This window comes from Pteronotus mesoamericanus, unplaced genomic scaffold (assembly GCF_021234165.1).
Source record: "Pteronotus mesoamericanus isolate MK-2021 breed Mesoamerican mustached bat unplaced genomic scaffold, CSHL_Meso_final contig_182, whole genome shotgun sequence".
NCBI lineage: Eukaryota > Metazoa > Chordata > Mammalia > Chiroptera > Mormoopidae > Pteronotus > Pteronotus mesoamericanus.
In genome coordinates, this window is record NW_026555078.1 from 9,556,969 (window position 1) to 9,701,147 (window position 144,179).

The 144,179-nt window shown below is 39.3% G+C and overlaps 1 protein-coding gene across 1 annotated transcript; it reads right to left on the reverse strand.

The window, feature by feature from the left end:
* Nucleotides 1–17,393: 17,393 nt before the first annotated feature.
* On the reverse strand, nt 17,394–106,459 carry LOC129065850 (leucine-rich repeat transmembrane protein FLRT2). Its single transcript, XM_054567186.1, has 2 exons — nt 105,695–106,459; nt 17,394–22,432 (listed from the first exon to the last, which is right to left on the reverse strand). The coding sequence occupies exon 2, from the start codon at nt 22,050–22,052 to the stop codon at nt 20,070–20,072; it is 1,983 nt and encodes a 660-aa protein (XP_054423161.1). The 5' UTR covers nt 22,053–22,432; nt 105,695–106,459; the 3' UTR covers nt 17,394–20,069.
* Nucleotides 106,460–144,179: the final 37,720 nt, after the last annotated feature.

Below are 144,179 nucleotides of genomic sequence, written 5' to 3' on the forward strand. Positions count from 1 at the left end.
AAAGGAAATAGGATCTATGAATAAGAACCAGTTGTACATGAAGAATACAATATCTGAAATGAAGAATACAGTAGAAGGAATTAAAAGCAGACTAGATGAAGCAGAGGACTGAATAAGTAATTTGGAAAATAGGGTAACAATTAAAAAACACCCAGTTGGAATAACAAAGAGAAAAAAACCCCAAAAAGAATGAGGACATTTTAAGGGAATTTTGGGATAACATGAAATACAACATTATCCTCATCACAGGGATACCACATGGAAAAAAAGAGATCAAGGGATAGAAAACTTGTTCAAAGAAATAATAAAAACTTCCCTAACCTGGTGATGGAAAATGTCACACAAGTTCAGGAAACACAGTGTCCCAGTCAAGACAAACCCAAAGGAGCCCATATCAAGGCACATCATACTTAAAATGGCAAAGTTTAAAGACTAAGAGAAAATCTTAAAATCAGCAATAAAGAAACAGTTAGTTATTCACAAGGGAGCTCCAATAAGGCTGATTTCTCAAAAGAAACACTTTAGGCCAGAAGGGATTGGCATGAAGTATTCAAAGAAATAAAAAGCAAAGACCTGTCACCAAGATTACTCTACCCAACAAGTCTATAATTTAAAATTGAAGGAGAAATAAAGAGCTTCCTAAACAAAACAAAAGCTGAAGGAGTTCATTACCACCAAACCAACACTGCAAAAGATGTTAAAGGGACTGCTGTGAGGAGAAGAAAAAATAGAAATAAAAAGGAGAATAGATATAAAGAGAAAATATGGCAATGAATAAGTAGCTATCAGTAACAGCCTCAAATGTAAATGGATTATATTCCAATCAAAAGACATAGGGTAGTTGAATGGATAAGAAAGCATGACACATATATATGAGGTTCATTAGAGACCTACCTCAGAGCAAAAGACTTACACAGGCTGAAAGAGAAAGGATGGAAAAAATATTACATACAAGTGGAGATGAAACAAAGCTGAGGTAGCAATATTTATATCTGACAAAATAAAATTCAAAACAAAGGCCAAAACAAGAGACAAAGAAGGTCAATACATAATACTAAATGGATGAATCCAACAAGAGGATATAACCCTTGCAAATATATGCTCCCAGTACATGAGCACCTAAATATGTAAAGAACACCTTGATGAACTTTAAGAAAAAAATCAACAGTATGGTCATAATAGGGGATTTTTACATCCCACTGTCACCAATGTATAGATCTTCCAAATAATCCACAAGGAAACAGTGACCTCAAACCACATACAAGATCAAATAGATTTCCTCGATATTTACAGAACATTTCACCCCAAAAAAGCACAATACGCATTCTTCTCAAGTGTACATGGGTTATTCTCAAAGATACACTATGTGTTAGGACACAAAATAGAATTTAAAAAGTCAAGAAAACTGAGATTATATCAAGCATATTCTCAAATCACAGTGGCATGAAACTGGAAATTAGCCTTAATTTTTAAAAAAACCCTCAAAAATATTTTAATACATGGAGGCTAAGTAGCATGCTATTAAATAAAGAATGGGCCATCATTTGAGGTGAAGGAAAAAATAAAAAATTACCTGGAAAGGAATGAAAATGACCACAAATAACACAAAACATATGGGACAGAGTGAAAACAGTCCTCATAGGAAAGCTCATAGCATTGCAGGCCTACTCAAGAAGCAAGAAAAATCTCAAATAGATAATCTAACCTTATACCTAGATGAACTAGAAAAACAACAAACAAAACCCAAAGCAAATTGAAAGAAGGAAATAATCAAGATCAGAGCAGAAATAAATGACATAGGAACTAAAAAAGCAATGTGAAAGATTAATGAATCCAGAAGTTGTTTTTTGAAAATATAAACAAAATTGACAAACCTTTAACCACACTTGTCAAGAAAAAAAAGAGAGAGGTCCCAAATAAATGATATCAGAAATGAAAGAGGAAAAGTAACAACTGATACAAAAATACAAGGGACTGTAAGAAAATACTATGAAAAATTATATACCAAGATCTTGGACAACTTGGGCAAAATGGATACATTTCTGGAACATAAAATCTCCCAAAATGGATTCACAAAAAAACAGAAAACCTGAATAAACCAATAACAACTAATTAAATTGAAGGACTAATAAAAAAAAATCCCAACAAACAAAAGTTCTGGATCAGATGGCTTCACAAGCAAATTTTACCAATCATTCAAAGAAGAACTAATACTTATCCTTCCAAAACTATTCTGACAAATTCAAGAAGATTTTCCAGCTCTTTTCAAGAGGCCACTATTTTCCTAATTCCAAAATTTGATAAAGGAACAACAAAGAAAGAAAATTATAGGTCAATGTCCCAGTGAACATAGATGTTAAAATCCTCAACAAAATATTCACAAACCAGACCCAGCAATACATTAAAAAGATCATATGCCATAATCGAGTGGTATGCAAGGTTGCTGCAATATGCACAAATCAATAAATGTGATTCATCACATTAAAAATGTAGGTTAAAAACCACATGATCATATCAATAGACACAGAACAAGCATTTGATAAAATCCAGCACCCATTTATGATAACAACTCTCAACAAAGTGGGAATAGAGGGAACATACCTCAATGTAATAAAGGTCATGCATGAGAAACCCACTGCCAGCATCATATTCAATGGGCAAAAACTACAAGCGCTACCCTCGTGATTGGGAACAAGATGGGGGCGTCCACCTTAACCACTCTTACTTAATATAATACTGGCAGTCCTAGCCACAGTGATCAGGCAAGAAGAAGAAACAAAAGCCACCCAAATTGGAAAGGAGGAAGTAAAACTATAATTTGCAGATGACAGAAAATCCTATAGACTCCACCAAAAACTACTGGACCTAATAAATTAATTCAGCAAAGTAGCAGTATACAAAATCAATACTCAGAAAGTGATAGCATTTTTATACACAAATAATGAGCTATCAGAAAGAGAAACAAAGAAAACAATCCCATTTACTATTGCAATGTCAGCAACAAAGGTACCTAAGAATAAGTTTAACCAAGGACATAAAAGACCTGTGTTCAGAAAACTATAGAATACTGAAGAGAGAAATTGAGGAAGATAAAAATAAGCAGAAGCATATCCCATGTTCTTGGGCTGGAAGAATTAACATCATTAATATGTCCATACTACCCAAAGCAATTGATAGATTCAGTGTAATTCCTAGTAAAATACCAGTGGCATATTTCACAGACTTAGAATATTCCAAAATTCATATGAAACCAATAAAAGACCTCAAATAGCCTCCACAATTTTGAGAAAAAGAATAAAGTTGGAGGAATCACAATACCTGATATCAAGCTATAACATTAGGCCACTGTCATCAAAACAGCCTGGTATTTGCATAAGATCAGACATATAAATCAAAGAAACAGAACAGAGAGCCTAGAAATAAGCCCACACCTTTACTGTCAATTAATATTTGACAAAGGCGGCAAGAACATACAGTGGAGTAAAGACAGTCTCTTCAATAAATGGTGTTGGAAAAACTGGACTGGTACATGCAAAAAATGAAACCACACCACTAAATTATAAAATACACTAGAATAAACTCAAAATGGATAAAAGACTTACATATATGTTACAATATCATAAAATTCCTAGAGGAAAGCAGAGGCAGTAAAATTTCAGAAATCTCACAGTAGCAGTATTATTGCCAATATATCTCCTAGGTCACGGAAAACAACGGAAAAAATAAACACTTGGGACTACATCAAATTAAAAAGATTGTGTACAGCTGAAGAAACCATCTTCAAAATGAAAAGGGAACCCACTGTATGGGAGAACATATTTGCCAATGATACATTGGACAAGGGTTTAATCTTTAAAATATATATGACTCAACACCAGGAACATAGACAATCCATTAAAAAATAGGCAAAGTACCTAAATAAACACTTCTCCAAGGAGGACATATTAATGGCTCATAGACATATAAAAAAATGCTCAGCATCACTAGCCATCAAAGAGATGCAAATTAAAATTGCAATGCAATACCGCCTCACACTTGGCCAAAGGGCTATCATTAATAAGTCAACAAAGAGCAAGTGCTGGCCAGGGTGTGCAAAAAAGGGAATCCCAGTGCACTGTTGGTTTGGAATGCAGACTGGTACAGCCACTGTGTAAAATGGTATGGAATTTTCTCAAAAAATTAAAAATGGAACTGACTTTTGACCCAGTGATTTCCCTTGTGAAATATATACTAAGAATCTTGAAATACCAATTCAAAAGATATATGCACCACTATGTTCATAGCAGCATTATATAGAAGAGCTAAGACCTAGAAACAGCCTAAATGCCCATCAGTAGGTGAGTAGATTAAAAACTGTAGTATGTTTACACAAGGAAATACTATGCATCACTAAAAAAAAAAAAAAAAAGAAAATCTTACTTTTTGCATCAACATGGATGGACTTGGAGATCATTATGATAAGTGAACTAAGCCAGTCAGTGAAAGACAAATACCATGTAATCTCATCTATATGTGGAATTTAATGAACAAAATAAACTAACAAGCAAAATAGAATCAGAGTCATAGAGACATGGAATAGACTGACAGCTCTAAGAAGGGAGAGGGGAGGTGGGGACTGGTTGAACAAAGGTAAAGGGATTAGCAAAGAACACACATGAAGGACCCATGGACATGGAAAATGGGTGTGGGGACTGCCTGAGGGAATGGGGGGACGCTAGGTGGAGGGAGGAAAGAGGGGAAAATTGGGTCAACTCTAAGAGTTTAAACAGTAAAATACTTCTAAAAACTGTAAAAACAAAAATTATTCTGTTTTAAAAACAGACTTTTATTTATCTTACTTCTACAGTGTTTTTTCTCCAATTTAGTGAAGTTTTCTCACCTCTCCATTTCTTCACCCACAGTAATTTGGGCAAACAAATGCTACCCACAGCTATCGTTAATCCTTTAAAAGGGACCTACTATGAATAACTAGGTTCAAAGAAGGCTTGTTTATGAGAGATCAAAAGAAGTTCCATATATGGAGTCCTTCAAAAATTTACAACTTAGTAGGGTAAATAAAAATAAACATGTACAAAATAGAACAGGAAACATGGAAATAAAGAACAATCTTACAGTGACCAGAGGTCGGGGGAGAGGGATAATCGGGGTGGGGGGAGAAAGAGGAGGGTCAAGGAACATGTTTAAAGGACCCGTGGACAAAGGTAACATGGCGGAATAGTGAATGTGGGGTGGGGGTGGTGGGCTGAGCAGGGGAGAACAATAGGGGAAAAATGGGAACAACTGTAATAAACAACAATAAAAAATTTAAATAATAAATATGTGCAAAATAAATGAAATAAATTATAACTAAAGGAAGACCTGAGAGTTTGGAAACATTTTGCTTCTGAGCAGTACACTGACAAAGGCATGTCACATAACTTCCTGGGTTTGATGTCACACATCTTTTTGGAAGAAGATGGATTCGACTATTTAAGTTCCTTTCCAATTTTAAAACAAATGACAATTTCCAAACAGCCCCATGCCCTTACAATCAACAACAAAATTCTCACAAAAATGTTTTTTAAAAACTAATAAGACAGAGTGAGATTAATTAAGAAAGGATGGTGTTTGAAATTCTTAAGTTCATAGGAATATGTAAAAGAAAATAATATATGCTTCAATGAAAGCAGTGTATCTTAACTCATCAAAATGGTCCCAACAAGATGCTATGAAAAGCCACTCTCTTTGTGACCCAGATATTTGTACAACTTTAATATCTAAACGTTCCTTTGTTCTGAATCCAGGTCTTAACTACCTGCCAAGATCTGACCAAAAAAGAAAAGAGAAGAAAAATTAAAGAAGGAACCCCTTCATCTTCTATCAGAAGTTTCTTATCAGTCCTTCTCTTGTCCTGGGCAGAGGGCTTCACTCATCAATGAACAATAAGACAGGGTCATTCTTCATAGGCTGGTTTTGAGCTTGTCAGTTATTCAGTCAAAGCCATTATTCTCGAAAGCCTTATTACACCAGCCTTCTTCTTTCCCCTTCTGTAATCGATGCCCAGAACCTCAACTTTCCCCTTCTATATAGACACAAGACAAGGGGCCCCGACCTGCTGTTTTCTGGAGTTTCTGTCATTGAACAGCTTCCTCAGTGACCAAGTCAGCACATACTAAGTGCAGGGCTCTGTATTAAGTGGCTTCAGGGAATTACAAATCTATCAGTTCAAGTCCTTCCCTGCAAGTTACTTAGGAGAGAGGAAGACAAAGAAGATGGACAGATGAATAATTGAAGGCAGAAGGTCATAAATGCCATAAATAGAGGTAAACACAAAATTATATCCAGGCAGGAAAGAGAGGGAATATTTGAATATTTGGAATATCTGAAAGACTTAAATAAAAGTATCATTTTAGATGGAAAGAAGAAAATCAAATCAAGACTTCCCCAAATCTGCAAAATAAACCTGATAGCAGAGATGATCATTAATCTGGGGTTATGGGAGATTTTCTCTGCAATTTGTCTTACAAATGGTTATTAGTTGTTTTTTTTTAAAGATTTTATTTATTTTTAGACAGAGGGAAAGGGAGGGAAAAAGAGAGGGAGAGAAACATCAATGTGTGGTTGCCTCTCATGTGCTCCCCAACCAGGGACCAGGCCCACAAGGCAGGCATGTGCCCAGTCTGCGAATCAAATCCATGACCCTCTGGTTCTCAGGCCAGCCCTCAATCCACTGAGCCACACCAGCCAGGCATTATTAGTTTTATTTTATCCAGGCATGAAGGATCCCCATGCAGAACTTACATGCATGAAAGGATAAAGCATCTACTTACAACATTCTAGCAACTTGGTTCTTAATGAGTAAGTTGCCAGGTCTGTTCAGCTACTAGGCAAATTGGTCACTGATGTGAATGCCTAGTCCCAAAACCACAATTATGCCTATGCTTTTCATTTCCATCTTCACAATAACTGAATGTGTTACCAAATCATAGTTATTTATATTGAATGTAGAGCCCCTTAAGCTACTCTCGCTCTGGAAACTCTAACTTGGCTTTGACCAACCCCGACAAAGACAAGAAGAGCACAGAATGGAATCCATCCTGATTTCTCCAATATGTTCCCTGAGCTTCAGGGTGTTGTCATGAAGTTGGAAGTGGCACCTCAGCTTCCAATGAAGGAGCTGGGGAAGAAAAGGAGCCAGGAGCGTACCAGGAATTGTTCTGTAATGGGGACTCCATCGGAGCACAGAGGTTGGTTGCTTTAGCAAGAAGCTTACACTGAGAAACTGTAATAAATGTGTCATCACTGGAAGACCATTTTGTTAAGAGTGAGCAAAGAAAATAAAGTAGTTATATATATATTTTTTCATGTAACACATGTGTAAATTTTAATATACATTTGTGTGAACATATATATGCAAATACATTCATACCCACAAAATACATTTTATTACCTTTTACTATAAATAAGTACTTAATGACAAATTGTAGGTATGCTTAAAAATATGTCTATTATATAAAGGAACTTTCTTCATATCAACCAAGAAACACTGTTTGTCAGAGAAAAGTAACTCTTCTACCTGACCTCAAGGAGCAGCCACTTATAAAACATTCCATGGTGGGCTCAAGGACCAATCTCCCTTTTCTTAGTACTATATGTCAGATACAGGGCTATCCTTTGCTAGTACTGTTCCTTGGAAATCCATATATTGTGGCTTTACCAATAATAATAATTATAAAAAGGTCAATATTGGCATAGAATTTACAATTTACAAAGTACTCACCCATATATCTCTATAAGGAAAGTTTTGTCATCAGTTCCATTTTAAAAATGGCACACTAAGGCTCAGGCAGTTCCACTGATTTGTTCAAGCTCACCTAGGAAGTGGGCAGCAGAGCTGGGATTTAAGCCCAAGTGATGCCAGGTTTGTGTTCTTTTCCCCATGTGCGGTCTTTAGTGTTTTTCTCCCCAGGCTGTTAATTTACTGTGGCGGGCCATTCAGCTGCCAGTTCAGCCTGCTGTCTTCTGTTATCCAGAGGCCTGTAGTCTCTCTGGGGAACTGGAGATGTTGGCCAAAATTTAAGTCCTGCTAGCCAGTCTGTGCTTCAAGACCTCTTTATTGCTACATCATTGGGCATTCAAAGGGGCTTGCAAGCAATGCTGATATAATGACTCAGCAATGGTCTCTGAGTCTATGGCAGTTCAACCCAGCCTGGATGGACTGCCCCTTTACTGCCTGCCTTGGGCCACATCCTATCAGTTGGTCTCTTCCATGTTTTGCTTCCTTTCAATATCATTCTACACTCCCTTCAGCACTTTAGCCTCTGCCTCTGTATCTTCACTGCATTCCTAAGCATTAGCCTCTGCCTGGGTATCAGTTGAACCTACTCCTCTAAGAAGTTGACTCTGTGTTCTTCATTCTTACTCTTCACACTCCTGCCTACTACAGAACATTACTTCCATTTGTTTATTTGATTCAATTTTTTAATATTTAAATGAGGGATCTATCATTCTGGATGGATGAAAAGCTAAATTAGTCATTCAACCAACATTTACTAAGCACTTGAAGTGTGTAGCATGTGCATTAGTCAAACCCTTGACCTCAAACTGGGTCTTCCTCCTTGCACTTATGGAAATTATCTCTATTTCTTACTTTCTGGCTCCTTATAATTAGTCTTACACTGTCCTTAAATACTTTTATAATTCCTCCCTAAAATGTCCACAGTATGATTTTAAAATACAAAATCCAAAGGACTCTTTCAATCTTTCATGTTGACTTCTCTGCAAGGATCGATATTCCTGACCACTTTTCCCTGGACTCTCCCCTCTGTCAGTCTCTCTGATATCCTCTTACTCTTCTCACCGTATCTGTTTCTTATCCAGCCCTTAAATGTGGATAGTCCTCATGGTTTTAGCCTTCCATACCTTTTCTTTGATACATGATAAAATGCTAGTGCTTTATGCTTAACAAAGCTGGATCCCAAATATTCAACCAGTTCCTACATCTGATCAGAAGTTCAGTCCTGTATTTCCATAACCATGGACATGAACAGCTATACATCCGTTTGGGACTTTAAACCAAATCTTTCAGGCCCTTCTTTTGACTTCTCCATTGAGACCAATGACACTGATATCCTCTCTGTTACCCACAGTAAAGAGGTCACCATACCTCCTATGTCCCCCTAACTTATCATCAAAATGAGTCACTAGTGAAGACAATTCTTTCCCTCTTCACATATTTATTGATTCCCCCATAAATGAGCTGAACTTGCATTTGCCTCATACCTCATAGTCTCCAGTCTCACTTTAAAGTCTTGCAGGTAAACATACTGAAAGTATCATTGTATTGCCTGACTCAAAAATTCATTTATACTGCCTCTGAGGATTATGTCATTTCAACTTTTTTATTGCTGGATGCAGCCTGTGTTTTTATTGTAGCCTCAGATTTAAATCCTAGATTTACCACTTTTTAGCTGTGTGACCTTGAGGAAGTTACTTAATCTTCCTATGACCTGGATTCCTCATTTGAAAATACACACGAATTTGTTAGCTCACCAAAGGAAGAAAGGTTTAATGGATGATTAAACTAAATATCTAAGGTATATTAGGTATTTATAACATAAAAAGGAGATAATTTTAGTGTTCATAGCATTGTTATACCTACTTGATAATTCTTCAACTTTAATTCTGTTAGTCCAGTGTGCTACAGAGGGAAATACATGAGCTTGAGAGTTAGAGAATGTTTTGAATTCTTGATTATTCTAATGAGCGTCTGTATAAAATTGTGAAGTCACATAATACCACTGAGTCAAGGTTTCCTCCTGGTGAACAAGGATAAAAATACTTACCTTAGAGGTTTACTTTAAAAATTAAGAGTAGCAGCATGTTGTATCTATGGTAGCCACTAACTCAATTTTAATTATTAAGATTATTCTTGAGAATTGTTTAAGGAAATAGCAACCATCTCTCATGTTGGAAAATATCTTTAGCCTATTGGCTCAAAAAATGTTTCATGGGTCCAAAAGTTGTTTGCATTAATTTAAAAAAAAAGACAAAACCCATTTCCCTTATTTCATCTTAGTGCCTGGATTCAAAAACTACGTTGAATATGATTAAATCTATTACTCAACAATGCATTTTAAAGAGAGGCGACCTGAGTAATAGAACGGGGTAAAGTCACAGATTCCAGAGACCTGGGTCTTTGTCTGAGCTTTGTTATAAAATAGATGTGTGGCCTTGGGAAAAGTCATTTCATTTTTTGGGGCTTGAACATTTTTATAATGCTTAGAGTTTCTTGCAGCTAAAAAATTACATGAGCTCCAGAAATGGAGTGCCACCTACTGTGTCCAGTTGAGAAGTGTCTTTCAAGATTTGAAGAATTCAGTGCATCTGAATGTCACCATCAGAAGCTAAGCACTATGATGAATGGAATGGACATAAAGTGTTGATGAAGATGACAAAGAAGACTTGGTTTCCTGAATCTACTTCCAGTGTCTAGTTTCTAGTAAGTATCATTTATGCATTGCAACCCATAATCACATGAGAATCTAAGTTTAGAATTCCAATAGAATGTTGTTACTCAGTTAAGAAGACTGTTTAATTCTAGGATGCATAAATGTAGTCAGATATACTTGTATGCCTAAACATTTTCATTGGCATTAATGAACTGTGGGTAAATATTAAGTCAATCATATAATTTCTTTTATCCCAAAATTCCTAACTAAACGGTTATAAAGATTAAATGAAGGCACTTAGGCAAGGCCTTTACTTAGTAAAAGTGGTCTGAATGGAGTAGGTGCTCAATAAATGGTAACCATTAATTTCATTATTAGAATGAGCTGCATCTATATGAAGAAACCAGATTAACAGTTTTGAATAAAACAACTAAAGTGAAATCGTGATGACTGTAGACATGCCATTGAAGAGCGTCTAAAATGGAGGGAATTGAGGGTTTATTTCCTAACTGCAGACAATGGTTTTATGACTGTCAGTCAGTCAATGTTGCTGGTATAAAAAATGCCAACAGAGCATGTCATCTCTGCAGGCCCGCACAGCTGTAATATCCTGTCAGTCAGTATATAGTTCTAAGCCACACATCTGACTGTATCACTCATTGACGCCTTTAGGTTTCTGCAGAGGCAGAAGTGACTGAACTGGAGATAACACATGGCACCTCTCTTAACAGACAAGGCTTCTCACAAGTTCTTTGTACCCTCTGCATGTCTTAAAGTCAACTGCATTTTGCCATTTCTGACATTCAGGTTTAAACTACGAAAATAGTGTGGTTAAAAAAAATAACCTCATTGACTTTTGTCATTTAGCTGGGACTGATAGCTGGAAAAATTAAGTAGAAAATATTTAAAAAAACAATTTCTAATGGTAACTCCATGACTGAAGATACTAATTGCCCTTTAATAGGAATCCTTACATGTCATTCTAATCTGAATACTTAAGGAGTCTGACTTCATCACGTAAAGTTGGCAATATGTCACTCTGTGCTTGTGACTTGGGTTTGACTGAAAAATAAATGGTGCTTGCTATTGTTTATTCAGTCCTGGGATTGTGTTAACTGCGCTCTATACCTTCGATTCTGACAACCACCGTACATGTAAGACTTCACTGTCTCCATTTACAACAAAAGAAACCAATGACCATAAAGTGTAAGTTATTAACAAGGCCAATTGGCAGGCCAATGGCTGAGGCATGTTTCCAAAATAAGTCAGTCTGATTCATCTCTGTTCCTAGTAAACACCACTGTCCACGGCCTCCTTCTTTATGGGGATATCATTTCTAGAAAAGAATCACTAACTTCCATGTTGATAACCCAGATAGTACAATGTGTAACTTTTAATAATATATGCTGTGTTTTAGGTGTGGAATACAGCACAGTGAATGATGGCTGCTTTTTTTGATGCTGATGATGGAAACCAAGAAAATAATCTCCATCTGCTTTACATGTGAAAAATTCATTTGGGCTAGCAAACTGTCAAAGCATTTAACTTTGACTTAGTGGCTACCATACTTTTCAGGATAATGATATTTTGTTAGAACAATTCCTTAAGATATTTCTTTATATGTCTTTTTTGTAAGATGGCTTAGAGTTTTGAGACTGTGAAACGCAAAAGGGATGTTCTCCAGTTCATTTTAATAGTTCTCTCAGCTTTCATGGAAATAGACATATCCCAACCTCATAAGCTTTAAAGTCAGATTAATGTGTAGCCAGCAAATAATCCCAAACACAAGTTTATGTAAAAATAGTCATGGGTAACCAAGAGATTTTAAAGAAAATCTCTGTTCTGCTTTTTGTAAAATGCATATGGTGGTGTTTGAGCAAATAGTATTTCACTTACTTCAGAATTCCACAGCTCTTTCTGAGGCTTATGTTTAAGTCACCCACCCATAGGGATAGACAAAGTAACTCTTACTTCAGCTGCTTCCATCAGTGGAGACCTTACCCCACAAGGAGCCTGTGCGCCCCATGTACTCCATTCACGCATTCTACAAAAACATGTGCTGGGCACCTGCCAGGGTTTAAACACCTTACTCAGCAGTGAATAAGACACAATTGACAGAATAGGTCCTCTCTCTCTAGGGGGTCCAGACAACAGGTCAGAAACAGACCCCTGAAGAATTACAGTACCAAGGTGTTATAAACAAGTGCTTTAAAATTACATTAACTGTACCAGAAGGGTCACATGATTGACATGTGTGACTCATTAAGTTTCGGGGGGAGGCACACTTGAATCATACCTTGAAAGAGGGAGATGTCACCAGGCAAAGGCAAAACTAAGTGTCACAGAGTGGAAGTCCATGAGCAAACCTACAGCAGTAGGAGGAGATTGAATCTCTTGGAGATAACCTGAAAGCTGGTTTGTTCATTTTAAATACATATGTAGAATAAAGCACATGACTGAGGAAGAAATACTGGTAGGAGAGCATGAGAGAAATAAGTGGTATGGCGTACATTTTGCACAAATAACTGAATACTATCTTGAAAATAATGGCAATGAGATGTTTTTGAAAACAAGACAGTGCCACATCAGGCATGCATTATACAGTACTTCTTGTCCTACAGTGTGTAGGACAGGTTAAAGTGGTAGCAACCTAGAGGAAGGATCTAAGTCATGGAAGAGTGAGGACACAGAAGCAAACACAGCTGGGAGGACTATGGCAGGAGGCTGACTGAATGTAGGTGGGTGAGCACAAAAGAAGGCAAAATGGTGGTAACGACCTGGGCAAAGTGTTTGTTGAATACCCGCAGGTTCCCCCAAAGGTTTCTGATGATACAAAGTTAACTCTCCCAGAAACAGGTTTATGCAACAAACTTACACTGAATGAAAACACCATGAAATGAACAAAAGCCCATACTACCTAAACCAGGGATTTTAGCAGACTAAGTGAGCATATTTTTATTTTGATTAGGAAAACACTGACCGAACATGAAGTTTTAATATGTCATTGAAGTGATAAGAATCCCTCTAAGGATGTCTTGAAAATGGTATCTAGTTGGAGTTCATATCAAGGAAATGGACGAATGGAATTTTCAGTTGGTGTGTGTGCTAAAAGGACATCTGATTTGAAGCATAGCATTAACACTTATGTATCCTTAACTTTCTGTATAACTAAGGAATAAAGCTTGTGTAATATCCTCTAAAGCATACATTCTCTACTTGTGCTACAAAAAAATAATAACAATGAAAACCTAGAACCTGGCTTGCTAATGCCCAAATAGTTTTGGACATGTGAGCATCTGCAGCAGCGTCTACAAAATACTGAGAGCAAAGTCTCGAGTACAAAACAAATTCACTACTAAAAATAACCCGACTCAAGTCCTTTTCATAGTTCTCTGAGCCCACCCCGTGGGTGTGGGCATTTCTGCATTCTGTCTGAACCTTTCAATTCAGATAGATGTGCAGCCTTCAAGTAATCACGAAGCAGCATTTCTTGTAAAATATGGGAGTGGATTACCCAGACATTTCAAAGACATAGATATTTTCAGGTTTATAAAATCATTCCTTTGATTTCCTAAAACAATAATTAATATATGCACCCAGACTGAAGTTATATCTCCATCATCAAAAACCTTAAACATTGACTACGAATTTGTCCTACAGGCCATACAGTTTTAAGGCTAGTTGATTTATTAAGAGGGAAGTGAACACTTACAAATCCACGGAGTCATGTGTGGTAAAGCTCTGACTCCTCTGTTCCTAGGAAGCTGCATTTTAAAACCTGAACTATGAGAACACTCCCTACTGGGTAAACAACATGCAGTCACGTACATCAAAGCAATTGGAATACACATAATATATGTAGATGCTCAGTAATCATCAGGTGCCGTTACTGTTCTTTCAGTTTGACTTTCATTCTGGCGCTCAATGGAAATTTAAGAGATTGCATGTGTAATTACCAAATGCTATTCTGACATTTTAAATTGCTTGGTATACACTTGAAAATTTCATTCAAATTCAGTTCTGATTTTATTGATGTACTTTCAGTTTGTTTCACCTATTACACACCAAGATCATCTAATATATAAATAAGACAGATAGATCATCAAATTTACCAACAAGTATGTATGTTTCTTTCATGACCTTAGGTGTTCTGTTGAGTTTAAAGAGTGAATATTAAATAATTATATGGGTTTTGAGGTGCTACAAGGACTTAGAACATGAGTTCATCTCAGGATCTGCGAGCTCCTTGGAAGTGGAGTCATGTTTTTGTCTGGTCCCCAGTAGAACCTAACATAGTCCACAGTAGAAAGGGGATGAGGAGTAACTATGTTGAATGAACAAACATATTTCTTTAGGGACATTCTAGAATAGAAGGTCTACTCGATTTGGTTAAGACTGTACTGTGTTTTCTACAAGACCTCTGATTTCAGCAGTGTCTAGAATAGAGCAGAAGTTTAACCAACTTGTATGAAAGAATTATAGCTTCAACTGAGAGTCTGGCTTTCTTAGAATGAGGTGAATAACACTTGATTAAAGTAACCTAAAACACATGAACATTATTTTACATAAAATTTCACTTGTTACCACTGTTTTTCAGTTAACTTCCCAACAGAGAATTACAAATAATCAATAATAGTTAACTGAAGTGCCATGATTATATTTTCTGATTCAGTCTCTGTCTAATATATTGTTAGTGAAAAGGCCAAGAAAGAAAAAAACAAGGGTGTTCTGGAAGATCATGGAATTATTCCAGACTCCGAGTTCAGCTTATGAATATATAGGTTTTCATAAGTGCTCATTAAAAGTATAGGTGGATCAACTATAAAAAATTCTGAAGTAGAAAAAGAACATGAGAGTTCTTAAGGAAAAGCGACAAGATATAGGGGAAATCACTACTTTGGTTAGATAACTCTATTGATATTTACCTAGGGACTAAAAAACATAAATTTCACAAATACAAAATATGCTCAAGGTATGTGTATATATTTAAAAGGTATTTGTAGGAATACTCACTTTAGAGAATAGAATATGAAGATTTCATATAAACCCCTTACAATAAAAAGTCAAATGACCTTTTACAATCGACAATGTCTTCACGGTAGGAGCAAGTGAAAAACCCTATTAACTCCTTCATTTCTGCCCTTTTGCTGTATTGGCCACAATCATCCTTCATTCCCTTTAACATTAAGAAGTATCAGCTTTAACCCAATAAATTTACTCAGATAAACACAATGTAGTTTTCTTTTAAAATAAGCCTTTACTGAATATATCAACAAGGTACTGTATAGTGTAGAGTGAATTTGTAATTAACAAAGTGTGCGGCATGACAGGTCTCCGAGGGTGAGTGATGCGGAGTCTTCCAGCCCCTTCAGTCCCTTGTCAGCGAGAACGCACTAAACACAAACCAGCAGCAACATAAGTGATTCAAACAAGAACAAATCACCAGGATTAACTTTCAGTGAAGATATGCTGGTCCTCTGAGGGACACACAGTGGCGACGCCTTCACCTTGCCTCTTAAAGGTTATGAATATGACACTCCAGCACATGTTTCTGTGTGTGCACAGATGTTTTACACGTTTAAAAATGCCTGTTGTGATAACCTTGCTTTGTGCTCTTCCACTGGGCAAACTGCTGGAAAACGTGACCGTTAGCAAAATAATCAGATTTGTGTGTTTTAAGAAACAGTATCATACATGTACAAAACTTCCTCCCCACAATTAGTGACAAGTGTCCCATATGCAGGCACGGTCTTTCAACCTGCTGAAGAAATCAGAGAAGGAATTAAGTGACAGCTTCCCATATTAGTATTCTGACTTAAAAGTAAGAGCATCCAGCAAGGCTCGACAAGATTAAGAACTGGGAAGGGTCTTTTGTGCGTCTTGTGCATGTGTCTTTCCCAATTGGGCACTCTTCCCTCCTTTGCTCTCCCACCAGCTGGAAAGGTAAGTCATGAACAAAACGGTTATTTTCACTTTCCAAAGTGGAACTTAATGCCTCCTTGTTATAGGTTAGAGAACAATGCTATGAGGACAGAAGTCAATGGAAATCCACCACTTCACTGTCAAAAGTTGCAATGGGCTCTGCAGCTGAGGTTTGCTGGTCAAGGGCCGCCTCTGCTCCCGGGACTGCACCAAAGTTGCCTGTGTTTGGGAGGATGCTCTGCTCACAGGGGCGGTGTAGACACCTCAGCGGGGAAGGAAGCTCTGACTCCTTAGGGAATGTCTAAGACCAGGATGATCTGGGCTAGGAAATGGGGCTGTAACATTCACTACTTCATTCACTTACCAGGCTGGTCACATGACACTTGTTTTTTAACTGCAGGAAAAAATGTCTACTATATTTTCAACCCACAGCCGGATAATTAGAAGTTGCATTATTTCTCACAGGGCAGAATGCTTTCCAGTTGTTACACCAGGAAAAGAGGCTAGGGAACACAGTCCTGTCTCTACCTGTGACTGGCCCAGTTGATGGGCCATTCATGTGTCAGACAGTCTCTAGTGAAGTCCAGGGTCTCCCCATGATCACACACAACTCCCGCAACAAGCAGGTAGTAATGACAACCACGGGCATGAATACTGGTCAGGAATATCTCTATGATCATAACTACGCCTTTTCCTTTGGAATCTCCTTTGCACAGTGGCCGCCTGCTCTCTGAAATCTCCTCACTCAGACAGACGGCATCAGGCTCTTTATAAGCCACTCAGGATGGCTCTGTTTAACCTTCACTCTCGTCTAAACACCTCCAAATACATAGTAATGCCAGCAAGAGAGGGTAAATACAGGGCAGATGGATCAACAAAAGACATTCTCAAGACTAAAAATGTCAATCAAAGTATAATCCACCACTGAGGGTTGCTGAGCAGTTTTCCTAACACACATGACAAATCTCAAGCTGTGCTTTGTGTCCTGAGGCAGGTGAGAGCCCCTGGCACGCTATCACACGCAGGGGGTTGACTGTCATTTTGCTCACTTCGCCATGTTGGGCACAACATGAGAGCGAAGCAGGATGTCAGATTCTACCTCTTCAGGAACACCTTCTAGCTAAGGAACCTTTAAGGTCATCCTAAGCACTTCACAAGACTAGATCCCCAATGTACCACCTAAGCCCCAGATGATTCCGTGAATCCCATAAGACAGTAAAGACACCCCTCCAGCCTTGGTCTTCTTGGCCCAGAGCAGATAATTTCAGCAGCCAGATATCCCGCTAGGGGTTATACACACAACACAAATAAATAAGGATTATCTTGTGAATAAAAGAAAGAAAACCTCAAAGTACCATCATTTGAGCACATAGTTTTATCTACACAGCCAAGGGGAAGAGGGCAGTGGAAGGGAATTATTCAGTTAATTACACAAAACCCCATGTCAATGTCCTGACTTTAGATGGCTTACTGCTTCGCCGATCACCTTCACAGATGGTCTTATCCCTTCACTGCGTGGACCCAGCTCCGAAAAGCCACAGCCACACTCACTAGCTAATCAACTAAAATGGAAACCAAAATCACTGTAGAATTAAGTGAAATTAATTCATAGTTAATTTTGGCTCAACTGACTGCACGGTTTCAATTCTTGTGTCTAGAGCATTGTATCTTCAATTTTATTTTCTGCTTATTCTGAGGGATAAGGGAGAATAAAACATAAGTTGGGGCTCTATTATTAAAGAAAATAAAGCTCTTACTATAAAGAAAAACTTGCATAGCATTTTATACCTAAAATTTTACAAATAAGACACATCACAGTTCTATTTTTTTTTTAAATTGAGTGTGAGAGAGAGAGAGTGAGTGCACAAAATGATCATGACATTAACTGTATGAGTTCCTAAACAATAACCGGTGGTAGAAGAAATATGTAACATAGAGTGAAATGCCAAAATCTGATAATGAAAAGAACTTTCCAAGGGTGTATTTTGTAGATAACATATGCGATCTATAGCCCTTCTAAATCTAAGGGAAGGAAAAGAGTAAATTATATATGCCTTCTGGGCTGAAGCATGAATATCCCCTCTCTTCTCTACTCTGCTCCACCCTCTGCTCTGTGCCCAGCTCTGCCAAGATTAAGGGAACAACCCCTGTCTGACTTGTTCATTTTTCATCTGTTATCCTGTTAATAGAAGAGTGATCATCCCTACACTAGTCCCAAAGAAGAGAAATATCCAAGATTGAAAAGGAATAAATAAAATTAAAAAAAAAAAAGGGGACAGAATCAATGTCAATCCAAGGGGGAAAAACGATGATGCTTTAAAAAAATACCTTATTTTGGCCAGGTTTGATGTGTCCTTAACAGAATTTTAGTGGTGAAAATTAATGTACATTTTTAATTATATAAGTATACATGAATATTTTGTGCAACCAAGACTGGCATCGTAATACTCTTTCAAATTTTGAACAGGGAGGGGAGGGAGAAAAACGAACAGCATAAATAGCTAATTATGAAAATATATGTGGGGTGATTGGAAGACAAGAATTTGTGAGGGGGTAACAGTATTAATTCAAGCTATTTCAACATGATACTAACAAAGGCAATTGACACAGTATAGCAGAAACAGTGATCACCTGCTTTTGTCTAAATGGTATTGATAACAAGTTGTTGTAATATATTCAAACATTGATCCCTTGTTGGTCTAAATATCATGTTGAGATAGCTGCAGTGAATCTACCCAAAGAAATAATTCTCATTATCAAAAATAATTCCATTCAATATAATCTTCCCATTATTTTTATTAGCATCTTCTAAAAAAAGTATTCTAGAATATATCTCTGTTGAATGTGATTCAACCTGACATATAATTTTGAATAGTCACACTTTTAAAGGGAATTTTCTTGCTGGGACGTTTTACCTGTCCCTGAAGATGACTAAAATCAGACTGAGGTCTCTACCTCTGTTATCACAAAGCGCCAGGGAAGCATTGAGAGTGATTTTTAAGTTCCTGGCAAGAATGCCAACCCCCAGGTTTAAGGGTCTTTTCAAAACTCGTCTTGTGTTTTTGCTTCCGCCAAGCTGAGTTACCTTATCTCACAGGAACTGACTTCCTCGCGATGCTTTCTCCATTTCCTGTTTTGGGTCAAATGAGGGTAACTACCTCCATTCTTATATATTTTGGATTTCTTTTTTTTCTTTTTCTTTTTTTTTTTTTTTTTTTTACTTTTCTTCCTGACCAGGAAGTATAGAAATAGCATGAAGATATCTGGGTCATTTTTTGTTAGACCCCTTTTATTTAGCCTACCCTGATGAATCCACTTTCATCTGCCCTTTCATCTGACCACCAGCTCTAGAAAAAGAATTCATTTTGACAGCTTCAACAGCCAAGTGGTTAATGTGCATCATAAGGAAGAATCACTCGTTCTTTTGCCTTGGCTTCGGGTTCTCTTTGTACAACCCTGTACAGTACTTCAGCAACTATTTTTTTTTTTAGATTTAAAAAGCAAAGAGTTACAAAACTGTTTGTAATTAACTTGAAATAGAAAAGATAGCACTTTTTTAAATCCCATTATATAGTACACCGTATAAATTACAGAGTATTCAAATGCACAAATGCATCTGGGTAACATTTATCAAATGTAATTTGCGTGTCTATGTGCACACACGTGTGTGTTCTTGGGAGTTTTACTGTTCGCCTGTGTAACACCGGACCTTGGCCGTCACGTGTGGCAGTGCTCCAGGTCTGGCACACTGCTGTTGCAGTATCGCATGTTGTTGGTGATGTGGCAGTCTGTGTAATTAATGCCCCCATTTGGGGTGTAAATGGGCTGCAGTCTGAAATCTCCTTTAAGGAGCTGATCGTTATTTAAGGAGACGATCTGAAAGCTGGTTTCTGTCATCTCCAGGATGGAGTTGTCCTTCTTGGTGCCTGCCTCACAGTAGTCATCTTTCCGCCGGCCTCGGTTATATTTCCACTTCTGGGAGGTGTAGCGTCCCTTTTTGTGCATGTGCCAGCAAAAGACGCTGAGCAAGACCACGAGCACAAATATCACGGCACCCCCGATCAGGCCCGCCAGCAGAAAAGGGGAGCCCATGCTGTGGGAGGTCGTTTGCTCGTGGCTGGAAGCAGTGTTGCTGCCATTGTTCAAATAGGAGGCGTGGGTGGTGGCCTCCGAACAAATGGTGTCTTCTACAGCTCGGTAGTTAAAAGCATCCAGTGGCACCAAACAAATCCGATACGTGGATCTGGGCTCCAAATTAACCAGGCTCAAATGTTGCTTTTCCCCACTGACTATGCGTTCTTGAACAATGCCTCCAACTAAACTGTGGCCCATTTTCACCCATGTGAGTTTGTATGCCATCACAGTAAAGAGAGACAGCCAGCTGACTTGAATGGAAGTGTCATTCACAAAATGGACAGAGAGCTGGATCCGTTCAGAAATTGGTGGGGTCACTCTTTCTCTGCCATCCCAGTCAGGTATTGTGGGAAGTTTGGAGGTGGTAGGAGTTGGAGGCGTATAGCTTTTGCTCGGGGTTAAGACAGACAGCGTGGGAGGCTGAGTTGTAGGAGACGCTGTACTAGGGGCTGAGGTGAAGACAGGCAGGCGGGGGGTCACGGTGGGACAGGACAAGAGATTCATATTCAACTCCCTGACAGCCATCCCCCGGACTTGCTCAGGGCCTTGGCACATAAAACCTCGGACATTGAGAGATGAAGGGATGGATTTGAGCCATTCTGTGACCCATTTAATACTGCAGTCGCAAAACCAGGGGTTATTCCGAGCAGTGAGTTGCTTCAGGTTGGAGAGATTGTCAAAGACCCCTTGAGTCAACATGCGCAGCTGGTTGTTGGATATATCCAGCCGTTCCAGCTTACGGAGATTCGAGAAGGCTGTCAAAGGGATGTGATTTATCTGGTTGTCCTGCAGATACAGCCGGAGCAGGTGCGTACCTGGGAGGTCAGATGGTGGGTGGGAGAGAGAATTCCTTACAATTGAAAATTCCTTGAGCTTAGTGAGATGGCTGAAGGTGCCCTCGGCAATGCCTTTGTTGGTCAGGAGGTTCCCATCCACGATCAGACGCTCCAAGCTCGTGAGGTTCTGAAAGGCCATGTCTGATATGACAGCGATTCGATTTTCGTCCACTCTCAGCTCTTGCAAGTCCACAGGAAGCCCAACAGGTACACTGCTCAGATGATTCTTGGATAGAAACAACAACTTGAGACTAATGGCCTCCCGGAAGGCGCCATCTTCCACCCCCACTGTGGATATAGAGTTGTCATCCAGGTGTAGCTCTTCAAGCTTCAAGAGCTGGGCAAGAGCTGCTCGTGAAATGGTCTGAATGTTGTTTTCCTGCAAATGGAGAACTCGAACATTCTTGGGAAGGTTCATGGGGAATTCATCCAGTTGGTTGCCATAAAGGTAGACCGTGTGCACCGACTGTACGTTGTGCAGTTCTGCAGGAAATCCAGCATTATTAATTTGGTTGTTGTGGAGGTAGAGTACGGTTACGCCCTCCGGGATCCCAAGAGGCACTGAGGTCAAGCTTCGCTCGTTACAGTAGACAAAGTTCCTGTCACAGCGGCACACGCTGGGGCACGCCAGGAGTTTTGACACTTGTGAAGAGAGCCCCAGAGAAATGAGAAGCCAAGATTTCAGGAAAAAAGCCCCATGGCTGGGCCACTGTGTGGTCTGTAGGCCCATTTCTGAAGTACAGAAAGCAAATACAATGTGGTGGGGAAACGAAAACCAAAAATAGATGGCAAATCCAAAATGACCGGATGGAGTTCTGTCAGAGTCCAGAAATCCAACTAGAGGAAAAGTCCCAAAGGCCCACGGTAGAAGAATCTTCCTGCGGTCTCTGGTCTTACCAGCCTGTGTTGACCTCCTTGCTGTTGTCCTCCATGTGCAAAAAAAGATGTTAAAAATTCAACAGAGAGAATTTCCTACACCAGCGAGCAATGAAGGCAAGTTATCAGCGGTCAACAGGGGGCCTGGTGGGCAGGCAGAACACCCGTCTTCCGTTGTTCGTCAAAACAGCGTTGGGCAGTCTGGGAACTTCTCAGTGAAGCTCAATCTGCAATCTGTGCAGGAAAGCAGAGAGAGAAGAGTCAGTTAAGGGTAGTAACGGAGGACGTGTTGACCTGACTGTGCTCCTTTCAAGAATGATTTCACTGGACTAAATGACTAGCGGCAGGCAGGTGATTGGCATTAAGTGATACTTTAAGGAACAATAATTTAGTTGAAGAGGTATTCAAGAAATGAAAACGACTCAATTATCTTCAAAAGGAAACCATACTGTTACCTCTTATTATCAATGATTATATGTGAATTTTACAAGTCCAATCAGTATCATCTCATAAGTACCTATTTGCATATCCAAATAGACAGGCACATCAATGAATCCTCTGATTCAAATAGTGCGATCACCTACATATCCAACTGGCCAAAGTCTTATTTCAAGATGAAACAAGTAAATGAGGAACTAATAGAATTTTAGGGAAAAAAATGAGAAACACTTTCAAGTTATAAACAAACGAACGCAAATGGTGACTGACACAGTCGTTTCAAAAGATGCAGCCTTTTGATCTGACACCTTGAAGACGCACTCTAAATTTGACACAAAAGAAGCATGTGTGAAAGCAGAGAGGAGTTTTCTTCCCCATTATTTTGCCTCTTCTCATTTTTTGTCTTCCTCTTAAATAGTTTGCAATTGAGTTACTGCAGAATATGACCAAGGTCCAATCAGAGACATTTTCACTCATTCCCTCCTTCAGGATCTCCAGACACAGGAGACATGCCACTGTGACCCCTAGACAGTTGTAAAACTCATGACTGGGAATATATTATTTTTCAACAACACAACCTTTTTCCTCTCTGTGAGTTTTTCTGACTTTCCAAGTAGGACTTGCGGTAAAGTTTGAAATTATAGAAGACACAGTTAGAGAAGTAAAGGCAACCTACAGATAGTACTCATGCCTTCATGCTCCAGAACTCGTTCCAACTATTTTTACATTAGAGAGGTAAAGAAGTTAATTGAAAGGTGCCAGATTTGATTTTCCTACAAAATAAGCTAACATGACAGGACATGGAAACTATGAGTCTCAATTCTCACCAATACCCAGAGATTTAAACTACTTACATCAAAAAGCACGGAAAACCTTTTGAAATCGTTCTCTTAGATATTTTTAGAAACATAATTTAAAAAGAAAAAAGGTGTAAGTGCCATTTAAGTGACAAGGATACTGTAATTTTTTTCTACAATTTAAAAGATTATGAACCATCTAAAAAATGTCTTTGATGACCAGAAGTGGTAAAATTCACTATTTATTGTTCAGAAACATTTTAAAGGAGGGTCCGTGTGGGAGTGTCTTTCCAGGCAAACAGATGGATATGATACTTTTGAAAAAAAAATTACTTAATTTGTTAATCTCACAAATACATGGTTTGCCACTGAACAGGAACTATTCCCTTCTTGTAAAATCCCTCTATGCTTAAAGAATAATGTACAGTACAACTAAGGTAGTATAGGAAAAACGAGTTGAATTCATAAGCTTAGTGCCACGCTTAGATCAGGTTTCAAATTTTCAAACCACCTCAATGTTCCCTAATAGCTTGTTACTCAAGTATGATCTTTGGTCCAGAAGCGTGAGCTTGACCTCAGAAGTTGTTGAAAACTCAGAATCTATGTGTTAGTGAGGACCCTGGGGGGACACATTAAAATTTGACAAGCTCCACCCGAAAGAGTCCCATCTTATTTAATCATTCCAATGTTTTGAATTATCACATGTAAAATAAATGTAAGAGCATGTCCAATGACTCTTTCAAGAAGAGTAAAGGCATAAGGTATACTCACCACTTCTGTCCCCAGTAGAGTGTCTCAAATTACACCCTACATGTATGTAAATGACATTTTATAGGTGGAGCAGTGCAGTGACTATCAATGCCACCTGGCTTCCGTGGACTCGGAGCGTTTGTCTGAATGACATGAACGAGTGTCTGGTAGGAGTCATGATTTATTTAAGAACGTGAAACTGCTTGGTGCTGTTAGTGTTTATTCTTCAAAAGAGGTAGTCTATGGGGATGAAAAGAAAATCTAGTATATATTTTAGTATCCCACAAGAATCTTCAAAGTGTTTTGTGAACACACAGTGCATTAAACTTTCTAAGAGGGAAAACAGCCACACCAGGGTCTCTGAGTAAGATCCTATGTACAAAGGATAGATCTTAACTCTGTTTGCACGCCAAGTTTCACAGGGCCTGAAAACCATAAGCCCATACTTGAAAATGACAGCATATATGTAGAAAGTTCCTCAGTTAACAGTCTCAAAGCAAAAATCACTGGGAATTAACAAAGTGCTCAGGATGGGCCTGAAGACTCTCATGAAGTACCCAAGTCATCAATTTCCTACTTGCCTGGGTTGTGTCCTCTGGAGGAAGGAGGAGTAAGTCCCTCTGGCCCAGACCCCATGCCCTTGCAGGTGTATTTTATTGTAACTGTTTCTTCTCTACTTACATAAGAAGAGGAAGTAGTCCTGAAAAGGCTCCTCATAGGATTACAAGAGGCAAACTGTTACTGTTTATCCACCTTCCTGGGAGAACAGTTCCATCTTTATCACAATGTGTTGATCAGCTATAACAAACGCAAGCTGGAATGAAAACAGACTCAGAGTTTTCTCTGAGCTTCTTGGGAACCCCACAAAATAAGAGTGCACAGTAGATTTGCTCTCATCCTTGGATCAACAACAGCCTACATATTATGTCTGCCAATCTATTGTATCTCTGTTCCAAGTAATGCAAGTATAAAATTACAAACACGTAGAAAAAATATTTTTGAATTTCAGTAGGCAAAAATTTCCTCTATATGTTCAGCTCTAATTCCTATTGAATACCTAAGGCAGAAATCCTTTTAGACTTTAATCTGAAGACTATTTACAGAGCCGTAGTACAAAGTAAGAGTCAAAAGGCTGGGCCTTGAGATTCATTCCACCCTTGACCCTCAGTAGCTCCGGGACTTTGGATAAATTAACCTTTTAAGTCTCAGTCTCCTCATATGAGAAATGAGGATAATACAGTTCCTAACTCATAGCACTCTTGGGAGGATTAAGTTGGAAAATATGGTGAAAAGCTTATATAGTGCCCTATGCATGTCAAAAAAATAATATTATAAATGCTTATTCTCTGCGTACTAATACTATCCAAAGATGTAAACTCCAAAATATAGAGAAAAATAAAATCACACTTGACCTGCTAATGTCTGTGCCCCTTCACTGACCCCAGGATTTCTCAACCTCAGAACTATTGACATTTTGAACCTCATAAGGCTTTCGTTGTGGGGTTGCCATGACCCCCCAAAATGTCTCCAGATGGTGCCATATGTACGTCCCCTAGGATAGCAAAACCTCCCCAAGTTGAGAACTATTTACCTGCCCCATATTCTAAATAATTTAGAGGGGTAACGTGTAACTCTGATGTTACAGTGAAACTGAAGGTAAGTTTCTAATAAATGCTAAAAATGCTCCTTGCTTTGGACAGTAAAAATGCAGTATGTTTTTCATTCCTTTCTTCAAACTTTATTGAGTATAGAGTGAAGATACAGTCTCTTGCAGAGCTGATGCAGTTTTTAGCATCGCGAGGCTTACTGTTTAGCGAGGGGAGGAGACTGAAGAGGCAGAGGATGACGGTACTGTGTCAGCAGCACTAACCTTGGGGCATCAGGGGACTGTGGTGCTGTGCCGACAGCTCTAACCTAGCCTGTGGAGTATCAGGAAAAACGCTGAAGGAGGAGGGCTGTCTCTGTGATAATCTCAAGAATAAGCAGGGGAAGGGAGGGAAGATTTTAAAAAGTTCTGCTCATGGATCCAAGCTGGTTATAATGTGGATCAAGAGGCAAAACTCCTAGACCAGCCGAGAAAAGGAACCCAACTTTGACTTTCCCCCAAGTACGTCTGCTCCTCACTGATGTAGTCCTGTTTTTAAAAGATCATAAACAAGTTTCAAGTTTCAAAATTGTTAGCCATTTCATTTGTACCTCTCTACGGTTAGGAATAAACAGATTCAGCTATACAAGATGAATTTACAATATTGACAGCAACAGCTATGTTTGCCCCTTTTTTTCCTTCCCTATTTGTTTGAATGTCGCATTGACTGAGTTTCTCCGCCAGGAAACTGGAGATTATGAATAATGGCTTCATGGAAGGTGCTAGGTAAAAACAGAGATTTTTATTGAGAAGCTGAAAACAGTTTCAAAAGCATGGGTGTAAATCAACATGAAACCAATGCACTGTGGAGACAGCAAGACCTGGCCCTGCCAGTCTGTTCAAGATGACAGCCCAACAGCAGGAGTTTTTCCAGACGGCTTTACTTCACTCTTTTCATCGGACCTGAGACTCAAAGCTCACAAATCATGGAAGAGCTTTCTGCAAAGTGTTTCTTTCCTAGGGCTGCCGAAGGAGGTTTTTGATTCTCTTAAATTAATTCCAGGATCCTCTATTCCAAGAGTGCCTAATAAACTCAGACTATAAAACATCGTAGTTCAGAAAATAGGAACTGTCAATAAGCACTGCCGATTGCGTAATATAATGATACCGGGACAAACCTAATAAAATCTTAATGGTTTCAGCATGGCTGGATTGGGACAAGATAGCACAGCGCATGAAGTGATACTGACACCCGTCGACGGGCTGTAGACAGGCTGTCCGGACCGCTTCGAGTGGACTGAGCGTGTGGCATGCCGCCAGGTAATACTGTCACGAACCACCTCGAGCCATGGCAAGGATATTGAGTTTCACAACACTCCCACGGGCTGGCCGCTTTGCCCAGGTAACTGAGCCCCTGCCTTGTGAAAGATGTGTCCCTGGTGCCGAGCGTTCTGCTCCTCACTGCGGATCCCCCGCCCATCCTGCAAGGTCTGGTCCCTGGCTCTGCCTGGAGGCGAGGTGGGGCTTCCAGGGTTCTTTGACTTTGCTGGTGGCCCTGAGTGAGGGCAACCTGCTGTATGTGGGAACTAGGGCATGGGGAAGGCCATGGAGTTCACTGAGCTCCACAGGAATCTCCCCCACCCCTGGGCAAGATGGGGGCAGGAGGAAGGCTAGGGAGATAGCTGGATAGGAGAAAAAGCCTTCCTACACCATTCTGGTACCTGACTAGGAGGAGGATCATGCACCCTAGATATCAGGATGGCGACAGGGGCCAGTATGAGACCAAAGAGGCCTGTCAGTCTAGCCTGGGGAAAAGAAGGGATAGGTTAGGAGGTGAACCCACCCAAAGAATGGGAAAGTTTAAGAAGTTAATTGGTCATTTTGGGAAAGCATCTGGTCTGTTCCAAACCCCAAACTAATATAAATCCATGGGAACACATAGGTCACACTATTGCTTGTGGCTGCTGCTGAGGACATGCACTTGGACGGTGCATGGGCTGCCCTCTCTAGAGACCCATGAGTACAGGGGGAAGTTTCTCTCTCTATCTTGCTGACCTGGTAGAGCATTCACTGGTGTGTTTGTGTGCATCTAGGCATCGGACATAGGACCTTGTGGTCCTAGACCACATGGTCAATGGCAGCGCTGGCTACACACACCATCTCCAGGTGGGCGCCTGAAGCTGGACAGCAGCTGGGACCAAGCTAAGCTAACTCGATAAATGCTTACAAGCTGCCTCAGGCTACAAAGGACGGTACTTTAAGACGGAGCAGGGATTCTGGGCACTGCTTCTTATTTTGGCCTTGCTGGGCACAGCTGGGTATTGTCTGGGTTTTGTGAGGAGATGAGCTTTGAGATGGAGAGTCCCCTTTGTCCCGGATCATTCTGCATAGGAATAAAAACGTCTCTCATTTCTCACTAACCTCTGACTCGAGAGTTTGCCTTTAGTGGCAGTGGGCAGTGGAAGCCCAATTTGGTTCGGTAAAAATATGAATGTGTAAAATCACGTCGAGACACATTCTCCAAATAAAGATTCCTAAATTACATTGGATTTAGAGCTTCTGGACTTAGGCAAATTGTACTTAAAATCAGAAACACACAGGTACAGGATCTATAGAACTCCCTACACTACAACTGTCTTTGTTACAATCTGGAAACACTAAAGCAATTTTAGTTCTTGTGCACATTTCCACATTCCTGAAGATAGGTTATAAATACTGTGCATACGACAATCAGGAGAGTTCTGTAGTTAGTTGGTCAAGATGTGGGGATTAGCACAGGAATTTAGGGAAAAATAGAACAATAGCCTCCCCCAACTTGAAATCATTTTTCCACTTCATTCATTAAACCTCAACCAAGTCCCTTAAATTTTCTTATTAGGCAAATATTTTTCTTTGTTAAAGAGAGAGAAAAAGGGAAGAGAGAAGGAGGGAAAAAGGGAAGGAAAGAAAGGAAACACTTTATTTAAAGAGTTGACAATTTTCTGGCTTCAGTCCATCTAGAATTGAACGCATTAAAATGGGAGGGGGGAAAAAAGCATTCTTTAGGCAAGCATAAAACTCTCTAACACATTTGAAGAAAGTTCTCCCAAAACTTCCAACACAGTTGGTTCAAAAAATGGGGATAAATTTAGAACAAGCAAACAACATTACAACTCAAATGTCTAAACCTGAAAGACAATTCATTACTGCCACAGGCTGCTCTAAATCTCTCAATCCACAAGGGAGCTCCCGTTAACTATCCCGTGAGTTTTTTTAAATCTGCATAATTTAAACCACAGCCTGAGCCTTCAGGATGTTTAATAAACCCAGTGGTGAACAAACACTAATAGAGAAGGATTTTATTGAGACAACATCAATAGAATTACAGGAAATAAAAAAAGTACATGATACATAAAGAATGGTCCCCCTACGGCTCGTACCTATATTCTTTCAAAGGATTCCTTAAAGTTCATTTATTCATACATTCACATTCCTTTGCTCAGATACTGAGCACCTAATGTTTCAGGCAATGAAAAGAACTGATTTCTTAGACTCTTATCTCTGGGAGAGATTTTTTTCCATTTGATCCAGTGATCTGCCAACCGCGAGTCTGCTAAAACACTAGGGAAAGATGATGAAAAATGAAGATTTCTGGGCATGTACATTTTGTCAAATGTCCCCCTGTGGGCATGCTGATCAGCCACCATAAGGTTCTGTTACCCAGACACTCGCTGTAGGGAATTGCTTTCAGGGCATGGAGACAACTGGTCCTTCTCTCTTCTGGATCAAACCAACATGTGGGAGGTGACTACAGAGCAAAGGTTTGGGAGTCAGCATTTCACTTTGATCACGGCTCAGCCACTCATTAATAGCGTGACAACAGGTGCTTGACTGAACCTCTCTGAACTCTACTTTTCCACCACAAGAGATGAAATTGTTGGAAAAAAATGGAAAAAATAGATATAATGCATAAAAGTAACAAAGAGTGCCAAGTAGTGACTAAATAAACTCGGTAAACTATAATTTAAGAGAGACAGAGATGGTAAAATGAACAAGAGTAGGATCTGTGGACAGTTGACCTAAACAGCTTTCCCATTTCTCAGCTATGCTGACCTGGGCACCTTGCTTCACCTGCCTATGCCCCACTTAATTTATATGTAAAGTGAAGAAAATGATAGTATTAATCTCTCATGATTGTTATAAGGCTGTACATCACTTAGAATACTACTTAATACATTGAAAACATAGACTAATTACACGTTGGTCATTTTTGCTATTAGCTTAAAAACAATAACAACAACAGTAGAATAGATTCAGCCCTAAAAAGAATGAAATCTTGCTATTTTTGAAAACATGGATGAACCTTGACAGTATCATGTTATGTAAGTAAGTCAAACAAAGGCAAATACCACATAGTTTTACTTACATGCAAAAACCTAAAACAAATAAAAAAAACCCCCACAAATTTATAGATTGAAATAACACTGATAGTTACTAGAAGGGAATAGTGTTGGTTTTTCTTGGGACAAACTGGACGAGTGGACTCAACATTATGGTGAAAATGGTAAACAGATTGGGTGGCGATCACTTTGTATTGCATAGAGATGTCAGATACCAAATTACATGCTAGAACCCTGAAATTTATAAAATGTTATATACCAATTTTACCTCAGTAAAAAAGTAAATAAAGCCTCTGCTCCAGGGAGCTTTTGTCTCTAATTTTGTAGAGTTGATTTGTTTGAATCCCTCAAATTTTATTATCCTTTAACTTTCATTCACTATTGTGATCACAGTTCATTCCATGGAGATGTACACATATACCTTCCATCCATTAACCCTACAAATAAGTGGAGATATTTATGGGTCTCTGAGATCTTCTCCATTCCTGTGTATATGTCCCATTTCTATCATATCCTTCACTCTCAGCAATGTTAATGGCTTCCCCTGGTAATACATTTCTTGGTACGTTACCCAGAATGGAAAACAAGACTCACAACGTGGTCTGACCAGCACCAGCAAAGCCCAGGAAATACTTGAGAAATGCCACTTCCTGCCAGGCATGGAGCTAGTTACTAGAAAGATTAACTGTGGCTATGGCCTTTTGTGTTGAAAAGAGGTTCACGCCAGATCAACTCATCTTCTGTATAAAGCTCTGTTTAGTTCCCAAATCATTTTAATGTTTCATCATTTAATCTCATAACCCATAAGGAATAAGGATATCAACCTTGAATGAAGGCCACAGAAATAGAGTAATTTGCCAGAAACCAAATAGTTGGTTTGGATGAAGGATGGTGTTATAGATTTCCTGTCTGAAAATATCAGCTTCAGGTGTGATGTTATGAATGGTGTTAATTATAATGGTATTAAAAGCAACACCTACCTCTCTGCCAAAATGAAAGCCTCTTCCCACTGCTTAAATTTATAAAACTAGCAGTTGCACAGCACTGAATGGGTAACACTTCAAAGCTGGACCTGTGTAGAGGTGAAGGGTAATTGGCCAGGGATCTCTCCATACCACTGCATGGCTCAGCAGGAGTGGGAACCCCAGTGGCTTCCCCACTGATAAACAGCATCAAGGTGTCAAAGACTAGGGGTGTCTAAAGATCCTGGTGGCTACCTACAGGATGGTAACACAAGACAGGCAAACTCTCTTTGCCTACTTCAGTGTCAATGAGTCCCAAGTTTTCTACCACCACATTCTACAGCTTGAAAGGTCTCTACGTGTGGCCACTGTGGGAAAAGTTGTGGAAGTTGAAACTATTCATCAACTGCCCAACACATGGTCACTTTACTCATTTCTTTGTATGAGATGGCATAGGTATTATGAGTTCCTTGAATTCTAAGGGAAATACTCTGGAAGAAGTGGCATCACATTCTGTTAAACTAAATTTAGGGAAAATCTTGCTAGATCTGCTTTTTCTCTACAAAGGACAGTGTGCAGCCAATCACAAAAGAGCAGTTAACTCCAAAAAATCTGAAAACTTTCTTCTCCCATTATCTACCCTACAAATCAAACACACAGTGATCGTTCTGAATGCAAGTGTCCCTTTCTGTGACCTCCACCAGGCTGTCATGCACCCAAGTGCAATCCGCCAGCATTGGCCTAAAGGGGGGAAGGAGAGAATAAGCCATTCTGCCACCCCCTTTTCCTCTCCCTTTCTTTGTAGGGAGGTAAACTAGGCTGACAGAGAACAGAGATTTGAACTTAATGCTTATACAGTTCTTGATAATTCAAAAAAGAAATAAGTGCTATACTCACATAATTCACCCCAAGCGCCTGAATAATTTCCAACTTGATTTCAGATGCAGTAAAACATTCAAATACCTATTGAACATTAGCCATGGCTAGTATTGTGAAATACTCAGAATTATGAAGAATAAAACATTTTAATCCAGAATTTACAAATGAAGAAACAACCTGGGAGTAATTTGTGACTTACTCAAGTTCAAATAGTAGCAAATCCTAGAGAAATAATTGCCACTCAGTTTTCCTGGTTAAAAAAAAAAATCAGTCATCTTCCCACTGCACATTTCTCTCCCTTTTGGTTTAAAATTCACAATCTATAATACCACCAATTCTGCCCACACTCAAGGTTCCCTGGCCTTCTGTACTCATCAAGCAAACATCTCGGACCCAATCACAAGCCCCATCTCCCCTCTGCCTGCCTGAGAAAGACATCTAACACCATAGACTAAGGCTACTCAAAATAAGAAATCATCAACCTAATGTGAAACATCCCCCACTAGCAATTCTATTACATTTTTGTGGAAAACCCCCACATCCATGCTTCTCGAAATGTTGTCAATCTTCACACTGTGACCTACAAAACTTCTCCCCTCACTCTCTGTAGACAGCCTAATTTTAATCTGCAGATAATTAGAAGACATCAGACAGTATCTCTCATGTCTTTCTGTTGCCAAATGTATGAGTCTCCCCATATCTGAACCCACTTTCTTTTTTTAAACATTGACAACATCATTGCTTCCTTGGAGCCCATGCCCTACACAGCTCTCCAGGAGATAGTTCTCTACCGCCTCCTTCCCTCTGTGTGAATACTCTTGCTCTCAAACTGGATCCATTTTTAAATTTTCTCCAATATTTTATACTTGAAAAAAATGGCCTTGACCCAAAATCCCTTCCTCTAGCTGTTGGCACATTTCTCTCACTTTTAGTCAAATTCCTAAAAAAAAATATAGTCCATAAATATATCTGTTATCTCACTTCCCACCATCTCCCACCATCACAGGCCACACTGGTTCCTGCCCTACTTTCCCACAAGCATCTCTCACTGAAGTCAATGGTCAGCCCCAGGTTGCTAAATCCAAAGGACTTTGCTTGCCTTCCTCCTACTTGAGCTCACAGGAGCACTGAGACTTGTGCATGCCTGTCTCAAAGCATCGTCATTCCTTGGTTGCTATAACATCATAGTATGCTAGCTTTCTTTTCCTATTCCTTCTGATATTTTCTATTCTGCAGGTTTTCCCTCTTCAATTCCAAGCATTCAGTGTGAGTCCAGTAAACTTGGGCCCACGTAGGGGTCTTATTTTCCCTCTGTAGGAAATGATCTCCAAGCCTTAAGCCTAAATTTTCATCTTATGCCAATAGGTCATACACTTGAATCTCCATCTTAGACTGTCTTCTCAGCTCCTCACCTCTGCATCCCAACACCCACTTGACTTATTCACTACGGTGTTTCAAGATCACTCCCTATTTAGCATTGATAGTTTGAGGTAACTTTACATGCATTGTCTCATAATAAAGTAATGTATTTTATACTGTTACTAACCTCAAAGAAGGAATGGGTGCTCCGACCTAAGTAGTTACTGCAAGGCCAGTCTGAGATAGCATTTGAACTTGGGCATAGGCTGAACAGCCTTGTTCCTAACCTATGTCTTGCCTCCCTAGAGGTTCCACACTTTCAGACAGGGCTCTGCAAATTGCTCGCTATTGTTTCTCCAGACCCTAGAGCAGCATGTGGCAGGCATTCCAGAAGTGTTTGTGGAATAAATGAACAGATCAAAAATGACCTTCAGATGATTATTTTGTTTGAAGAGATCATCTGCAAAAACTCTTTGACATCTTCACTCTGAGGTCCTATAAGGAATCATCATGATATTATTTCAGAGCAGACTTCAAGGGATTCAAGCTACTGTAACCTATCCAAGGAGATTGAGGGGTAAATGGAGAAATGCATGAGTAGTCTTTGAACACAAAGAGCTCAGTGACCTTAGAAAAAGGTGTAGAACATTCAACTGGAAAGTACGTGCAATTAAGACAGTACTATTCTTGTTTTACAAAATTGTGTCAAATTCTGTGCCCTTATTAACCGACAGTGCTGCTGAACCGCATCAGTCTGACCCATTGTTACAAACTGCATTTGCTGAAAGGCATGTCTGATCCCACAGCATACCTAATACTGCAGCTCTGTGAGGACGATGACCTGATGCAGGGAAGTCTTTATGATTTATCACAAAAAAAAAAAAAATACGTTTTTGCTCATATAACACCATCAACGTATTTTTACATAGATTCAGTGTGACCATTGAACTGTGCTTTAATTGTGTACCACTTTACCACTCCACAGGGTCAGAATCAATACAAAATAGTCCAGCATCTTTGAGAGCCTTAACAATGCTAAGCCACTAATTTGGATGAATATATGCAGCATTGCAGTGTTATTTACAATAGCCAAGACCTAGAAGCAGTTCATGTGTCCATCAATAGATGAGTGGATAAAAGCTGTGGTACATTTACACAATGGAATTCTACTTGGTCGCAAATGATGGAGGAAATCTTTCCATTTGCAACCGCATAGGGGGACCTGGAAAGCATTATGTTTATTTAAACAAACCAGTCAGAGAAAGACAAGTACTTTATGATCACACTTACATGTGAAATCTAATGAACAAAATAAACTAATAAATAAAATAGAAACAGACTCATAGATACAGAAAGCAGAATGACAGCTGTCAGTGGGAAGGAGCACTGGGAGTCTGGGTGAAAAAGTAGAAGGAATTAAGCAAAAAAAAAAAATAAAGCTCATAGACACAGACAACACTATAGTGATTACCAGAGGAAAAGAAGGTTGGAGGGAGGTAGAATGGTGTAAAGCAGAGAAAAATGCTGATGGAAGTAGACTTGACTTGGCATGGTGAACACACAATACAATACTAGATGTATTATAGAATTATATGTGTAAAATCTATATGATCTTATTAACCAATGCCCCCCCAATTAATCCAATAAAAAAATCACAAAATTAAAATGAAAGTGTTTGTAAGCAAAAAAAAAAACTTGTGAAAAATAGAAACTGTATCCCAAAATATAAACATTGCCCAGTTTCCCACCAAAATATTGCACCATATATGTAATATGCCTATGAAACAAAGGGTAAGATGTTTCCTTCAGAAAAATAATAATTTCAGTCCACGATATTGATGAGTACATGGAATATAATTAGTGTGTATTTCCAGGTGAGTCACCTGGTTTTGAGTCTAAAATATGAAAAATTAATTGCTCTAGCCTATTTTGCTGTCACAGAGATAGTTCTGACTGTAAATGCTGTAAAACTTCCTCACTGAATAAATAGGCTTCATAGTGCAGCTTCCTGTCTTCAAAACCCCTGTCATGCTGTGGACTCCTCCTGAATTTAGGGGATAGTAAGGGACAGAAAACCAAATAAAAAGGCTTGTGTCTTATCCTTGACCCTCTCCTTCTCTCAAGGACACCTCTCCCTCCTGAAATACAAATAAAATAAATAAATAAAGTAAAATCAAGTGATTTCCAAATACAAAATAAAACCCCCGATGAGAGGCATCAGTATCATTCCCAGTGCAGCTTTGTAAATCACATAAAAAAACATTAAAAGGAAAAGAGTAAAAAAATTACATAGATTTTAAGAACTACCTTCAAAAACTCTGTACTGATGGCCTTTCGCATTTGAGTGAATTGTGAAATACGGTCCCCAAACACAGAGGAACGGAAACATGCCGGCAGGCCCTGTCAGAGGTTTTGCCCACAGTAAAAGCACTGCTTCCACTTATGACACTGCAGTTCTCACACTTTACCACAAAGCAAGATGGTTGCATTTCCTGAAGACGACTCTGTTTCCAAAAAGACCCGCCCCTACAAACATCCCCCCCAAAAATCAGTAGAACTTCCTTTATTTAATTTTTTTTTTAAAGAAAAGCAAGCTACAGTATGCTTCAGTCCATGCCACCCAGGTCCCCGTGCACAGAGCCGCCACCAGAGGGAAGCAATGCAGTTGAAGATGGTCCTTTAACATACACAGGCACACACATACACTCATATGTGCATGCTCACACATGCTCACACATACGCACAAGTCACATGAAAAGACAGTTTTGACTGCCTTTGCATCTTTGTTTCAGCTACCTGATACTTGTCCAGGAAAGTTCTCATCTTCACTTGTAATAAAATAAAAAATTGAAATACTAGACAGTAATCAGAAGTTTGAGTTGATAAGCAGATTTAAAATACTGAGATTAATAAACAGAGCATTGTATGAGATCATATTGTATTAATTATTCCCTCCTTAGCTAAAATCACAGGTGACAGAAATGCAGCCCCTGATCCTTGGGAGTATACTGGATGTAACAAGGTTCAATCCTAAAATATTACCTAGAAATGGCAGACCTGGTCTTTACAACACTCTGGAAACAATTCACAAAAACAGACACGTGAGTGGACAACTACTTAACACCATATGGATTCCCATTGGCCTCTGTTGCTGCTAAAACCATATCTCACCAGGTCCCTGAGACTTTAACATTATAAATCCAATTCCTTTGGCTGAGAATGCTACTACTTATGAACAGGAATAGGTTCTGACAGACATTCTAAATCATACAAAGTGTATCAGATCATTTCCAAAAGTTAGGTCTCCACATTCATTCAGTCATCGAGCAACAGCTGACTGTCTACACCGGACCTGATATAGTGCAAGGCCCGTGTGACGCAAGGCGAACCAGGCAGACAAAGTCCCTACCGTCAGGAAGGTGATGCTTAGAAAGCAAGACAGAGAGAAATATTAAATACAAACCACACACTTGGGACTAGAAACAATACCTGCGTGAGCCTTGCCAGGAAGGACATAACGAAACATGACGGATAATGGGGGGAGGCTGTAGGTGTGGGTTTAGTGTGGTGGTCACAGATGGCACCATGGGGAAGGCATTCCCAGAGACCAAGGCATTGTGACTGGGGGATCCAGGACAAGGGAGGGCAGTGCACAGGAGGAGAGAGGCTAACACAAGGGTCAGGCCTAAGTAAGGGCAGGGGCAAAGGTGGAAGGGAAGGGGAGCCTGACCGCTTCCGGGAAAGACCAACATGCCTGCGGACGTCCTGGGAGACATGGGGAGAGTGGAGGACCAAAGGCTCTCATGGGCCGGGGCAAGCAAAGCTTGTGGCTTGGACAAGCCTCTTGGATTTTATTCTAAGGGCAATGGAAAGCCTATACTTAAATGAACTAGGACAGGGAGGGTGTGAGAGAGTATAAAGATCAAAAGGAACCACCTTTGTCTGCACAGCAACAGTTGAAAGATACTGGGACACAGGAAAGCAATAATGAACTCGAGCAGGAAACTTTATCAACAAAACTGAGCTCCAGTCTTCTGTCAGAATTTTCTCTTCAAAAGTCCTGATCCCAGAAACAACCCCTCCCCACACAAATGGACATTTTTTCCAATGGTTGCAATTCTCTTTGGAAATAGATGATGTATGAATAATAAATAAAAGAAATTCAGCTTTGACTAAACAAGAACTCCGACAACAAAGTGAAGTACCCATGCTGGGTAAAGACCGCCATGTAACTAATTAGAAGGGTCTCTCCCCTTCCACCTGGAGACCTGAAAAGCCTGCCACCCAGCTTGGCATAATGTCCCTTCCACAGGGAAAGGTGCTGACCACACGCTGTTCTCCAGCAAGTAAATTGGTCCCTACCTATAAATTATTCTATGTCGCGAACAAAAGCATTGGCTTTTTTTCTGTTTTGTTCCAGAAGCTATAAGCACAGCCTGGGAAACAACCATAGATAATCTGAAAAAGCGGCTTTTAGTGACCCGAGTGACAAAAACCTTGCTGGAGCGGTCCGGGGTCTGACAGGGCCGCATCATTCGTGAGCCTCTGTGCCACCTCACCCAAGCACAGGGGTGCAGCTGCTGCCTATGTTCATTGCAGGTGAGGCTGGGCCTCTCTCAAAGGGTTCAGGAGCCCGTGCATCGTGTGCTTCTACCTGAAACCTGTTCCCATGTTCCCAGACGCAAGGCTCCTCGCAAGTGGTGACATGGTCTATTTGGAGACTCGCAGGTGCAGACACTGTGGGTGTTGAGGCTCCGAAATGAATGAAGTAAATTCCCAGGTGAAATGACTGCCTCCCTTAGCTAGCTCTGGATTTGGCAAAGCCCTGACCCAGGTATTTTCTCAGAATGTTCTGGCCCCCTGGCTCCCTTCCTTACTCTTCAGGCCAATCAGAGCATGCGAGTAATCTCAAAACTGGCGGGCGTTCCTGAAGGATCTGAAACTGACCACCGTATCACCCTCGGACCTATCACCCACACTCTCCCATCAGGGCAGAGGGTGCACAGAGCCAAGGGGCATAAACGTCTGAAGCCTGCACAACCCCTTCTAGGCTGTGCTTTAAGTAGACAGGTTCCAGAATTTCTGCCCCAAACCTTCTCCCAGGGTTTCTCCCTGGGAGGGTTTTTCCAATGGGTTTCTCCCCCCAAAGTTATGGCACCTTTAGTTCCGCTTATCTGGCGAAAGGAGGCTGCAGGTCTGGTGTGTGTGCAAGGTCCCTTAGGGGTCAGGATGGAACCCCCACTGGGGGTGAAGAGGCTGGGGACCGGTTCTCTCTGTGCTTCCACTTTCCCTGCAGAACTTCATAGTTTGAGAATTATAAAGTCAAAACTGCCTAGAGTCTTCCGGGACGTTCTGAAAGGCTGATCCCTCACACAGGAGATCTGCACATTTTCAATACCATTTGTTGGTAAGATTTACAACTTTTGAAAGGTTAGAGCTCTGGCGGGCCCTTGCCCAAGGCCTACAGATGTCTGGGAAGGCTGCTGATGGCCGTGGCTCTTTACATGATGAGCTACTGAATAAACAGAAACATCACCATGGAATTTTATCTCCTAAGCCAATCTTCAGGCTGAAAGAAAAATGGACATTTTAAAAAACTTATTAATAACTCACAAGTAATGGTGAAGTTGCTAATTTAACTAGTAAAACATTCATTCGTGCATTCATTCATTCATTCACTCGCTGTTCAATGTCCACTACATAATGGGCAGCAGATTGTTAGAGACTGAATTGTGCCCCCCAGAGCTCACTGACTGAAGTCCTAACCCCTCAGCACCTCGGGATGTGCCCAATGTGATTAATAAATGGAAACAACTGACTCTAATTGCATCTCCCATCTAAACTCACTGATGTGCCTCAATCCTTTCCTGAGTCTTCTGAGTCAATTATTCCCAAATCTAAACATTTGTCTCAGGAGGGAAACATTCATGGGAAGAAAGAGCAAACTTGTAAGTTAAAACTTACTCCACCCTGAGGTACAAAGAGTCAACCCAGTCTGACATAGTGCCCTGATGCCTTGGGTGGCGGGGATGTCATCTGAAATCCATTAGATCATGCATTCTCAATGAGGGTGATATCATCCCCGATGGGTAAAAACTGGGGCTTGGGGAAAGAGGAAGAAAACCTTAGATATTATAAGAGTTTATAGCCCTTCAAGGGGTCACAGTGCATAAAAAGATGTACAATATATCTGTGGTATTAAAATGGCAGGAGAAAAAGGGATCATTAGGGAAAGAAAATAAGTAACCTCCTTACAGGGGTCAATAATGAAATAATGTTTTGGAGACACTGCCATAGCCTACCACGCATGGAAGTAAGAGCAACAGTAGCTAACATGTGCTGAGTGCCGTGTGAAACTGAAATGCACATGGCCACATGCTTGAGATCTGGCAACTTATTTAAATCTCATGGCAACCATATGATATATACATTATTATCATGTTACCATTTTAGTGATGCAGAAATTGAAGCACAAAGTGTTTTAGTGATTTTCTCTATATTACACAACCTGGATATGTAGTAGCTGGCACATATGCAGCATAAAGTTCCTTACCAATGTTTTACTTGATCAATATTTTGATCAATATACCAGTCAGTGCTGTGCTCTCTCACCCTAATGAAATTCACTGACTGCACCCATGACATACTAGTTATTAGTGGCTGCTCACATGGTCTTCTAGCACCTTCACACATGCTCTCGACTGTCAGGCTCTACGTTTACCGAGAGGTTCAAACTATATTATGCTAGTTATACTTTTGTATTGTAATTATACAATAAGAACCAATATTTGGTAAAGCAATAAGTAAGAAGACAAAAATTGAGTTACTCACATGGAAACCTAGTTGTATGGTTTAGGAAAATATTAATGGCAAATCAGTTGCTAGCAAATTGTTGGCGTAGATGGAGAGAACAAAATCCTAAAAATCTGTTATGATTCTATTATCAGATTACTCTCCAAGTGCTTAAAGGTTTTTATTCCAATATAAGAATGCAAAGAGGAAATCAGAATTGGTGGATTTGGCAGAGGAAATACTTTTAATTCAATCAGTTGTTCCATAAGCAGAGAAATACCTGGGCACTATACATCAAAAGCTTAGCAAATTTATGTCCACTTAAAATTTTTTTGTATGTAGATATAAATTATTATTAAATATTTAATGAGTTGTTAACTAAAATAACTTTCCAATTATTTAACTAAAATAACTTCTCAATTGGTATTAGATGAATCATATACTATATACATTTTCAAATGCATTAACATGGTTCTACCAGCATTAAAAAATAGACAACCTGTGATTTCTTGAGGAAAAATTCAAGCAAAAGTGATGCGCGCCATCCAATGAAGAGAGGTACATTTACCAAAATAAATAATGCTCCTTATTTCCAACTATATTTCTGAGTTATTGAAAGCAAAATGTAGCTGAGAGAAAACGAAACACTGGGCTCCGTATGTTGTCTTTCTTCACAAAAAAGAAGAGACAAAAATCATAAAGATGATAGAAAGAGAGAAGGGGAGAGAGAGAGAGAGAGGTGTGTAGGTTTAAATACAGCCAGACGGAAAAGTCTGAGTTGATATTAGTAAGAGAGATGAAATAGCACAGTTGAAGTCTTCTAGACCCAGGCACTTTGGACTGCCTGAGTTTCTTACCAGCTGCACTGTAGTTAGACCCCAAAGAGCCGTGGGTTCTAAGCAGTGTCTTCTTTGTGACCTGTGACGATTCTGAGCACTTTATGTCCAGGGGTCAAGTCTTTGCTAACCAGCACTGTAGGCCGGGCCAGGCTGGGAAGGCCAATGCCGGTCTCCCCATTTCCTTTGCTAATCCCTGCATTCCACTGCTCCGTGCACACACACAGCAGGAAAAACCAATTTCTTCCCATTTTGTAAACCCTCTTTGAAGATATTTCTCAAGCACTGCTCTGAACTGCAACTATTTAGAGCAATTTAGTTTATCTGCATCCTTTATTTCCTCTACCACGAGTTCAATTTCAAAAACAGTTAGAACAAAAAAATATATTCTCAGTTTTACAAACAATCCTTTATTTATCTTGCTTCTAATGTGTTTTTTCTCCTTTTTAGTAAAGTTTTTTAAATCTCCATTTCTTCACCCACAGCAATTTGTGCAAACAAATGCTACCCACAGCTATCATTAATCCTTAAAGTGTGACCTACTGTGAATAACAATGTTCAAAGACTTGGGCTTGTTTGTGAGAGATCAAAAGAAGTTAAAGATATGGAGTCCTTGAAAAATTTACAGTTTAGTTGGGTAAATAAAAATAGGCACATTAGAGAAGATTACCAGGCAACAGATAAAACATGTGGAAAATAAGTGAAATAAAGTATAACTAAAAGATGACCTGGGTAAGAGTTTGGAAACAATTTTCTTTTGAACAGTCCACTAACACAAGCTTGTCACTTAACTTCCCAGGCTTCGTGCCATGCATCTCTTTGGAAGAAGATGGATTCGACTATATCTAAGCTCCTTTCCCATTTTAAGATAACTGAAATTTATAAGTCCCCCACAGTTAACAAAATAAACTCTCACAAAAAAAAATTCTTTTTTTTTAACTAATAAAGCAAGGTGAGATTAATTTAGAAAGGAGAGCACCAGAAGTATGAGTTCATAAAAATATATTAAAAAACAACACATGTGGGCTTGAAAGAAGGCAGCACATTTTTTTTAGAAAAAGACTTTACTTACTTATCTTTGGAGAGAAAAGAAAGGAGAAAGAAAGAGTGACATCTCAGTTGCCTCTTCTATGCATCTTTTCTGGGGACTGAACATGCAGCCCAGGCATGCGCTCTGACTGGGAATCAGACCGGCCACCTTCCGCTGTGTGGGATGACACCCAACCAACTGAGCCCCATTGGTCCAGGCGAAGCTGCACATTTTGCCACATCAAAATCGTCTCATCAAAATGCAATGAAAAGTCACTCTCTTTGTGACCCAAAAATCTGTACAATTTTAATCTCTAAATTTTTTTCTATTCTTAACGCAGGTCTCAATACCCTGCCAAGATCTGACCAAAAAAAAAAAAAAAAAAAAAAAAAAAAAAAGCGAGGGAGAGAAGAAAAATTAAAGAAGGAACCCCTTCATCTTCTATCAGAAGTTTCTTATCAGTCCTTCTCTTGTCCTGGGCAGAGGGCTTCACTCATCAATGAACAATAAGACAGGGTCATTCTTCATAGGCTGGTTTTGAGCTTGTCAGTTATTCAGTCAAAGCCATTATTCTCGAAAGCCTTGTTACACCAGCCTTCTTCTTTCCCCTTCTGTAATCGATGCCCAGAACCTCAACTTTCCCCTTCTATATAGACACAAGACAAGGGGCCCCGACCTGCTGTTTTCTGGAGTTTCTGTCATTGAACAGCTTCCTTAGTGACCAAGTCAGCACATACTAAGTGCAGGGCTCTGTATTAAGTGGCTTCAGGGAATTACAAATCTATCAGTTCAAGTCCTTCCCTGCAAGTTACTTAGGAGAGAGGAAGACAAAGAAGATGGACAGATGAATAATTGAAGGCAGAAGGTCATAAATGCCACAAATAGAGGTAAACTCAAAATTATATCCAGGCAGGAGAGGGAATTTTGGAATATTTGGAATATCTGAAAGACTTAAATAAAAGTATCATTTTAGATGGAAAGAAGAAAATCAAATCAAGACTTCCCCAAATCTGCAAAATAAACCTGATAGCAGAGATGATCATTAATCTGGGGTTATGGGAGATTTTCTCTGCAATTTGTCTTACAAATGGTTATTAGTTTTATTTTATCCAGGCATGAAGGATCCCCAAGCAGAACTTACATGCATGAAAGGATAGTGCATCTACTTACAACATTCTAGCAACTTGGTTCTTAATGAGTAAGTTGCCAGGTCTGTTCAGCTACTGGGCAAATTGGTCATTGATGTGAATGCCTAGTCCCAAAAACACAATTATGCCTATGCTTTTCATTTCCATCTTCACAATAACTGAATGTGTGACCAAATCATAGTTGTTTATATTGAATGTAGAGCCCCTTAAGCTACTCTCGCTCTGGAAACTCTAACTTGGCTTTGACCAACCCCGACAAAGACAAGAAGAGCACAGAATGGAATCCATCCTGATTTCTCCATTTTGTTCCCTGAGCTTCAGGGTGTTGTCATGAAGTTGGAAGTGGCACCTCGGCTTCCAATGAAGGAGCTGGGTAAGAAAAGGAGCCAGGAGCGTACCAGGAATTGTTCTGTAATGGGGACTCCATCGGAGCACAGAGGTTGGTTGCTTTAGCAAGAAGCTTACACTGAGAAACTGTAATAAATGTGTCATCACTGGAAGACCATTTGTTAGGAGTGAGCAAAGAAAATAAAGTAGTTATAGAGACATGTTCATGTAACACACATGTAAATTTTTATATGCCTTTGTTTGAATATAATATGTATGCAAGTACATTTATATCCAAAAACTACATGTATTTACCCTTTGCTATTAATATTTAATGACAGTTTTTGGATTTGCTTTAAAAAAGTGTCTATTGTGAAAAGAACCTTTCCTCCACACCAACCAGGAAGCAATGTCTGTCATTGACAATGAACTCTTCTACCTGACCTCAAGGATGAACCATTTATATAGCTTGCTATTCAAAACATTCTGTGATAGATTCAAGGGAAAAGCTCCCATTTCTGAATACTGAATGTCAGATACAGGGCTATCCTTTGCTAGTACAATCTCTTGAGCATTCTGCACCTCTGTAGATTTAGTAATAACAATGACAAATATTAAAAAGTCAACACTGGCTTTGAAGTTACAATTTACAATGCCCTCGCTCATACATCTCTATAAGACAAATCTTGTCATCGGTCCCATTTTAAAAGTGACAAAATGAGGCTCAGGCAGTTCCACAGGTTTGTTCAAGCTCACCTAGGTAATAGGCAGCAGAGCTAGGGTTTAGGTACAAGTGATTATAGGGTTGTGCTCTTTCCTTTAGGGTGAGATCTTTAGGGCTTTTCTACCCAGGTTATTAATTCTCCGCAGCTTGTCATTTACCAGCAGCGAGGGCAGCCTGCTGACTTCTATTATCCAGAGACCTGCAGTTATGTTGGTGATGTTGGGCAGAATTTTAGTCCTGGCAGTCTGGCTGCGCACCAAGACCTCTTTATTAGGAGCATGCTGTGTCATTTAAAGTTCAAAGAGGCTTGTAAACAATGCTGATATAACGGCTCAACAATGGTCTATGAGTCCATGGCTAGTTCATCCCAGTCCTGATGGGTTTGGACTGCCCCTTTACTGCCTGTCCTGGGCCACGTTATCTCAGTTGGTCTCTTCCATATTTTGCATCCCTTCAATATCTTTCTACACACCCTTCAATACTTTAACCTCTAACCTTGCATCGTCACTGCCTTCCTGAGCATCAGTCAAACGCTTGACCTCAAATTAGACCTTCCTCCTTGCATTCATGTAAATTATTTCTTACTCTCTGGATCCTTATAATCAATCTTAAATGACCCTGAAACACTTTTATACTTCCTCCCTAAAATGTCCACACTATGATTTCAAAATCCAAAATCCAAAAGACTCTTTCAATCTTTCATGTTGACTTCTCTGCAAGGATCAATATTCTTGACCACTTTTCCTTTCCCTGAACTCTCCCCTCTGTTCTTTCCTCTGACATCCTCTAACTTTTGGATAAGAAACACCACATCTGTTTCTTATCAAGCCCCTAAATGTGGACAGTCTTCATGATTTTAGCCTCATATGCCTTCTCTTCAATACATGATAAAATGCTAGTGCTTTATGCTTAACAAAGCTGGATCCCAAATGTTCAACCAGTTCCTACATGTGATCAGAAATTCAGTCCTGTATTTCCATAACCATGTACGTGAACAGCCATACATCCGTTTGGAATTTCAAACCAAATCTTTCAGGCCCTTCTTCTGACTTCTCCATTGTGACCAATGACACCAACATCCTCTCTGTTACCCACAGTAAAGAGGTCACCATCCTTCTTATGTCCTCCTAACACCATCAAAATGAGTCACTAATGATGACAGTTCTTTCCCGACAACCCCCTCTTCATATGTTTACTGCTTCCCCCATAAAGGGGCTGAACTTGCACTTGCTTCATACCTCATTGTCTCCAGTCTCTATTTCCTAACCCCCCTCAACTTTTTGAAGATAAACATCCTGAAACTATCATTGTATTGCCTGACTCAAAACTTTATTTTTCATCTTTTCTATTGCTGGATGCAGCCTATCTTTTTATTGGGGTCTCCAATTTAAATCCTAGATTTACCACTTCCTAGCTGTGTGACCTTAAGGAAGTTACTTAATCTTCCTGTGACCTGGTTTCCTCATTTGTAAAACACACATGCACTTGCTAACTCACTGATGAATGACTGATTAAACTAAATGTCTAAAGTGCAACATAGAAAGGAGATAATTTTATTGTGCCCAGCATTGTTACTCCTACTTGATAATTCTTCAACTTTAATCAAGTCTTTAGCTTTAATTTTGTTAGTCCAATGTGGTACAGAGGGAAATAGAAACCAGTGTTGCATTCCTGAATATTCTAACGACTATCTGTATGACCTGAAAACCTTGATATTTAATATCACTGAGTCAAGGTTTTCTCCTGGTGACCAGGGATAACAATACTGACAGGGTTACTTAAAAAATTTCGAGTAGCAGCACATTGTATCTATGGTGGCCACCACCTTGATTGTAGTTATTAAGATTATTCTTGAGAATGGTTTAAGGAAATAGAAACCATCTCTGATGTTGGAAAATATTTTTAGCCTATTGTGTGAAAAGTGTTTCACAGGACCAAAAGTTTTTTCTTTCGTCTTTTGAATTTAAAACAAACAAAAAACTAATTCTCCTTTTTTCATCTTAGTGCACAGCTGCATCAAATACATTGCATATGATTAAATTTATTGCTCAACACTAGTTTTTAAAGAGAGGCTGTTTGCACTGTAGAAAGAGGTGAAGTCACGGATTCCAGAGACTTGGTTCTTTGAGCTTTGTCACAAAATAGATGTGTAGCCTTGGACAAAGTCATTTCACTTCTCGGGGCTTGAACATTTTTATAACTACTACAGTTTCTTGCAGCTTGAAAACACCACAAGCTTCAGATACGGAGTGCCATGTACTGTGAACAACTGAGACATGTCTTTAAGATTTGAAGAATTCAGTGCACCTGAATGTCACCATCAGAAGCTAAGCACTATGATGATTAGAGTGGACATAGAGTATTGATGATGATGACAGAGGTGACTTGGTTTTCTGAAACTGCTTCCAATATCTAGTTTCTAGTGATCATCATTTATGCATTGCTACCTAAAATTACATGAACATCTAAGTTTATAACTGTTGATGGGAAAGCAGATTGTTGTAGCAGCTGTGGAAAGCAGTATGGAGATATCTCAAAATTAAAAATGGAAATGCCTTATGATCCTGCGATTCCACTTCTGGAAATTTATCTGAAGAAACCCGAAACACTAATTTGAAAGAACAGAAGCACCCCTATGTTCATTGCAGTGTTATTTACAATCTCCAAGATATGGAAGCAGCCCAAGTGTCCATCAGCAGATGAGTGGATAAAACAACTATGAGACATTTACACCACAGAATACTACTCAGCTGTAAAAAAGAAGAAAATTTTACCCTTTGTGATAGCATGGGTGGACCTGGAGAACATGATGCAAAGTGAAATAAGCCAGCCAGAGAAAGACAAATATCTTATGATTTCACTCATATGTGGAATCTAGAGAACAAACTCGACCAACAAGGAAAGCAGAGACAGACTCATAGATATAGAGCAGGCTGACATCTCTTGGAAGATTCATTAGAGGGTGGAGGAATTGAGCAAAAAGGAAAAAGGACTCATAGACATGGACAACAATGTGGTGGTTGAAGGTGGAAGGGCTTATAAGGGTGATAAATGGTAATGGAAACATGCAATAAAAATAAAAAATAAAAGAATGTCTGAAACTGAAGGAATCAAGGGTTTATTTACCAGTTACAGACAATGATGTTTATTACTGTAAATAAGCCAATGTTGCTGGTGTTAATAAATGCCAACAGAGCATATCATCTTTGCAGGCCCACTCAGCTGTAATATCCTGTCAGACAGTATATAATTCTAAGCCACACATCTTACTGTATCAGTCACTGACGCCTTTAGGTTTCTGCAGAAGCAGAAGTTACTGAACTGGAGAGATACATGGCGTCTTTGAACTGATGAGACTTCTCACAAGTTCTTTATACCCTCTTAACATCTTAAAGTCAACTGCTTTTTGTCATTTCTGGTATTCAGTTCTAAACCATGGAAATAGTGCAGTATAAGTAAAAATAACCTCATTGACTTTTGTCGTTTAGCTGAGGATGGCAGACAAAATAATAGAATATAATACATTTAAGAAACAAACTTATAACGGCACCTCCATATCTTTTCTTGTAAGGAAATCAAATACTTCTTAATGGCTCACTTCATTTACTCACATATTTTTCTCTGTTAATAAGATACTATGTACTAAGTAATATATAGAAATCTAGTTCATGCCTAAATAACTTCTTTTTCTCTTTGCCTTTCTTCCATGCTTTGACATATTTTCCTCTCATTTTCCAGCTCCTTGAACTACCTTTTTCCTTATTATACTTTAATTAATTTTTCATATTAAATTTTGCTTGAAAAGATGCTTTGAGTTTAAGGGCAGCAAAATAGTTTCATCTTTTGAGCAAAGCCTTATGTCATATGTAATATGATCCAAATTTCAACAACAAATTCTGATTTGCCTCTTTATATTTTCCTATCAACACAATATAAAATAAAGCCATAGCTAAAAATAAACCAGTTTCTGTCAAACACTGATTTTACCTTGACTTTCACTAACATGAAACTCTATCATTTTTAAATGTTTGCTTGTTCTTAGAATCAAATTGTTAAAGCCATATGCTATCTCCCAGCCCTGCATTCTCATTACCATTTAAAGTGTGCCTATAATCAATTGGAAGTCAACACCTCACATAACAAGGCACAGTTAACTCTGATCTGTGCAATAGCATAGTAACGGCTCACATATGAAACATTCAGATTCTCTCTGGAACCATGGTGATAGGCAGAACATGTTTCGACAGTGACAATGTTGAAAGAAAGAAAAAAAAGAAAGGAAAGGAAAGGAAAGGAAAGGAAAGGAAAGGAAAGGAAAGGAAAGGAAAGGAAAGGAAAGGAAAGGAAAGGAAAGGAAAGGAAAGGAAAGGAAAGGAAAGGAAAGGAAGGAAAGGAAAGGAAGGACGGAAGGGAGGAAGGGAGGGAGGAAGGAAGAGAAAAAGTCCTTTAAAAGATGATAGGTTCAGTTACTTTACAATATCTATATCTGAAAATCTTTTATCTTCCTCATGTTGAACAAATGTAGAAAATAACTTCTCACATTGGAGTCCTTTTCTCACATTTTTTAAAAAAGCAATTAAAAAAAGGCCTTTTTTATGTTGTGTCTAATCTCTAGTCTAGGCCTTTATTCTACAAGGCATAGGTGTGATAAATAGCAAACAAAGGTGCTGGATCTTCTCAAAAAAAGAAAGAAAAAAACTCTACATAAAAAAAGCATGTGTTCAATTGTTTTAATATTTACAGAAACCCATGATTCATTTTAAATTCTTGTGAAGGTGAGGGCTGGTGGCTATGTAACTGACCCCACCTAAATCTGTGAGGACAGGTTCTATGTCATTCCCCAGATCTGGACAAGAAGATAACATGTAAAACAAACAACTGTAAAACTCAGAGGAGCCTGTTTCCTGGCCCCTGGGTGAGATGCGGCCTCACTGCCCTTTGCAGGGAAGGAGATTGTTTGTTTGTTGGACACCAGTATTTTAAAAAGCTCTTCCTGAATAGTCCAAAAATGAACTGTAATTTCCTGAGAGATGCAGCCACAGTCCTGTCCGAAGACGAATGAAAAATAGCCTGGTTCCAACTGTAGAAATCTCAAGAGATGTCCAAGAGCACCCCATGGGACTTGTCGAGGTTGACTCTGAGCGACATATCAAGCCAGGAACATGCTCATCTCCTGCTAGGTAACTCAACTGTTCGAAACCTTTTTCATGGCACCAAGAAAATATTTACGTGTAACAGGAAAATACAGTGAACCAGAAATGGCCTAGTTTTCCCACTGGGTCTGTTATTTGATATTGAGAACTTATCCCCTATAGAAATAGCTATGGGTTTTACTTTCAGGCTTGTCTATATTAGGACTTCAAAGAAAATTTTGGATATTAATCCTATTGATGCCCTTTGAACATGGTAGACACTTATACCTTGGATAAAAGCAGAACATTAATCCTAAACTCTTTCCATTTAGACTTCAAAAGGTTTCTCCCTATCTTTGAAAGAAATCATGATTTTTCATAGCTATGTGCACCTACACATACATAATAAACAAACATAAATGTACATTAAAAGTGTGTGCCTACCAAGGACTAAGCACATTGTCAATGCCAAGGGCCTTGTCAGGCATTTGTTTATATCTTATCACTAATCCTCACGAAATATAGGTAAGTTGTTATTACTAACCCATTTTTCATTCAGGCTTCTTTTAAAAATCTCAATTTAAGAAAATTAAAATAATTTGCTCAAATTCACACAGATTATAAACATTCGCTCTTGAGTTTGGGATTATACAGCTCCCATCACTGCGGGCAAACCTGAAATACAGACGAGACCTGAGCAAGACCCTCACACTCATCTTTCGTCACTCCATTGGGACCTGCATTTCCTATCTCCTGCGAAGGTGCCACTTCTTTTTACAGACTTGCAGCTTTCCTTGGGGTCAAGCTCCTGTCTCTTGGGTCTGTGGAATTGCTACTATTATTCCTTTACTATCTCCTCCTTGCATCAGACAGATGATACCATCGGTCCTCTTCTTTCCCCAGGAACCTTTCGGGAGCCTGTTCTTATTCTAAGTCAGAAGTCAACACTGTTCCATTTTAAGGGCTCATTAATATTAGGAGGCCCTCTCTAACCAAGATAAATGATTTTAAAATGTATTCTTATCTGCAGAAAAACCCTGGGGATGCAAGGGAAGGAAGCCACGCTACCGGGGAGCAGACAGTGGGGCTGCTGTCTGGGCAGCACACGCAGCCCCGTGCGTCTCCTCGCACCAGCCCCCGCTTCATCTTCTCAGCCACAGGCTGATGCTTATCTTGGTCACGTCAAGCCTGAACCTAATCTATTTTTCACATGACTGCTGAATTACCTGGGTCTGCCAACTGCAATTTTAATTTTTCTAGAGAAACTGGATTGGGGAGCTTAAATCTACAGTTGGTTTATTCACATATTCAGAAGACCACAATGTGAGCAGAGTTAAAAAATCTGTATTCCAGTTAAAAATATAAGTTTTAACTTAAATTATTTTGGGTAAAATAATTGTGGTCACACAGTGTCACTAGTTTCACTACTTTTTGCTTGATGTTATTTAAATAATGTACTTAATATTAAATAATATTGTTTTTAGATAAATTTGGAAATGTATTAATAACAGATATTTGTGACCTGAATATTCTTTTCTAAATAAGCAGACAAATGATGGCATCCACAGAATATAAAGTGAATAGGGATTATAAAAACAGTATTTTTAAAAATCAGATGCTGAGTGCTTTTAATGCTCAAAGCCCAGGTGTAAAATTATTTGAATTCAAGGAAAGAAAAACCCCAGGAAACTAAGAACTATGTAAACAATGTTATATAACCAAAAGAAATTGTTAGGGTTGGCAATGATGTAGAGAGTTTAAAATCTATAAAACATTATTAATTGCTTCCCAGGTAGACTATAAATACCCCAAAATATCCCTTGGTTTCAGTCCCCTAAAAATACATGACATATTCAAAATCCTACCAGCACTTACTGATTTTGTCTCAACACATTTTCAATCATGTCGAATCAAACGGGTTTCACTAGTACTTAAAGGGAAATCATACAGCAGGTATGGCAAGTCTTAAATTAACCTACTGGCCCCATACAGAGCCAGAAGTATGAAAAAAGAGTTTGAACATCATGAGGAAGAGGCAGCCATTAACAAAATTTCAAAAGCAACGCAGAATGAGGCTACAAAGATATCACAGGAAAAATTAAAAATTTTAGGAAAAATGTAAAATCTCACTAATTATCCTCTTGAAAGCCACATTCAAGGAAACAAAAAGTTAATTATAGATATCATATAGACATCTAGTAAATAACCTTCTCCTTTCTTCTGAAGTTAATCTAAATGTTCTTTAGGAATCATAGTATAACTCAGTGGCAATTATGTAGCATAAGAGAAAAAGAAAACGTTCTCCAGATGTGAATTTACGGTGTATAGTGGATGAAATGTGTTTTGTGTATTTTCCATCCACTGATTTTAAAATATTATACAAACTACTTTTGTGATTTGACAATATGATGGATTGACTACCAAGAAAACCCAGTGCTCATGAGACTGCCGGTGCAGAATGTTCTCCATCTCTGGATCCCCCACGGCATTTGTATGGCATCCTGCATGGACAGGTGCAGGATCGATGTGTTAGTTTTTGATTGAACAAGTCATGCCAATACTTCCTGGCACACATCAGATCCTACTTGTTCTCGGAGTGTGATACGCTTTCATCACCAAAGGGAAAAGGGCTCACCAGCTCTCTTACCTGATAAAGAAGGAAAGGGAGGCCTCCATTTACTGTGAGCCCCAAATGCTACCAAATTGAGAGAGACACCAGGAGTGTAGCTATTTGGATGGAAAGAACAGAAAAGAAGAATAGCTTCTTTTTCTAGTCATCTCCTTGCTTTTCTATTCTGTCTTCTCTCATCACAGAATATGTTGATTAACATTAAGAAATATAAAAGCTGTCTTTACCCTATCACTTGCTTTTTTAAAAAATCCCCCCAAAAGAATTTTGTTCTCTTCTTGTCACATCAATTTTAATGACCCACCTCAAGAAAACTGAAGTCAACTACATTGTAGAAAAATATTAATTTGATATTTTAGAAACAAACTTGCAATTTACCGTTATTTCAGTTCTTTAAATGGATATGTTTCAAACTATAAGATAAATGCATATTAAAGTTATGTGACATCCTATGTAAGCATAATGTCCCCTTTTTCCCCATACTCATTAAGAGTCAAGACTCAGCTCACAAAATATTTATTAAGCAATAAAAATGCTATATATTCAGAGGACAAAACTCCAACTCATTTATAAATCAGGTAGCCAGGTAATCCTGTCACTCAGTAACAAAAAAAGCGATTAAGAAGAACCATTTAGTTGCCTACTTAGGTAGATATATACGGATTTGTTTTATGTTCAGTGAACTATTTTTTTGCACTAATTAGCAAAAACAATTAGATGGGTATTTTGCAGGCCTGAAGTGATGGGATTTCTGATCACCTATGTATTCACTTGCGTTTCAAGTATTTAATCAGAACCTGCACCATGACTGCCCCAAGCAAGGGGCCGGGCTGGGGTCTGTCCCCTGCCTGTGCATCTTCAGATCATCCAAGTCCAAATTCTTTTCCATGCTGACTTTCTAACCTGGAGAATGGATTCCCACAAGGCAATGCACCTCAAACACACTTAGACTGAGAGAGTGCACCACGTGTTCTCAGCTTCTGTGAGATGGATGGGTAACACCACCACCAAGACACCACTGATGTGTGCTTTCATTCTATTTTTCCAAAAAGGTTTTGTGTTTCTCCAAATGCTCCGAGACCAGAGAAGCTGAGAAACTATGTATCACTGAGTGAACCAAAACCAGTCTGAGGATGGCTTGGGAAAGACTATTGTGGTCTCCCTTTACATCCTTGTTACAGTATTTTGCATATTCATGGATGACCCATGGAATACTGATGTGTTTCATCCTGAAAATTAATTCCAATAAGCAATGCTTTTCTTTTCAAAAATTATATTTACTTTGCAATAAATGGAATGTCTTGGAATTCCTTTCAAAGTGCTTTGCAGTTAATGTTTCACTACTCTCCAAAATCAAAAGTAAGAGGCCTTAGGATAGAGAAATGATTCACTCAAAAGGAACCAAAAAAAAAAAAAAAGGAACACAAATGATTCAGTGACTTGCTCAAGGTCATTCACAATTTGGAGGAAACAATAATGATGAAACGCATGTCTCAGTGAACACATGACTCTGTAACCCAAGCACACATTCAGCAAGGGAAGGGAGATGAGCAATTTAAAAAAAAGCTTACTGTCTGGTTCCTCAGCTATGCTCTTCTGCCCATGTGTCGCCTTCAATGCCTGGACCTCTGTTATTTTTAACTGACTACCCGCACAAAGAGAGTACAAAGGCGTTTATTAATGCACTTAGCTCTTCTTCGAGATAAGGAGCTGATGTTGGTGATCAATTTTACTAAGGTCTAAAGCTCTCTGTTCAGGGGAGAGAGGGGGTGGTAGAGAGAGAGAGAAAGGGGAAGGCAGACATCAGAAGAGGTGATAACTGTAGCTATGACACAGACAGTATCTTCATAACACAAGAGTTATGAAGAAGAGAATTGATCTAAAAAGAGCTCTGTCCCATACCTAAGGCAATAATTCTGAGCAGGGGAAATTTTGCCTTTCTCCCCTAGGGGACATTTGGCAATACTGGAGAAATTTTTATCATCACTGGGGTGCTACTGGCATTTCGTAGTTAGAGACCATGAGTGCTGCTCAATCTCTGACAAGGCACGGCACGTCTCCCCACAACCAAGACCCACTCAGTTCAAACGCTGATGGTGCTGCAGGGGGGTGCACACTGAACTAGTGACATGACATTGAACAAGATAGTGAACTTCTGGAAGCCCAAGACTCATTCTTTGTACAATGCCGATAATAATAGAGCAGCACCTGCCTTGCAGGGTAGGGCAGAGTACTGCAAGAGATAATACGAGCGAAGCATTTTATGCAGTTCCTGGGTTGCTGGTTGAATTGCAAGTATTTTGATTATTTTTACGACTAATAATGCCCATGTCTTTCACTGAACAACTACATGAAGAGAGGAAAGAAAAATATAAAACACCCCAAGAACAATCACTTCTTTTATAGTGACAATAGTATTAAAAAGTAAAATTCAGTACTTGAATAGTCACATTTGGTTCATTCTAGAATATTTAATCTAATCACCACCAGTTTAAAAAAAAAAAAGCAATCTTCCAGAACATTCCCTCATCATTCACCATGGGAGAGCGCCAGAGATCCATCTCAGTAGGGTGACAAAGATAATGCAGCCTTGCGGTAGAGTTTAATCAGGAAAAATGTATGCTAAAAGGGGCTGTTAAAAATTATTATCATTTTAATATCATCTTTGAAATATGAGCTCTCATTCCAAGGATGCGCTTTTATTTCAAGTCTTAAGGGTTTGGATTTCATTCTTTTGAACTGTCAACTGTGAAGACCACATCTAAAGAGACAGTTTGCATTTGTCCACTGAACGTGTGGTAGGGTTTGAGTAACAGCAGTGTTCACTTAAGGAAAAAAAAAATCTACACTCAGGTCCTTTAATTTGTTGAAATACTTAGAACTTGAAGAGCAAGTTCCAGTTCAAATGACCTAAGAATCAAATATGTTTTTCTGCTTTAGGTGGTGAAGCAGGCCAGAAACCACAAGATTATACATTAAACGAGCAAACAAAACAAATCGGGCAAAGCTAGGCGAGCAGAAGTAGCTCTTCCACAGGAATTCTTTGGAACGGCTGGCACACTGGTGTCTGCTGTCGGTGCCAATTAGAGTGACCAAGATGAGCTCTGCTTTTTGTCCTTCCTTTAGCCAGCTACAAACTGATGACAAAGCAGTTTCAAGGCTAAAATCTACTTTTGCCCATTTCCTGAATCGCTGAAAGAATGTAAACGTGGTAAGCTTCTTTTTTTTTTTCCTAAATATCCTTTTGAAAAGAGTAAAACTGAGCTTCCTCATTTGATGGTAAAATTGGAAGTTACAACACATAACCAAGACACTGCTTGTATAAAATAGTATAGATCTCCCTGTGGCCAAACCAGAGAATATGATCTTATAAAGGAAAGCCACTCCAAAACATCTCTACTATTCTTAATTTTCATATGCTACCTGGGCATTTCTTTGCCTTACATAAACTTCATGAGAACTAGCTTCCCTGCCTATGATGACCTTTTAGATGTGACCTTCTTTCCTCTGACTTAAAGAAACATCATGGCCGCGTTGTACAGTCCTGGCCATGAGAATGTATTTGCCTGACTAGGGTTGTACCTTCAACTGTTTTACAATAATATGAAACAAAGGCTCCATTTTATCTTTCACTTTTTTTTACTTTGAGACATATATTTTCAATTCCTAAAACTGTGAAAGAATTGACACACAAATAGAGGTAAGTTTTCAGGATTATGAAACACCAATTTGGGGCATTATTTATTTTCTTCTTTTTAAAAATTCAAACTTATAGTAAGGGTAAGACTGCTTAACATCTATTCTCTTAACAAATTTTAAGTGTACAATACACTGTTGTTAACTACAGGCCAATACTGTACCGTAGATGTCTGGAACTTATTCATCTTCATAACAGGAATTTTCTGTCTGTCGACTGAGCTACGGTGTTAGCGTCAATGGCAGTACACGGAGCGGATACAAGCACCCACTCCTCAGCCCCCTGGGATGGAGGACTGGCTCCAGTGTCCACTGGCTGTGGTGCTTGTGGGCAAGTTCTTAACCACGCTTCTATGAGAAGAATTAAATAAATCATATATATGTTATGTATGTATATATGTACATATACCATGTGTATGTATATATTATATATGTATGTGTGTGGGACATGCCAAAGAGATACATTATATAAAAATATTCATTATCACAATCACTGACAAACAGCAAACCAAAGCCTTCATTCTGAAGAACATTAAGAAAGGAAAATGTACAGGTATATACAATTATATTTGTCAATTATCCCTCAATAAAGTTGGGAGGGGTGGTAAAGGGAAAATACATCACTCATTTTTGGTTTCCCAGCTCTTTACCTAGACCTCTGGAAGGTTCCCGGATCAGACGGAATGGTCAAATCTCTTATGATTTGGATATATCTAAATATGAAGATAATAAAATCCATCCATCCTCAACCTCAAAAAACTTTATTTCACAGAATCCAGAACCCTAAATAATACAGTAAATAATACATGCCATATTAACCTCATGCATATACAATGCAGTCACACACATGCATGTATGCAATGATTCTTTCTGGGTACTGAGATTTTAATTGCTGGTCATTTTACTCTTTAAGTTTAGATTTTCCAAATTATCTACAATAAACTTGCCTTACATTTGTGACCAGAAATAAATACTACCCTGAGAAATGACAGTCTGGGATAAACCAAATTTTAAAAATATTAGTAAGAGAAATAAAACATTTGAGCAAATGATCTTGATCTTTCAACTCAGAGGGCAGATACTCAGTTCATTCAAACCTGAGGAGCGGTAGCTTCAAAAGACTTAGTGACTGGAGACACTTATTAACTGTTGATGACGGATGACTTGACAAGCGTTATCTCCCTTCATCTCATCTCCATCACATAGGGAGCTCTTGGGACCCCCATTTTGCAAATAAGGAAACCAGGGTTCAAGGTCACACAGCCAGTCAGCAGCCATGGTACAATGCCAACTACATTTCCGGGCTCTAAGTTGAATATCCCTTTACCATGCCTTTGCTGAGCCCTCACATATCTTTATTCATTGCCTCTACCATGCCTTCCCCTTCAAACCCACCTCCCTGCTCATGCTTTTTGGATGCTGCTCCATTTGCAATGAAAAGTAATCAGGGTTACAAAAGCCTCATATAGCTCCCACACAGAAGGCCTGACTAAGGTAGGGCCAGAGATGCCTGAACCCACCAGTATTCTTGCAAATGTGCAGCTGCAGACATGCACACTGACTCTGCGAGGCTCATAAAGCAGCTTTCAGCACCACTTAGAACCCTGTGTTAGCGGGCATCTGCAGAGGCATCGGCTGACGCACAGTAAGTAATTCTCTGCCGAGCCCAGGCAGGGCTGCCATGTGAGCAGAGAAGCGGGCGTGGGCGCCCAGAGAAGAATGTCTGTCCTCCAGGGCTCTGGAGGGCATATTGTCTGGTCCTGAAAGGCAGGAAGGGGAGAAAGGGGTGCATAAATGTCCAAGAACTTCCAAGTCTGAGTGTTTTGAGTCACCTAACCTAGGCACTCGAAGTCTACTGCTTTACACAAGTATAGAATTAAGACATTCACGGCTTTCACGGCTTTCATTAGCTCCCACATTTGTCTCATGTATACTTTTCAGCACATTTTTTTTTCATGTAATTTCTTCTGCTAATTATTTAAACAAGGAACTAAGTGCAATGTGCTGAGTCAATACTACATGGCCTGGTATGTGAACATTTCATTTATAAGAGGCGTTTCCTAGTCCTGTGCAAATATTAATCAGCTCTTACACTTTATGAGGCACGTAGCTGATGAGGACCTAGTTCATCAATACTCAAATAGAGAAGTTAAGACAACAGAGCAATTTAATTGCGGAATCTTCCCAAGATGGAAAGCTCCCAGGTGAGAGAAGGGGGAGCCCGTATTCTCTAAGGGATAAGTAAATAAATAAATCCTATCTCAGGGATAAACAGTCCAATGCACCACAGGAATCGATCAGTAACAAAAATCTGATGCCAATCACCACCTATTCTTGAAGACTCCATAGAATCATTGTCAGATTCCGATTAACTTAAGAAAAGGGCCATTTTCACTTCCTTCTCTCTGATTTTTCAGGAGAAGGCTGTGCTACCAGATCACAATCAACATGTGGCACTCATGTCACGGAAAGTAAGCTGCATTTCCTTCCTTGCACAATGCCTTTAAGAAATACCGTTAAGTGGACCAAGTGTCTGATCTTGACTTTACGCTGACAAGGAAATGCTTGGAGCTGCTCCCCTTGGCATCTCCTCCCTGATTCTGGGTACATCTAGAGCTTCAAGTAACTGTTGCCAAAATAGGAGTGTTCTGCTCCTAAAACTCATTGCTGTCACACACATTTCAATTCTGTTCATGGGGCAGAGTGCCCATCAGTTACTCAATAGATTAACTCTTTGGTTGCTACTCTTGGGGAAATGTACCCACTCCAGCTTACCGGCAGCAAAGGTTCTGAATGGCTTAAAAGTGCTCTTTTTAGTTTCTGCTTTAAGCAGCCTGTAGACCTAGGAGCAGGACCCGTAAACCCACAGTGTCACATGGGATATAAAGTAGTAGCTGCTATTATCTTCCATTGTTAGAGATACTGTTCCCTAAAAATACCCTCTCAATAAACTTCATGAGAACATGCCAGAAAGAAGTCTTATGTACAATTTAGAGACACAAAAACCTAGAGTCAGAAAAATAAGATCAAATAAATATTTAAGATGAGTTCTTCCTCTCAAGCCTGTGCCCTTTCCACTAACAGACTGAACCATCGTTGCTTCCCATTTGCTACCCTGCCAAGGAAAAAAGAGCCGGTGTAAACTAGGAACTCCATGAAAGCAAAGCCATAACACATAAAGTTATACCATTGGCACATAAAAGGAAACACACACAAGTAAGTGCCAAACTGAACCCATCCTCGCAGGTGTAGCTGCCTTCCACAGCCAAGACTTCATCCCTTGAAAGGCTACGACCCAGGTTGAAATGAAAGGACAGAATCCCATTTATCACACCTCCCAGTTGCCCCGGAAAATGACCCCAAATATTAAACCCTTTTTCATTCAAGTAAAATGTAGAAAGGAACTGTTAGGCACCATCCTCACCACCCCTCATAAATACACCTTTATTTTTCTGGACAAAAATTTTAAAACCCACTTAAAATCTCTTTCTATGAATTTTAAAATAATTGATAGTGTAAAACAAATATTATAAAATGTGTATAATGTTCCCATTGTAAAGAAATTTTAATAATTTTAAAAATATTTTTTTATTTATTTTTAGAGAAAGGGGAAGGGAGGGACAAGGAGAGGGAAAGAAACATCAATGTGTGGTTTCATTTCGCGCACCCCTACTGGTGACCTGACCCACACCCAGGCGTGTGCTCTGACTGGGAATTGACCCAGCGACCCTTTGGTTCGCAGGCTGGCACTCGATCCACTGAGCCACACCAGCCAGAGCTTAATATTTTATTCCAGAAGAACATGGAAGACTTCATCCCGGGATCAATATCCAATGCTAAAATTACTGTACTTGTCACTATGAAAGCCCCTGCGGTTTGGTGCTTCGAATCGAAAAGAAGGGAACAATTGCCATTTTGTTCCAAGTGAAGACTGGGTAGAATTTTCTAAACTGTGTAAACCAGGATTCAATGGGACTGTCAAACTATTGTTTTCCTTTCTTTGGCCACTAAATATAGAGGCTGGTCTTTCCTGGGGATAAGTGGCATCCTGTAATGAACCATATGAAGCCACAGGTTTGTCATTCAGAGCACTGCTTGCTCTGTCCCAGAATCCCGGACTACTGGATGACTTGCCGCTGCCTCCGGACTGTCTCGAAACAAATGGGAAGCTAATCTGCATAAGCCACATTTTCACTTTATTCACCCGCTGCCCAAACCTAGATCAGGATGTTTAATATCCCACTGTGGGAGGTTGTGGCAATTTAAAGGACATTTGTGGTCAACAATTAGAAGGCATGGATTCCAGAGTTGAGTTTCTCCAAATTAAAAGCTGAAACAAGAGAAAGTCTGCTGTAATATACAAAGAAAGAAAAACAAAAGATCAGCTAAAATATAAACATGGAAGAAACCAGAACCATCACTATGGTCTTCAATCTCTACTAATGAGCTACAAAGTCACTATTTAAAGAATGACTATGCTCGACAGCAGATACTTTACTTGCATGTCCATGTTTAATTTTTTTTTAAATTTCTGACTTAAAGACAGAGAGGAAAAAGAAAGCCAGAAGGCAGGTGGTTTTCTCAATGTCAAACATCCTCTAAAGAACAGAAGCAAGATTCAGGCAGCAGCCTATTCCCTTCACCCGCCCCCCCCCACCCCGCCATTCCAGGTGACCCCTTCTGCTGACCTGCTGTTTTCTGAAATTAGCCCTTCATGTAACTTAATAAGCGTAAACAGAAACTTAAGCAAATCACTCAGCATTTGAGTGTTTTCTTGCCCTTGAACATTAAACAGGCTGAGATAAACTGTTAAACTAAGCTCATTGTAGGTTTATGAGCAAGATGTTTTGGTGTGTGTGAATACTATTTTCCGAGAATAAAGTGGCTCAGTAGCATAATAAATGTATAAACACACAAACACACATGAGCATGTGCCTGTCTATGAACACCTATTTCTTGAGCAAACATGATCCTATTAAACAAAAACAAAATTACGTCTGAAAACACTACAAAAATCCTGCAACACTGACAGCACCTTCGCTGGCTCATTAATTCTGGCCTAAATTTGCTATTGTCAGGCACATCAGAAGCACTGGCCAGCAGACACCCACCTGCTATTGGGTTGAATGTTCCTGGCATCTTGACATTCTATTGATTCCAATCCAAAGGTTATGTAAAAAAGGCAGCTCAGAGTCCAAAAGGAATTTTAGCTACAAATACCTTGGGAGAAATCCAAACAACTACAAACCAAAAGAAAGACAAGATGCAAATCTGAGTGACAAAACTGAAACAACTCCAAAGAGACTGGTGAATGTTCAAGGACAAACTCACATATGACCCAGGGATCCTCTTTTGGTAACTACTTATTTCACAAAATACCAATAGCCTATACATTGAATGATCACTCCGTCTTGTGAGGGGGAACCCAAAAGAAAAAAACAGAATTATCTTCTGGAAGAAGGGTCTCTTGTAGTACAGGCTTCCTCCACTAGGTGAGCATTCTAGGAACCCATCTGTATCAGTGTGCCAGCAGACATTGTTGTGAGAGGTTGCATTCGGCTTCAGTGAACTTTTTTTGACTCCTCTTTCAACGCATTTCCCTGTTTCACGATGGGTGATTTATGAGCGCATCTGCCTATGCAGCACTGAGTGTTCAGCAGTTTTTGACCAAAAACAGCATGAACCCCATGCTCCACCCTCACTATTCACCCAATCTCATCCTGAGCGACAATTTTTTTTCCCTGATGTGGAAGAGGTAAAACAAAAAACAGCAGAAACATGAAAAGGCATCAAAATCAATGAGTTCAGAAACTATTTTGAGCAGTGGAAAAAATGTCTCAGTAGATGCATTGCATCATGGAGAACACTTTGACGGTAACTGAAGTTTAAACATGCAAGAATAAATAAACAATTTTTAATAAATAAATTCCATTTTGAGAGGTTCCCCCTTATAATCTGGACTATGGTATGTATGTCACAAGAGTATTCACTATTATTCCAGTGGTGGTGTTTTTAAAGAGGACTCTGTCAATTTTTGCCATATTCAGTAAACTGGCTGTACCATAAATACAGCCCTGATTATGACAAAGGATTTAAATTCTTCAACAGTTAAGATGAACCAGAAACTATGTAAACATGCTTAAGAATGTTGCATACTTTAATTTTCAAAACAACCCTACCAGCTGAGAATTTTATTTCTGTTTTACAGGTAGGAAAATTGAGATTCTGGGAGGTAAAGTAATTTTCCCCAGGTAGCTGGGGATGAGATACTAAGAAAGAGAGAGCATCACGAGTCATTTATAAATTTTCTGACACCTCCAAGACCCCCTCCATCCCCTGAATCACCTCAGCCTAAATGAAACGGTTATACGTCCAATTTCCAAATCCTGGCACTCGTGGCTTTGGCGGCTCTACCTGTTACCATCAATTCTGCGCACACAGACTGGCTCTGGAGGTGTCCTTAAAACCAAACCAATTCTCTCTGTCTCACTGTAGCCAAGAGAAAGCACACATTTCAGAATAAAAGTGAACGTCCATCGTTTTTTAAGGGGGAGAAAGAGAAACCTGCCATCCCATCGCGCAGCGTGAACTTCAGCTGCCTCCACTCTTGCCCTCCTGCTCCCCACTCACATTAGCCACCTCACAGCCCTCCCTGACTTCAAAGACAGCCCGGGAGATGGGAGCCTGAGGTCCCGCAGTGCCAGCTGGAAGGAGGACCAGTGCTATGCCTGAGGGAGGGTGGAAGAAGACTGAGATTCACTGCAGATGCCAGTCATCTCGAAACAAGAATTTCAGTGATTTCCAAGAGCTGATTTCTATCAGGGCCACCAGGGAAAATCAGAAAGCATGACCGTCCAGCAGGGAGGGACGTGTTTCTGCTGCCCAGAAATTTCCCAGGTTTGCAAGTTGGTTCCAGGTTTCTGAGTGCCAGTCTGCGTTTGAGGAGCAGAGACAGTCGTCCAGAAGTCAATTAGACTCAATTTACCCCTTTTACCATGACAAGACAGCAGTATCTCATCCTCCAGGAGTGCCTTCTGTGACTTTGCATTTCTATCATTTGAAACAATACTCTTTTATAAAAAGAGCGCTCCTGAATTAAGCCACACAAAATGAATATGCTAGAAAACCAAATAGTTCCTTAAAATATTTTGTTATATTCCCAACCTCCATTTGCCCCATGCTACTGTCTTATTTATTTTCTTTGCCTGTGCCGGGGGTTTGGAGACTCTGGCTGGAAAGTGGGCCAATGTATCCTCCCCTCTGCTCTGTCTGTTTTGGAAGGTGACTTCTTAGATGAGAGACAACCCCTTAGCCATCTTGTCCTGGTTTATCATCCATCGGTTATCATTGTTATTGCTGCCATTTTTATTCAAAACGATTACAGACTTATAAAGATGTTCTCCTCTGATAATAATGTTTGCAATATGCTTTTACACTGCCGAGTTAACACGGTGTGCCTGTGATTTTTGTGTTGGCAGAAGTCACAAAAGCTGATAGACATAGTGGAATGATTAGCAGTTTTCTGAATGGTTACACAATGCACTGGGGTGAAAAACAGGTGTCAATCTATTTTTTTAATCCTCACCTGATGATCTGTTTATTGATTTTAGAGAGAAGGAAAATGGGGAGTGGGAGGAGAACCACCAATGTGAGAGAGAAGTTTTAGTCGATCGGTTGCCTTCCGTGACGTGCCGCAACCAGGGATCAAACCTGCAACCTTCTGGAGTATGGGATGGTGCTCCAACCAACTGAGCCACCTGGCCAGGGCACCAGTGTGGTTCTCCCCCAACACACTGGGTGTCCTTTTGTACACAGATGACAACATAAAAAGCAACACTGCACGTGACATTTAAAATAGCTGGCCCTTTGCGCCTCAACTCATAATTTGAGAAACTCTCAAGGGCAGTGATTGCCATTTGCTGAATAAAGGCCAACGTCTGCCCCTGACCTTCACACTGTCAAGTCCAGTTGACAGCAGGGAAAGTAGAACACACATAGACGTCAGGGCACGCATGGTCCGGGGAGGCTACTAAACTGACCGAAAAAGAGTCTACTGCCCAGAAAATGGAATATGCCAGTGGAGTGAGGCAGCAGGAAATTAATAAAACTCGACACATCTCCTTTAAAAGACAGTGGCGTGGGCTTGTGACTAGAATTCTCCTCTTCATGCATGCACTCAACTCTCCTCAATGCCCACAGGAGGCCTGGAACGGCACTGCAGGAGAAAGCGGATGCACACGTCACTTGAAATGAATCATCTCACTTCCTCTCCTCCATTTTTACACATATTGACAAAATATAAAAATAGATTTTTAAGAAATCGATTCAGCTTTGTAGTTTTCTACTCCAACAGCAGAAACAGACATCAAAATCATAAGATCCAATAGCCTTTGAATAATTATTCAAATGGGGTCACCCACAAAGGCATTCTAGGGACCTCAGATTCGCCAAACCCAAAATGAAAAATGCAAACGGTGGAGTGTTACAAATCGTTTGCTCCTTATTTATTTTGAGATTTGAATTTCCATTTTATTTTTAACAAGAGCTTCACAGTTCACTGACAAATGTCCTGAGCTATATTTAGAGGAGTAACAGTATTTAAGATCAGGAGCACACATGGCCAGAACTGCCTTTTCTCTTTTTCTTAACAGAAATATAAAGCTTCTGCACACTGGGTAGATTTCACGTCGAAGACTGGGTCTGCCATCCGAATTTCTGCTTCCCTCTGAGCTCAGGGTGTCAATGTTCTTGGGGGTCCACCGGGAACTCCTCTAAGGTATGTCTGTTATGCCCTTTCTCCAATGCAAGAGGCTATTTCCACCTCCAAGCAAACAATTAGTTTTAATATGGAGAGCTGCAAATCTGAAATGAGTTTGAAAACAGAAGGACGAATGGCTTGCTAACCTACCAACAAGAAGTACAACCAGCTTGTACTGCCACTGCTTTAGGAATTAGATTTTCAGAATTGGAAAACACAGTCTTCGACTTTCCTTGAAAGAATGCCAGAGGCAAGGAATATGCTGATTATTTTTCAAAGGAGGAAAAGAAGGTGCTGAAAGCTCTTAATAACATAGAAAATTCCGAGTTTAAAGGCACCAACCAAAACAATGATAATGGTTTAGCACTTTATAAATGTAAGACACTCCATCCATTGTTTGGGGACTGAAAATACTTCTAGACAAATCATAATGGCTCTGCCTCTTTGTCCAAATAGGGGAAAACAGTCAAACACTGAGGCATCAGAAGATACCCACGGTGATAAAAACACGTAGTTCTAACCCTGAAAGTAAAATAAGAAAACACATATAGTTAGATAGTAACACATCTGAAAGGAATCTAAGTAACTGAGAGTTTGGTCAGGAGTTTCTGCAGGCTGCTGCCTCTGGCAGCCAGAATTTTAAATATAGCATAGCCAACTTCCGGTTACAAAATAAATAAGTCATAGGAATGTAAAGTATAGCATAAAGAATATAGTCAATAACATGGTAAGAACTTTGTGTAGTGACAGATGGTGACTACACTCACAGTGGAGATCATTTCATAACGTTAGTAAATATCAAATTACTATGATGTAACACCTGGAACTCACAGGGTGTCATATACCAGTTATACTTCAATAAAAATTTTTAAAAAGAAATGTTTATTGCCAAAAATAAAAAGTTATCCTTTGTCTCTAGTAATAAAAAATTAAAAATAAATAAATACCTACAGCATAGTTTTAGAGTAAAGGAAGACCTTTTTATGTCGAGATCGGTCACTGGTGAACTCCATGGTAGAATATCAGTCAGAGAAAGTGTAAAGGATAAATAAACAAGCCCATGAAAAATCTCTTAAAGAGTTAGTGCTATAAGCATCCTTTCCAATTCTAGAATATGCTCTCACAAATGGAATTTTACAAGCAAGAGGGAATTAAGGTTTACTGGATTCCTTAAGAGCTGTGTCTCTCCCAGACACTGCTAATCACTTAACATGTATTACTTGCCTTAATCTTCTGGAATAGCCCAGCCAAGTTGTCAGCATTATCATTTCTTTGCAGATGAACAACTGGACACTCAGAAGGAAGGCGTTTAGTAGCAGAACTATGGCTAGAAGGTGGCTGGGGGCAAACAGAGGCCCCGTTCTGCCTTCCTTCCTGCTCACTCTAACATTCTGCAGCTCTTCTGGAAAAGCTTGGAACTGCTGCCGCAGGTTGTTCATTCATTAGCCCATCAACCCTAAGGGAAAGGAGTACAGTCTGTGGCAGGGTTTCCAATACGTGTCGTCAACAATGCTGGTTTGAGGCCTCAGGGATCCAAACTATTCATTTCTTATTCCGTTTAGCTACCCTTGACATAAGATTATTTTTGAGAAGCTGCTCCATTTCTCCAGTTCTAACTTAGCATGTAGTTACTAAAAAGGTGAGTCAATCTGGGGACACATCATTCCATTCCTGAGCTGCAAAACCCTTAATCCATCCTATAACAATGTTTTGAGAGGAAACAGAGGTATCGGTACATATATTTTTAAACTTGAAGAAATTTTTCAATAGGAACGAATCAAATCAACATCAGCCCCAGAAAGTGGGAAACAGGGCTCTAAGTCAGATTCTCTTATCCCACACCAACCTCCACTCCACTCCAAGGTACTGAGACGTACCCTACATACATATGTAGTATTCACCTGCAATGTAAATGTAGGGCCTGTTTTAGAAAGAAAGATTGTGTAAGATGGTGTGGTTTCTGGTTTCAAGATCTCAGTGAGATGGGAAGAGTTTGGGGTGGGGGAAGGGTGCAAAAGTTGGGAATAAACAACCTTCAGACAGATAATAAGGCTGCAACCTCTTAGCCTAACTTGGCAATCACTGCCACCTATTACGGGCTTCGTGCTAGTATCTACTACATTCACTAGACAAGCGTGCCTATTCAATGCATAGGAAATCCCATCTATAACTTTTTAACAAATGCCAAAGCAAGAATATTTGCTTATCTAATGGCCACAGGCCTTTGCTGCTGAGTCAGTGTAGAATGAGCACAAGCAGTAGGTGCCCAGATATCAAGTTCAGTGGCAACGGATGTCGGTGTTGTTAACGCTGACCTGGTCTGCTCTTAAACAAGAGCCAATTGCTCTGTCTCTTACCTTACCTGGTATGCCCTGTGTAAATGTTTTCTAAGGGAGACTAAGGAGATGCAGTTCTACACCAGTAGAAAATATTCCACTTGGAAGAATAACTATTTGGGAAGACAACAACTTGGTTAATAGGTAGGTCTTAGATTCCTCATAAAACCTCACATCAAAACAGAGTTGTGCAATTTAGGAGAAGGTGATTATACTCACATGAGAAAGACTGGAAAAAATTTCCACATGAAGTGATGGCTCAATAAGAGCCATGTGGCTAAATTCCTTTGCACTCTAAAAAACCCTCTAATTAATTTAAGAAATAAAAATGAATGCAGTACTAGCAAAATGCAACATAAAGGGAAGAAAACGAATAAAAAATTTTAAAAAGCATCTTGTAATTTTTTTAAACTACTATGGTTCTCAAAAGGATCAAGATACAGTTAAAGGGCAGGACAAAGGCCTCCACAAACATCTCTTTGTCTCAGGATTCTGTCTGACCGCTCAGTATTAACACTGAAAAAACCAGAGACTGTCCTGGATTTCTATAGCATGAAAGGTTGCCAGGTGAAAGAAAATAAGACCCAGTTCATGGGACACAGGCATGCAATAATATATTTACTGTTTATCAGAAATGCACACTTAACTCGGCATATTACACTTTTATGTATTCAATGCATTAGCCCTATAATGGAACAATCAAGCAGTCATGGGCAAGTTTTGAATGAACTATTTTCGACCTGGTTAATGGTGCAACCAGAGGGCCTTAATCACTAGCGAACTTCATGGTTTCCTGGGACGCTCTTTGAAAACGCAGACTCTTGGGACCTTTCCCTAGAGATTGGCTCTCCTGTGGGCCAAACATCAGCATGTTTACAAGCTCCCAGGTGAGCTTTAATGCACACACATTTGCAAATGACTCTTTTAACCGAGAATAGTAAAAGGAAACAAGGAAGACACAAGAAGCCAGATTTCTCTGATGGCTTAAATTACTCCATTAGGCTTTTAGAAGTGGCTCAGATGCCTTAAATCTTCAAACAGTGCTAACTTGAGAATGTCAGGAAGATATAATGTACAATGCAAATACTGGTTAAATAAGTATTGTCATGGACCACTTCTACGTTATGGAGAGGAGGAGTCTGAGGAGAAATTACTCACTCTAAATTAGCAATCCAGAAGCACAACCAAGAATAGACTCTCCAACACCTGATGCCAGAATTCACCCCATGCTGTCATTTCTAAACAAGTCCTCCTTACATGCTGTTCCTTGAACAGCTGAAAGAGCTGGCACACCCAACAGAAGGAGCTGAGACATTCTTCTCCCCTTAGCTAATGTGTCAACTCCTTCATTACAAAGTAGCTGTCCAATTAAAATACAACATAAATAAATCCATATTTGAATGAAAAATTACCTCAACAGATGTAAGATGTTTCTTCATTGTATCAGTAAATGCTAATGATATAGCATTAGAAGTGAATGAAGAAAAATCTAATTGCACTTCACAGGAAATAAAATCCAATGACTTTTTGCTTCCAAGGATGAGTGTGTGTGCGCGTGCGCATGCGTGTGTGCGTGTGTCATGGTCTCTGGTAGGGAATGACAGAAAATGGAGTGTTTTCTTCTCCCATCATCAGCAAAGTCTCTTCTCTGTGATATAGTAGCCATTTAAAAGAACACCCCAGCACCATTGCATTTACAACTGATAAGAACTTTCCTCACTTGGGTTGCTAAAATGGGAGGTCCAAATGTCTAAAAGGATGACTCAGACAAGAAGAGATGTTAACACTGAAACTGTGGCTAATGAGTGATAAAAATGAACAAGAACCGGAAAAATAAAACTGAAGTATAGGCCTTGGCTGGAGCGGCTCAGTGGATTAAGCACTGGCCTGCAAACCCAAGGGCCACCGGTTCAATTCCCAGTCAGGGTACATGCCTGGGTGCAAGCCAGATCCCCAGTGGAGGGCATGCTACAGACAACCACACACTGATGTTTCTCTCCCTCTCTTTCTCCATCCTTTCCCCTCTATCTAAAAATAAATAAATAAAATCTTTAAAAAAAAAGAAATAAAACTGAAGCATGGGGCTGTCAGCAATAGGACTTCAGTACAGTGGGAGCCTACTGTATGTGGGAAGTACCTACCCCAGGGCATGGAACACGGATTACTAAGAAGAATGAGGAGCCAGAGTGTGCATTTCTGTGCGCCCAAGGGGTCGGCAAGCCATCACGTATTTGCCAGTAACTTAGGTACAAACTTATTGTGTGTCTAGTTATGCGCAGAACAAATGAGCTATAAATGAATATCAAGACTTACCAACTATTTGCACATAATTGTCTTATAGTCAATTATCCATTAAGCAATTAACCAATGCATGCTTAATAACAACCCCTGCCATGAACATGAAACCTGATTAATTGATGTAGACAAAACAAAAAGTTCTATAACACGCTGCCTTGTTCCCCATGTCTTGGTTGCTTATGTAACACACACTTGCTTCTGAAGCTAATGAAAATGACAGTTAAATAACAACAACAAAAGGACACATGAAAATATAAGTGGCAGGTGATGAATAGCTGATGACTAGTCAGAGAAGATATTGCCTATGAGCTCAAAGGAAAGGGAACCACCATGAGTTAAAGCAGCCTGGCAATTCTTCATGGAAGATAAGCCACTGGAGATTGGCTTCAAAAGAAGAGTAGGATTCAGTTAAGCGGAGAGGAGGAAATCCCAGGTTTATGATAGGAGTAAAGCCACAGAAATGAGAAAACAGGGCTAAAGGATGACTTAGAAAAATCGGGTACATTATCCGTGTCCCTTATCGCATTGAGAGCCAAGCACCAAAGTTGCACCATTGTTATCCAGGCCCGTGGTTCTCAGCATTTTATTGTTTGTCTCATTGCTATGGCCCTGTCAGATAACAACAGTGATCACTATCAAGGCTCCAGCTCAAAATTTGGGGGGTTGCATAAGATTGGTTGTAGACTGCATAAAATCCTAGTCAATTGGCGTGAATGTCCCCCTTCCTCAACATACATACATGTATTTCCATTCTACTGACTGCAAAACAATCGTGTCTCTTGGCTGCTTTGGGAAACAGGAGCCACGAGGAGCTTTGGGAAGCTGAATCGAGAGGTACTTGATAAGGAAAGAAGGTGCTAGCTGAGTTCTTGGGACAGCAAATACACAGTGAGAGGAGGACGGTGCCTCTTCCACGGCTCTGCCCCGTGGACTTAGCCCCGCCCACCTCCTTCGGTTCCCACCACTGCGCCGCGGGAAGAGAGTCAAAGAAATATTCAGGACTGGATGAATAATGTTTACTTCGGATTTTTATTTTTTTGGAATCTTTGATCTAGACTTTAGATATTTCAATGGAAGGGAAGAGACCAGAGACTAGATAATCCATTCTTCCTTTTTTATGCTGACATCAACAGCCCCATGCATCGGGTTATATTTTTTCAAACTGCCAGTTTTGAACCGCTATATCGAAGTGCCATAATTTGCACAACTGGGCCACCTCATAAATCCATATCCTCTCTACTCCACATCTTTATGTTTATAGTTTGTTAAGCTTTCTAAAATTAATATGTACATGTGATAATTTCCATGTTAAAAGATGTTCTAGAATTGAAAAATCATACAGATCGAATTTGAAAACATTATTGCTGTCCATATAAGAAACATCCAAATCTGTAAAGAACTTTTATAAGGCTTTATTTGACCCAAACCAATGACATGTACCAGGAAGCAAGTCCTCAATTCTTCAGAGAATAACGCTTTATAGTTTCTTTTATGTAGCTGAAATTAAGAGGTAATTTAAGGAAGATGGCCTGGAGGTGGGCGAAGGCAAGGTAGGGGTGGGAGCACAGGAGAGTTAACAAGATTATGCATTTTCTTGAGAATGATCATGCTTTAGAAGGAGCGGTCTGAATGAGTGGTCAGTTACTAGAAGTGGTCTGCAAAAGGGCATCTCAAAGACGTGTTAACCTAGATGCACCAAAAAAAAAAAAAAAAAAAAAAAGGAAAGAGAAGAAAAAAATGGAGAAGGCTTAAGGCAAAGAAAAACCTCTAGCTGAAAAGTTATATGCCTGGGGCATGACTACCTACCATGGCCTGCACAGTTAGGAAGTTATGATTTATTACAGCACCCTGTGTTCACCCACACAACCGACCCAAGCGGACACCGTGGTGACTCATAAAGTGATGAGATCTTCTAGGGAAACACATTAGCAGACAGCATCCTGTGCTGAAGTAGAGTACATCCATCTTAAGCCACTTCAGCCCTGAGCAAAAGAGATGAAGAAACTTGGATTTCAAATCTTTAGGATGTCTTCACGGCCCAAGATACACTATTATCACCTTACAGCACTCAAACACAATATCCCTAAGAACTGCGAAGAGACACTTTCTGAAGACACGGGTCTTATAAACACTGGAAGCAACAGATGCTTTAAAATCTAAACGCTTCACTCAGTGTAGAGTGCAATGAAAAGAAAGGGATAATGGAATATATTAAGTTACCAGAAATGTTCTTAAAGAGATAATGACAACTTAAGGAAAAACAAACATAAAGAATGCTTTGAAACCACACACTTCACTCTTTGCTTTTTCATTAAGTGTAAATGTATGAATTCAAGCACATCTATACGATGTTTCAGAAACAGTAATTGGCTTCTAAATGTAGCTGTTTCCAATACTGTGGTCAGGTTGAGGTAAGAAGGTAAAAAACTATGAAACTTAATGCTGAAAATGAAAAAAGAGTTGAATTATTACATGCTTAATTATCATATATATATACATATGTATATATATGAGTTATTTACAATATCCTCACATATATTCTAATCCAGAGTTGGAATTTGAAACCTAGGGTAACCAATAGCTTTCACTTGTAATACTCAATGCAAACTTGGGAAAATGATGAGAGACCATCTTTGAAGGAGCCAAAGTATAATTTATGTGCCAAAATGGCAACTCTACCCTCTTGGGGGACAGTTGTCAATACTGGAAGCTAGAGAATGAGGACGCTGGAGATACACAATTTTATTTGATGTGAAAGCTTGTCACTTTCTGTTCTTGATTTTTTTTCCTAAGGCTGAAAGGCGATATGACCATTTGGGGAAAGTTTGCTAAAAGAATACTATGGAGAATTAAATGGACATACCAACATCTTATGAATGCCACTAAGACTCACTATGACATTTAATTAGCATGATCCCAAAATGGAAATAATCTTGGTAATGACAACATCTGTGATCACTTCTATAGCTAATGTAAAATTGCTCCAAAAGCACAGGAAGTGTTTTAATAACATTTCAGGATTGGAATTCTGCCATTGTGTCATTGGTTTTTACCAAGATCAACATATTTGTTAGTAGCTCTGATAAAAGCAAAACAAACCATAGTAACCAAGAGGAGTGGCAACAAAATAAACCTCATCTGAAATTCTCAAAACATACTTCTCACTGGGACTGTCTGCAGACTTTTATTACAACTCTAAAGTGCACTCACGATGTCCTGATTCTAATGGTTCCTTGTCTCTAATGGCCAAGTTTAATGCATCCAGTGTGGTGTTTGCTGCAGGAAACGATCCCTTGTTTCTGCTATCTTTGCCCTGCCCTGGATCCACAGTCCTGGCACAGAGGACTCCATACCGGTTTCCACACTCCTTGTTGTTCCTGGTGCCATTTCCTGGTCAGCCCAAGGGACCAGAGGACCTCAGATTTCCCATTCACTCCACCTAAGGCAGGCAAAAGGAATTCAGCCCTGACCAGTGAGGCTCAGAGGGTTGGGTGTCATCATGCAAAGCAAAAGATCACCAGTTCAATTCCTGGTCAGGGTACATGCCTGGGCTAGGGGTTCGGTCTCTGGGTGGATGAGAGACAACGGACTGATGTTTCTCTATGACACACATGTTTCCCAGGCTCTCTTTCTCCCTCCCTTCCTCTCTCTCTAAAAGTAAATAAATAAAAGAAAAGAAAAAAGAAAAAGGAAACCTGCGGGGGACGACCATAGCCTTAACAATAGGTGGTCAGCTGCCAAGAATGTAGTGTAATTGACAAAGCTGCTTTGGGTAGATACATTTCCTCTTTTTTCCTAGGGGAACAGTGCCCAAAGGCAAAGTGACAGGCATGGGTAATGGTTAAAGTGCCCTCTGTTTGCCCCAGAACTGTCACTAGTTTGCCACAATGCCCAAAAGCTTCACCGTTAATACAGTCCTTTTAAGCAAAGGCTGTAGTTGTTAGGAAGTTACTGTTAAAATGCTATTATTTTTCGTGAAAGAGTTTACAGAGCCATTGGTATCACAGCCAGATTTCTAAGAAAAAAGACAAACCGACCTGCAAATCCTTAGAAGAATATATGTCAGAGAAAAAAATAGATGGGAGGACTGAGAGGCAGGGAGAGGGGGCTAAAAACCTAACACACCGTGTCCATTAATCTCTGAGGTCGGTGATGCCTCCTCCATTTTACGGAAGTGACACTGAGCTTAAAAGGGTTAAGTAACTGACAGGAGAAAGGGAAAGATCCCAAGAATAGGAGGAGAAAGCAGACAAGGTGGGGCTCCACCATGAGGTGTCTTTTAATTGGGAGGGGAAGCAGGATGGGACACTGGGTCCCTTTAAACAGATCATGGAAACAGAAGAAAAGACAAAAGAAACTGCAGGCAAATACTGTGTGAAGCTCAGTCCTTAACTTGGGGCCATTTGGTCCACAACTGCTCAAAGCTTCCTGAATATGAGCACATTTTTTTAATGAAAATCTCCATCTACATTATAGAACAGAAGTAAAATTATACTTTTTTTGAAAATACACCTACAATGACCGTTGTCTTGGTACTAATGCTTCACACAGGGTTGGTTGTTAGGTTTTCCAATCATCTTCTAATTTCAGTGATCATTTTTCTTACAGTAACCCTGTCCACTGACTGCTCAGGGCAGAGACTCCTTCCATTCAGGAGGAAACGGAGTGACTTGCCTCGGGTAGAACTGGAGAAAAAGCACATGCTCTGCCTCAGAGGCGCATGTTCTTCCCCCTGGATCCTCCTGCCCACAGGCCCACACTGTTCTAGGAGTAGGAGGCAGTGCTTACTACCCTTTATTTATCCCCTTATGAAACAGGGAAGGGGTCAAATTCTCAAGGTGCCCACCACGAGGAGAACAGGATGGCTAATTTCCAAATCAACAGTAAGACGCCTTGCTAGTGGGTTCCGTACAAGCTGTCCGTACCTGCTGGGATGGGAGTAAATCGTGCTGTTCCTAGAAGTTAACCGAGCTAACCGCTCTCCATTATAGGAAAATAAATGTCATCTATACCTTATTTACTCTGTGCTAGGCCCCATCCGGAACCCTGTGCGGGTATTAACTCATTCAGCCTCCACGACCACCCTTTGAGTAGGTACTGTATCTGCATTGCCCAGAGAAAGATACTAAGGCAGGGTGATAAAGGAACTTGCCCAAGGTCCTAAATCAGTAGCAGAACTGAGGCCTGAGCCCAGGCGGTTTGGCTCTGGAACTCATGTTCTTAATAGATATAATATGATCTATATTATATCTAGAGCAAACACATGGCATAGGCACGCAGACAGTGTATGTTTTCCTAGAAAGCTCCATTTTGGTCCAACAGAAAAGTGTGCAGAAGGAAGCTTAAAGGTTCCAAGTAACTATTATGCGCACACACTATGCCAGGGATGAGAATACCTTGGTGTTCAAGACACTGCCTCAGGGGCCCATGGGATGCCTCAGGGGACATGTCAAATGCGGCAGCTACACTGGGATGGCTCCAACCATTTCTGTGAAGCTCAAGTCTACGACATTGTCCCCAATTTATGGATGTGTCTACACATACCTTCCTCGACCCTAACTCTTCTGGGAAAAAATAACTGACCACTGAGTAGAAGCATTATCACATTTTTCACTTGAGTGGTTTCCAATAGCTGTGTCCTTCCTGAAACTTTCAATGACACTGGTTGAATCATGAGAAATTTTGTGTGATGTTAGCAGCTGAAATTGTTTTCATTGCTGTTTGGTCCCAACACAAATATCAATGCTGTTGGAAAGTTCTACACTGCATTACCCTTCATCTGGCACAAATGGACTGTTTTTTCATCATGACTAATTCACAAACCATCAAACTGAAAAATATTTACGCTTGCTTCATTCCTGGGAAGCTGATACATAGAAGGAATATGTTCCTTGTTATTCATGCCAAAGATCTGATAGTACTCAATACACAGACTATTTTTCAGCCACCAGATGACATTCTCTTTTCCTGCAACGAGGCCAGGAATATAAACCCTGTGTATTCTACCATACATGTTTGGATCAACCACTGAACAATACCAAATATTGTATTTCCCAAAATGCTTTCACCAAAATAGAAGCAGAAATTTCCATCTTTCTTTTAAGCGAACGTGCGCACACACACAAGCACATCTCCTTTAGGAGTAGACATGAGAACTGACCAAGTATTGACCAAGTGTGCTCTTACAGGCTGACAAATCATGATGAGCTTTTGGATGCCTTTAGGAAACCACTTTATTTTTGGAGGACAGCTCCTGATTTCAGTCTTGAATGGAGTGATAATGTGTTACCTTTATTTCTCCATGTAATTTTCCTTGTAAATTTCTATAGTCAGACTCACTAATCACCCAGTGCTATCATATTTCCTGACCCATGCATTCAAGGCTTGCCAGGGTACTTCTGGTCACAGCACTTTTGATGTTTCTTCCTCCCTTCTAGCACATCTAGAAACTATAGTTTGTTGACTCACGGGCACTCTTGAAGGTCTCAGTGAGGGTGAATTAGGCAAGTGTATATGGGAGTGGGTCTCCCAGGTATATCCTATTTTGTCCACCACTCTCTATTGCAGGAGTGAATCATCAGGATGATTCCTAAAAAAACTACTGCTGGCAGAGTAGCATTTGCAAATTCCCCTAAATTTGTCACATTCCTATTCTGGTTTACCTGTCAGCATGGTCTAGATTTGGCATAGGACAAAGACCCATCTTTCTTATTCTAATGATTGGGCGTAGGAGAGAATCTTACAAAAACTGGTACATTTTGCTTGTTCATCCGCTACTGAAAGGAGTTTCCAAGCAGTTAAGTTTCCCTCCGGAGGACGAACAAAGAAATTACTTTTTTTTTGCCTTAAGATATGGCCTGTTGTTAGGCATTTTGTAATAAATTCTATTATCGGTTCTAAACCTTCCCAATGCCCCATGGATTCAATAGGTATGAATATATCAGTCACCTCAAATACAGTTTCCCTCCTGACTTCGAACAACTCTTTCAATCTAGGAATATTTTTATGCTATTTCCAAGTGTCTTTTGAGCATAAACCCAAAATAGCAACTCTTTTTTTTTTTAAGCGAGCAACCTGTATTTTAAAACCAATAACCTAAGCACAAGGACTTTCAAACATGTACATCTTAATACACCTCCATGTATTTGGTTCCTGAAATAATTTGAAAATCTTTAAAAAATAAATAAATTTGGTCACAAGCCATACATGTAGTAAAAAGGGGGTAATATTTCCATTAATAAAATAAAGAAACTGCCAGAGTCCCAGATGCCACAGACTACTCCGAATAGTCTCGTCAAGGTCACCATTTTTACAGCCAGCCCATTAAAACAACGGCAGAACCCACTTGTCTCACAGCCACGTTGTAACTTAAAATAAATGCAACAGATTCTCTTTTGAGAAAAGTAACAGGAAACAAGAGATATTATGACAAAAGCTATTTTTATGATTCCATACATACTGAGGATATTAATATCACTCTACCTATGCAAATATATAAAAAATATGTTATATAGGTACACTTATTTTTATATATGAGATGCCAGCCTGTATGCTATTTGGGTCGGGAAGACTTTCATTATTTCCATCCTGAAAACAAAAACAACAGTTTCTAAAGCAGGGTATTTAATTTATTTTTAAGCTCTCTGAAAAGAATGGAGATGAGAGAATTGGGAGTCTAGTTTAAAATAAAACTTTAGAGTTTCTGTGGCTTCGTACCTTGACTGTTCAGTGCAATATCTTATAAATCCTGTTCTTGAAACTGACACTGTTCTTAACTTATTATTCCTTTTTCGCTGTCATAGAAATGGTAAGAGAGAGAGATGAGACAACCATAAATACAACTGTAAATACATATAATAAATATATTTTCTTACTATAAAATGACCAGTGCACATTCAACAGCTTTCCAAAACTGAATATAAATTAGGTGGAAGCCATCAGCTCAGGAGCTTTAATTGTCTTTAATAGAGAGACAGCAATATTTTAAAACCCCAATGAGTTGATTGAATTATAAAATTAAATTTTTTGGTAAGCCCAGAATTGCACTTAAGAACTAATTCATGGCCATACAGGAAATATGAGAGCGTAACTTAGTGAGACAAAAGGAAATAAATTTCCCTTGGGTACTATTATATACACTAAAGATATGACAAGATAAGTCACATGAAATACGACATAATGTATGAACTAGCCCATAGTATCACAGTAACAATCACCACTAGGACTTACACATGAATAGTTGTCTTCAACCTGTAAATTACTTTTAGTTATAATCCCACATCTGATCATTACAAAAAAATCCTTTGAGATTAGCACTATTATAATCCTTATCATATAGATGAAGAAGCTGATTTGCAGAAAGAGGGTAGAGCGTAACAATTTAAGAACTATTACATTAAATTACATGTCATTTGTTTGGATCATGATAGGCATAGTAGTAGTTTTCTATAATAGTGGTACCCATGTCTACAAAAGACAGAGAAAATGATTTGTATGACAGAATATTACTTTCAAATACTTTCTTTTATGTTTTCTGAGTCCAAAGGCAGATTCAGAAAACTGATCCTTTTTGCCAAAGTCAAAATGTGTTCACATTGACCCTCAATAAATATATTTGGGATGGCCTTGGTTGGCCCAATAGTGTTGGAATAATTTAGACTTTTAAGTACCTATATATAAATTTTTAACTTAGGTTGTTAGTAATGGTTTTTATTTGTTTAGTTTTTTATTATCCTCTCTTTTTCTAAGACAATTCATTTGTAAAATGAGAGAAACCAATGTTTCTTTTAACACTCTCAAATCATTACTCACCATAATGGCTTAAAAAAAAAATCATAAATGCTTGTCAACCTACCTACCCCATTCAAGTAATACATAGTCATTAGTGTAATCAGTTCATGAGACATGAGAAAAAAGGTCAATTGCCTATACTATTCTCCATATATAGGCAGAGAAAAGCAGGTAACTAAATGTTAAATACCACTTTGGTTTTCTGCCGTGTAAACACTGAAAACACAGATACTAAAGAATGGAACCCCCTGCCTGCCTTACACTTCCCTTGATAATATCATCTTACAAATCAATCAAAAGGGGTCCAATGATCTGACTTCTGTCTGTCCATTCAAGTGTTAAATGTAGGATTGCCCTTTTTTTTTTTTTAATGATTTGAGAGACAGAGGAAGCGGGGGAGTGGGGACAGAGAGAGAGAGAGACCAATGTATTATTCCACTTATTTATGCTTTCACTGGTTGATTCTTTTGTGTGTCCTGACTGGGGATAGAACCTGCAACCTTAGTATGTTGGGATGATGCTCTAACCAACTGAGCTACTCAGTCAGAGCCTGTGAGACTGCTTTTTTTTTTTTCCTTAAGGGCATTTCCAGGCTAGAATTTTTACACATGTATCTGTCTTTTAACTCTAGTATCTTGAAGGACAGTTAGAGTCAACTACCATCTATCAAGTTATATACAAATACCAGATATATCCATAGTCTCTATCTAAGAGAAAATTGATACAACATTTCACATTTTTTATCTGTGTTTGTTTTTCTTCCCCAAGATCACACAAAGTACTGGGGTTTGGAAATAACAGAAGATCTGAACCATGTCAGTCATAAAAGGCATGGTGGTGGTGGGGGGGGCAGGGGACACGTTAAACACATCCGGCATTTGATAAAAAGCATAAACTTTGGAATCAGATACAGCTGGTCCTGTTCCAATCTCATCATCACTTCCTGGTTGTGTGGCCCTGATGACAGGGATAACTGCTGTAATATTACTTGGGCATAACCATGATAATTTATATTTCATAAGGCTTCTGTAATGATTAAATTGAGTAAGGCAACAGTGTTCAGAAAACCATAATCCTCAAAAATGACATATGTTTCTTTTAAGGACTGCATATCTTATAAATGCTTCTGGACGTCTAACATTATATAAGAAAAAACAGATTTTAAAAATGCATTTCTTTAGAGTTATTTTTATATTTAACACTGTGGAAAGAGTCTTGGAAAAGTAGAACAAGAAGCCCACGCTCGCTCTAGGGCACATGGCTTCTCAACTGCCGTTAGGTCTCTGGGACTCAACAGCCTTGTCTCTTGCAGGGTCCTGTTACAATCTATTGATTTTTCCTCAAAGCATGAAATTTCCTTTGCTTAATTTCATTGGGCTATTTCCCCAGGGTCATTCTGACCAATTATGGTCCTTGTTGTTTATACTGTTCGACCATCAATAGATTTCATTTTGAAGAACATGCTGCAATCATGGGATGGCATTTTTTTCCTGTTATTGAACTGTTGTTTCCTGAAGAATGACCTAAAGAACAAAAATAATTGATGCTCATGAACATCATAACATATAATGCAATCATGAAATAAATTAGGATAGCTGGGAATTAACCTCAAGTAGCTGCTACTATATTGTATACCCATCTACTCTCTCCCTCACTCCCAATATCCGTATTGTCTCACTTGATCCTCAGAATGAGTCTGTAAGTTAGTATTAGTAACTTCAGTTCACAGAAAAGGAGACTGGGTTTCCAAAAACTCGAATAACCTGTATGAAGTGTTTACAGCCAAAACATGATAGAGATCGCACTCAAACTAGGTCTTCCTGATACCAACTGCAGCTCATCTTCGATAGAGAATCCAGAAATCAAATAGGAATTTAATTTTTTCTGGTTTAAACTGGAAAACTATCTCCCTCTGTGTGAGGTGAAACGTCCTTCTGGAAACCTAAGTCAGATGGACTCAATAAGCTGACCAAATGTGTAGTAAACTTTCAGAAGAATACTCCCTTCCTGTCATGAACATTCTTCCCAGTTGTGCATCAGCTGCTGAACATTCCATTTCAGAAACTAGCTGAATTTACTCTAAGGCGTTACTCATAGTTTGAAAACGTAACAAAAAACTGACATTTAGCATTGGTGTCAGTCGTATTCACCGTAGTGAGAATCAGATCCTAACTTTTATTGAGACCAGTTTTATTGGTAAGACAGCTTATAGACAGAAAGGAAATGCGGTGATAGAAGTGTCCCACAGAGGGACGGATGAAGGGCTCTGGAGTATTAGGAACACTGACACCAAACTACAACAAAAAAATACAGAGACAACAGTGACAACAACAGAAACAATTTCAGAACTTTATCAAAGCAGGGGGCTATGTAAAGAACTCATGATTTTAAAGCTACATCACTATACATTTTAAAATAAGGGAAATTTACTATTCTATTTGAAAAACGTTCTGCTTTTCTAAAAATTGGTTTTGGAGAGAATAAGAGATGGGGATGGGGGAGAGAGAGAGACATTAATTTGTTGTTGCACTTATTTATGCATCATTGGTTGCTTCTTGTATGTGCCCTGCCGGGGAATTGAACTCACAACCTTGGTGTATGTGAGTGATGTTCTAACCAACTAAACGACCCAGCCAGGGCTATAAAGGCTTCTGTTTTACCTCACTCCTACTTTATCATCGCATGTACTAGGCAGCCATTCTGCAACTTCCTTGGTTGTCAACAGTATCATCTGCTGTCTAATGGAGGGAGAATTTCTATGCAGGTAAGACCATGCGTCAGGATGCCTGTCGTCTACCTGCCAGGGTTCTGTGAGTGTTCAAGTGTATTTCCAGCCCTCACTCTGCACAATTCATAATCTAACAGATGGCACCATTAAGCAAGTGTCCCTGGTAGTCAGTCTCTTTGAAAATGAGGGCAAAGAAATGCAGAATAAAATGAAGTTGACTAGAATAATACACGACCTCATTCCTTACAGTATGTTGACAACGGCTGACAAATTTCTAGCGGATATAATCTCACAGAACATGCACAGTAACGTTTTACAACAACATAAACTGAGATTGTAAGATACCTTGATAAATAGCTACTTTCTCACCCCAGGCTGTACTCTACTCTCTCCAGATACGTGCACAACTCCCATTACCATCAAACAGCCAGGAGAGAATTACGTACTGCTCAGGAGAAAGCTTCTGAAACTCTGAGATGTTAAAAAGCTGCATTCAAATCATGGGGTGGTGGAATACAAACATGTTGTACAGAATGTAATACCATTTTGGGGGGCAAAGAAATATACAGTAAACCATACAACAGAAAGGTAATGGGGGAAATTAGTGTTCTCTGCACTGACAGTGAACCGTTAACGAGGTGAAATTACCCAATATTGGTGCAATTTGGAGCTTGCATTTTGTGTTTGGGGAATTATGATAATGTGACAAGGTTATCGTTATAATTAGGGGAGTAATTAAAGTAACAGAGTAATTGCTCTTCTGCATTTTTCTTAGTCAAAAAGATCTAATTGTAGATAAAAAGAGAAGAAAAGAACATTCTTCATTTAGGGGTTGTTTTTTTTTTTTTTAATTTCTCACAAGCATCGCAGAACCCAAAGCTGCCAGACGAGTCACATTGGTAAGTAGCACCTTTCAATTTTCTTCTCATAATTTCTTTTTTTTAGCTGTTACAAATTCCTTGTCACACAACATAGATTCTATGTGTGAAGAGAGTCTATTAGTAGTCAGTCTTTTTTTAATGTGATATTTTTAATTCTGAAAGGTTAAAATGTTTTTCTCTACCATGCCTTCTGATTCTGGACTTACTTTAAATTAATCATACGTTCACACTGTCACCAGAAAAAAAAAAATTGAGAAGAAAAAAAATTTTTTTACCCAGGCAGTTAAGAATCCACACGTAGACAAATAAAAATTTAAAATAAGTAAATCAACCTACCCATCCCTGAAGAGTCAAGCTGGGACAGACACAGTCTGTCTGGCAGAAACACTAGGAAGGACCAAGCACGGAGAGATTTGTTTAAACGCCTGTGGAAGAAGGGAGCAGACCTGCAGAGCTGTGAGAAAGTTCACATTTTTGCTCAAATCCTATGGGCTTCCTGAAGCAGATAAAAAGTTTCGCCCACTTGACAGGAAGTGAGTGTGACCAACACTGGCCCAGGAAAGTCACTGACTAAACACTGCTAATGGGCAGGGGCATCCTGGGGTCAGAGATCTCACCTGTAACCTGCCCTGTAACCTAAGGGTGGCAATGAGCATCACAGGCTCCGGTCAGAGAGGTGAGTCCCCAAAACATCGCTGGAGCTGAATGGAGCCACGTGACTCTGTGCAGTTGATACCATGTCTGTGTACCTTCCTTTCCTTCCCTGAAAAATGGTCCTATCCATCTAACTTGCTGTAGTTGCAGCAAGGTAATAGGAAAAAAAAGTGTAAAGGGGCTTTATAGCCAACAGATATATTACATGTACTCGTAAGAACATATATTGCATATCATATATAACCATTACTACAAGCAACTACGGTTTAGCTCCCTGGCTCCCTTTTCTCTGGGCAGTAAGAACAGTGCCTTCAAAGCACACCTCTACTATTTAGAAACGAAAGAACTCATATTCATTTTGGTATAAATTTAGCTCCAAAGTGATTACTTACTGCAACTGGACAACCTTTTCTTACTGATCTGCTTATCTCTGCTCCTTCATTGAAAATCAGCTCAAAGTTACCTCCTTACGGAGCCCTCCCAGGGGCGCAGAGGGGAGTGAGCTCCATTTCTAATCTGCTTCAGGCTGCTGTCTACATCCCCCCATCTCTGCTTATTACGCTTGCTCCCTTGTCTGTCCTCGGCCAGACGGCGAACAAGAGCCGGGGCCTGAGTCCTCTGCACCTCTTGTGCACGTGCTCAAGAAAGGATGTGTTCACTCGACTGAATAACAAAGTCTTTAGCATGAGTAACTATGACAGTTATATATGTATACACATATATATGTGTATATGTATATACACATATATATATGTATACACATGCATGGGTGCATATCTACTTGTATGTATGTGCTTATATGTTCATTTATCTGCCCATACATTTTAAATACAATTTACTTTGATTAGGGTACTAAACCCTCAGGGAGCGACTAGCCATGCACATTAACCCCTCCAGAGGAGATGATATGGATAACTATTCCTTTATTTCAGGATACCCCAAGTTAATATCTGCTCTGGCAATGGCAGATTCACTGCAATCACTCTAAGGAAATGCTGTGCCCAACATGCACGATACAAAAGCACTGGCAAAACAAAATGGAAATCTAGAAAGGAATCATGTAGCAGGAACTCCTAGTGAATAAACACCGCAACGCTGATGCTACAGCTGCTGTTCTCCAAGCAACTGCATCTTCCCCTCTTTTGTGATGTGATTTTAAACTGAAAGCATTAGGTAGCAAGGAGCACTGTAATTAAAGCTTCAAACAGAAAATGATTGAATACTGAAAGAAACTTCTCCTTTGAAAGTGCATTTCAATTCTCCCAGTGTCTCCAGAAGAAAAATGTTTCTGACAGTCTGTATTTTACCCGTTTCATTTAATAATGCATATAGACATTTATCCAGGAACATCGGCCGTTGCTTTATTCCTCGTTTTAAATCCGCGAAGCAGCAGCCCAATCCCATGACTTCACTCCACCCCAACCCTCACCCGGCACCTACCCAGTTTGTTTTCTCTGTTCTCTTTACTTATTTTTCAAATTAACTTTTGAAGCCAGGATAACTTTTGCAGGGCGAAAAGACAAATTGCCTGAAAATCTGAGCGCCCTTTGCCTCTTGTTATGCTTACAAAATGACGTCATAACCCAGCTGAAAACACAGACGCACACAGGGCACACATAACTTCAAGAGCAAAGAGTACACCGAGGTGCCGCTGTTCTCACGCCCTGTGCTTGGAATATCATACGAGACACTTGCTATAGAACTCCATTACCTGCTTTCCTAAAGAGGGTCCCAGTTTAACTTCTACTTCTACAATCCCCATTTCCCTTCTGATATTAACTAGTGCTATACACAAAACAGTTCTCAAAACTCTTCAGCCTTAATTTTTATACTGTCTGAGTCTATGTAGGGACAGCACCTAGTCGGTCTCCTTTTTGAAAATCGGGGTACCCTATTCATACAACCTAATACTCATACTGTAAACTTAGGGAAGAAGTTCAAGCTGATGTATTCATCACTTCATTCAATACTCTGTTAGGAGCTGTGGAGGTATTGCAAGATGATGATTATGACGTGAACCTTGTTCTCAAGGTATCTGCAAACTAGTAACATAGCTACCTAGTAAAAAATGCCTTGAAAAAGAGCTCTGTGAATGAGTCATTGCTTTAAGCTTCCAATTGAGTAAGAGGGTCTGTATTTTTTGGGTCCATCGTTTAGAAAACAGAAAGAATTCACAAAGTCATTTACTGGAACAATTACAAAAGGGACAGAAATTGTGCTAGTAAAGCATTATTTGTAACTAATGGCAACAGCTAATACTTAATGTGTACATACTATGTGCCTGGTCCTGTTCTGAAAGTATTATATGTATGAACTTTAATCCTCTAAACAACTTTATATGGCAGATTTTCTCTCCATGCTGTAGATGAGAAAATTAGGCTCAGAGAGACAAGTAGCTTGGCTAAGGTAGCTGAGTACGGGGAGAGATGGTATTTAAACCCAAGGTGTCTCGCTCTAGGATGAGCTTAACCATCCTCTACAACTGCCTCGAGGTGCAGGTGCGCCCTGCAGAGACAGTATTACTGGGGTGACAATGGATCCTCCTCAAGGAACACCTGTGCTCCCCAGCCCAAGCTCAGGCTCTGATTGATTTTTAAAGCTAACATATTGTTTATCAATAGAATTTTGTCAGCAACTTTTTGAAATAATAGAACCCCCTTGTCAGTGAAATCTGGGGAAAGAAAATAGGGTATTTGGGATGAAGAATAGAGCTTGTCTAACGGAAGTCAAAACAATAACCAGCATGTTAGGCCTGCTACCCTGAATGCACCCGATCTCAAAAAGGTAAGTAAATATGCAAGTTAAAGCTCTTACCAAAAAAATTACTTTGCCTTGCACATACCCACTGCAAAACCCAGTGGGCATTGTCTCAGAAGGGCAGATACTGCAGCTTAAATCTATATAATCGTCTCTAAAATACCAAACTTATAATAAATTTTAAACATCTAGACAGCACTGCTTATTATTCTCGCTTTGATTTAATTTTAAGGGAACCATCTGCATATTCCAGAAAATTTATGTAAGTACAAAATGTCTATACTCACACAACTGAATTTATCAACTTAACGGTTAATTTCTTAATTATATGCCTTCTATCTGTATTTTGTTAACATCTCACTGCTAGAAAATACAAAATGTGTACATCTTCCTCTAATCGTTAAAAGGTTTAACGGTTATCTCTTTTCTCATTTTTAATAGTTGGCTTTCTTCCCATTTTCTTCTATTCCTACCAGATACATTTTAAGATTTTAGATAGGAAAGAAGTAGTTATGTTTCTGGCCTGTAGCATTTTGTAGAAATCTACACGTATTCTGACATACTGAGGAGCCATTTTTGAAGGTATTAGCAAGATTATAAAAGCTGCTAACTTCCTGTGGCCCTTATATCAGCATCTCAATCTATTATGAAATTTGATGGGAAAAGCCTGCACTAATTTGTCACCTGTAGACTCTCTGACTCTCCTTTTCAATAAAGGTAGCTTTTACACAAAGAATAAAATCAAATTTCTAACTTGCATACCAAGTCTCTACGGGCCTAAATTACATTACCAGAATGATGTCTATTTCCATTAGACAGGCATTATTAGATGATGTTATAGGTCTTTAATCCACATCAGTGCCTTCTTGGGGGTGTGATATATACCCAGGGGTGACAGGGTGTGGGAGCAGGCCTGTGACAGAGCGCCACCCCGACTCTGCAGGACAGCAAGCCACCACAGGAAAAAAAGATCTCCGAATCAGATCTTAAAGGTCATCCTGTAGTGAAACAAACTGTTTAAAACCCAGAGCAGCTGCTCTCTATTTTTTTTATTCCGAGAGAAGTGGCTAAAGGGTAGTAATTATTCCTTGAATTAAACACCACAGCCATAAGCACGACACTAACTGTTTAGGTCAAAGTCAAGTAAGTTAAATTTGACAAATAATCATATCAGTTAAAAAACTGAGGTGGACGATTCAAAACAGATCACACTGGACACAGCAGTCTCATAAGACCTCGGAGTCATCTGAATGCCACTGGCAAGCTTCAAAAAAAATGAGAATGTCGTACATCCTGGACTGTATCGCTTAGGTGTACCAATACGTCAGGAAATGAAGTACAAAATACTTGCGCTCTGAAGAAAGGACGTTTGCAGCCTGTGATCACTCACTGTCAAATGTTTATCTTCTACGATGTCTTTTTGCAAGATGATAGTTTATTAAGTCCCTCAGGAAGGCCACTAAACTAGCACTTAGAACTTTCTGGCATTTGAGACTTCGATAAATACTTGTTGATTGCTGGTCCAATGATTAATCATTTTTCTTAAATATACGTAGTGTCCTGCAGAGCAGAGTGGAGCCCTTTAATCAGTAAAGCTCTTTGGAAAGAATAAAGTAAAACGTTTTCCCCCTTTTTCTATCTGAGAATAAAAAGAGAGGGGAGGTTTGGCTTTCTATTCCTGATGAGATTTTCTTTCCAGTTTAAACCCTCAAAATTACCTTTGAAAAGTGCCCCGCCCTATAAGCTAATGAATATAAAGTCCAAAGTACTCTATTTTTATAGTAATCGGGACAACTACGTCAAGCACCTAGTCAGGGCTGAGTTTTAACACACTGCAAACCTCATCTGTATGCTATTTCTTCAATGAGGACAAAAACACTCTGTCCTTTTCCAAAATTATAATGCAGAACCACCACTACCACCACCAACAAAATTATTTCCAATCACCTATGGGAGGTAACCTGAAAGCTTCCCTTTTTTCTTCTTCCTCAATCTTCCCCTTCCTCCTGCTCCCTCTCTCGCTAACTATTTCCACAAATATTTGCTGAATCCCTACCGTATACCTGATCGGTGCTGGAATCTGAGGTTAAAAGAATGAATCAGGTGACCGTGGTCCCTAGGGGTTCAATGAGGAGAAATGACCTTTAGATGATCCTAGTGGCATTGCTCTCTGGAGGGGTGGAAAGGCAGAGATAGAGACAGAGAGATAGAGAGAACGTGTATTATTGGGGGCAAGGCATTTCAAAGTTGGCTACTACTAAAAATTCTCTTTGCATTCTAAGAAGATTTTTCACCATATCTGTCCTAATTTCCTGTTTCTTGGCCACTAAGCCTTTATCGCTTCAGCATCCATTACATCCTTTTGTTCTGCCTGAATGCTGCAAAGGAGAGTGGGTGTGCATTTCATAACTATGACTAATGTAGCTAGCGGCACAGTCTTAACCCAAATCGAAAGCAAAGGGGCAACAGGTAAAAGGTGGCTGTTCTCTAAGTATTCCCTGCCTTAGTCACTGTGTCTGCAAGCCTTGGATTTATAAAAGTCCCATAGTTAAAATGTAATGTGAGTGTCCTATACTGAGCATTGCATCAAAAACCACCATTGCCCCTGTAGGCTTACTAGATGCGGGAGTTAGGCTGGCAGATATTTCAGACACTTAATGCAGTGGCAGGAGCATCAGATATATGAGTAACAAGACTCATTAGTTACCGCAGTTCAGGCCTCTTGGAAAGATTTCTGAAATAGCTCCTTCCTATCAAAGGTTTCACAATCAGCCCTCCAAATCCTGCCATAAACCAAAAGGTCTCCTTGTCTTACCTGTCTGCACCAGGAAACTCCATGCCGTCTGTAACAGCATCATTAATATTATCATCATTCAACATTTGCTGAGCCCCCAGAGAGACTTAGAGGGGCCATATCTCTCTTTGAAGAGGCCTGAGGGATGTTCCTCTGTGATCATCTGTCCTTGGCAGTTTTGAAGGGCAGGACTTCGGCTGTTGGTCAGTAATACAGGAGCACTTTAATGTCTATTACTTTCTGACAACATCAGAACTATTTACCTTACTTATTTTTAATTAAGCCATGTTAAAAGACTTGCTAATATTCACTGAATATTTAACTGCGTCAGGTGCTAGGCCAAATACCCCAAAAGTGTTCTCCCTTAATCCTCATGGCAATGCATTAAGGGGGTTTTGATTTTGCTATCCCCACTGCACAGATGAGAAAAGTGAGGCTTATACAGATTAAGTACCTTGCCAAGATGAACTGTGATGCCATGAAGGCAGCTCAAGCCCACACAGACGAAATCCAGGACCAGGCACCTACCCACTGATGCTAGCGGCCTAGATTCTGATCATCAGCGAATGGCGAGCAATGCTCATTCTTGACCAGATCAAGAAACTGAGGCTCAAGAAGTTTGAGTAATTTGACAGAGATCAAAGGTTCTTTTCAAGACAGCACAGGAATGAGAACTCAGGCCTTCTGTGCAGCAACATACTGATCTTCTGAGTACCCCACACTGCTTGTCCCACTCAATTCACGCCATCAAGTACTGATGAGACGATTTGGTACACAGCTCCACAAAACAGAAAAGGGCACGACCTTCAGCAATTCATTTTCCTCTCTGGGAATCTATGAGATAAAAATGATTACACATGCCCTATCTACAATAGGAGATGGGAAAGTAAAATGATATACTCAAAATACAAAGTAATAGGAATATGAGTTACAAAAATGGAAAGAATTATGAAAAATGGTTTCCATTTTCAAGTTTATCACTTCATACCACATTTTATCTCTGGAAATAGTTAAATTAGATGTTCATTTATTCTATTAGGGTTTACTGCAGTCTTAAACAAAATGAATCTTTTAGCTATTTTAGGGCAGAATCCATATTTATTTATTTATTTATTTATTCCAAGCATTTATCCATACGTTCATCCACGCACTTAGAATTTAGAATTCAGTGGTAATTAACCAAACACACATAAAACCAACAACAATGTACTAAGATCATATTATGCAAAATACCTTCCAGAACTTGTTTCAGTTAATCTTTATAACCTCTGGAAGAGATTAATATCTTCATTTTACAGAAGAGGCTGATACAATTTATATTCTGCTCAAAGTGTCACAGCCAGATAATAGCAGAGATGAAATTCAAACTCAGTTCACCGAATCGCACCACTGAACCACCATGCAGTCCTTGCAATCCCAGCTACCTGGGATCCCGCGTGGGCTTGCGCATCACCACGAGGTACGGACCCTCCCGTCCCTTCCTACTCCGCAGAGCAAGTGGAGGTGACGATGGAACCTCTATTGCTATCACTTGGGCTTTAGAGTTAAATCATGAGTGACGTGAAAATTGAAAACACTGCCTTCTTTTATGAGTCCCCAGTAAATATCCTTTGGTGAAGGTAAGTGCTAATGGATGCAGAAAAGCAGATTTAGAAGGTCATTGCTACAGTGGCTTGCCCGCGCCCTCCTTAAGCTCCTCCCCCACTGCCATGCCCCAATTTTCCAAACAATCCCATCGCTTCTATCATTTCAGTTATGACCTAATGGCCCTGTTCATATTTCACAGACACCAACTGTCACTCCTCCACCAGCAATGGGCTCTAAATTTTGAAGACAAAAAGAAATGGGACTTGAAGTTTAAATCCTTTCATCTTTCTTGCTAAGCATTCAGTCAAAAGTGGGAGTCAGAATCAAATTTAAATACCAGTTGAATTAAATTAGGGATGGCTCCCTAGATTTCATGATTTATAAGTCTCTCCATCATTTAAGGACCAAGATTACCTGAATATGAATTCTTTTCTGGTATCTATTTGCTATCTATTTTCACAGAAGTTCCATTAATTACTTAGCAATACAGACCCATCGGACAAGAAGGGGCAATGACAAGCCAGCTTATATGCATGCCTGTCGTAAAGAACAAATTTAAGCTACGTCATCAAGATAATTATGTTTGTTCTTTTAAAAATTGCTAATGACAACACTGATACAATTTCCCCATAAAACCCTTTCTAGGTTTTATACGAGATCAGTACTTCCACACATAGAGAAAATATTCAAGGGAAAACTCTAATATCTGTTTGTTAAAGGGGAAAAAAATCATGTTGTACATATTCTTATGTATCTTAGAACTTTGTGTTTCCAGACAACAGATAAGTCTTTAAACTGAAATCTAGATAAAAGCTAAAACAACACTGCCTTTACCAGAAAAGAAGCCCATAAATATAATTGTGCATGACTCTGAGGTTTTGATATGCAAAACACCTTCATCACTTTAGATGACACTAATATTATGCAGAAAAAGAAAAAATATTCATTAGCCAATTATAATTACATTGGTTATTCATGTTAAATGAAATAAGTCTCACATCACTTCATTTTTTTCCACAGTGTGGTCTGCAGTGGAATTATTTACTTGATTTGCCTGTTTTGCTTCCCTTTTTTTATAATGGCTTTTGCTTGTTGTTCACCTGTTTCCAAATAGACATTCCCTAGGGTTCTCCCAGAGTAAATATTCATTCTCAGAAGCTCTTACTTGAGAATTTCACCTCGCGGAAACACTCACAACATTGTCCCCACAGAATATATTTTAAGAACTGCAATTTTCGTGTTTAAAAGTGACAAGCTGAAATTTAGTAGAAAGTATTCTTTTGTGCCTATTGATAAGTCAGACTCTTCTGAGGGCAGTTGTTTTAAGAGCACTTCCTTTGGCTAATTCTTCTCTAATAATTCATGACACCCACTGTTTTTGAGGGGATGAGATGGCTGGAAAGATTTCCTTTTTTCCCAGAAAGAAAAGGGATTTTAAGAGTTCTTCTACAGTGAGTGTATTAATTGAGACATAATGATGACTATTTCGAGGCTAGCCTATCCTCTCCTGGACCCCAGAAATAAGTGCTGTTATGGAGAAATGAGGCAAGAAGCACTATGGCCCCACAGAGAGCTCTTTTGGGGAAGCAGTGACACAGTATTACAGAACTGTCTCCATGTAGGAAAAAACAAACAAACATACAAACCCCCCCCCCAAAACAGCCATTTATATACCACAGCATTTATATTATCTGAAGTTGAAAGGCAAAGGAAAAGAGAGCCAATACTTACTAGTACTTGATGTGTGGTGGCGTCACCTAACCTATCTGTCACAGTGATCTTATGAGATGTGTATTATTTTTCCTCCATTTAAAATTGAGGAAGTAGTCAAACAGACAAAAAAAAAAAAAAATGCCTGAGTTACTCTAACTTGTTGAGCAGAACAAATCCAGTCCATGTGAATCTAAACTTCACGAACTCCCCATTCCCCTCACCCTACGTCTTTTTGCAGCTCCTTTCAAAAAGAATATCATTATGGAGTTTATAAAAAAAACAAGTGATTATTGTCTTTTTCAAAACATTCAGACGTCTTCAAGTTTCCAGCAAGCCAGAGTGCATGGTTTTGCAATATTGTGAGCATCCCTTTCAGTCTAAGCTACCAAGCCATAATTCTTGCTATCAAGCCTCAGTTATAAGAATCCAATTCAGCATAATCAAACTCAAATGTCTGTGATTATTTCTATTTGCTCTTGCCTAAAGACCTGGAAAGACTACAGGTTTTATAAATATAAACAGAGGGCTCATGATACTGCTGGAATGCTCAACCTTCCTGTTTTCAGGGCAAGGGTGCAATGCTTTGACAAAGGATTCCACAGAGGGAACAAAAGAAGCTTCTTCTATTAGATAACTTTGAAATTCAAATACATGTGAGTTATTTGTGCAAACTTTGTTAATGCTAATTTGCTCACTATTTAAAATCTGATGGGAAATAGGATTACAGAGAGGAGACATAGCCTTGTGTGTATGTACGTTTCCCAGAGGTAGGCTGGGGTCAGATACAGGAGTTCAATTTACCTCCTCAGACATTTATTCAGCATGGCCTTTGCCCTAAATAAGCTGACAGATAGTAAAGACAAAGCATTTGGTAAACTTTTACATCACAATGAGACCCCTATAAGGACACACCCTAAATTTAGTTCCTAAAAGAAGATTAATTGATGGGGGTGGGCAGATTAGGAAAAGCTACACAAGGAAGGGCCTTGAGTGTCAAGCTAAGAAGTTGAGACTTGACCCTGAAAATAATGGAGGGTAATCTCATCAGCACAGGAATGAGGAGGAGGAATGAACTGTAGTATGAAGGTCAGGGGCAGAAAGAAGTGAGTGAGCTTACCAGTAACTACCATGGACACAACAGAACCAAAATACAGGGGCAAGAACAGAATTGTTTAAAGATGCATAAAACTAGGAATAGAAGTAATTACTCACATAAAAGTGAGTAATTAAGATGACTCAAAGTAGTGCTCCTAGACAGCTTATCTATTTAACAGAGAAATATGAATTAAGCAGAATGGGAAATCATTGGGAGAGATTACCTCATTCTGAAACACACCAACATTGAAGTCCAGCAGAAAATTCCAGCAAGGTCGGCACTCAGAGTGGAGAGGGAAGAGTAACACTGGGTAACAAACAGGCTGACCCTTCACAGATGCATGTGGTCCAGACAAACCAGGCAGCCACTTCCAGTAAGAGTGACACTGGAATGTTTAGGTTGCTTTCACGTGGCCTAATCACATCTCAGTGGCACATTGCTGAGAACAAATGTTTTGGTTCCACCCAATTCGGTGAGACTCCCACTGCCACTGCCAGAAACACCGCAGAATTCACCAGAGAACCAAACAGAGCTGGTGTTTTCATGTGGTCGTGAAACTGGCTGGCTTTAGAGCCATTCGCCAAACTGCTGCCACACCTGGGCAGGGCCTGCTTGCATAAACAACCACATCAATGAACCCATCCACTGACCTAAATCAGCAATAATCTTATGCCGCCCAACTCCTAGTTGCCTCATGACAGATAATGGACAAATGGTGACAAAAACATGTAGAAATAACAGCAGCCATGGTCTAGCCGCCTTGGGGGAAATGAAGGAACTGAGAAATGGATCGCTTAATTTAGACAGGAGCAATAATATTTACATGGAACGAGGAAGGACAAGTAATTGAAGGGCCTCAATTATAATCTCTGAAAATTTATAGAACACAATCTTGACACATACAGGGATGAACTCATCAAAAGAAAGTGGCAGCAGGGAATGGTCAAAAACCAAATTCAACAGGGCGAAGACTTGCAAGCACATACTATGCTTCTTCTCAAATTATCAGCGTGGAACAACCTCTTCCAGCCCTTCTCTGGTTCACTTTTTTCCCCCCATAAAGTCTACTGCCTGAGCAATTACACAGATGCAGAAAAAGAGAGACTCTGACCTATTTATAACACAGTCAATTCTCCATTATTTCCAGGCTCTCTCAGAGGCTCCTCGCTGCATGTTTTTATCTGACCTCTGGTCATTCCATTGTCCATTATCACCTCCACAGGGAAAACTAGGTGCATCTCCACTCTGTCCATTTGACTATTTATTAGTAGTGCTGGTAAAAGGGTAAAGGCAAAAAATGGCAAGTGTTCTCTCCAACAAAGGCACTCCTTAAACATTAGGCATTTACCAATACTTTAATACTGAAAACATGCTCTAAGTTTTCACACTTTAAAATTGTGATTCTTTTCTTTTCCTGTTTTACCAAAATCCATTGAGAAACCCAACAATCTTTTTTACTCAAAAATGGTACCAAACAAATAATGACTTTTTAGATTATTATCTATTAAAAAGTGAAATATAAAAAGATGGACCACAGGTCACCCACTGAACAGTGGGCAATCACTCTGAATTTGATTTTTAGGGCACAGAAAAATAAATTTAAGAGTTGCCTTTGATAATCACCCAGTGCTCGCCTATCTTATAAAGATAATTATCAGCTACAAAATAAGTCAGTAGCCTCAGGCAATTCTCTCCTCTTTAGTTTCCCTATGGGTAACATGGGATTAATAGTGATATTATTAAACAAAAACTACTTTACAGGGTCCTTGTTAAGATTTAAATGTGATCATATATATGTACTGCATAAACAGCAATCTAAATAAACCTTACCTATGATCAATACAAATTAATATTATTATGATTACTATTACTATTACTATCTGTGGAAAAGAATGTGGCCTTGCTGATACTCAGTGAGATTCAAGAAACAGGACACATACTGTTTGTAAACAGTTCTGTAAATTACATTGCAATATCTTCTGTAGTGATGTTGTAAGCCCCCAGTATGAAAGCAGCCACTTGTCCAAAAAATCATGCCAGATGTTATTACATGTGTTTCCTATTGGCATAAAAAGTGTTGCGAACGTATAGACAGCCCAGGGGGCAGGAAGGGTTAAGGCAGGGACGTATCAAAATATGTTCCACCATCTTCTACTTATTTTAGCCACTTAATATTTTGTTGGAAAAGGGGGAGAAGAACTGGAGTGTGTTACCCTGGACACACACCCCACCCCACATGCATGCAAATCATCTGTCCATCATCGATAATCCTCCATGAAAGTAGCAAGGTGTTGTTAGAATGTTCTTTTGGTGAAGAAGAAGGATTTAAAGTCCAACTCTGTCACCATCATGATCACATTAAACCCTGTACATTTAGAATTTATTGTAACCTTTGTACACTCTTTGCTGTATTCAATGTCAAATCATGAAGACTAAGGTGGGTCCTGCTTTGTGGAGACAGACTGATTAAGGAGCTATCATTTCTAGCCTTCTTTTCTCCACTCTGGAGGGTCCAGGCTCCTCAGATATCTCCATCAGGAAATAATGTGCCTAGGGTAAAATAAACAAATTAAAAACACAGAGCAAAAAATAAAAATAAAAGAGAAACTACCAATTTTTTCACAAGTTCTTGGCTCTCTTCGATTACTCCAAGATACACAAAGTTAATTTGATGAGCTAAATGTTTCATTCTACAAAAACCACATCTGCCTGAACATCTACTTAACTGATAGTTTTACTTGGTGCCAAGAAAGATATATCATCAAGCAAACTCATTTCTTCTTGAAACAGATCTTGCAGTGTGGCATCTGAATTGCCTCATGTGTGGTTTGGAGAGGTTGATGTTGATCTGGGTCGGGTTAACCAACAGGCATTTGCCTGACAAACCTGTTTAGAGTAAGGTGGGAAGGTAGTGCTCGTATCTTTCTCCTATATGTGAAGAAAAAAAGCACTTCTGAGGACGTATTCCCTATCACTAGATTGTGAATCTTCTCTTCCAGGACTGGCCAGCACAATTGTGCATTTATTCAATCAATCACATTTGTGCAGAACTTGCTGCCTTGGGCACCATCATTTGCACTGGGTGACAGAGTGAATAAGGCAAGGTTCTTGGAGAATAATGGGAGAGACAGACATGTGAACAGAAACACTACATGACAGCAAATACATGGAACTGATAAAGGTACAAACATAATGCTCGAGAAGCCCAAAGAAAAGAATGATTTATTTTGACGAGTAAGGAAGGTAACATTCATGTTTGTCTTATAGGAAAAGAGTCTGCTTAATGGAGAGTAAGCAAGTGATATCCTCTGCAAAGAGAAAACAGCATGGGGATTGCTAAGTATGAAGAGGAACATGCTTCGCCATCTTTGGAACATGGCCACATAGGATGGGTGCTTGAGAATGAGGTCTGAAGGAAAGTTTGAGACCCAGATTGTCATAAATCTCACATATCATCATAACGCTTGGGTGAACTTTTCCAGGTGGACAGGGAATGAGGTAATATGGTGTGATCTGTCTTTTTCAGAAATTAACTCTGGGACACCAAAAGCAATACAGTACGATGGTTTAGGAGGTATTGACAGATGATGGAAAGACCACAGAAAAGACTGTTGCTACCACAGATGAAGCCATCCCTGACATCTGGCCTCTCTGAAGGTTCTTTCCTAGAAGAGTTGGGTTAAATCTAGCAGCATTTCCTATGTGGCAAAATACACAAGAAAAATACTCTCAGAAATTCACAAGTGACTATAAACCAGATGGTTATAAAACCTTGGAGTCTCTGGATCAGAAAAAATTCTAAAAATTATCTAAGCCAGTGATCTCTAATGCTGGGAGCTGCTGAGCATTCACATTCCCAGGTTTCATCATAGATTTAATCAATCAGATTTAACCTCCAGCCTAGGGCCCCAGAACCTGTATTTTTAACCACTCCCTTCAGTTAATTGAATGAATGAGTTACATTTTAAAAGAATGACTGTGGGCCAGCCCATCAGATTTCTTGGTGATCAGGAACGAGTTCTTCTTTTAAAAAGTATCCCAAATGCCCAACAGGAAACTCAGTATGGTGCCTGGCACACAGTAAAGGACCAATCTTTTTGTCAAATCCCCAGTTACAAGCTCATGACTTGAACGGATGTACCCCTTGCATTCCTTCAGGACTCAGAGATTATTAGAATTGAGTTTAAATTCCATTGCCGTCAGCACTATTGGACTTGTTCCTTACTTATTTGGGTAAAAAAGAAATTTAAACCATTTTCCAAAGAATTTTAATCTCTCTTATGTGTTCTAAAGAAACAAAACAAGGTCTTATTGTTTTATGTTGGGTAAAATGTTGGTTCAGAAGCTACTTACCAAGATATTAACAATTTACAAAATGCAGTCTAGTGACTGCTTCTCTGCTCCAACGGGATTATATGTGCGTGTGTGTGCACACGCATGCGCATATATACACATTACATTTTATATAACATTACATTACAAATTATGTGATCTTAACAGGAAAAAAACTTATGTGCTTACAAACTTGGAGGTCTGTGGCATACTTAATGTCTTGTTAAATATTACATCAATAAACTTAAAGATTTGTACTGTCAAAAAAAGAACGAAATTTCAGTTAGTAGAATGAGGAAATTATATTATATATTCATGCAATTATAATAATAAAAAGTACCCCCAGCATTGTGTATTTTGACCGGGCTCTTGAGCACTGCATTTGTTCAGAAGTATCTGCTGCAGAGACAGTAAGGAGCTCCTTTACTTACATTAATTGAAAATTATTTTCTGAAAGAAATATTTTCACACTGAAGTGATAACCCAAAAGCATCATTCTCATTCTCACATCTTTCATTAAACAGCAAGGTATCATCACCTCTAAATACAAAATAAAAATTATATAAATATGATACAAATTTACATGTTAATTTTCAGCAATAAAATATTTTCATAACTCTTCCAAGAGTCCTGTGTGAGATGATTTGTGTGAACAAAGTGTTTAACATTCGTTCTGATTAAAAAAAAATTCTCTGAACAGCCCTGGCTGGTGTGGCTCAGTATATTGAGTGCCGGCCTGCGAACCAAAGGGTCTCCGGTTCGATTCCCAGGCAGGGCACATGCCTGGGTTGCAGGCCAGGTTCCCCATAGGGGGTGCATGAAATGCAACCATACATTGATGTTTCTCTCCCTCTCTTTCTCCATCCCTTCCTCTTTCTAAAAATAAATAAATAAAATCTTTTTAAAAAAATCTCCGAACAGTGGCAAAGACATAATAGCCAAAGCTGACTGCGCGCAGTGTCACAGTCTACACCAGAACTTGTAAGTTGTATGTATTGGTTTCCCATGGAAGGGTGCATGGAGCTGAGTGGGGGTGAATGGAGAAGCACCCCTTAACTGCAAAAGGCTATGCTTTCAATGATCAAAAAAAAAAAATTACAGTTAATCAGGACCCAATTGACACCACTTTCTGTTTCCCAATCTGAAACAAGCACCCCTTTCTGTCCTCCACCCCCTTCCCCTGTCCCCAATCACAGCATCAGCATATACTATGCACCACCACCTATGAGCTCATTCTGCCACTGCGTGGAGCTTTTATCTCCTTTGCTGTCCTTTCATGCTCTGTTACATGCATAAAAACTAAAATTTTATTTTGCAGAAGAACTGTATCCTGTTAGTGAACAGGTTCAAGGAGTCAAAAGCTTTCTTTGGGATTCCAGAGAAATGGCAAAAAATATTTGTAGAGGGAGAGAGCAACATAATGGAATCATTATCACTTTGGAGACAGAATGATCTGCAGTCAGCATTTATTAAGCTTCTACTGTGTGCCAGACAGTTAGACACTTTACATAATTATCTCAATCCTCAGAAGAATAGAATTGTGAATAGAAAGTATTTCCTCCTATTTTATACTTGAGGAGACAAAGACTAGAAGACATATAAAAATATACCCAAGTTAACAAAATTAACAACAGCCAACATCAGAACTTAAGACTCCCCCTTTCCAAACGTAAAGCTCTTTTCATTAATGCTATGTATTCCTGGCCCACTTATTGGGATTGGCTGTGCTGTTTTCAATCATGTATAAAACTACGATGTAACTAGGTTTTGCATCTTCCTTTCTCCTCATCAGCCTGGGTAGCCTCAGGTAGTTGGATCCTACATTACCTGTTTATCTCTCCAGTCTTATTTTATGCCTGATACATAGTAAGTGCTAAAAATCATCCTCTCAATGAATGAAAATGCTTTATTCCTTCATCATCTGGTATATACCTTCTGCGTTTACAAGAATAATACTTTCTTCATGAGTACCAAGACATTCACACAACAATGTATTCCCTTTTATTTAGAGTTTCCCAAAGACCTACCTGAAAAAGAACATCTCTAATTAAAAATAACTGAGATTATCTCATTATATTACATTAAAGACACGTGGGTTAAATTAGCACCCCCTAGTTGAAGGTTGTAACAGTACTCCCTCCCCATAACATCTGGGATTTAGATGTTTGTGCATTTCAAAGATGCACACATGCACACACTAACTTCCTGGACACATATACCTACAGATTCATCTAATTTTATTAGCAGAACTCTTTAAGAGTAGTAGTAAACATTTTTCTTCCTCAAATACTATGATTATACCATTTTGCACTGCCAGAACAAAAGGTATTCAGATTCTGTGAGAGTAATTTGTCATGTTAAAGCTTAGTGCTATGGCCAGATAGATTACAACGTACTACTAAAATACTAATCAACTAAAAAAAAAAACAAAACTACCAGACCTCTGGCAAATACAAATTAGAAAGTGAAAAGAACATTGTCAAACACATACTGTCATACATTCAAATCACTGATAGAACTTTTCCTTCTGACCAAGAATTGTGACCTAACCACATATTTTATAAATACACACTTCACTTGAGAGCATTTTCTACAGGCTTCAATTAAGCAACCTTAAATCTATTAAAATTTAACCTTTACAAAGGCCTACGTGTACACAAATTAGGAAAATAAAATCAACACTCTCACTCTTGAAACATTTAAAATTAAGTGTCTCAGGTCTGACAATCTGAAAAACAACTGAACAAAATATGGAGAAGTGAATCGTAAAGAATGTCTCACAAGGGTTTTGTGACACTAAGTTAAAATAAGGAAGGCCAAGCTTTGGAGGTTATGTTGGTGTCAGAAAAAAATCAGGTCTTTCCATTTATTGGTAATGGGCTCAGGAGGTATGCCAAACTACTGAAGAGACAGTCTTTTGCCCTAACCTGCCTTATTTTACAAAACAAAAGTCTTTAAAGTCATCATATATTTTATTAATGACTGTGTTTTTGCAAAAGGTAACTTGAATGGCCAAAGCATAAACCCAGCCAAAAGGGGAAATAACTTTATTGCAGTGGATATGGATGGTTTCTTCCCAAAAGATCCTCAGTGGAATCTATCTGTGATAAATTCAGTTTCCAACATCAAGTCAAGCTGTCAGGGAAGGAAAGTTTGGCCCTGGTACCCAACTCACCCCGTTTACCCCTGATCCTTGAAAAAAAAAAGACCTGCACCAAAACAGAGCAAACTCACAAAAAAAGAGACAACGCACCACTGACTGAATGAAATAAGTGATGGAGAGGGACACCAGGTACTTTTACTAGTTGTGTCACGTCCCAGAGTACCCCCAAAAAGCTCCTGGAGAGCAGGGCACTCTCTCGTGTCACCATTTTATTTATATGAAACCTGGAACTATCTTAGCACATGACAGTCAAGAAGTGATAAATGGTATCAATCTGAATAATGCCTCTTTATGGGAATATAAAACTGTGCTGTTATCAAGGTATTTTCACACACATTAATCTTATCTGACCCTGGAACAACCCTGTTGAACTCCGCAGAGAGGAAATTAAGTCTCCAAGAGATTGAGTAATTCATCCAAGGTCATAAATGCAGAGAGGAGTATACTGACATGAGAATGCAGGGTTTTTTTAAGTTTTTATTTTTAGAAATACATCCTTTTTCTCCCCCTAGACAAATTCCCCATTGCTCATTCCCCACTACAATTAAGGTCCCAAATCACAATGCCTACATCATAAAATTATCCTTACCCTGAATAGGCAAACTTATCTCTTACATGATGTTGAAGAGAGAGTGAAATCCTATTTTTTTAAATCTAAATAATTATATGAGTGTTATATTTTTTTACTCTTTTAATTAAAAAAAAAATCTAACTGATCACTTTGGGTGGCTTTGTAAAGAAGGACTTCTAAACTCTATCTGGAGAATTCATATCTATGCAATAAAATGTAATGTCCATCATCTGGTATAATGTCAAATGGTTTCAAGGAAAACTCTTTGTGGAGACTTAGGTAGCCTTCAACCTCTTTCTGGCTCCAGTTACCCAATGAGAGTTTAGGAGAGTAGGGTTTTCTCATACGAATTCACAAAGGCCATTGTGAGGAATAAATGAAATCCTGGATGTGAGAACTGGAAAATGCAAGACAGGAGGTACACAAATGCTACGTAGGAATATGTTTTAAAATCAATTTTATTCCTCAGGGCCTAAACAAAATTTCGTGGAACCCCTATGGCAAATGCTTAGCCAATCTATCCTCCAGCGTCTGCCTCCTCTTTATCTAATATATGTGAGGAACATTACTATTTCTTGCCTTAGTTCCTTCGTCAAAATAAAGTCCCAACTCTAGAGTAAAGTGGGAGACAAAATGATCCCAGAGGCTATTTTGACACTGGATTTCATGGAAGTGATGCCCATAGGCAGCTGGGGCTAAGAGTGACACCAACACGTGGACCTATTTCAGGACTGATACGAGCCTAATGCTTTCCATTCAGCCACATGACCTCTGTTGACCTCGGTGGACAATAAATTTGTGAACCAATTTTAAGAACCACTGTTGAAACAGGTTTCAGTGTTCTGAGGCCTAATAACATCTATGAACTTTGGTACCTGATATTTTTCAGTGGGTTTAAATCCAAAAGCCCTAAGGTTCTTAAAAGGTTCAGATAGAAGATTCTTTTATCTGTGTCTTGAAAGCTATAATAGAGAGAACTGAAATATAACACATGATCTGTGACCTGAGGGGAAAGGGGTCCTTTTGCCAAGTTTCTTGCATATTCCCTTAAAAGCGACCAGGGAATACAGTGAGAGAAACAGCTTAGTTCTAACTAGCACCTAATGGGTAGGAACACCAGATATTTATCTTGTGAGTGCTTCGAAAATGGCTCAGATCTTTAACCACTACACTGCCAGAAACATGTATGTGCCCTTCGTATCACAAGAATAACTGACCAGTGTTTGAGCATCATGAATGTGGCCTTTCGACTTTCCAAATTATGCAAGGATATTTTCTTTGACCTTCCCTTATTACAGAGCCATAAAAACGACACTGCTTTGTTCAGGCAACTCAGGACACATGGTACCACATGCTTGTGCAGAAATACATCCCACATTAAATTAAGTTAGAGGTGGTATTTGAAAAATAAATAAATAACGGAGTTCCAATTCACTGCAAATGGTACAGGAGGCCAGTAAGTGGGAAGCCTGCAAGAGAAGGGCTTCTTTTAGAAAGATGTTTTACAGGACTTTTTCTGCATCATTAACTCTTCTGGAATCCTGAACATAACATGATGAATTTCCCTAAAGAAGTAGCTACTGTTTAATTTTGAATCACTTCAAAGAGCCACAGTCGAAGAAATCAAAGAAAACCAAAAAGACCAGTAGATCCGAAATTCGCCAAGGGAGAAAAAAAACATGAAGGTTCTAACAGATTTTGACCATGTACTGAAAATACTACTGATTATTTTGCTAATACAGTGTTTTACTGTTCCATGCGACTGACTGAAATAAGTCTCTGTATTCATAGGAACACAGGATATTTTTATTACAATATTTGTGTCATAGTTCTTTAAAAGGAACATATTTTAAAACCTTGAAAAGAATCTCTGTCTTAAAATGGCTCTTGATGTATATGTATGCGAGTGTGTGTGTTATACTATAAACAGATACTTAACTAGAGGTCATATTGCTGAAAAAAGTAAAAAAAAAAAAAAATACTGATAGTTTTACTCTAATCCCCAACATATAGCTTTTAGAAGAGAAACATAATTTTTAAAAAGCAAAGCAATTTGGAGGGTGGAGAAAAATAAGAAAGTTGGCTGGGGTATTATAATAGTTGTTTAGCTTTAATAATAATAATAATAATAATAGGTCTTTAAAAATGTCTTTTGTGCAAAAGCTTTTGTGCAAGGCAAAAGAAAGAAAACCTCCTAAAAATTCCCTATCCCCAAATACCACTATATCAAAAACCATCTGGAAAATGTCTGATAATGGTATCCGCCCACCTCAGAAATTCAGCAAACTTTGTCTTCAATTACCATTTAGAATAATCAACTCAAATTGAAATTTTGATTTGAAAACCCTGAGAAGACACAGCTGGATCAGGAATCAGATTTTCAAAGTCTCCTGACAAGACCATCAGTATATGAGACGCTCTTCTCACCGCCCACCTCATCCTCGCTCTGCACCGTAAGTTCACAGCCGAATTTAAAGCCATACACACATGGCTACTATGAAGTCTAGTTACCACATATTCATACAAGTTCTGGGCTTGAATCAAGTTTCCCTTGTTATATAAGCACTTAGGGGCAATAAAGTTTCACTGACATCTAGCAGCTTTGTGAGTCTCAAACATTAGTCTACCTGACTGTACAACCCTTTTATTGACAGAGGAGAGCACTGGTATTTTATTTACATTGATCATATTGTCGATGCTGTATGGAAGAACCGTTTACAAGCCTATTAGCCTGTAACATTTTTATTACTGTTGTTAAATATCAGTACCCACACTGAACTCTGTATTAGAAAAATCAAGTTTGAAAAGGTAAATATCCAGAAAGAACTCCAAAGCTGCTGCTTTTCTTCTCCCCATGTAATCTGTAGGCTCTGATGAGAAGAAAGAAAAACAATGAGTATTCACTTCTCACAGACAGAGGTCACTAATGGACTGAAGTTGAATCACTGTGGCAGTAACCACAAAGTTATTAAAGTAATCTAGTGAAAAATGAACTTGAATTGAAACAAGAGAAAAGATACCAAAAGATGATTATCCAGGAAGGTATGACCTGAATAGAAATAAAATGACACCACCTTGACCTTTTTAGAATCTCCTACACAGAAAGCAAAACCACTGGCACCCTTGCTGTTTTTTAACTTCAGAAACCACTGATCTGAGAAGCAGAAAATTTTCCTTGTAAAATACAAAGCTGAAGACTCAAACTAGATCAGACGTTCACGCTGGGCCTCCACAGCTTAAGACTTCTGGACTTGCGTGTACTTGAGCCTTTTTTGAAACCACAGCTTCAAACTGGAAAGATATAGAGTTGCTTGAGGGAGATATGTCTGAATCCTAAATCAAACTCTCCAGCAGGCCAGAATATCAATGTAACAGGCATCAGAGGAGTTTCAAATTAGATCCAGCAGGACAAAGTCAAACTCGGATAAGATCACAGCATCTGAAACCCAGCGCACAGGAATAAACAGGGCTGTCTTGGGGACGCCAAGGCGCCCAGCATGGTGTCATTTGGGAATCTACTTTCTCCTGTCAAAAGCAGCCCCTGAAATTTCTAAAACTGCAAGGAAACTACTGAAGTGTTAAGAGGGGTATTAGAAAAAGAAAAAACAGCATTCTTTCCAGGCTAGGTTTGTTATAGGTTCTGCTACTGTACAGCTAGCCCAATTCGTTTTACAATGTCTCATACCCACTGGCAGAGACATGGAATCATGTTTGAAATTTCATCTCCAGCCTTCACCAGTCACAGATATTTGCAACTCAACATGACAGGATGGTGTTGCACTGTCAACGGTGATTATTAGAAATCCTTACATGGTTTAACCCTATCCTGTTTGGGGCTTCTGAGGAAGGGAAGAAGAAAAGTTGCATTCTGGGGAACAGTAACATAGTGGGGAAATAAACAACTTTTCATGATGTGCGTATTACCCAAGGATTCGTTCTCTTCTAATATGGTGGCCTGTCAATCTTATGGACCTGAAGTGTGTTGCCTAGTGATTTATTTTTTAAAAAAAGCAAAACAAAAAAAAAACCAAAAAACCAAAAACACGAAACAGAAGTCCCGTTCTAACACTATAGGTACTGACCTAAAATTTTACATTCATACTGCAACCACCAAATATATCCCTGGACAAATGCCAAGCTGCATTTTATTTACCTCGAAATGTTTAGGGGATCCTTTCACTGGAGATTTAATAAGGCCATACGCGCTAAGTCCACAGACAACATCTTCCGGATATGGAAGCTAGTCTTCCTATTAGCTTTTGGTAGGGAGAAGTTAGACGTAATAAATTTAGCAATAAGCCCCAGGGAGAGTGGACATGCCCCAAAGCTCCCTGAAGCCCTGCGTGATGAAAGAGCCTCCCAGCGGAGTGGGGAGCAATAGATCCCATTTAGAAGAGGCTTTGCATAGCAAATGCAGCATGTAAAGAAATCTAATCAGCACCTTGCACTCCTGGGCGAGCATTTACACGGATTTGTGCCTGGCACTTGATTAGCTTACTGTAAGCTTTACAAGAGAGTCCCTCCACTAAAATTAATCAAAAGCTCTTAGAGACTGATTTCCATTTGCAAGAGAAGGCACGATGAGTTTCCAGGTGAATTAATAATGATCCTAATAAAAATGATAGCAGCAGCAAACGTTGAGCCGCTTGGAAACTCAAAACTCGACTGGGAGAGAGGGGACGTTGGCGTAGCTGGGGCTGGAATCTTTTCTTTCTCTGAGTGAACAGCAAGAAGCTATTTTCTTAGCCCAAGTAAGGCTGCTGTTCGGGAAACGTTGACTGTTTTCTCTCTGCTGCCCCCTCCTCAGGGCACAAACTGGACTACTCACCACCCCCACCCCCAGCAGGACGGCGCATCAGGCCACTGAGGATAAATCAACCCCTCCGCAACACTGTTAACAACGTTCCCCTCCCCCCCCCACAATACACACACGCACTGCAAATTCATGTCGCCAATGGTTAGTGAGTTTGAGCTCACCCTTCAATCAAACTGTGACTTCTAAAGTTCCTATTTTATGACGCCAGAAGGTGAATGCGAGGAGGGAGGACCCCGGGGGTGTCAAAAAGGGGAAGCGTAATTTTTCCCCGTTCCTTGAAATGTTCACACACACCTCCCCGCCTCCGCCCCCACCCCCCTTCGCTTTCCTGCACCATCTAAATTCGGTGGGCGAATGCGAATGGGTTCGTATCACTCTTTAAATATGCTAAATAAGAGAGGGTCAGGGTGGAAGAGAGTGAAATCCACCCATCATTTCTCTGGGTATAAGAATACTAAAAGCCCCTGAACCCACATTCTAAATTCCCAGCGAGCTACAAGATCAGGCACCAGCTGGGGCCGAGGGTTCTCATCCATTCCCTGGAGAGATTCGCCTCGCTGCACAGCTGCCCACCGGGCGCTGAGATGCACCACGGGCCAATCTAACGTTACTGTAGACCTCCCGGCGCTAGGCTGCCATCCCCGGGAACTTCGCCTCCCTCTTACTTTCGGCCTGATCTGGAGAGGTCAGAAAGGTGCTGGCAGGGAGCACGAGCCCTGCGGAGGGGCACGGAGAGAGGGGGTTGAGGGTGCTTGTTACCTGCAAAGGCTCTCGAGGTATCCTTCTAGCCCTGGTGTTAATCCCGCTCAGCGCCGCGTCCTCCCTCAGCTCCAAACTTTTGCTCGGTCCTCCGGGTGGCGGCAGAGGCGACGGTGGCGGCTGCCGGAGCCCGGCCCTGTCGCCTGCAGCGTCGGGGCGCGGGGATGCGGAGGCTGGAGCCTCAGAGCGGCGCGAGCCTCCCCGCAGCCGGCTGGCGCCCGGGCGCCCCACTCGCCTCGCTCGCTCTCGCCTTTCTCCCCTACGGAGCCGCGGCATCGTCTTCCCCCGTCCTCCGCCACCTCCGCCTCCAGGGCTCGGGCATGCCACTTTCTCTTGGCTCCGGCCGCCGCGGCCCCCGCCCCTTCTGCTCCTCTGCCTCCCCCTCTCCGCCTCCGCGGAGCCAACGAGTCCCGAAAGAAAGAGGACGAGCGGGGAAGGCGGTGGAAATCTGCCCCGTCGTACTGAGGCTCCTCTGAGACGGAGGACCCCGAGAGACGTCTGGAGAGCCGGGCGGGCGCGCCTCCGACGCCCCGGTGCCGACCGCGCGGAGCCCGGAGTGGGGTGCTGCGCGGGGCTCGCTCTCTGTGCTGCGTCGGTCCCGCGTGGGTCCGGAGGCTGCTCCGACCTCACTGCTGCCTGGATCCGACGCGGCCGGGCTATGTAGGCGCCGCGGCCCCCACCCCCACCCCTCCTGACACCCCCGGGAGATGTTTACAGTAATGAATTCGCGGGATCGCCTCCGCCGCTCCTGCGCTCCTCCACTCCCTCGTCCCTCGCGCTCTGGCGCGCTCCCTAACTCCAGCCCTCTTTCTCTCCCTCCCTCTTTTACTCCCGCCCTCTCCGAGTCCCTCCCACATTTCTGGTTTAAAGAATGCTTGGGAGGCGCGGCCGCAACCCAAAGCTTTCCAAGAGGCGAAGTCAGGCTGGGCTCTTAACCCTGTCCTCCCTGAAACGAGTTGCGGAACGCCGGGGCTAACACCGGGTGTGCCGCTCCGACCCTGCGCGCCGCCTCCTCTCTTCGTACCGCGCACCATCCCGCCTGCCTCCCCAGCTTTTACGGATAATCTCCCCATCCGAAAGCTGAAAGTCAATTTCCTCTCTGCCCACTTGATGTTGTACTTCCAAGCCTGGGGGTCTATTACTTAGACATTGAGAAATGATGGAAACGTGAGATTAGAGGGTAAAAATATTACAAGGCTCTCAACCAAGATGGCGTTATGTCAAATGCAAGCAATCTTGCTGATGTGCCCCCTCCCGCCCCCCACCACTAGTTCCCTGGTGTCGGACCTTCTTATGTAATTTTAATTGGGAATATAAGCAAAAATTCAATATGGTTATTGTAAACACCCCATTTTGTCCCTTCACCCTGGCAGCGGGAAAGAGCGTTGTTCACTTTCCCCATTGATTACAACGGACAGATTAAGCCTCAAAGACTTAGAAAACAGGATTGACACCTAAAGAAAACTGATTTGTAAACAGGGAAGGTTTCGCTCGCGATCTCTTTGTAAAGGTGAAAGAGTAACGTAAGACGACCAGGTGCATGTCTCTTTCTTGGGGGGAAAAAGGGGATTCTGGTTTTCTCCTCTCATTTCATTGCCGCTGCTCCTGCCTCCAGTAAGTTACTGTCATGTTCTAACAAGTCTGTAGAGAGGCCGAATCTGAACAGAAGAGGGAGAACGAGCTCGCGCCAACCGCTGAGCTGCGCTCAGACGCGCCGTCGGTGGGGCCCGGCCAAAAGCACACCCGAGAGCTTGAAGCTGGCTCAGGACCAACTCCCTACGAAGCCGCTCGGCCAGCGCGGCAGGAAAGTTAGGCAGGAGCAGTGACCACGACAGGCCCAGGATGATTTCCCCGTCCTCGGTTCACAGCCTGAGTCACTTGGCATCACTTTCCCAGTTGTTTTTATTCCCTTCGCATCCCTGTTGGGTCAACCGCCTTCACGTATTTGAGCGCCTAAATTGTGTTAAGACGTTTGGAAAAACGCCCCATTTTCCTCCCCAGCACAAGCCACGCACGGATCACCCAGACGCACGCCGGAGACGCCAGCCGGCACAAATGCACACAAGACCGGGGTTCGTGCCCGCTATTCGCTCTTCCTGTTACATTATGCAAAGGTGGATAGAGCAATGCTTTGGCTGACTTATTTATAGCCGCTCTTCTCCCCAAACTCAGTGTGTGACTAATACCCGGAGGAGGAGGGAGAATGGCTGGGGGAGTTCATTGGACTAGAGCAAACAGTAAGTGCCATCTTGCTAAGAGGCACTAGGAGCGAAGCGCCAGCGACCACACTAGCAGTGGCCTCCGCCTCCAACCGCGTCTGCTGCCGGACGGAACCCCACGCGCTTCAGGAGTTTCCCGGGCATCAAGAGTGAATCCAGTCACCCTCTTCCCCGACACTTCCTTTCCCTGGCTGGTGCCCCGACTTCAACTGGCAACCTTGATCTCGCGCCCGATTACAAAAGAAAAGTGTCCGCGCCGGTGCTGAAAGCGCAGGGACCAGCGCGATCTGATCAGCACAGCGGAGGGATCATTCCAGCCGGCTCCAAGCCCTCGAGAGGACGCGAGACAAGCGGGCACGGCTCTGCTCCCGCCCTCCTCACAGACGCCTTGCCCCTTCACTCAGCGCCTCGACACGTTGCCGCCCCCTCCCCGCATCCCACGCGCGCGGCACAGAGAAAACACTCGGGTTCGGGCTGGTTTGCTACCCGCGCCTTCATAACCCCCTTTGATGCGCGGTAAGGTTGCTTAGTGCCCAGCCCAACACCAGCAGGGCTGGAGAAAGGCTTGGTTTGGGGGGGAAGTAACCCCCTCCCTAACTCGAAGGAAAAAGAACTAGCATTTCGCCTCCACCCACCCCCCCACCCCTCTGCCCCCCTGCCCCCCGCATCTCTTAGCCAACTAATAGATCCAGGATTTCGGGCAGGGGGCGTGCTGGTGACTTTAGACCCCAGCTCTTAATAATAACGCTGGTGACATTAACGGCAGATGGAGTGGGCGCGAGGGTGGGGGAGTCGGCGAAACGCTACTCCTAGAAGTTAACAGATTCATTCAGGGGAAGTGAAAGGCAGATATTGGCAAGTTTGGTGGCTTTAGAAAACCCAGTTCAGAATGATGCTCCAGCAGGTTAAAAATTTTGCTTTTTGACTCAGAGTTTAGCTAACATAACTCCTTAGCGGACATGGATTCGACCTGAAAAGAGACCTCCCTAAAGTCGTGGGTGAATTAAGCGTTCTGTTCTCTCTGGATGAAAAATAAAGACTGAAACATCCCACCCACCCGACGAACACCCCTGCTGGTTAACTGCGCCCACCCCCACCCCGAGACCGCGCGGTGCCCGCGTACTGGCAGCCCTGGCAGTTACTGGAAACTCCACCTGGCACCTCAGCCCCTTTACCTGGTGTCCGCGTCTCCCTGCAGTGGGCTCATCCGAATCCGACAGGGTCGGGGAGATGGAAAGGGAAGAAGCTGGCGCGGCAGCAGCGGGGCTCCCGGGGCATGGTATTGTTTTAGGGGTCGCCGCCAAGGTCCCTCCTGCCCATCGTTGAGAACTGCCAACCTGGTCCCGGGCTGGGTGGACACGGGGGCCGGCGCGGAGCTGCTGCCTCGCCGCTGCTTGACACCCGGGACCGCAGGCCAGAGACGCACCACCGCGGTAGCAGCTCAGCGCCGTGGCGTGATTTCGGCCACGGCTGTTATCTTGGAGCACTCCTTCCTCTGCGGTGGCAAAGGAAGATGCCAAAGTCGAAAGTGAGGGCGACAGGTTTCGAACGTACAACTAACTACGAGGTACCCAGCAGGAGACACTAGGCTGCTTTCCCCCTCCCCGTCCCTCCCTCCTACGGGGGAGGGAACTAACTTAACCCTGTGTGCGCCCTACACTCCCCGGAGAAGCTGGATTCGGCTAGAAAACCGCACGCAGCGGTTCCCCGGGCGAGAGCTTTGTTCACGTGCGTTTCCAGTTGGGTGTGTTGCTGTCCGGGGCGCTCGCGTGGCAAGACGCCAAGGGCCGCCCTCCAGCGCCAGGCTCCGGCATTGGAAGGAGCCCTAGGCTTTCATCCGGACCAGATTCGGCCCTCGGAATCTATTTTTTGCTTCCAGTTACCAGATTTATTGAAGTTGTCAGGGAAGTTGGGTTCTATTTCTTTATTTCAGTCCCCCACCCACCCACGCCGTCCCCGTATTAGTTCCTTTCCTGGTGGCGCTTTGAAGATGTGGAACTCTCCGATCGTTCCGACTCTAGCTTTTTAACGGGTTTGAGTGTGCTAGAGGGATTGTGTAAGGAACCCACCTACCCACGCCAAATTTAGATGAAACAGCAAAGAAAGCTGCCTCCCACCCAGTGCCCGCCTAAGCTAAAAGACCACATGTTCAAATAAGACAAGACACCGGAAAATGCGGGAGGAGTCGGAGTTGAGGGAGTTTGCAATGTGACTAGAGAGCTGGACAGGTTGGAGGGCGGCAGAGACAGCGGCACTGAGTCCTAGAATGGCAACATGGGGGGAAACACACGCAGCAGTGACGATGCAGAAAATAGATCTCAGCCCCAACACTGAAAGCAGAAGGTCAGCTTTAAGAGCTTAGGTTTTGATCGCTTTCATTCCCCCAGCTCCTTTGGAAGCGGTTTGGGAAAAGAAGAAGAAAAGAAAAGGGAAAAAAAAAAAAAAAAAGAACACAGGAGCCTCGTGCCTTGGCCACCCAGATGCTTTGCATTTTGTGAACAGCTTCAGTTAAGTCTGGACTCCCAAGCAGTTAACTGGAGTTGGAGACGAGGCATCTCCTGGGCGCGGAATAGAAGCTTAGACCGTACAAAACTGATGGCCCAGCGCCTCAGCTGTCACCGTCACAGCCAAATGAGCCAAAACGTCGCCCAGAGCGCAAACTCAGACATCTCTTGCCAATTCCTTCTTTCCCCATCCCCACTCCGGACTAAAGAAAGAAGGAAAGAAATACCGAACCTTAAAAATAATTCAGAGGCTAACACGTGGATCTGGCGGAAAAGAAATTATTTTAAAGAGAGAAAAATCCGTGTATCCACCGGAAGATGCTTTAATTTCTCTCTGCAACATGTCCAAGCCAGTGGCAATCTGTAACAGCGATTTCAAACGCCTGCGAGCCAGGCCAGCCCACAGAGGCGGTGGGAAGGAGCGCCGTTCCCAGCCTGCCGGGTGCAGAATTCCGCTGTAAGTCCTTCTAGTTTGCCAAGGGGGCAGCAAAGCATAGGGATAGCTCCTCGGGCTGCAGCATCAATACGGAAGACCACGTTTGAGGACAAACACTCACAATCGCCTGTTTTTAAGCATTCATCTTCTGCGTGTGTGTGTGTGTGTGTGTGTGTGTGTGTAAGTTACATAAGTATCCACACGAGGCTCTTTCTTTGGTACCTTGATCTGAGATAACAGTTTAATTATTTCATCGTTCAGAATACATTTTTTGTGTGTGTAAAGGCAAAACAGAACTCGTACAGGTTTAACCTTCTGATTTATGTTCCCGGAAAATGAATAAGACTGAAAAAAAGGAGAGGGAAGGGTTGCAAATGTACAAAATTTGCCTTTTATTATTTTCTGTTCCAAAATTATAAGGAAACAATGTCATGTGGATATGCTCCCTATTCAAAATTATTGGTGCCACTGTTGTGATCAGGACAAGGAAAATCGAGTATGGAAAAACATCTCATCCAATTGATGAACAGAATCACTGTAACAAATTTCTCATTCACATGACCTGTGAGTCAGCTTTACAAATGGGTGATGTTGGGGCCGGAGGAAGCAAATAATGGTAAATGTGCTCAGGGGCTCCAGAGTATACTCACAAAACTGTGATAATTAGGTTACTTTATTTTTATTGAAGAAACTATCACTCCTACAGAAAGGTAGGGAAGTATAGAGAAAAAACCCAAATCTGTGAGCTTCGTAAAACAGAAAGTCGGCTCATTAATTATCCTTAGGTCTTCAAGCTTCAATGGACTTTTCACATCAATTGAAATTTGACTGCCATCTCAAACCTCCTCATTCCCCCTCCATGCTTCCTGTACCTTTCCCCATCTATATGTGCACACATACATTGGCCTGTCTTCCTAATATTTGGTGATAGTAAAAATAACACAGAACTCTTAGATTTACAAAATCACAGTTTAAGCCCAAGACACTGAAATTTTGATCTTGGATAAGTTTAGTTTTGAATCACTGTTTACTCATTTATATGATGGGCATAAAAATACCTGTTCTGCCAGCCTCATAATATTGTCACATTATGAGTTAGTGTATGTAAAAGTGCTTGAGAAAGTTAAGTTGTTACTGCTAATGATATTATCATTGCATCACACAGTCGCAGCCTTCAAAACAGAGGAAAATTACATCAATCTAAATGTACTTAGTTTCCCCTATAACTTTACTGTCTTACATTACCTTGGAATATTTATCAAAAAGAAGAAATCAACACCGCCACGTTGTTATGAACTGAACTCCACAGTTTATTCACATTTCATCAGTTTTTTTTCACTAATGTCCTTTTTCTGTTCAGGAACCCATCTAAGATACTGCATTGCCTTTAGTCACCTATCACCTTGTGCTCTGGGGCAGTTCCTCAGTCTTGTTTCTTGTGACCCTGAAAGTTTTGAGGGGCAATGGTCAGGTACTTCATCTCTCAGACTGGGTTTGTCTGATGTTTTCTCATGATTGGGCTCTAGTCACGGGTTTTGGGAAAGAATACCTTGGAGGTGTAACAGTGGAAAATTGTAACGGTGAGAAATTGTAACCCATCCCACCATTCTTTTGCCATTGTTTCTGTAAGTGCTATCTCTGACTAATACATAGTTTATAGATAAACAGCATGTTTGGACAATAATCCGAGGAACTGACTTCAGAAGATACAGACTCCCACCTTCAGGCATTCCAGCTCCAGGAGATTTGCTGATCTTCAACCATGGAGCCAGGATGACTAACCAGGATGACGCACATCAGACCATCACTTGCCTTATTGGAATGGACTGTGCTGGCCTCCACGTAGAGAACTTTTCAACCCCGTCCCTTGATCGCTTTCCTCTGTTCCCCTCTTCCTCTTTATAAAAACCTCTGTCTCCACTGAGATGAGGAGATGGGCTTTGAGATGTGAGTCTCCCATCTTCCAGGTGGCCAGCAACTGAAAACAAATCACTTTCCTTTACATCAGCATCTGCCTCTCAAGCATGGGCTTTCTTTGTGGAAGGCAGCTGGCCCTGCATTTGGTTATGGAGGTGGAGTATGATCTCATCATATTACATCAGGTGGTACACGATGTCAACATGATATCACTGATGATAATATCATGAATCTTCAGGGGTGTCTAACCTTTTGGCATCTCTGGGCCACAACGGAATAAGAGTTGTCTTGGGCCACACATTAAATACAGAAACAGTAATGAAAACTGATGAGCAAAAGGAAAGTTTTAAGTAGCTTTACCATTTTGTGTTGAGCTGCATTCATAGCCATCCTGGGCCAGGGGTTGAGCACCTCTCTCTGCAAGGTATTATGGGCAAGGCTTCTCCACTGTAAAGGTGTTTGATCTTTTTCAAACCTTTCCTTTGGAGGTGAGTCACTAAGTCCTGCTTGAATTTAGAATTTTAAAATGAGCCAAATAATCATCTAGTTCAATTTTTAAACACTTCCTACCCTCATCTCTCCACCCCAGATATCAAATTCACCCAGGAATAATGTCCTGGGAAATTCCTTCTTCGGAAAGTGTTCAGAGATTCCCTCTTGGTTATATACAGGGTCTGGCACAAACAACACCTTTTATAAAAATGAAAAAATAATGAGCATGTAATTCTGTAACATAACAATACCACACTCAAACACAGAATATGACATTTTAGGTGCAATGTTCAAATTAAAACCATAAATTATTAGACCAATGTCATTACCCTATCAATCACACTCAAGCAGGTATTACTGCTGCCAGACCTGGTACTTGGAACCCATCTTTAGAATTCCCCAACCCAGTCATTCTCCAAATCCTATGGATTCTTTTCTGAAATGCCCCCTTCCTTTCGAATCCTCATTGCCACATCTGATGGGGCAGAATTCCAACTTCCCTGTAAAAAGATAGCATCCATGACCTCTTAGCCTTTTTTTCCAGTCTTGTTTTTCTGACAGTATGGTGCTCATATCATTCATTCTCTTTTAAAGTGACAACAGCTATCTACATATCTGTCTCTGGACCAGATCTAAAGTGTCTCAAAGAACTGAGTTGACCTTTAGTTTACTCTTCTCCTGGTAAATGCTCAAAACATGCTTGTTGGTCTCATGCATGAGTGCCTCCTTTCTTCTAAAATGAGGAGCTTTGTAAGAAAACTCATGGTCAACACACCATAGAGGGGTAGCTTTTCATTTCTCTCATGAGTATAAAATACTCCTAATGCATGACACCCTTTTTGTGAGTATGACTTGATTCATGTGAACCCATGACATTATTTCAATACCCTTCAGATTTTGAAATACCATAATACAATCTATAATTCATCCATCACCTAATAATCGTTTGTAGAAAGCACAAAACACATAGAAGGACTTTGATGAATAGACTCAGTCCCTAATCTGTCAAAAGCTCAGTCTAGTGGAGTCACACAAATAATTATACACTCATTAGGTAAATATAACAATTTAGGTATATGCAAATTACTTTAGTGTCCTGAAATAGTTTCTCTCAAGAGGGAAGACATCGTTGAAGTGATGATAGTTCTTTTGGCAATGTACTGATTTTACAAGGGATTTTGTGACATAATTTTTATATCCAGCCTTCGGCATACAGCAGCCTCAGGTACCAACTGGAGTCCCCTGTCTCATGGAAAGGTCTTTGGGCCAAAAATTGGAAAATCAGTGAGGAAGTAATTGCTTGAATATCTATATCCCCAAGGCTTGGCTTCTTTGCCATGTCATGCAGGTTACAAGATGATTATGAGGGAACAAAAACAGAAGGTACATAATGACAGGAAACAAACACACGTTAAACTATAGAGATTTTCTCTTATAGAAACCTGCCATTTGTTAAGTAATCAGTCTGTTCTAAAGGGAAGCTGGAAAAAACTTGAAGCAAACATTCTCCAACAGCACTAGGGAAGAATAAGAGCAGTGCGTAAAATGCCTTTTCAAAAAAGGTATAAAGTGATATAAAAACATAAGTTGTTTTAAGAAGAGGTGAAAGACCTACCCAAGGACTTATTCAAACCTGAGCATGACCATTGTAGAAATGTTACTGAGCTTTCTATAGCTGACTATTGGTCTGATGAACAGGGAGGTGCATTTTAATCTGAGACAACACTTTAAATTATTGAGTATATAAGATTCTGAATTAGAATATACATATATATATATACACTTATATATGTAAGTATACACATATTTATATTTAAAACTCTCCACTATACTCTATATGTACTTACACACACACACACACACACACATACACTTCCCACTATTTATCGATATATTAGAAAAATACAGTTGGATTCTTTAGAAGACCAGACAGACCTTTCAAGACTGACGCATCATGAGAAGAAATATTATATCCATTAAACTTTGTGTATTTGTAAGGGCCCTGAACTTGGTCTTGGAAGATGGTACATCATGCCTCTACTTTTTTATCAAGGAAATCACTGAGTTGCATGAAGCTTCCGTTTCTCTTCTATCAAATAAGTAAAATGAAAACTATCTTCCAAGGTAGATGTATAAAGAATAAGTGAGGTGAGTTGCTCCTAAGTTCAAAATAAAAGTGGTCATTATTTATATAATTGTGTTTTACACCATTTAATGTGAGAGGTACTTTACTCTGTATAACCTTAAACCATGGGTTTTCCTCGTGTTGCTATATTTTGCTTTCCTGGTAACCTTGTTTCACATAATGCTGCAGATCTTCAATGATGCAGAGCTGCTAAATTCCTGCAAAGTCACTCTGAACAATACTTTAGATGCCACTCTTTGCTACCAACGTTTGAACTACCCAAAAGATAAACTTCTTCAGCATAGAGAATTCTTAGTTTATTTTCGCACTGTATCATTTAAAAAATTCATACAAACAACTGTTGGCCAATTTTCTTACACAGTTCTCCACTTAGCTAATAGAAGTAACTAAAGTTTTGCAAGTGATTCTTTCACTTTTTAAAATCTTATTGTTGGATTATTTTTGTGCTTAGGTTTTCTGGATTTAGCCATCTCATTTGCTTACTCAGTTGGAACAACTTAGAATTTATGTTTTCTACTTTCTCCACTTGAAATATTTTTGAAATATAAAATTAAAACTAAAATTTGATTCTAAAAAATTTAAAGAGATCGTTCCTTACACATATTGTCTCTTTCTCTCTGTCCCACTTTTAGAAGTTTCCATTAGTATAATATTTTGTAAACATGCCAGAAAGCCATATACTATAAATGTAAGTGAACTTAATATCATTTGATTTTTACTCTTTGTCATAATACAAAGGCAGGAACCAAATTCTCCTTCCTAAAAATGGAATAGCCACTGTGGCTTACCAGTCTCTTCTGCAAGTTGATAAAATCCATAGAGTTCTCTTCTCTGAAGAAGTTAAGATTTTCCCCATTTTTCATGGTGTTTTGAGAGATGTCTAGTGAATCCCAAATACAATATCAAACCACAGGAAGGTTTAAATTGTTCTGTTCTTGCTTTGTGTATGTATTTTTATTTCTAGGGATTTTGTATTTTCATGTTTACATAGTAGAGTTTCTTCTCCTCACTTTAATGTTTTATAAAAAGGGTATAGTGTTAGATTATTAAGTGAAGCAGATATGAGAATGTGGATTATAAATTAGAGTTGTTAGAAAGTTAAGCAGTCAGCACTGAAAATACCTCTGCTTGTAGAGCCTTTATTCCTTTCAGTGCTCCTAGAGAATCACTCTATCGGAGTGCTCCCCACCCCCATCCACATGTCCCAGGTCAGGGAAACGGTGAAGAAGGTAATCCGGATGCCAGGTCTCAGAAGCCTGTCCTGAGTTCAGCCCACAGTCCTGCTGTACATTGTATTCCCTCATCAGCAGGAATATTTTTTTTTCTGGTGGCTATGGATAAAACCAAAAGTATTTAAAATTTTTTTCTAACTGTCTATGAATGAAAAAGCCAGACCCCTTCAAAGACAATGTATTTCTCACGTGCTTGTCCTAAACAGACAGCGTTAAAAATTACAGAAGTAAGCCTGTAAAAGGCTAAGGCAGTCTCAACACCAATAGGGAAATGCAAATCAAAACCACAGTGAGATACACTTCACTCCCACTCAAGTGGGAGTAAAGTAATAAAAAGATAGACAATAACTAGTGTTGTTGAGTAAATAAAGAAATTAAAACCTTCAAACAAAGATGGGAATGTTAAACGTTGCAGCCAATTTGAAAAGCAATTTGGTGTGAAGTCATCTTAACAAGTTTAACAGAAATTTATTATATGACCCAGAAATTCCACTCTTAAGTATATCTACGCAAGAGAAATGATAACTGTATAGACAATCTCTTTCACATGAATGTTCTTGACAGCATAATTTTTAATAACTCAAACTAGGAAAGAACCTAAACATCCAAAAACTGGTGAAGAGCTAGAAAATAAGTCATATATATGCAGTGGAATACTATTTGATAACGAAAAGGAACAGAGTATTGATATATGCTAAGGGATAGATGAACCTCAAAAACATTTTTTTCAGTTTAAAAAGCCATACAAAAGAGACCACATATTGTATGATTTAATTTATAGATATGTACAGAAAAAGCAAAGTTTGTGAAAACAGAAAGTATATCAGTGGTTGCCATGGGGAAAAGAAACTGGTGGAAGGAAGAAGAAATAAAGATTAATAGGAAACATGCATGAAAGATCATAATGTGATGTTGAAAATGTTTTAAAATTGATTTTTGGTGATGGAGGCACAACGTTGTAAATCTACTAAAAGAATCATTGAATTGTACACTTGAAAGGAGTGAATTATGTGATATGCAAAATACGAAGTCCAGAAAAAGTCCAGCCATTGTTAATATAATGAGAATGGTTTGCATGACATTGTAATTACCTCCAGCCAAGGAGAATGGAATGAAATGCACATGTGTGAACACTGACTTTACTGTATTAGTCAGTGGGGGCAGTGGACGCCATCGACTGAGCAAGTGTACTGTGCAGCCGTTGCATTCAAAATGACTGAGCGGATACACCAATGAATCTACATCAAATTTTGCATTAAGCTTAAACATTCCTCCACAGGGACTATTCAGATGATTCAGAAGCCTTTCCAGGATGATGCAATGAGTGCAGTGCAAATAAAATTGTGGTACAAATGTTTCAAAGATGGTGGAGAATCTGTTGAAAGTGATCCACATTCTGGAAGGCCTGCAACAAACAGAACACCTGAGAATGTTGAACGCATATGGGTTGTAATTAGCAAAGATCAGGGGCTGGTAGTTCAAGAACTGGAAGCTGATCTGGGGATTCCAAAATCTAACGTGTTTGAGATTTTGATGCAGGATCTTGGCATGACAAATGTCGTGGCAAAATTTGTTGTGCAGCTTCTGCTACCAGAGCAGAAGTACCATCATGCTGTAGTTGCTAATGACTTGATTCAAACGTTACCAATGAACCAGATTTCCTTAGTAAGGTCATAACCGGAGATGAATCATGGGTCTTATGGCTATGATCCAGAAGGCCGAGTCATCCCAGTGGAAGTCTCCCGGGTATCCATGCCCAAAGAAGGTGCAGCAAAGTCACAGAAAGATCAAGACCATGTTAATTAACAGTGTTTTGGGTTGGGAAGGTGTTGTCAATCAAGAGTGCATCCCTCCAGGGCAAACAATTAATAAGGAGTACTGCCGCAATGTTCTTCATCGGCGAAGAGATGCAATAGGACAAAAACGGCAACTACTATGGGCGATTGGTGATTGGCAGCTTCATCACAACAATGTCTTACTTGCAAGATGTCTCCTGTAGAATTATCTGGCAACACATCAAATCACCCAGGTGACTCAGCACCCCGTACAGCCCAGATTTGGTGTCCTGCGACTTCTGGCTTTTCTGAAAACTAAAATCACCTTTGAAAAGGAAGAGATTTCAGACCATTAATGAAATTCAGGAACATATGATGGGGCAGCTGATGGCAATTCCAACAAAGGATTTTGCAAAGTGCTTTGAGGATGGGAAGAGATGTTGGGAGAACCGTGTGAGATCCCAAAGTGCCTACTATGAAGGAGACTGAGGCATCACTGTTCTATGTACAATATTTCTTGTGTCTTGTATCCTCTTCAATAAATGTCTTATTTTTCATACTACGTGGATGGATACTTTCTGGACAGACTTCCATATGTCTAAATAAAATTTTTTTTTAAGTTTTACTTTATTTTATTTTGCATTAATCTTTGTTGTGTTTTTTCCCCATTACCATTTAGTCCCCTCATATGCCCCTCCCCACAGCACTCACTACGCTGTTGTACATGTTTATGAGCCCTTTTTCCTTTTTGCTCAATCTCTCCACCCCCTAACCCCGCCCCACTAGTTGTCATCTGCTCTCCATCTATCAGTCTGCCCTGACTTTCCTTATTAGTTCAGTTTATTCATTAGATTCCACATATGAATAAAATCATATGGTATTTTTCTTTCTCTGACTGGCTTATTTCACTTATTTTTTAAATATTAAGAAGGTTGGCATCAGTATCTATGAAATTTCACCCGGGTAATATTTCTATTAGATCCTCCACATCACCAACAAATAAGACTTGAGCTCTCTTAGGAGTGATAAAGAGTATGGGGAGTATTAGAAATAGTAAACTAATACGCAAGTCTAAACAATTCCTCCTATCTCCTCCTTCTTCAAAACAACAGGTCATTTTGCAATCTGATTAAATCCACCCACGTGATCCATAAAATTCAGAAGTAAAATAAACAAAATGCAGAGTGATATATTCTTTCCACTTCATTCTCTGAAAAAAAGGAAACATTTTAAAAATGTCTCTGAATCAAAAAGGGAAAACACATTTTCTGCTTTTGTATGAAGTTCTCTGCTCACCAGACTCCTCTACTCAAAGATTCTTTTATTTTTACAGCCCACAGTACATTTGTTTACTATGGCTCAAGGAAACGTGATGTTTTAATTAATAAAAATATATCTTTGATAGTGGTATTATCAATTATTTTAACATATCCCTTGAATAGTTTAATTCCTTCCAATAGTCATCAATCAGGAATCTTTTCTTTCTGTCCACTTAAGGGCAATATAAATATCATTTTGTACGGATATGGAATTTTTATTTTTTCTGGCAAAACAAGAAAGCTCAAGACAGATGGGTTAAGAAGAAAGTCAGACACACCATCAGTTGCCAAAAGAGAGAGAAAAAAAATAAAGACAACATCTTGTCCATCAAGGAGCTCAGATCAAGAGTTTTTCTTTTCTCCAATGATGACAGTTCCAGAGCTCTGAGCAACCAGAAAATAAATAAGCAAACCACCAAAGGTGTCTCTCCACGGTTTCCACTGTAATGTCTAGAATAAACATGTCATTTTACTGGGAGGCTTATCTTTAAAAACAAAACTAGCCACAGCAGACTAAGGGAAAAGAAGGAAATTCACTAATAGCTTGCCGCATCTATTACTCAGGGATGAACTGTCACCATGCTTTTCTCGGTGTTGCTTATGCAAATGTCCAGGAAGAATAATCTACATCTGCCTTCAACAATACAAAAGAATCCAATGTACAGATTTACAGTCTTCACCTGAGGAGCTTCAGGACAACTGACATCATTGCTGTCCGTTAAAAATGGGTCCTGATTGGTATTCTGCATTCATTTTTCTCCAACAGCAGTTGACCCACTAGGTGTGGTGAAATCGAGTTTGTGTGCTCTTTAATGGCCTTTTTACGCCGGGAAGATCTTGTTTTTCAGGCCTCAGGAAACTGTTGATAGAATGAAAGAGGTTAGGACTGTGAATAGATCTACAGGACCTGTGAGTCATCCATCACCCATTCACAACAGTATCCCAAAGGGAGAGAGATGAGGCAGGCACACTTAATGAGGTGTGAGCTTGGAATGGACAGAAAGACACAACTCTGAAGGTTTTGAGAGCAACTTCTTAAATCAGCTCAATGAAAAAATATTTTATCATGGATATGAGTAACATTTTTTTTCCGTTTCATATTACTCTTAGGCTTTAGGATAAGAGTAGACACTAGGCTTGAAGAGAGTGAGAAAATTTGTTAATTGGCCAAGTTTTTGCCAATGCCTTGTAAGATGTGTTTAAGTATAGGAACATATTGCAGTCTATTTGGAATAGAATCAGGATGAGTCCTGGTGTCAAATACGTTCCCAACTAACTGAGGATTTAGGAAAGCCACTCAATTTTCTTAGGTCTCAGATGTTTCATCTCATAGATGATAATATTTCTGGCAAACTTGCTCTCCATCATTTTGTAAGCATAGAATAAAATGATAAATATAAAAGAAACGGAAAAGCATTTCTCTAAGCAAAGATGTCATTTTGTTAAAAAATGAGATTGTCTCCTCTTTAACCCCTTAGTTTGCTTGAGGATGAAAGCCAGAGTAACTCCTCTAGGAAATGATCAGGTTCTGGTTTACATTTCACATGTTATGAGGGCGATAAAGGGCTGATCTTTAGATGTGACAAGTACAAAGTCTTATGCTTGGGCTAGAGCTTGGAGAGCCTCATTAATCATGCTCCATTGTGTTATAGGTTCTGTAAACATTGCAAAAGCATAAAGTACAGCCCTTCTATTAGTGACATCTTTCCACCCTAACTCCAGGAAGCCTTTGAGATTTCCTTAAATGACTGGATTTCATTTCAGTCATTAGTTAACCTTGCATGGTAGGTGACTCCGAATCCCACCAGGCAGAAGTAAGGGGATATGTATTCAAACAGTACAAACATAGCTTGTCCCAGTCACATAACCATTAAGAACAGTAGGGGGGGTTTCCTTTCTCAGGATAAATCAAATCATTTATGTGAATCCCCTAATATTCTACTTTTTTTTTTTTTTTTGCCTTTGGAAACTAATACTATAAAGTTATAGTTAGAAAAACATGCTGGCAGTCCCTCTTACAGATAGTTTAGATGAAATTAAAAGACAGGTATTATTTCTTACAGGTTTATACATCCTACTGGCAAAATGTTTTTAGGTATGAATAGGCTACTCTCGAAAATGAAGACACCAGGCTACCTTTGGGACTATGAATCATAGTAGAGTTAGAATTTACTAGGACTAATCTGCTTAGGGTTCTTCCTTGTATTTTGGTTACACTTAACCTATAAAGTTATAAAATACTCCCATTTGTAAATATTTTATTATTTATTTATATTTTTATTAATATTGTCATTCTTGTAAATGTTTTAAACCATATCTGTCAATTGGAAGGTAGCATTTTTGAAATTATAATAACAAAGGACCTGAGAATTAATGTTAATGAGACTATTTAAATAACTGAGTGAAATTGTACAGAATAATCTCAGTTTTAATATTGTTAATTGTTCATTTGAAGCAGAATATGTTAAATCCCAGTTTCCAAGTTGTTTTGGGAAGTCCCGGTACAATAAATTGAAGAAAATCATTAATTTCTTGGTTGCTTTTCTTGCCTTTGACCCTCTTTATTTATTTAAACCCCAGGAAAAGCCATGGATATGTGGATATGGTGGTTAAACATTGGACTAATAAGACAAATGTTGGCATTTATATAATAAGAAAGCTATCTTCCTTCCACATAGATAATGAGGAAGACTTCATGAGCCTTACAGTAGAATGAAATTTATGCACAAGGAAAGAGCATATGGCTGAATTAGAGACAATCCGTATGAACTGTGCATAAACATCTCAAGCTATAGGATATGCTGAGAGTGAGTCACAATTACTAAAATGTTTATGAAAAATAAAGTATGTATTTTCTATACAGATTCTTTGGTGGCCATAATATTTCTTTATCTTCTAAAAGTTTGCCTCTTTCATACTAACAAATACTTTTCATGTATTTCAAAATAGTGAATTTCAAACTAAGCAGTTATTAAGAATAATAACAATGAATCACAATGCATATCTAAGTAATTGAAGTGGGTCTGTTAGAATCTTTAATAGCAAGATAATATGGATGTGATAATATCAATATGATTACAATAATGGATAGAGCAGCGTGAAACACAGCAATGGAATTGTCTCCTGGTCCTTGCGTGTCATAACCCAGTAAATATGTACAGACAATGTATAATCTTTCCCATAGCTTTTGTATAGTACCTACTCAAAGTCAGCTGCTTTCCATTTTCTTTCTACCACTCTTGAGCCTTGTTCACCTCTCTTTAAACTTGATTGTTTTCTTTCTACTATGACAAACTTTATATGATAGATTTTTTTTTTTTTAGTATGTGCATGGTATTCATGTTTTACTGCTTATGTTGCTTTTATTTCTGAAACCCTACTCTGTGCATGGTATTGTATTTAATGCTGATAAAGTGGCAGCAAGAAGTTGATTCCTGCAGAGGAAAAGACAGGTAAGTAAAATTACAGTGCGACTATAGTTAAGTATTAGACTAGGGGGAAACAGGATTCTATGGAATAACACAGAAGAATATTTTGGAGTCAAGAGTCCTTTCTTGTAGTAATGAGGCTTGCAAGTTGTGTTAAAAAAAATTGAGCTTTATAGGGAGAAACTGGGAGCCATTGGGCGTTTTTAAATAAGGGAGTATTAAGATCTAATTCGTGTTTTTGCTACTCAGCTCTGCCATGGAAAATACCTAAACACAAGTCTTGAAGTATTCCAGTGAAGTTATTTACAAAGAAAGGCAGCTGGCAGAAATCAACCCACTGGCCACAGTTGGCAAAACCAGAGAGCTCCCACTCTGGTCAGGTGGCTCAGTTGGTTGGAGTGCTGTCCTGTGCATCAAAAGGAGGTTGCAGGCTTGATCCCGATCGGGGAACATACAGGAGGCAACCGATAGATGTTTCTCTCTCACATCACTGTTCCTCTCTCTCTCTCCCTCTCTCTCTCTCTCATCAATGAACATGTCTTTGGATGAGGATTCAAAACAAAACAAAACAAAACAAAACAGAACAAAACAAAACAAAACTAGAGGGCTACCACTGAGGTAAAATGGCAAAGTTTTGGTCACTGGCTAGAAGTAAGAAAGATACCAAGTTTCTGGCTTAATCAGTGTATGAGGGATAACTATAAATGGATGACCCTGAGTCTGATTATAAGTGTATGAATTTATATAGCACATAAAATTTTGTAGAAGAAGGCAATGACACAGTAAGAGAGTTGATTATAATTTGTAGGATACCTTTCAGTGGTCATACAAATGAATTAGATTAAACTGTAGAAGTATAAACTACTCACTGTATCTTCTTAAGAAATTATGACAGCACTTTATACCTGTAAAATGAATAATCATTTTAAAAAACCATAGTAGTTAGGAAGACATTATTTGTTAGAATACCACTGAGTTCTAAGAATTAAAAGGTGCTAGATACAAGAAAAATATTACAACACAGCAACATGTAATATTTTGAAATTCTTAACAAAGAGTCACACATAAGCTTCAGAAAGAGAAGGTAAATATGGAATGAGTTAAAGAAAGGAAGTGACTCACAGGAAGAGAGCCAATCTGAAAATTCAGAGAACTATAGGGAGGAGACCAAGGAGAAATCCAGAGTGAAATAACTGTTTGGGGAACAGATGGTGCAATATCTCATTCTTAAGAGATAAGATGAGTTTAGAATCTGCCCTTTCTCTTCAAAAAGTTACATTACTTATATTTTTTTATTCCATGGCTTTCCTTTTGGGAGTATTTCATCAGTAATTTATCTTTACTCAAGTTTGGAACTTTACCAATTTCCCATATAATGTCACAGCTTTCACCTTAAAGACCTAGGGTGTTGATGCCATTTTTTCTCACCCACTCCATCTCCATTTTCGCTTCTGTCCTTCATATTCTGCAGATGAACGCGAAGTCACTGAGGTTGCACCCTTATGTGATACAACTCCTGATTGCTAGTTTCTACAAGACATTTGAGAGACATTATGCACTATGAGTAAAGGAAATTCGTTCACCCTCTCTTTTGGCATGCTTCTCTTTAGCGATCACAGATCATCAATGGGAGAAGACGTAGCTTTTAAATTCTTGGCAAATACAACTTGGAACTTCAATCTTTTATTGGTTTTAGCATCCACAGTCCAGATATCCTGCCTATACCCCTCCCTCCTTGCCCCTTCACCCACCCCCACTCTCTGAAAACTTGGTGTCAGTATCCTCAGCGTCTGGAAACTTTTGGCATGGAAACCACCACCAGGCAATGAAACATTTCCTTTTCATGTACGTTGAGTCACGTCAATGTGCTTTAGATCTTGAGAACCCCTCCCAGAACTGTCTAAATGCCCCCATTTTAAAGGAGGGTATTGATACAAATGTCAAAAACCAGTGACAGCAAGGTTGATGCCATCTGAGTGCTTCGTTCCAACATGACAAGCCCTGAGTACCTCCAGATGTATGTGGTAAGGTTTCATTTAACTTGCCCAGAGAAAGAACTCAGAGGAATACAATTGAAGGCTGTTTATTTAGAGCCAATATATACATATAAGATATATATAAATATAGATATATATAGCACTTTATATCTACAGAGGGGAAAATTATCCATTGTCCAGAGAGTAAAGTAAAATAAATGGATTCTCAATGTCCCAAAAAGCAGATCCTAAGGCTTATGATTTTTTAAAAAATTGTCACCAACTTCAAAAGATCCTCCTAGTTACACTATCATGTGGGAACAAGTACACAGGCCTAACAGCATCCTGAAGCTTTTCTCTGTAATGACATAGTTTATTTTAATGAAACAGGACATAGGTTTTTAAAAAAGGGAAAAAATCACTGACTTTCTAAGAAAGTACACTGTTAGAATGTGGCTGAGTCTACCCATGTTTAATTTCAAGTTCCCCTCAGGGTGGTTCACTGTATTCAAAGTGTAAGGAATATTTCCATTCGATCACATCTAAAATATAGCTATAAAGAACATTATATATGTTTACTTGAAAAAGTCTGAAGATTCATATTTGACATTTTAAAAAATTATATTAATATATCCATTACTCTGACTATGTAATGAGTATTCATAAGGCTTAACCCTAATTTAATTTTCTCACAACTAAGTGCCTGCAGAGAGCAGGCAAATTACCATATCTCTTTATTAGGTTCATTAAAACCACTGAAAGGTGATATTTACAATTAGTTGTAAAAACTTATATCTTTGGATGAAACAAATCCAGTAGGTGATCAAGACTGTAATTCTTCAAAATGTCATAGTCACAGTGCATGAAATACATTTTAAATAATTCAATACATGAACTTAATGCTTTAAAAACACCATTTTAAAAAGTCATGTTTCAAGAAGTAACTACCCAATTCACTGCTTAGAATATGCTTATTAATCTGTATTACAAGAGGTTAGAATTTTTAATGTAGCAAAAATTACCCCATCCATGTCAACTTCGCTAATTATACCACTCTCTGGATGGAAATGAATTCACAGCAATTTCTAGCTCCTTTGTTCAAAAAACGTCAGAAAGCATTGTCAACATGCATCCCAGACTTTTGCATCTACATGAGTGTACATTTTATGCCCTCAGAGATCTCTACAGTTCTCCAAAAAGAAAACGGGAGTTTTCCAGAGTCCTTGTTTAAGCCTCGCAGAAGTAACATACCTGTTGTTATCACATATAATCTAGATATTTATAAAGCAATAACTTTACCTCAGCAAATAATAACTTACTACACATATGCCATGTATCAGTGATTGGTATTGGGGTGCAAAGCTGAGTAAGAAGTTCTCCTTGCTGTGATCCTTCAGAATTTGTTTGGTTGAAATTCAAAGAGAGAACATTAAACTTCTTTGTTGGCAAGAACGGCATGCATGTATCAGATAAAACCCTTAAGTTGAGGTGCTACCCCAAATTATTTTGTTTTTGCTCTAGATCTAACCTCTTTTTGTTAAGCAGGTATCTGCTAATCTCATTAGCTACATGAAGCTTATCAAAGTGACAAATTGTTTTTGTAGTACTTGTCTGTTGATTTCAAGACAAAATATGGTTTTAAAATATGTCATTCTTGTGCTTTGCACTTCCATGCGAGTTTACAGGACAAACCATGACATTAACAACTGAAGCTAAAAAGAAGGCATCTCTCAGTAATTAAATGAAGTTCAAAATCTCTAAGGTTCAGCAAGGGTAAATGCCAGAGGGAGAGGGGACAGTCCACTCTGCCTGCCACAGTATGTCTTAGCATATCTTGCTCTTAGGGTTTCCACTTTCAATACTACTGCCAGTTTACTCTCTACACCCACTGGATCTCTCAGCTATAAACTTGAACCTTTTACTTCAATGTCCACATTATGATAACAGGACTCAAATCCCTCCCTTCAGTTGTTTATTGGTCAAACTTGCTCTGGAAGTTCTCAAAATCTTTACCGAATGTTAATAGGGAACAAATAGAAACTGAATCTAGAAAATAAAAGAAAAAGAGAAATATTTCCTCTGGTAAGGTAGAAGTGTGGGCCTACACTATATCTAGCTTTCTTGAGCATTTGCTAACCTTATCTTGGTTAACTAGCTAATTAGCTTTAGAAGCTATTGTGGTACCGATGTGAATGGGGAGGAAGGTCTGGAGGGAAAATAGCATGGGTGGAGTTTCTAGGCATTACTTAGAAGCTTTGCTTTTATTTATTCTGTTTGTTTAATTTTCTAAGTGAGGTTTCCTTTGAAGAAAATTTTAATAAGCTAAGAATTTTTAAAACCATTACACAAGTCATGTTGAGCTAGCTCCTTTCTGGTCTATGTGTGACAAACATATGGCATGAGTACAACTGAGTATGTTCCTTGCTTTCATGGAAAGTATTGCTACATTCACGCAGTCCTCATTGATTTCTGACAGAGCCTCAAGATCCTTCTCTGCCCAGTATTTCAGACACAGCTACAATATTGCGCAGTATCGGCACATTATTTTAAACCAAGGCATCATCATCCTTGTTCCGTTTCTCAGAGCTCCTTACTTCCTATCTGATAGGAATGTCTCAATTCTTTACTGTTCTTGGGTCATCATTCTCTGCTCAGTGTCATCAGCTGGAAGCCAACATGTTAATTCCTCATCATAATTCCTCTTAGATTAACGCACTGTCATCAATGTTTTTCTGAAAATTACCTTACATTTTTATGAAACATTCTTTGGAACATGAGTCTTATTGTATATGCCACGAAAAATATTTCTTAGGCAAATATACTTGCAAAGTGGTACCTACTCTAGTCCCTTAGGAAGAGCGACAATGTGTAGTAGCTAAGGAAAGAGTCTAAGAAATGCTGCATTAGAGTCCTGTATGATTAGTTTAACCAAGCATTTCCCAAACTGATTTGACCACAGACAACTTTTAACCAATGACACTTTTTGACAGATCTGGGAACACATTTTGGGAGATGCTCTAATAACTTGGTCAATTTCTTATACTCAAGCTTCTCCCTTCAAGCCATCTTAGTTTCTGCCACCAGAATTATCTTTCTAAAATTACTCATGAACATGGACAACAATGTGAGAATTAACTGTGGAAGTCGGGGCGGGGGAGTGGGATGGGTGGAGGAGGCCAAAGGGGGAAAACTTGGGACAACTGTAACCAAATAACAATAAAAATGATTTAATTTTAAAAAACAGGTTATTTCTGCCAAGTTTATAGGGAGGGCCAGAGCAACCGCTTAATAAACATAGCCGACTCAAAACTAAAAAATAAATAAATAAAATTTCATGGTTAAACATATCACCCCTGAGTTCAAAAACCTTAAATGGTTAGTTGTAGAGCAAATCCAAGCTGTTGATTACTGTGTTCAGAGCTTGAGGTTCCCTCTGCAATTCACCTTTATCAGTTGTACCGACAAAGCAGAGAGTATTTCTTTGCACATAGTAGGTATTTCATCAGTGAATCTGCCTCTGCTCAGCTCCAGGTCTTCCTGATTGTCATTCAGCTGACACTGATGTTCTCACTCAACTTTACGTCTTTCTGCTTTGGATCAGCTCATTTCCTCAGCCTGGAAGAGCTTGCTTCTTTACCTTTGTCAAAGTTTTTATTTAAAGGGCAACTCAAAGATCACTGCAGGTGTGAAGTAGTTCCTCGACATTCTCCACATCCCTAAAGAAACTATGCACTCCCTCAGACACCAGACACATTCTCACTATACTTTGAATAATCTTCTCCACATGTTTAGGTCATGTGTATAGATGGAAACCCCTTTAAAGATCTAGTCCAGAGTTTCTCAGGCTGGAACTACTGACATTTTGGACTGGATAACTCTTTGTTGTATAGAACTGATCTCTACATTGTAGGATGTTCACCACTATTCCTATCCTTTACCCACAAAAGCCAGAAGTACCCAATTCCTTCTTCCAAGTCAGTTCTGACAATCAAAAGTGCCTCCAGATATTGTCAAATGTCCCCTGGGTGCCAAAATTGCCTTGGGTCAAGAACCATTCTTCCAGACCAAAACTTTTATCTCCCTGGTCTTTATCTGACATCCACCAAATAGCTTGTTTGTGGAAACATATTCTTAGCAAGCACTAGCTCCATTGCTAGAATTGGTGTATTCGCTGAACTCAAGAAATTGAATTACTTGTCCCTTGAAGATTTGACTGTAGTTGACGTGGAGGAAAAAGGGGGAAAAAAAGAAGTAAATAATATATTCAAAACATGCTGTTATTTGGGAAATCTTGTGAGCATGATTATTTTCTAATTTTAGATTAATCAAAGCCAAACCTGAGAGGATACAGGATCCTCCCCATTCACAGATTACCCAGACTTTTGAAGTCTATTCCTCATTTCTGGGATTTTGTTATTCAAAAATCAGCTTTTGTTTTGTGTTCTCTTAAGTGTTCAGATTTGGTGAAGTGAATACACAATTGAAACATTAAGATTCCTTAACTGCATTGATTTGTCTTTTTCTTCCTGTTTCTCTTTCATTAATGATACATAGTGATTTGTCTCCAGAGATATTTTTTATCCTTTAGAAAAAAAATCTCATATTTTCTTTCTTACAAAGAGTTGTCTTGTGGCATAAAGACTCATCAAAGTCATAATTACATTTCATTTGTCTGCATCGAGCTGTCTGTCATCCACAAGCATTTGAGCCTGGCATGAGTCTTCCTGCATTTGAGCTACATTTTCCTGGGTTACTTACCAATCTGAGACAATTTGTCAGTTGGTATACGCTGTTTTTGGCTCTCTCTGCCTTTAATTTTCCTGACTACATAATAAGGTTGTTTATAATCTTCTAAGTGTCCTCAAGCCAAAATAATGATGATGCTATTTATTTTTATTTATAAAAATTGCTAAAAGATATTTTTTTTGTCATTAACCTGGATGTTTGTCTGCGTACTCCATCTGTACTGGCAATTTGTATGCTTTATTCAGAAACACCCAGCTCCCACTTTAGATAGAGGGGATGAATTTAAGAGGTTCCAAATGCATTAAAATGTTAAGATCTTCATTTAAACCTTTTCTGAATGATCTGGGATTCCTGAATCTCAAATCTCATATACTGAGCTGGAAATAAGAGAGCAACCTCTCTCACTAGGCTTCCTGCTTTTAAGAAAACTAGCTAATTTGGGGAAATTGCTATATGCAGAAAACTTCTCTTCCTGAGCCTTTGGTATTTAATTAAAATTACAATGGATACCTTGTCACTTGGCTTTGTTTAGCAAGACATATTATTCTGGGCACACAGAATCTTTATTTAGGAACCATATGACAATCTTCAATTTACAAATGGGGAAACCCTGGTAGAGAGCATTAAGTACTTTGCATTTTTCAAAGAAAGATAAAAGTAAAGTTAAAAAAAGAAAAAGAGCACTAAAAATATCTTTACACTCCTCTAGCATGACTCTTCAAGTTCAGACTGAGATTTGACAATCAGATGCCTTTCATCTGCTTTTGCCTTAGGAGGTGTGCAGGTATAATTTTAAGCTAAACAGAAGATAATGGCAAAAGGGTAGGCACAGAGGCGATCTCTCCTCTCTCTTCTCTTATTTCTGCCTTTACTTTATTTTTTATATTGCCCATGGATTCCATTTATAAAGACAAAGAAATCTATCTTCACAGGCACCCACAATCCTTTAGGCTCTTTCGCTCACTGGAAGAGAACAGCATTAGTTGTAGTTGTCACCACTTACCTCCACAGTTGCACACTTAAAAATAAAGATCACCTACTGCATGTTTCCCCTATTGTAGAATCAAAATGCCTCAAGATTTCCATTGACATTTTGTAGTTTGAGTGCATTTCTTCCAAGAATGCTAAAATTTTGGAAAATATCAGCCCTTCTAGATCAATGTTTCTTCAAGGGTGGTTGTGCCAGCATCAGCTAGAATGCCTGCCAAAAATGCAGATTTCTGAGAGGGAAAGGGAGTTTGCCACCCAAAAATGCCTTTTGAGATGTTGATTATTTTAAGCTCTTTATTGTAAAGAAAGAGAGACTCAGGAAAAAGCCTTGTGTTGCCTTCCAACTGCCTCTAAGGAATTTAGAAAGAGGAGCTTCTTCAGGAAGTAACTACCATGGTAGATAATATAGTTTAATATGAACTAGTGTGGTAGACAGGGGGGATCCTAGCAAAGTTCCTTGGATGGAAGTCCTCCTTGTGTCCCATTGTTAAAGATTGCTCAGCAAAAATTTATTTACCAAAATTTGTTTTTCAGTCTCCATCCGTGAATTGACTCCCTGCCCTTTGAAGTCCCAAACCACAACCATCCCCTTCGCCTTATCTCTGGGTGGAATATGTGCCTCAGCTGCCCATTGGGCCCTACTGCTCCATATTCTTACGGCATCCCATATGTCATATGTAATAAATTTGGTTATTTTCTCCTGCTAACCTGTCTCATGTTAATGTGATTATTAATCCAGCGAGAAGAACTTAGAACATGTAAGAAAAATATTTTTTTTGCTCCCACACCTGAGAGGGCTCATCCTAGATATACTGAATGAAAATTTTCTGAACATGAGCCTCAGCTTTCTGCATTTTAATAGAGTCCCTCCATAAACATATAAAAATAATGTTTATGGGGACTCTCTTCAGAAGTCATTTCTAGATTCAAAGTGTTGTGCTAGCTGGCTTATGTACACTATTCTGGATACCCCTCTTTCTTTCCCACTCCACATCCAAATCTGTCAGCATCTGACTCACTGTCTTCACTCTACAAGAATGGCCAAGCCACCAGCATGTCTTGCTTAGATCATTACAAGTCTTCCTGACTGGTCTCCTGCTTCCATCCTTGCTCTGCTGCTGTCTCACCCAAGGCAGCAGTTAGAATATTGTATTTTTGTTTTTTGTAAGTCAGATTATATCCCTCCTACGTTCAGATTCCCCAGGGACTTTCTGTCTCTCTCAGAGTAGAAGCCAAAGTCATTACATTGTAATCTAGATGCTCTCAACCCCAGCTTCTCATCCACTACGGCTTTCTCCTTGCTCACTGCTCTCCAATCACACTGATTCTTTGTTCTTCCCGAACAGTCTGACAAGCTTCCATCTCATGTTCATCCACCCACACTGAATGCTCTTCTCACAACCATCTGCTGGCCTTTTTTTTATACTTTCCCTAGATCTTTGTTTAAAACTCTGCTAGGCTATTACCAACAATTCCATTTAAAATAAAATTGATCTGCTTCTGGACACTTCCTATCAACCTTCTCTGTTTTTTATTTCACCCAAATTTATTACCCTCTACTACTGGGGACATTTTACTTACTTTACATAGTATAATTCTTCTCCCAACTATAATCCATAAATACTAGACATTTTTTAATTTGTTTTGTTTACTACAGTCCAGCCCACAGAAGAGTTGACTATGACAGAGACCCAATAAATATTTGTTGAATGAGATGAAGAAATCATCTCATCTTAACAACTCTGTATTGCAAATGTTATTATCTCTATCTACTTAGGAAGACAAAAGCTTATAAAACAGAAATAAATGACTCACCCAAACTCATGTGGCCTGTGTATGGCTGACTGTGATGCCAAAGTCTCCATTCTTTGCATGCTTCCACTATGGTTCTTATGCATACACTCAGTTCAATTTCTTCATTCTCCAAATAAAAAAACGCTTCCAGCCAAAATCACTGCATTATCAGAAAGAAAGAGAGAGCATGGAAAAGCACATTGTTTCAGTGGGTAGGACAGACAAAGCTCTTCCCTGTGTTGTGCTCCCTTCTCAGACCCTTAGGTACCCACTGTCCTTCACAGGAGACCCTTATTAGATGAGCACAGGTTGACCTACCTGAATATAAAACACACTTTTAATTTATTTTAATTTAATTTATTTTAATATAATTTCTTCTCTTGTTTTTCAGATGCAGAGATTTGAGTTAATCCTACTTTTCTACTTAGGCCAAATTATCACTGTGATTTCAAGGAAAGTATTTTCCTCACTTGACTTACCTTTATTTTCTCCCTTTTATCTTTGGTCTCTGCACCTATTGCTTTCATCCTATAGATATTTATTATAATGTGTTTGATATATGTCTTTAAATATGTATGTATCCTTGTAAAAAAATGTGGTGCTGTTGTTGTTCTATGTATGTGTTAAATTTACACAAATGATATCATACTAAAAATATTGGTTCTCACTTTTTTTTACTAAGCATTATTTTCTTGAGATATGTCTGTTTATTGCTTCCAGTATGTAGTATCCCATAGCATCCTTGACATTTTGTTATCTATTCCACTAGGTACGTCTCCTAACTCTACCTAAACAATGTCTTGAAGAATATCTATATACCTGGGTCTTTACAGACCTCTAGGAACAGGGTGCTATAGGTCACAGGGTATGTTCTCAGCTTATTTCACAACATTTTAAAAGACTATTTTCCAAACCTGGTTTATGCACTTACCAGAGTGCATGGGCAAGATTATCTCTATATATCCTCACCAATACTTACAAAGTATTGTGATTTGAATGAGTATAAAGTAAGGAGTATCTTTATTATATGAATTGATCTGTTTGGACCTCACTTCAAAAAATTTGAGTTTGAACATTTTTTTTTGTGAACTGCCTATTTTAATAATTTTGACATTTTACAGATTAAGATTTATCTTTTTTTCTCTTTAAATTGGAGTTCTTTGTGTATTAAAGATAGTAATGGTGAGTTTATTTTGGTATTTTAAATAGCTTTTTAGTCTCTTTAGTCCCAAATAGTGAGTTTATCTGTTGACTTTGTTTATATTGTTGTTTACTAGATAAAATTTCTTGTTTAAGGCATTTTCTCATCTTTACTAAGTCAAGAAATATTTTGAAAGATATTCATGAGCATTTTCTTCTGTTAGATTGATGATACTACCACTGAATTGTTTTGTAACCTCTAGGAAGTATTCTTTTGCGTTTGTGTAAGGTAGAAAACCAGTCTAATTTTTTTCAACAGAAGGAGCCTGTATTCCCCACACCATATGTTGAACAATCCATCCTGTCATCTGATTTGAAGCACCACCTTTACCACACATTTTTTGTGTGTGTGTAACATGAGTTTTCTTTGTATAAGTAGGACTATTTAGAAGCTATAGATTCTTTTTCATTGACTTTTTTCCTGCATCCATGCTATATTGTTTGTCTTATTATCCTCATGCAAGTTATTTTATTATATGGAAAAAGAATTTAATGTATACCAAAATTAGTTCCCCCTTTACAAAACTGACATTAAATACTTGTAAACTATTACTATTTTATATTAATTATAGAAAGTTTTATCATTTAAAAAACCTGTTGAAATTTTTATTATATTTGCTTTGCATATGTAGAATAGTTTGGAAAGAATTGATATTATTATCATGATATATTGCTTCATCTATGTAAATGGTTAATTATTCCTTTTATTCAAATGTTTCCTATGATTCTGTGAAAGACTTTTTTGTTTAGTTTTTCGCTAAAAGTTTCAGTGTTATTTCAAGAGCATTTATTTTTGAGTTGGTTATTGCCTAGCAATGCCTAGCTCTTGAAGGGTAGAAGGACTTGGAGTGGCAGAGATGGGCAGAGAGAATTCTAGTGAGAAAAACAAACCTTAGTGAGCATCCACAGCCTGCAAATATTTCCTTTGGGAATGGAAAGAGTTTCATTTGTCTGGAGATAAAACTACCTGGAGAGAGCTGTTGGAGAGAGAATAGAGCAATTGTAGAAGGACATGCATGGTGCATTAGGAAGTTAAGCTTTCAGAGCTAGCAAAGCATGCTGGTTGAAAGCACAGTTCTGGACTCAAGCTGCCCACGTTCTATCTCTGCCACTTAGTAGGTGGGGGACCCTGGGTGTCTCCATGTTTCATTTTCTTCATTGATAACTGAGAGTTAAAAGAGAGTTGACCTCATTAGAGTATAGTGAAGATTAAATGAGTTGTGGCATAGGAAGACTCATGTGGAATTCAATGAATATTAACTTGTACTGTTATTGTTGTTATTATTACCAGGGAATAAGAAATCATTATAGATTTAGATGGGACTTGTCCAAGGCCAGGAAAAAGGCCAGCAATATAGCAAGCAGAAATCAGAGACCTAGATCTCTTGATTCCTAGCATAAGATTTAGACTTTAAATTTTGTGGAAACAGATGAATGTATTTTTAAAATCTTTGGGAAAAAATGCCCATTTATGAAACTATTTTAAAGGACTCACTAATATCAAAAGTATGAATGCTCTAGTGCTCTTTTTTGTTGTTGATTTCAGAGAGAGGGGAGGGAGAGAGAGAAGCATCAATTTGCTGTTCCGCTTATTTATGCATTCATTGGTTTTTCTTATATGTGCCCTGACCTGGGATCAAACCCACGCCCTTGGTATATGGGAATGAGGCTCTAATCAACTAAGCAACCCAGCCAGGGCAAATGCTATAGTGGTTTTAATGAATGAACTAGAATGATAAACCCAATTGCTGTTTGCACACATCTCAAAACACAAGCCATGGGTGTGTACCCAAGCACCGAATTTACATAAAATACCATGAGAATACTTAATATTACCTGTGTTGACAAGTAAAGATGATTCAGGTATGACTTTTAAAATATCTATTCAAATATGCCATTGTATACTATACTATGAATAAAAATAAATTTTTAATCAAGCATTTACTTTAAATCATAGAAAAGGATTTCAATGACACATTTAGTAGTTGATGGCCTCTTGGAAGTGGAAAACAAAGCTATAAAGAAAGATCTAAAGTGAGATTTATTCACCCTCAACATGCTCATGTCATTAAAATTAAACGAGTGATAGAGACCTTTACAGAAGGCGGCACATCAAAAAAAGCTGGCTAGCAATGACTAGCTATGAAACAAATTTTTGTTTCTCGTCCAAATTTATAATATATATATGTATTTTTTAGCTTTTCTAATAAGTACTATAAACATGGACAAGATTAGCTTATATTTGACTATCATACTACTCCTGATTCATTACATATAATTGAGTTTAGAATTGAGGGGTCAATAATTAGGGAATTTCTTTTGCTTCTAAAGTCAGTATCACAGTTTGTCCCATTCCACTCTCCCCCTTCCCAAAACCCCACACCTATTTTGTTATGTCTTGTGTGCAGGCCTACAAATGTTGGAGACCTGCAGAGTACAGACTTCTTTGAGGACAGGAAATATGCCCTACAAATGCCGGATCTTACAGGAGGTGCTGTACAGGGTCATGATGTGGTACATCCTCAACCAGAAGTGGCTTATGATGGAGAGAACTGAAATGATTTGTGCTCAGTGAGAAATGACTCATTTTTGATTGAGGAGGCTTTAATTTAGTTAAGATCCAGGGAGTACAGGGACCAGTGGAGTAGTCTTTCCTCATCACAGAAAACTTGTAGATTAGTGCAGGGAATAGTTTGTGTCATTTGACTTACAAGTCTACCAGATGAGCTGTTAAAACTAGATAATCCAACATCTCACTAGGTCTAATATTTCCCAAGAAACCGCTGAATAGAAATTTCACCAATGCCTCTTTCTGCGTTGCCTTCAGACCCACCTACCCTATCCCCACCCTCCTTCATTGCACACACAATATTAAGTGTTTTGAGGGGGAGGTGGTTCCCACTAAAACAGTGATAAAATAAAGAATGTGTTAAAAGCCTGAATGGCTTGCTTTGAGTAGAAGAGCATAAATTTGTACACAAAAGCTGCTACCTCTTGTCCCTAGGAGATTTATTCCTTTGCACAATAACTCTAAGTTAGTTAATAACCAGGATAGAAATATATATATATGCCAAACAATTCAGATAAAATAATCATCTCCCCTAAAACCTTTTAATATATTTGAAATCTGAATTCCAAAGACAACTTTTTTTATTTCATTGTTTTTCATACTCTATTTCTACTTCCTTTGCTATTCTCAACAGGAAATGTAAACCAAGTATATCCAAAGATATATATTAATCTGGTCTTTACATGAAACTTGTTTCCTTGGTCTAATAATTATTTAAATTTTAACTCAAGGTAACAAAAAATATTTATAATTTTTTCTAAATTTAGAATTTTGAAACAGCACACCATGCTGTTTCAAAGATGTACAGAATAAATACTAGCAATCACATTTTCAAAATTTTCAGCTAGCAAATTTATACCCAAGGCTTTAGAAATTTTAATGCTAGAGTTTTAAAAAGTGATTCATTTCAAAAGTCAAACTGAACAAAAAATATTTAAGAAATAAATACAGTCCATTAATCAAGGTCTTTGTTGCAAATAGAGAAAATAGACTCTTAGTCTGTCTTCTCTCCAGTATTTAGCAGTTGGTATCTAATTAATTAGTTATGAGGTATGTAATCACACAGCAAAGTGATTCCCTGTCTCTTGATTATGGATTACATTTTGATGGTAAAATTGTTGGTTGCGTCCTTCCTTAGTGACAGATTTTGTGTGATTAATGTCTCTAGTATCTATTTTTCTTTGTCCTTTTCACATCAAAGATGCCACAAAATTAGCATCACCAATCAAAATACAGCTTCTAACCCTTTAAAATTACCTTCATCTTCTCTTGTTATGGTTAATCTTAGCTTAGTGTATGTATTGGACAATTAAGAACAAAATGAAAGACCACAAAGTTGCTATACCTATTACTGCAAGTTCAGTGTAAATTAGGCTGGGTAAGTTTCTAAGCTTCAGTAGGTTTCCACACAGACATGATCATTTGCAAGGAGTAGTTCATTAAATGTACTTGTTTTAACAAAATGTCATTCAACAAAATATTGTTTTCTGCACTTGACCTAAACATTTAGTCATTTAACTATGTTCTGTACATTGTTGTTTGTTGACGCCCACAGGCAAATACACCTGATTTAACAAACATTTGTTCAAACGCATTAGTAAGATACTTTTTTATATAGTTAATATAAATATAACCTCATAGTGCACCCAGCTGGTGAATTCGTTAGACTAGCTTGTTTGCAAAGAAAAGAGATCTATTCAAGTTCCCTCAAATACAATGATTTAGAGAGAGATCAATGTTTAGAAAGCCCCTCATTTTTGTACCACAGCTTCTGTGCTTTTCTCTTGTGCCAGTTAAATTTCCTTGTAAACTAACTTCCTCTGCATTTGCACATTGTTCTATGCTCCTTCTTACCTTTGCTGCCCACATGGACCTTCATTCTCATCTCTGGGCCATTCTCTGTGTTAATGCTATCAGTCAGCTCAGTCTTTCAGGTTTACAAAACCAAATGTGGAGGACTCTTACTGGCTCACCTCACTTTCTTAAGTGAGGTTACAATGATGAAAGCTTGGTTAATAGTGCTGTGGATTACACTGCTCTTGAATCATGGCTCATTCCTGGTTTAACCAGTTCAGTCCAAGAGGAGAATTATTATGTGGAATAAAATATGACTTCTTAAGCCAACTCTTTAATGTTGTGAGGTTAAGAGATTTCCCCTTAGAAGACGATCTTATATGGATAAGACTATCTCTTAATTATTTGTGAAACCCCTTGGAAATTCATATATTGCAGCCAAATTCCCAATGTGATGGTATCTGGATGTGGAGTCTTTGGGAGGTAATTAGGTCATAAGGATGGAGGCCTCATGAATGGTATTAGTGCCTTTATAAGAAGAGACTCAAGAGAGCTTTTCTCCCCTTCCTTCTTTCTTTCTTCCTTTCCTTCCTTCCTTTCTCCCTCCTTCCCTCCCTCCCTCACTCCCTCTCTCTTTCTTGTCTTTCTCTCTTTCCATGTGAGTATACAACAAGAGGATGGTCATCTGCAAATCAGGAAGTAGGCCCTCACCAGACCCAAGATCTAGCTACTTGATCTTAGACTTCCCAGCATTCATAATGTGAGAAATAAATGTCTGTTGTTTAAGCCACCAGATCTATGGAATATTTGTCATAGCAGCCCAAAACTAAGATACATGGTACCCTAAACTGTGGTGTATGGTTAATTAATTAGTTGTTTGGTCGGCCCCAATTATGTTGTTTTGTTTGTTTGTTTGTTTTTGCAAACAATTTCAATGATATATTTTAAAGGTAGAACCAGCAAATTTACTGATGGGTAGGATCTGGGTTGTGAGGAAAATACAATTATTTTGGCTTGAGTAGAATGGAGCTTTTGTTAACTGAGATGGAAAAACTGTAGGACACATAGGTTAATTGGAGGATGGTGGTTAACAACAAGTTCAGTTTTGGGATACGTTAAATTTGAGTTGCCTGTTAGATAATCAAATGCAAATGTCTTACAAGATCAGGGGAGAGTTACAGGCTAGTGGTATAAATTTTGGTAGTAATCAGCATACAGGTCATAACTAAAACCAGGAGACCAGATGAGATCACCTAGTACCTGAGGTTAGTTAGTGAAGAGAATGGGTTAGTTGATGTGGAGCTCATCAATATTTTGATATAAATAAGTGAGAAAAGAAGACTGAGAAAGAGTAGTAGGAAGATAAGAGAAAAACTTATTGATTGTGGTGTCCCAAAAGATACACTTTAAGAAAATGTTCAACTGTGTCAAATTCCACTGATGGGTAAAATACAACTGTGGACTAAAAACAAAAAGATCACTGGATTTAGTAATGTGGAAGTTATATTAGTCAGTGCAGGCTGCCATAACAAAATACCACAGACTGCAGATGAAACAATGAAAATTTATTTTTCACTCTGTTACACCATTAGGACCTTATTTTATCCTATTGCTTCCTTAAGAACGTATCTCTAAATAGGCACATTGGGAATTAGAGTTTATTTGGAAAGACACAGTTCAGGCTATATTATAAGTCATTGATGAATTGACAACTACAGTTTTGGTGCCATGGGCCATGGAGTTCTATTAGTGACAACCACTTGAGTGCTTTAAGAAAGAATGGAAAGAGAGAATTAGAAATACTGTATACACACACCTACCCACACACACACACGCACGCACGCACACACATACATTTTTTTACTAGGTGGCAAAGATACAGCCAGTTGGTTATCTCAAGGGTGAGCTGTCTCTTGTGCTGGAGGATGTCCTGCTTTTATGCTGTGTTGAGTGAGCCCGGAGCAACCAGCAGATTGCTGGAGGCTACAGAAAAACAGATGCATACTGGGAGATGGGGGATAACTGATAGGTTTTATAATTCTTTTGAGTATTTCAAATTTTGGTTGTTTGTAAGACACTTTAAGATATTATAGTAGACAATTCTGTTAACTGAATTATATAAATATAACATTGCACTTATTAATATTAACATGTTCTTTTTTATTGTTGGGATCATAAAAGATGAACATTTTAAAATATATATATATATATATAATCTTTATTATATTTTTTTACATTACCATTTAGTCCCCTTCTACCCCCTCCCCCCAGCAATCACCACCTTGCTGTCTATGTCCATGAGTTCTTTTTCTTTTTTGCTCAATCCCTCTACACCCTAACTTCCCCCAGCCCTACTAGCTGTCATCTGCTCTCCATTTATGAGTTTGTCTCTGTTTTACTTGTTAGTTCAAAGTTGAACATTTTTGAAATGTTTGTACAGCTTCTTATCCATAGTCACTTTAACTCAAATGTAAATAATTGTTATATGTTTGGGTAATTAATAGTGAATATATCATACTTGATTAACTATATATCCTTGGAGAATTTCAAACTATTATTACTGTGTGTTGTTTTTTGTACTCAGAGAGAAGGGAAGTGTCCGCTTACCTGGTGTGTCAGGTACTGACTATTTTCAATTAGTGTTTATTTCTAGAGGTAAAGTGATTTTACAGTATGGCATATTAAGAAAGTCACTGAATTCAGAATCAGCAAACCCAGATCTGCATTTTACTAGCCTTATAAACCCAGATATCTTATTTATCTCATTTCCAGGTTTTGCCTGTGTAACATGGAAATGATATCCACATTACAATAAATGTTATTTGAAATTATGCTACACTTAGGTCGACTTTTCCCTGAAATGAAACCAAACTTTACATACCTATGCCTTAGTATTCCAGATCCATTTGTAAATGATATGGTCGGTGATTTCCTGTGAATTAACCCTTCATCTCAGAATTGTAAACCATGGTCCCCAAGGCAGAAGTTGACATTTAAAAGAAAAAGGAAAAGGAAGAAGGTCAGTGCTTGTTTTAGGAACAAGGCTTTAATAGGGATCAGAGATGTTACCCTTGGAGTGCCAATAAGAAAATATAGATACAGAAACTTCAGTCCTGAAATTTATGGTAGACTTATAAAGATAAAGTAAACCAGGGACCTCAGCTGACTTTCCCACTGTAATGAAGCAAATCTAATGGTTTTTGCCATCTTATAAAACTATAGAGGCAGGTTTAGAAGAAATTGAATAAAATCAATTTTTGTTTTTGCTTTTATAGACAAATGAATGTTTGGCAGGGAGTAAAACTTGGGAAAATGTTCTTGTAAAAATAAGAACCCCTGTATTGTGATTTATCTCTTCTTTTATTTTTGAATATAGAAAAAGGGAACTAGAGATAAAAAACAGAGCACAAATAAAAGTCTTTTTAGAGAATAAAATTATTCATTTTTTCTATTATCCCATTATATTTTAATTGAATTGCAATGTATCAAGATTCTTATTTAGGTATTTCAAATTCATGTTTTATGGTCATGTACAGAATAAACTTCTTCCTACAAATAACAGGCAAAGCTAATTAGCAAATCATCACTCTAATGTAGACCAGAAGCCACCTCTCTTAAGATCTCTACCTTTTAAATATAACCTAGCTCTAGGAGAGGTAATTAATTGATTCTTTAATGGTCACACATTTTTAAAAGGTAAGGTTAGTACATTGTCACAGAGCCCAAAGCTTCTTGTCGCCTTTCTCAGAAAGATTGGAAGCATTGTATTGCATTTCTTTATAAGGTTTTGTTAAAGAACAACTGCATCTCGAAAGCTGAGAAATTTGGAATGTTTTTAAAAACTGAGAAATTTAGAGGTTTCTGACTTATATGTGAATGGCAAGGAAGGAAAATGCCATTTGTTGATGAAAGTTAGAATGTTATGGCAAAACTAGATAAATAATTCATCGAAGTTGTCTTTATGGAACACACCTGGTGGTCTTTCATCCAGGCTCTGTGTGCTGTGCAGACTTGTCAGCCTCCAGGGTAGATAAGAGAGACTGGCAAGTTCCACGGACAGCACTGTCTGCACAGTCTCCTTTATCCACACAGTCTCCTAAAATTAATCTGCCTGAGATGGAACTTCCAAAATTCCTCTGTCACAATAACCCTTCTTTCATGTTACAAAACAGTCTCTAGGGTTCTACCTGGAGATGTAAGATCTTTTTGGTACCAAACAATAATAAGAAGATGAGTAACTAAGGACTATGTAACAAATTCCTTAGCAAGTCTGGTGGTTTTCAATTATTTGCTCAAAAAATGAATGGGCATTTGATTGAGTTGAATAGTGGTGGGTCATAAAAATATTTTTGGATGGCAGATCACTATGTAATTTTTGTCATACCACTAAAAACAAAATAGGCCTATGAGCTGAGATACCCAAATCTCTTCCATTCCCAAATACTTAGTTATGGTAACAAGTTTTCTCAGTACTAGATCGAAAATCAAAGACAATACTGAAAAACAGGGGCGAAAAGCCTGTGTCATTCTATCAACAATTACCTTTCATTTGTGACATAACCACCAAGGAAATAATAGATTATAATATCTCAGTCCATCTTGTTTTGGATCTTTTACAATAAAATTTCCATTTTTATTTTAATAAATTTAATCTAATGTATACTAATGTATAAATTAATCACATTGTTTGACCATTAATTTTTAATAATGGTAATGATACTTCAATCGAGAAGAAAAAATAATGTAAATTTATAGACTTAAAGTTATTGAAAATTTCAAAATAAATTTTAATTTATCTGCATATTTTTGTGGGAGGCTCATATTATTGGGCAATGAATAAAAGACTTTAATTCATAAATCATATTACTTTAGGATCACATTCAGTAAGAGAAGAGAAATGGAATTTTGAATTTAAAGATGAATGATACAATGATTTAAATGAATGATGGGGTTGTCAGAATGCTGTTACTTAGGTTCTACAGGACACATTTAAAAATACATTATAATACACACAAATTACACACTTAACAGCTATATAAATTAATGATAAAATGTTTTAGATTCCATCTTAAATTGTATGAGGTTTATATGGATTTTCAAATTATTTAATGGGGTGCAAGAGCAAAATATTAGAGGACTACTGAAGTACAGAGCACACAGACCAATGGACAACCGATTTCTGTAAGTGCCGCGGGGTAAGAAGTTAGGCCAATGCACATGAGAGTGCATTGGCACAGCACAAAGCCCAGTTCACAAGCTGAGGGTTAGTCTCCTAAAAGAGGTGGTGAGCAGAATTTAGTTAATAAGTCAGTGGATAAGGAAGGGGAAGGGGAAAGTTCTCCAGGCAGATAGTAGCATGACCAGAAGCTCAAAGTAGAGGGACATCAAGTTCCAGGTCCTAAAAATAACTGAGTGTGACCAGGATTGAGAATGTGTGTTGCTAAAGGAGAAACATGGACGTAGGTGTGAGGTGAGAGAGGCTTCCTCCATCAATGTGAAGTGTTTTCATTTGCCACAAGGGTCTACCTTTTTAGGAGTTTTGTACAATTGGCTTGAATTATGAGTTTTTATTTTTCATTTACAGAAAGCACATAAATATTTTTGTAAAACACAGGTAAACAAATATTTTAAACATGAAAGTCTTTGTTGCAACTACTCAACTTTGCTGTTGTGGCATGAATCAGCCTTAAGTAATATGTAAATGAATGAACTGAATATAGCACTGTTCCAATAAAACTTTATTTAAAGACATTGAATTTTGAATTTCATATTTTCACTTTCACAAAATACTCTTTTGTGTGTGTTTGTTTTTTTTATTCCAGATATTTAAAATTTTTACAATCATCCTTAGTTCACAGACTGTTCAAAAACAGGCAGTGGACAAGATTTTTCCCACACGCTTAGTTTGCCTACCCCATTTAGAGTATTTCAAGGATTTTGTCACCTAT

What these genes read in the sequence shown, in the direction of transcription:
- LOC129065850 (XM_054567186.1), bottom strand. Translation starts at nt 22,052, where the DNA reads ATGGGCCTACAGACCACACAGTGGCCCAGCCATGGGGCTTTTTTCCTG.